A 144,179-nucleotide genomic window follows, 5' to 3' on the forward strand; every position below is an offset into this window, starting at 1 on the left:
GGCGCGTCGAGGCCTGGCAGGTGTTTGTGGCTGACCGCGCCGAGGCCTGATTTGCCGAGGCCCGGGAGGTGACCTGAGTATGATCCGAGGGCCTTGGTGGTCAGCGCCGTACCCGGTTTAGGTGGAAAAGTGCAGGGCGTGTGTCCGCATGGCATGGTAACCCCTGCACTGTCAGTAAGGGATGGTAAAAAGGAGATTTGACCATTGTCCCATCGCTCCTATTGTTGTACCCTGCCGGTCGTGGCTGACGTAGCGGGTGCAGTCAAGCGCATTAAATGGATGGGACAGCCTGCCAGAGGGACCGCCGAGGTGAGAGGGCCTCGGCGAGAGGGCCTTGGCAAGAGGGCCTCGGCGGAGCGAATCGGAGAATCGACCGATCGGGGAATCGGCCGAGGCCTCGGCGAGAGGGCCTCGGCGGGGCGAATCAGAGAATCGATCGAGGCCTTGGCAAGAGGGCCTCGGCAAGAGGGCCTCAGCGAGAGGGCCTCGGCGGGGCAAATCAGAGAATCAGCCGAGGCCTCGGCGAGAGGGCCTCGGCGGGGCGAATTGGAGAATCGGCCAAGGCCTCATGGTTGTCCTTCGGCTTTGATATTTGTAAGGTCTAAGCAATCTTTTCGGTTCTTGCTTAGGGTATCCATTTTTATGGTATCTGACAGAACTCTTCCTTGAGAGCCAGATCCATTAGTTTTAGCTTGGATGCCAAATTGTTCATCCTTAGTATGTGCTCTTTTATGCCACTAGTTTCAGAGTACCTCTCTGTCACCAACTGCTTTATCAGTTGGGTAGCATAAGTCTTTGAAGAGCCAGTGAACTGACTCTTTATTCTATCGAGGTACTCGATGATGGTGTCACACTCTAGGATTGAGTCCACAATTGTAGGCTCAATCGTGTTCTTTATCACAGCCAAATATTTCTTATTGGCAGTGACCCACTTCCTATGCTCAAGTTTATAGAACATCCTTTGGGATGCAAAATCCCTCTCTCTTGTTGCCCAAGCAGCATCAGCCTCGTTTGTCTCCCTCACCGGTGTCACAGGCTCAGTGGGACATGGTGAGGTAACTACCCAGTCCACCTCAGCCAAGATGAAAGCTAGGTCAATCTTTTTCTTCCACTCCATGTAGTTGTCACCTTTGAGAATGTGGATCTCTTTGATACAACCCATCAAGTTGTATCCACCTGAAAACACAATTTATATAGAGTGAGAACATAAACATAATAATAACAATTGCATGCCTTAGTTCTAACGTTGGTTAAAATTAAAACATGCAATTGTCCTCTACACTAATTCTACATCATCGTTAGGCAGAAATAGAATTAATGCATGACAAAACTCATCATAATATTGTCATTAATCAACGTTGGTCAGAATAACAACAATATTATAATAAGCTAAAAACATATCTATTTTTTAAAATTAAATTCTCCCGTTGGTTTGAATTTAATAATAAAAATAACAACTTTAAATACGCAGCGGAAAAAAAATAAACTCATTTTCTTGAATTTTACCCACAGGAAAATTTCATTTTTCTGATTTTTTTGAGCCATTTTCTATTTTTCAATTTTACTGAAAAAGAAAAAAAGGAAAATTGGGCTCCCTCTTTACTCCTACTAGGCCCGAAGCTAGCAATTCGGCTCAGCCCACCACCTCTGCGCGGTGCTCGGCCGCACCCAGGCCGCAACGTGGGCCTGGGGCGGCAAAGTGCCACGACTGCGCGCGCCCACCTGGGCCGCGAAACGGCCCGCTCGATCTAAGCCGTTCGCGCCGATCCGACGGCCGAGCGGCGTTTTCGTAGGATAAAACCCCCCTGGCCGCGGTCGCCCCTGAAAACCCTAGCCCATTCTTTTCTTTGCCCTCTCTCTCTCTCTCTCTTCGCCGCTCTCCTCTCTCCTTCCCGCAACGTAGCCGCAGCGAAGCGAGTCCGAGCGAGCAGACGACGGAGGGCGAGCAGAGCCTCGGCGCCGTCGCCAGCCCTCTCACCGGCATGCGCGCTCCCCTGGGGGTGAGCGCGCCGTCGTCGAGAGGCGTGGCCGCGGCGCCCCTTTGGCCAGAGCCCGGCGAGCAGCGCCCCCGGCTCAGCCTTCTTCTGCTTGCGCGCCAGCGAGGCAGCAGCGCTGCGCAGCGGCGAGGTAGGCCTCCCCTTCCTCTTTTTCCCCTTCTGATTTGAGTTCTTTCTTTTGTTCTTCTCGGATTCAACCGATTGGGGATCTAGGGTTAGGGTTTCTTTTCCCGATTCGATTCGTTCGATTTGGTTCATCTCTTTGATTTGATTTCTTTTCTTTTCTATTTGTACCCATACTGAGATCTACTCGATAGAATCTGGCTAGTTGTTCCCCTTTCCCGTCGTGAGTTAGGGTTAGGGTTTGACTCATTGGAGTCACTATTTATCTTTCCCGACGGGTTAGGGTATTATTCTTGTTCCCCGAGGGGTTAGGGTTCGGATGAACCTATGTTCTTTTCTCATATCCGAACGGATCTAAACTGATAAGCTAGATCTATACCTAAACGAGGCTCTGATACTAGTGTTAGACCTATAGGATCACTAGGAGCATAGATCTAGCCGGGTACTTCCTGTTGAATAGTATCATGAATTCTAGAAAGTCTACTAGTGCAGTAACAGTAGGTAGAACGAAAGAAAGTGAGAGGTAGAAGATGGACGTGTCAAACCTGACACCGCACTGGAGGAGGATCCGCTCGTGTCCGCCATGGAGTCGATGTCTGCGCTAGGGCAGCGATGGTCGGGGAAGACGGGTGGCGGCACAGTGCAGTGTCGCGGTGACGCAGTCTGGTGGCGGCGCGGCTGGTGGCTTCCCGTCACTGGTTGCGCGCCCTCTCAATCGGGTTTAGAGTTTGTCGGTGGGGAGCTCGGCTCAGACGAACCTCGTGACTCGAGCCACCGGCCCCACCTCTATTTATTGCGTAGTGTGACAGGGGTCCTCCAACCATAGTGGGCTGGACGCTCCCGATCAGAGCGTGAATCAAAGGCCCAACTAGATCATTGGGTCCAGTTTAGAATTAGAGATCAATCTAACAGGATCGTCTCCGGATAGGAATGTTGGGTACGGCGTGAAAACACACCTGTGTTACCAGCTCGCCAGTAGCCGCCGCCGATCGAGGTCGCCATGGCGGACGCCCAGAGCACGAGACGTTTTTGGATGTATACACTCTCCATTGGTGCCGTTCGAGCTGGGGGGCTGAGGCAGTATATAATATGGCGTGTGGCCGAGTGGACAGAGAGTGGAGGACTAGATCGACTCGACTCCGTCTCAGTACCACCGTGGTAGGCGCGGAGCGGAACGGCGAGAGTGACGGTGGGCAGGAGGAGGAGATCGTGCGCGCCCTTCCGGCTAATTCTGTTTTGACTAACGCCTTTGCGAGGACTCGTCTCGTCTGCAAGGCGTTCCTGGGCCTTTTGGACCAAATGGGGTCACGGCAGGAAATCACCCTAAAAAAAACTTTTCATGCTTTTTTAAGCAAACTTTTTTTTCATGCTTTCCTTTTAAATTTTGGCTAAAAAAACCAAATTTTTCATCACCGGTTGACAATAACCGCAGTAACATATGTTGTCCAAAGACGGTAAACTCTGCAGAACCACGCATAGTACGTTACACGCTCGCATCGTCCTAAGCTCGTGCCGCGACACTTCTGGGGCACAGTTCATGGTTCCACACGTGATGACATGAATATATGATAATCCGGGACTACAAGAGGCTGAGGAAGACTTTGCCTACATAATATTCAGGTTCAGTAACAGCATATATGGATATACATTTCTACAGAGCATCCATCGATGTCCATTGAGACCGGGAGCAACAACTAAGATACTGGTACAGGCAGAACACACCACAGCTGAACGCCCTGCACTCTAGGGATCAGGCGACAGTAAACTGGTAAGGTCCCGCGGTTCTCCGGGAGTGTGGATTCTCAACTCGAGGTTCAGGCCTGGAAGGAGAAGAACACATATCGTCAGATTTATTAGCACCGAGGTAAAACTTACTCGTGAAGTAACTACGGTAAATAATCACGCGGAGACAAAATGTTGTAGTATCCAACTTGACTTTCGTGCTGACGCCAACTTGATTGACGCAAGCATGTTCAGTGGCAGAGAGGAGACAATAGTGCAACAAGTATATGGCACAGGGCGAAATGGCCAAATATGAAACAGACGGCCAAACATATCCCTTTCCAAACAGTTATGATCACAAAGTAACTTCATTTCATCACTCGTCATCCTAACATATTCTCCCAAACAGTTCATCCAAAGCATCAGAATATTCAAAGGCCATACAAAGAAACAAAGATGGGAAAATTATCCTCAAGACAAATTAACAAAACACAACACTGCAAGATTAGCATATTAACAGACATTTTGGTGAGATGCAACAGAATTCGCAACACGGCAGACAATAATAGGGCTAAACCCCATCCCCAGTCCTCAAAGAGCAACTCACAAGACTACGCCGAATATCTGTTGTTCCAAGATCCCACGAAAGGGAAATGGGACCAGATATGTGTGCCAAATTGCCAATACTACTCAGCCGGCATTTTTTATGAATGCAACAACAGTGATCTGGACTCTGGAGCAGGATGCATAGTGGGCTAGGAAATTCAAGGAGCGTGTTTAGTGGGATGAATTTGGGAATTTGGGCTACTGTAGCACTTTCGTTTTTATTTGGCAATTAGTGTTCAATCATGGACTAATTAGGCTCAAAACGTTCGTCTCGTAATTTCCAACCAAACTGTGCAATTAGTTTTTTTTTTCGTCTACATTTAATGCTCCATGCACGAATCACAAGATTCGATGTGATGGGTATTGTAGCACTTTTTGGGATTTTGGGGTAGCAACTGAACACGTGCTTAGACCAAGTCTGTTTGAATTTGCTATTCGCGTCAAGGTAGGACTCTGTACTTCAATATACACATGCCCTAGGATCTGATGCTTTGTGCAAGGGTATCACCTAAGTGGCTAAGGTTATTAGCCTAAACCAATTACTAACCTAAGGAGTCAAACTAGGAGAACAAAACAATTCCTAGATCCATCGAGCATTAGATCCATCGAGGATATACATACGCCACCAAAATAAAGAACCTTGAGTACTAGAAGAAGAAAAGCATCTAGACCTAACAAAATTAAGCTAATACCCAAAATTGTAGTCATTCTACTTCTATCTTTCCATACATAGCCAAAGAATGGAAAATATTTTTCAAGAGTCCCACCTCCTAGAACTCTAGAAGTTAGTGAGTTATGTATGGAAGATAGAAACAAAATTACTAATGTTTTTGGGTATCCACTTAATTTTGTTAGGTCTAGGTGCTTTTCATCTAGTATTCAGCTCAAGGATTTCCTATTTTTGGCAGATCAATAGCTCAAGGAATACTAAAGTGCACTAAATAGTAGTCAGTGCCTTTATTGCTGCAAATAAAAATCCAAATAGAACAAGGAATTACTCTAGATCACAGTTCGTAATAAGAAAAATTAAAATTAAAATTAAAATGTGATGAATTCTGTTGTCTTATGGTTTGATTACTTGGATATTCGGATATTCCAAAATAAATATTACCCATATACAAGGAAAAAAAGTTATCCTCCTAAGGCATCATGTGGCATATTAAATTTTTGTTATGTAACAATAAAACATACAACCTGAGAAGCAAACCAACTGTTTCCACGAGTATGAAACATCAAGTATTAAACAAAATCTTTAAAATGCTATGTGCTACTGACTGTCAGCTTCACTAAAGCACAAGATACAAAAGGTGTTCCTTTTCTCTCAGAATCGCTTTCAGCCCAAATGAATTGGATTTCCAAACTAAAAGCCAGGTACCCATGTTTGCAGACAAGAAATGAAGGAAATTTTTACAACACATAACACATTCCTACCGTCAATGAAAGATACAATAATGGGCACAAAAAACCCAACAGTGAAAATGGCAAAAGAAACCTATCAAGGTCACACATTTGCAAAGCCGGACATTTTCAACACTTTGCAACTCAAAGGATTTAGGAGTGTCTTCTTCATCTAGTACTATAGAACAATGCATGAGTGAGATCATTCAAAGCTATGTTGTCTCGTCTCAATGTAAAATGAACAGATTGGGACAGACCTAGTCACTGAGATATAATATTCTTTCCACTGAAAAATAAGAAAATATCTAAAATTATATAATTGAAACAGACACCAAAATCATCCAATATTGTTACGTTAGATGCCAAAGCCCAAGTGAAACTACATATTTTCAGTACCTAATGCCCTCCAAGAGCCAAGCCAGCCACTACAGCCTATAGGTCCCTCCCCCTCCTCTGGTTTCAGCCCCAACAGATGGTATCCACTCTTTCTCCGCTACTATCTAACGGTTACTTTGATGCCAAAAGCCCAAGTGAAACTACATATTTTCGGTACCTAATGTCCTGCAAGAGCCAAGCCAACCACTACAGCCTATAGGTCCCTCCCCCTCCTCTAGTTTCAGCCCCAAGTCCCCAACAGATGGTATCCACTCTTTCTCCGCTACTATCTAACGGTTACTTTAGATGCCAAAAGCCCAAGTGAAACTACATATTTTCGGTACCTAATGTCCTGCAAGAGCCAAGCCAACCACTACAGCCTATAGGTCCCTCCCTCTCTTTTGGTTTCAGCACCAACAGAAGGTATCCACTCTTTATCCGCTACTATCTAACTTGGAACATGATCAGAGAAGTTCAACGAATGGAACCTACTAGTGGATGTTAAGCCTATGGCCCATAGCTTACCTTATCTCCAAAATATAGCCACTGCCAAGTAGCTCTAGGTGAGAAGATCGCAATTTAAAGTAAAATTTGAAATTCCTATATGGGAGGTCACGCCATGAATTCATGACACGTGCCATTTGGCAGTACAGTTAATAAGGACAACTGGTGGCTGGCTCCTGTTGGCTCAATTGTGCAGCGCCCATGAAAATACTGATGCATCCACCATATCTGCGCCAAATTAAGTTGCATTGTTTCCAATGTCTGAACTTAACAGTTGAGTTGCAAACAATGGAAAAGAATGTCAACACTTATTATATACCCAAATATATCTATAATCTATTTTCAACTCCCCCCCTGAATAGTCAGGAGAGATCTTCACAACATTCCATAAATAGCAAATGATAAGTTCTGTCCCATTTAAACTCTCAGGCAGGCCCTCTGGAACCACATAACCAAGCCAAAAAAAAAACGCCACATAAAAAAAAAGTATGCATCATTGGACTCGTGAGCATGGCGTACACTAAGATCCATCTATCACAGCAAGTCAACAACTGTAGGTAAAGCTAAAAGAGTACTCAAGCTAAAACTAGACCTCCAATTTCAAGTGCTCAGGATGTGAAGGGCAAATTGGATCTGCAAGTCTCAGTGTGAAATCCAAGCACCAAGAACTTACAGATCAAACTCCTAAGTGCAAATATCTATGTATCAGAGCCGCAGAACAACTAAACATGAAAGAACCTGACTGGCAGAGATCAAAATTCAGCCAGCTAATAGTTCTATCTTACGATGTCACATCAATCAAGCAAACAAAAGTGGGACTAATTTCAGTCCATCGCCCAACTGATTCGATACTAAGCAACTTATACATAATAAGAGACGTAAAAATACCTGCGCAACGGGGAGCAGCCCAAGCTCTCCGATCACCCCAGCCACGCCGCGCAGCTGCGCGCCAACGCTGGAACCGCAGGTGGGCACCTCGTCGAACATCGAGGCCGACAGCGACTCCGAGATGAAGCCGGCCTGGAACTCGATGGTGCCCTTGTCGGGGTGCGCGACCATCCCCGTGACGTAGACCCAGAGGAAGAGCTTCTTGGCCTGGACGCCGGAGAGGTCCGAGATGGCGCCCCTGGAGAGCTTGCCCGTTATGGTCCTCTCGTAGTAGACGAGGTGGGAGCCGAAGTGGACGTAGCAGGTGCTGGCGAGGTGGATGTCGAAGGCGCCCGTGGCCTCGTCGAAGCTGTAGGAGGCCACGGAGCCCGGGATGAGCCACTTCGGCAGGCCGTACTTGGGGAGCAGGTCGTTCGCCGCGCCGTTGGGCGATGCGACGGACGCCGTGACAGCCGCCGTGGCGGCGGCGGCGAAGCAGAGGAGGATGAGGCGGGGCAGCGGAGACATGGCCGTTGCGGGTTTGGGAATTTTTTGTGTTTTCCTTGTTCTCGCTTGTGTCTTGCGTTTTGGGATGTGGAAGGACTGACTGTGGCTTTAAAGTGCTTCTTGACTTGTGGATTTTAGGGGATTTTTTTTATCTTTAGAGACAAGCTATTTGGATTTTGGGCCAGTACAGTTTGTTTATATTAAAGGAAGTAGCTAGGATTAGATACGACGACGATCTCTCAAAATATGTTCACACACCACATCATGATTATATCAAGCAAAATCATAAGGTCGTTGTACACTTGTACTGCCATGTTTTCATTATTTTCCCTCTTGTACTTCTAGATTTGTAGGAGTTGTATATAACAGATAATCAAAAAATGTGGAGACATGTTCAAAATGTGGAGACATGTTACGATTTTCCATGGGACGTTAAAACTCTGTTGATCTGGCTGACCAAGATTTAGCGACATTCCTTGTTCGCCCCCAAAAGAAATTCATGTCTTGTTCGCAGTTGCATTAACACTGGTTTGAGGTTCCCTGTGAATGAAAGAAAAAACGAGTCTATGGATGGGAACTGATCGACGTCGACCAGCTTACAATGTTCGGCACGAGGTCTCCTAATCTGTTCTTCACCGGCCGATTCAATTGATTTCAGCCGTCAATCAGCTCAAGATATATTATTGACGAATAAATCCAAGATAGAAGTATTGAAGGTGACAGCGATCAGTTAGCAGGAGTAGTTGTTGGTCTTGATCGCTAATCCTGTCCTCTGGTACATTGTTTGGAACGCGCATAAATTTTATAAGATTATTAGTTTATTATCCGTATGAACTGGTAATAACTCTAAGTTTAAGAGAGTAAGAATTCTAAATTCAGTTGAAACAAAAATACTTTAATGTATTCTAGCAAAAAAAAATACTTAAATGTAATATGCATGACGTATTCCCTTTGTTACGAAATATGGCAAAACCCCTCCTTGCATCTAAATAAATTTATGACGGTACGATTGGAACATTTATATTGCAACATTAATAAGTTTTCATATTCTCCCTAGCAAAGTTGTCCACACGATATTTTTCATGATTTGCTTTCGCAAGTTCCCCCTTATTCTTTTTTTAGGCATTATACGAATTCCACACTTAAAAACTTCCACGCATCAAATAGGAGATATAAATTCTCTCTTCAACTCTCCTTCTTATTTTCCTCTACAAACCGAACAAAGGAGATTGGGACTAGAAGTCAAATTACCACCTTAATTCCATCCGTCAACTCACGTCACTAATTCACATGCCCCTTTCTATGCAATTGCCGAACACATCGCCAATGTACACGACGTTAGTGTTTCAACACTTCGATAGGAGGCATCCGTGACTATGCAAGCTACCCTAACACCATCCGGGGATACCAATCTTTGACGATTTGGATACTCGGTGTCGGTGCAGAAAGTAACCAACTAGTAAATATTTATAGTTTTGTTGTACGTTGTGGTCGGAGGTGGCCTAGCACACAATGACACATGATTTATACTGGTTCAGGCAACGTGCCCTACGTCCAGTCGGGGTCGGTCGGCGACTTTATTCCTGACTCCAGGTGCTCAAAGTCTGTAGTGGGGGTACAAACAAGAAGGAGGAAGAAGGTGGGATACAAGAGGTTCGGTTGGCTCCGACCAGAAGGGTCGCGGTCGGAACTAGGTGGTCCTATGGTTGGGAGTGTTGATGTCGATCTAGTGAGTCTGGGCTTGAAGAAATCGACCCCCCTGGTTGGAGGGAGCGCATCCCCTTTTATAGATGAAGGGGGTGGCTTTACATGTGAGAGGGGGAGAGTACAGATATTTCTAAGTCTTGCTGCCTACAGTGATGAAAACTAGATAATGGTTGAAGCCCCCCAATACTGTCGATGTCGCTGTAGGATGTCAGATGTGTACAGAAGGTCGAGCTATCTTCTTCAGGAAGGATGACACCGGTACCTGCAAATACTTCTAGATGCCTGGTGGCATGTGAGGAGACATGCTATGTTCACTCGGTATGGTAAATCCTGGAGCCCATACCGCAATCGATGTCTAGAGACACGCGGGGGGCTTACCATATGGGAGTTTCTAGTGGCCCCTACAATACTTTGTGTCAGGGTGGCTGCAGAGCACTACTTCGTGCAGGGTATGGTCCCTGGTACAGTGGTGTTGACTTGTGAACCATGCCTTGCCTTTCTCCACACGCCTTCTGGTTCTTTCCGAGCGGACGTCCCCAGTCGGATGGTCCCCAGTTGGTTCTAGCGCGCCAGTCGGAGAAGAGCGGTGAGCAGGCTTCCCGCGAGCCCCGGTCACAGGGTCGGAGTCGAAGGCGGTCCTCGGGTCAGGCTTTCCGAGTTGAGGTCGTGCGGAGGCAGCCGGGGCCTGACGCTAACGCTCCGATCGGAGAGGCCATTCGAAGCTGGCCTGGGCCTGAGCTAGTGCTCCGGTCGAAGAGATGGGCCGAAGGTGGCCTGGGCCTGAAGCGAGTGCTCCGGTCTGTTGGTTTTAGACTTTTGGGACTTTCCAGAAGAAAGAAAGGCCGTTTTCCTAGGCCGAGCCTTGGTGTGGAAGTCGGTCCTCGAGGGACCCCGGGTTTATGAACCCGATAGGAGCCCCCGAGCCCTCGGGCGATTCGGGCAGAATCGTCCGGGAGATTTTTGGCTTATCGGCGGGTGCGCGCGAGCGCACCTGCGGGTGTAGCCCTCGAGCCCCAAGCGGTTCAGGCCAAACCAGTTGGGGGCATCGGTGCTCGCCGGGGATCAGACGAGAAAGTTTTTAGTTTTTGAAACAAGCCCTGGCGTCGGTGCACGCCGTGAACAAAAATAACTTAGTTTCGGATGCAACAAAGTTTGATCTTTGGCGCCGGTGCGCGCTGTGGGATCGGGTAAGGTGGAGTCACGAGTAGACCCAGGCGTCGGTGCTCGTCGTGGATCGAAAGAGTTAGTTTTAGTTAGTGAAGCCGTCTGAAGCTGTTACGCGAGTTAAGGAGTCGCGGTCCCAAGCCGTAGCCGGATGTCGCCTATCCCGTCGACGCGAATTAAGGAGTCGCGGACCCAAGCCATAGCCAGATGTCGCCTATCCCATCGACACGAGTTAAGGAGTCACGGTCCCAAGCCGTAGCCGGATGTCGCCATCCCATCGACGCGAAATTCGGAGTCGCGGTCCCATGGCATTTAAACCCCCAAGCCCTGTCGGGCCTTCATGGGGGCTGTGAGTCATTTTTGCGCTACCCCATCCGGTTCCTCACAACTGGAGGGGCTGAGTTTCATCGCCTATCCTGATCGCTCAGGCTCGAAGACTAGCTCGGTGAGCTCGCTAACGGGTGTGATCGAGTGGAATCCGGGTCCGTCGTTCGTGACAGGGTCGACATAGCCTTTTTGTGGCATTCCACTACTCCTTTACCTTTAGCCCAGCAGATGCCTAGGTCATTCCATAGACCGACCCGGGTGGCCTGATGGCCTCCCCTTCGATGGAGATTCTGTGGGCCTGAGTGGTTCAAGATCGAACGAGAAGGTTGAGATGACCTGGTTTGCCAGACTGGGCGAAGCCCGCACGGTGCTCATCTACGGTTTTCCCCCTAGCTCTGTTTGGTTGCTCATGTCGAATGAGGTAAGCCACCGCTTCATGGCGCAACACGGAGCATTTTGGTGCATTTCGCTGCACGTGCAATGCTTAGTTCCCAAGCCCCCGAGCGGTTCATGCCCTAACCGTCCGGGGGGTTCAGACGTATGAGATGAATGCGCGTATGGATGTATGAATGATTTGTAATGAAATAGAGGGGCTTTGATGGTGTTTTACCTTGAAGACTAGAGCGACGGGGTTCGTTGGGCTCCAGTCAGAAACATCCGTCCGGGACCTACGCTTGTCAATCGTGGGTTAGTCCTCGCGTGAACAGTTTTGTGTTTAATGAACACATGCTTACCTTGATGACCTGAGAGATGAGGTTCGGAGAGCTTCAGTCAAAAATGTCCGACCGGGACCCGAGCTCGCCATTCGAGACGGAGTCGGCATGGCCCGCATGGGGCGTCCCTTCGCTTCCTTCCTGTATCTCAGGTGCTTGTCCTGAGTGAATCGATCGACTCAGGAGGCCGGTTGATCTATCCTGGGTGACTCGATCGACTCAGGGAGGTCTGGTTGTCTCTTGGCGGAGATTTCATGTGGTGGCGCCTGCACGACTGGAGTGACGGAGTTGAGAGAGCTCTAGTCGGAGACGTCCGGCCGGTACCTATGCTCTTCAATCGTGGGTTAGCCCTTGTGTGAACTGTATGTATTAATGAACACATGCTCACCTTGGTGACCTGAGAGATGGGGTTTGGAGAGCTCCAGTCGGAGCCGTCCGACCAGGACCTGTATCTCAGGTGTTTATCCTGAGTGAATCGATCGACTCAGGAGACGGGTTGGTCTCTCCCGGTGGAGACTTCGCTATTGGATCTCTCTAGGTCACGCCTAGGGAGATGAAGAGCCATCCGCGTGTGGTGACGCTTCGGTTTTTATGCCTGACGTGCGGTAGTGGCTGGTCATGCGGTAGTGGTGGGCCATGTCCTGGTTGTGTCCCATCTGATTAGGAGCCGTTTCATCACGCTGGACATGTCTCATCGATCAGGGGGTGTCCCATCTGCATTAAATGGAAAGAGAGAGAGAGAGAGAGTTTCTCACCCCGCCGCTTTGCCTTCCTGATCGGTACGTCCTTTCCTAACTGTTGCTCCCTTTCCTTTAAGTAGGAGAAGAGAGAGGGTGTTCGCCTCGTTCTTTTGCCTGTTCGTCGTCTGCCACCGCCGCCTTTCCTTTTTCTCCTCGTCGAGAGTGTTCCTGAGAGCTGCAGAGGTTTCTAGGAAAGGAAGGGGGGAGCGAGGGAGAAGAGGAGAACTCACTGGAATGTCGGACTGGAGGTCGTCCACCGTGAGGGCGTCGGTGCTGGAGGTGTTCGTCGGGAAGGGGTTCCTACCACCGCTGGGTTCCTGCCACCGCCGGAATGTCGAACTAGAGGTCATCCACCATGGAAGCTCGTAAGGTATGGCCTCAATGGGGTGCAGGTGTTCCACACCCTTTACCGCTACTGGGTCACGCCGTTGGCGGAGAGGACGCACCCGATGTGGAAGTATGATGGTCGGTCGGATCCTGACCGCACGTCGGCGGAGAAGCTGCCAGACGATGAGATCTGGGGTCACGTCGGCCGAGTGCTGTAGCTGAGGCCTAACGAGACGGTGGTGGGAAAACCCATACCGTTTAATGCCTCGATCATGCCCTCGCTGGTATGCTCCCTCGCTTTGCTCGTGCTTTTTCCTCTTCCCCTCTTCTTTTTTGATTTTGGTTTGTTCGTTCCATAGGGGCTTGGGAGGTACAAGTCTCAGCCACACCTTCCCAAGGGGGCGACAGGCCAGGCCCAACACATCGCCCAGAAGGAGGCGGCAGATGCCCAGAAGAAGAAGAAAACCAAAGAGGTTCAGTGGAAGGAAGGGAAGAAGAAGGAGGTCGCCTGGCGCGTGAGGGCCGGGGAACATGCGAGCGACGTCGAGTCAAAACTCGCGTCGGATGATCCTATGGATCTAGACGACATGGCCTTCTCCGACAAGGAGGAGAGTCGGGAGGTCATTGCGACCTCGGCAGTGCGTCGTGACCCTGTGGCGACGTCTGCTGGCGAGGAGTAGGAGGCCACATGGTGCGCGGAGGTTCCTGCGTCGAGGAAGCGTGCAGCCAGCGCGGACGCCGTTGGCGAGCGAGCGGTGAAGCGGACGCGGTCACCGCTCCCCTCAGTGGTGTTGACAGCTCCGCCATTGCCTGTGGCGGACGCGGCTGGTCGAGCCGAGCGGTCCGAGGAGCGGCCCGGCAAATGTGCGGCGGCGGGACCGATGCCAATGCCGAACTTGCCGAACTTGCGGTCGGAGGAGGCCCCGCCTGCCATGAATGTGGCCGAATAGTCCGAGCGGTCTAAGGGGCAGACTAGCGCCCGGTCGACGCGCAACTCACAGTCGGGGGACGCCTCGGCCACTGCTCCGGTCAAGGAGCCCCAAATTGGAGGTCGTGGCGATCTGCAGGCCGAGCAGGAGCAAGTTGGGTCGGCCCCGACCCCGTCCGAAGTGAGGGGCGCGGGTCGCAGTCCGGGAGCGGTCCTCGTCCTGTGGGCGCATCAAGGTCGGGGTTGGCCTTCAGAGTTGTGTCGCTCGCCACCCGGTATGTCTATCTCTGTTTTCTTTTGGTTTTTTGCTGGCTGAGCTTTTTGTTGGAGTGTGACTGACCCATACCTTCTGTCAGTGGCTTGGGGATGCCAGGGATGAGTATTGCCCCGACTGCCGTGCAGGAGACCTAGAAGCCCATCCTGTAGCGTGTCGCGGCAGCAAGACCTTTCGTTTCGGGGATGGTGCCCTCCGGCTCGGCTATGGCATCGGTGTTAGCGGCGATCCCGGTGCCGATGGTGGCGGTGGCGTCGAAGGTGACTTTCGTGGTGGAGGCAAGGGAAACCGAGCTTCCTGCCTTGCCGGGTAAAGGGTCTAGCAGCTCACCCCTGCCGTCAGAGCCGAAGGCGCCGAGGGAAGACGTGGCTGGGCCAGGGTCAGGACACCTGGCGGTGGCCTAGGTTGACGAGGTGGTGGACATCCCATCTGATGACAAGGTGGATGTCCCGGCGGTGCCATCGGTGCCGTTGTAGGAGCCCGTCGGCGATGTCATAGCGGGGCCATTGGTGCCGTCGCGGAGCCTGGCGGTGGTCCAGTCAGTGGCTGGGACCTCTGGCAGGCCGATGGTGTCACCGTGGGACTCAGCGGTGGCTCGGTTGGAGGCTGGGCCCTTCGGCGAGGTGCCGAAGGGTGACCTGGAGTGGCCCTGCCCCGAGCATCCAGTGAGCGTGCGGTTCGTTCTTCGGGACTCCTGGGAGCATCAGCTCTAGGATATCTTCAGAGGGCAAGGGCATGTCGCGGTATCAAAACTCACCAAGCTAACCGCGTAGCTTGAAAGCGCCCGAAAGCGGGCTTTGTTTGTCCTGCAGTTGGTTGAGGGTGACATGCAGCTCGCGACGGAGGTGAGTTTCTAGTACTTGTCCTTTTCCCCCTGAATCCCCTTGTCGGTTGTTTTTAGCGTGCTTACCTCTCATAGGAGATAGGACGTCATCCCGCAAGTCCCACTTCCTCCGGTTGGAGTACGACCGGATGGCCGAGCTTGAGCGTCGATCGGAGTCCACTTGCCGCGAGTCCTGGGACCGGGCAGCCGAGGCGGCCGCGGTGCGGGCGGAGGGGCAGCGTGCGGAGGAGCGGGCGACTACGGCTGAGCAAGGGCTTGAGGCGACAAGGGCCTGCCAGACGGAGACTGAGGCGGAGTTGTGGGCGTCCCTGGCGAACACCAAGGTGGCGCTTTAGGAGGCCTTGGTGGCCCTTGATCTGGAGCACGCCGCCCTAGAGTCAGCGGAGAAGGCCCTAGAGGTGGAGCGGAGGGCCTGGTCGGAGGCGGATCGAGAGGTGGTCGCGCTCCGGGACCAGGTGATGGATACGGAGGACGCGAGTGCCCGGCTGCGTGAGCAGGTGGCCCAGCTATGCGAGCAGGTGGCTCGGCAAGCGGAGGATCTCTCCACCCTCAAGGCTTCTCATGTCGGTATGTACCCTTTTTGTTTTTTGTTGTGTTGGCTTTTCCCTCAGCCTATTTCTGAGCTCGTTGCTCTTCTCGTAGAGCTGGGCAGAAAAGTGGAAGTGCTGGAGCAGGACCTGGAGACAACCAAGGCGACGCTTGGTCGGCGTATGGAGGAGCTGGCCAAGTCCCATGAGGAGCATCGTGCTCTTGAGGGGGATCTCGACTAGATCCACAACATTGCCCAGCACGTCGTCTCGGAGATCTTTGGGTTGGCACCGAGCACCAGCACTCCCGCTGTCTAGCTGGCGGAGGTCCCAGGGGAGGTCTGGGATCTCATCAGATCTGGGCTGTTCTACGGAGCGTCGGGGGTGCTGACCGCGGTGGGGACGCACCATCCGCACCTAGACTTTGCCACCATATGTAGCGGATACGCTGAAGGTATGAGTATGGCGGACATCCAGTCGGTCGGGGAGCGCTTGCTGCCATATGCGTGGTCGGTGGTAGATCAAGTCTCCATCGAGTGGGTGATGGACGCCCGCCGTGAAGACCTGGCCAAAAGCACGCGTGGAGAGGATGCTGCAGAGCTCTCGGATGGCGAGGAGCCTGGGTTGGAGGTGGATGTTGCCTCGGTTTTGGTCGAGCCGGATGCCATGCCATCGGGAAGTGAGCAGCCTACGCCTTCGTCGGTTGCACCATCGTCGGATGTCGCCGAGTCGGCCTAGTAGCATATAAAAATATAATAGTAGTTAGTAAATGTAGAAAGTTTTAAGTTCATGGGGAAGCCCCTGTGTAAGACATTTCGTGGTGTGTTTTAATGACTGCAATTGGTTTTTGTTCTTGTGATGGAGTAGCTTCGTTCGGGGAATCTTGTTCCCTTTCGTTTTTTAGTTTTCCCTTAGCATAACTTTGTTTTAAATTTCTTTCTATCTCGTACCTGCCCATTTGTTTCGTAGGTCACAACTTTGCAAGCCCGGGGCATGGCCCGCGAGGCTCAGCCGGTCATAGCCATAGGAAAAGGCGGGGTGCGATCAGTCAGAATGTTCTAAAGCAAAGTTACATAAGGTAAAACAAAGGAACGAACTACCCCCTCATTAGGGTAGGAAGGAATTTCTCCATACAAAAGCAAAAGAGTACTTAAGGTAAAAACAACAACAAAGGGGTAGTACAGCCCCCTAGTGGAGCCCCCGAGCACCCCGAGCCAAAAAGTGTTCGGGTCCAGGTGCTCTTATAGGAGCGTTCGCTAAGGTAAGACTAAAACTTAGGAAAAGAAGAAAAGACATAGCTGTTCCAAGGTCCTTGGAGAGAGCGTCGTCATCGCCCTTCAGTCGGTAGGCTTCCAATCGGATCACCTCGGTCGTCTGGATCCTTGTCCATTGTGCCCCCTTCTTTCCTTGGCCCGTCAGCCTACCTCAGTAGGCTCCTAAGGAGCTAGCAGTCTTTGTAGAGATGGTTGATGGGATAGTTGTGGTTGGTGCACGGGCTCTCCATGAGCTCATGAAAGTGGCCCAGAGGGTCTTGCTAGGGCTGAGTGCCCGCGTAATCTGCCGTGGCGGCCAACGCGGAGTTGGCCGGTCGGCGGCGATCCTTTCTGTTCTTCTTTCCCCTCTGTGTGGAGGGGCCCTCGTCTTGATCCTGGCGCTTGGCCTTACCTTTGTCGCGGCCCTCGTTGAAGCACGGCAGAAAAGGCGCTTGCTGGGGGTGTTGGACAAAGGTCCGTGGTTCCAGGCTGTCAGGGCTGGAACTCCCATCGATGCTGCGCGCGTCTAGGTTTGGCCCGAGCCACGCGTAGATGGGCGGTCGTCAAGTCAAGACGAGGAGCGGTTGCAGCTTCTTGTGCCACAATCGGTGGTTGTGGTGATCACAGGGTGTAGTGCCCCATCTGCTGCGTCCCTGTTCCCCGGATAGGGAGCAAGGTCATGGGTCGGCGTCGCGATACGGAGCACTCCGCTTGCTGAACGGTGGCGGTCTCTAATAGTGCTCGAAGGTTCTAGTGGATTGCCCGTCCGCGAGGGTCGTTTGGCTCGGGCAGGTCACGCAGGAGCATTGCCACGGCGGCAACGTTCTGACTAGCCCGAGCGAACTGCTGGAGATTGGTCCCCCAAACCAGGGCGTTGCGCTGGGGCTGATGGGCACGACCCCGAGCGCCGCTCGCCGGTCTATGCGCACGGGGCGCAGCGTGGTGCGCTGAGCGTGTTGGTGCAGTTGGTGGCTGATGCGGCCACTATCGTCGTAGATCCTCCATGTGCTCATGTGTGAGCTTGGGGGTCCCCACGTGGGGGCTCGGTGGGGCGTGGGTCCGGAAGGACTCCGTTACCCCCAGCGGCTGTTCCGGGGCGTCCGCCATAGCGTACTCCCGGGATCGACGGTGGTTAGGCGCCATGTCGCCGATGCTGGAGCCGTAACTTCCGACGCCGTCATCCATGATGTCAAGGAAGCAGGTGGGAGAATAGCTCGCCATCCCCACGAACTCAAACATGAGGGGGTGCGGCGCCAGCACCTTTTGGAGTCCTCGGGCGTATGCGTCCGCGGAAGATGCAAGGCCATAGGGGAACCGGCCGTAAGGCGGAGCGGGGTTTGAGCAGAGAGTTTGCTCGGAATGAAGCGCAAATGCCGCGCCGTTGAAGTCGCGTGTCCCGGAGTCAATGGAGGACGTTCCTCCGACGGGTGCCGGGTCACGAGCCTCCTCGTGGAGGTGGAGTACGCCGAGCCGATCGGCGACGAAGTCCAGGCTCCCAAAGCGGAAGGTCTGGAATGGCTCGAAGACGGGTGAAACCCGCATCCCGGCGGGCGAGACTACAGGGAACTCCAGCGAGCCAAAACGAATCGTATCGTTGGAGCCCGCCATGGCGGGAGTGGCGGAAAATGGGTCATCCGATGACCAAAAGGTGTTGAACGTACAACATCTTCCCCACAGACGGCGCCAACTGTCGGTGCAGAAAGTGACCAACTAGTAAATATTTGTAGTTTTGCTGTACGTTGTGATCGGAGGTGGCCTAGCACACAATGACACAGGATTTATACTGGTTCAGGCAACGTGCCCTACGTCCATTCAGGGTCAGTCGGCAATTTTATTCCTGAGCCCAGGTGCTCAAAGTCTGTAGTGGGGGTACAAACGAGAAGGAGGAAGAAGGTGGGATACAAGAGGTTCGGTTGGCTCCGACCGGAAGGGTCGCGGTCGGAACTGGGTGGTCCTGCGGTTGGGAGTGTTGATGTCGATCTAGTGAGTCTGGGCTTGAAGAAATCGATCCCCCTGGTTGAAGGGAGTGCATCCTCTTTTATAGATGAAGGGGATGGCTTTACATGTGAGACTGCCTACGGTGATGAAAACTGGATAATGGTTGAAGCCCTCCAATACTGTCGATGTCGCTGTAGGATGTCAGATGTGTACGGAAGGTCGAGCTATCTTCTTCAGGAAGGATGACGCCGGTACCTGCAAATACTTCTGGATGCATGGTGGTATGTGAGAAGCCGCGCTATGTTCACCCGGTATGACAAATCCTGGAGCCCATACCGCAATCGATGTCCAGAGACACGCGGGGGGCTTACCATATGGGAGTTTCTAGCGGCCCCTACAATACTTTGTGTCAGGGTGGCTGTAGAGCACTGCTTCGTGCAGGGTATGGTCCCTGGTACAGTGGTGTTGACTTGTGAGCCATGCCTTGCCTTTCTCCGCATGCCTTCTGGTTCTTTCCGAGCGGGCGTCCCTGGTCGGATGGTCCCCAGTCGGTTCTGGCGCGCCAGTCGGAGAAGAGCGGTGAGCAGGCTTCCCGCGAGCCCCGGTCGCGGGGTCGGAGGCGGAGGCGGTCCTCGGGTCAGGCTTTCCGAGTGGAGGCCATGTGGAGGTAGCCGGGACCTGACGCTAACGCTCCAATCGGAGAGGCCGTTCGAAGCTGGCCTGAGCCTGAGCTAGTGCTCTAGTCGGAGAGATGGGCCGAAGGCGGCCTGGGCCTGAAGCGAGTACTCCGGTCTATTGGTTTTAGACTTTCGGGCCGGTCCAGAAGAAAGAAAGGCCGTTTTTCTGGGCCGAGCCCTAGCGTGGAAGCCGGTCCCCGAGGGACCCCGGGTTTATGAACCCGACACTCGGCCTGTTCGCTGGTAGGTTTCTGGGCTGATAAGCCCGGCTGGTGCTGGTTTGTTATGAGAGAAAAACACTGTTGACTGACTGATAAGCCCTGACTGAAACCAACAAGCGAATAGGCTGACTAAGGCTAGTGCGACTTATACACATGTGGTCATGCGAGCCTCTCAGTCAATATGCTGACCCACCCACCACACATTTTCCCTTTTTCAGTGCACGGTTTGGTCCCTTGCTTCCTTCCAAAGCATCGTTATGCTGACCATGAATTATTATAGTCCTGATCATGCTTCCAAAATGTAACAATTATTAAACAGGTGGAAGAGGCAATCGATAAAACTTCTCCAGGGTTTTAACTGTTATTGAGGCTCGCATATTAGCAGACACGTCGAAAAAGTATTCAAAAGATGATAATACTGGGCCTGTTCGGCATGCTGAAACTTGACTGAAATTGGTTGAAAAACGTTGTTCTGGCTGAAATTTTGAGAGAAAAATATTGTTCTGGCTGGAAAAAAAGAAGCCGAACAAACCAAATTTAAGATAAGCCGAACGGGCCATTACAATAATTTCTTAGCATGCGATCAACAATACGATTTCACTCAGTCTGCGAATGCTAATCTTATCGCCGACAGTTAACAACCGACGCTATAGAGTAAGCAGCAAGAAAACATGCTCCCAATCAACGTGTAAACAAAAACTAATACTTTGACGTTAACGCACGATCAGACTGCCACAACCACCATTTTCCGTTTGACTAGGGCCCTGTTTGGGAATGCTTATCTGAGAATCGATTTTAATCTGATCAGAATTTTTTGATAAGCTGCGACGAAAAGAATCTGCTGTCTAAACAATCGAGGGTGTTTGGCAATCCTGATTATTGCCCTTAGATTGTCTGTCCTGAGTGCAAAATGACCTGTATGCCCCTGAGGCTGATGACACCTCATTTGTTCACTGAATACGAGCTGAAAACAGTTATGGTACTAATTTTTTGTGTTTCCATAATATAGTTTGTGACAATAACTAATGTGTAGGCAACATGAAATTAACAAAAGTCTGGACAAATTGAGATCGATACAACAGTTAATCAACCAACCATAGCCGTGGCTATAGCATCACGCAAAGCACTCATATCCATATCATCTCCAGAAGCACTTCCTTCACCCGAGCTGGATTCGGGTCCATCTGTACCTTCTTCTTGGATATTTAATTGAAAGTGAGCATCATTTATGGAATTGTCTCTAATGAAATTGTGAAGGGCCATACAAGCAACTATAATTTTTGATTGCTTGTTCACTGAATATTTGGGCATCTTCAAGAGAATGCGCCATTTCATCTTTAGGACTCCAAATGACCTCTCAATCACGTTTCTCAAACTTGAATGCGCATTATTGAACACCTCCTTGAATCCCACTGGAGTATGATCGTGTTGCCATTCAGAAACATGGTACCTTTGTCCCTTGTATGGTGCAAGATATCCTTTTTTATTAGGATATCCTGAATCGACGAGATAATACTTCCCTACATTTTGTAATTGTAGGTTACTTAACACTTCATATCCTTGTCAATTGCAAAAAAAAATGACTTGAGTCCAAAAGATACATACCTTCGGGAGGGTGTGGGAATTGTTGCTTGTATGTGACTAGAGTATCCAATAAGACACGACTGTCATGCACAGATCCGGGCCAACCAGTGACAACAAATATGAACCGCATATCAAAGTCACAGACCGCCATTACATTTTGCGAAGCATAACCATGACGACCAATGTATTTAGGTTGCTCATGCAATGGAACAGTTACTGGTATATGTGTGCCATCGATTGCACCAATGCAATCTTTGAAATGAGGCCAAAACCTAGCTTCTTGTAGCTTAGGATGTATAGAACTAAAATGTGGATATGTAGGCCTCACAATGTAAAAAGCCAACTGCATGACACACTTAAGTACCTCTGTAAATTTCCTGCTAATAGTTTCTAATGAGTGGGTGAACTTGTTCTTCACTTGCCTAAATGATTGAGGTGCACCACATGCCCACAAAAACATTGCTAAGGCTTCCTTCGTACACATTCCTCTACTTGCTTTGAAGCCATAATTTTCTACCAAGGTGTCATGAAGGTATAGGAAAACTGACCTTCTCATTCTGAACATGTTATAGCATTCAGTTGGATTTTGGAGTGTGATCTCAACCCACTGGATTCCAGTCATAGTTGGAATTGTCATAGGAATTTCAGCTTTCTTTCTACCTGTACTACCCATGCACTCCAAAGCAATGTATGCCACCATAAAGTCATCATCTTCTGAGTCAATTTCACTAGAAGCACTAGATGTACTCATAATTATCTGTAACACAAAAAGATCCACCAATTAGATATTTTCTCACATCCAACGCTTTGTAGATTACAAATTGATTATGGTACAGTTGACATAAAGCATACTCCCACCTATCGTCTAATATGCTTCTAAGAACTTGAACATTAATTAAACAGGGAATATGTCTTACCTCTGCAAGAATAGGCCTTGGAACCTTCTGGCATGTCAAGGAAAGTACATGAATCGCATAGGATTGTATTGCCTGTTTAAAACCTGCACATGTAGAGTCACGACAGTAAAGACATAGGTTAAAATGCATATCACCTGGCCCAAAATAACATAAGAAAACTTAATGATTAGGAGAATAGAAGATATCAAACACTAGGTGACAGAACAAGGGAGGTACACAAAATAGTTAACTTGGGCACAAATGCGCAATGTAACACTTCAGTCAACCCCAATGACAAAAAGCACTTGCACCCAAGTCTGAAGACTGGAACAGACTGGGCATAGTCTCACATTACAATATGTAACAGACTGGGCATAGTCTCACACAACGAATTGGAAAAATAGCAATAGTCTCACACAAGGAATTGGAAAAAATAGCAATAGTCTCACACAAGGAATTGGAAAATAAAACATAAATGTGACTGCCTCAATCTAACACTAATTCTTGTTCTTGTCTTCCCATGCCCTTCGCAGCCATCCTAACCTCCCACTAGGTGTCTTCAAAGTACTAAACATGTCACGATACTCCTTCTTCATAAGTAGTTGTGTGGCATAGTAGTGCTCATCACTCCCTTCCTCAGCACCATCCTCAATGACTTGATCAATCATTTTAGTAACCTCATCTCTAACATGATCAATGACATGTGAAGTGGCTGACTGTTTACTACTTTGTGCCTTCTTCTCATATGCATCCACTAAACGCTTCATGCATTGATCTCTAAAAGTCTTCTTCTTCTTTTCCGAAGGTGAAATTGGGGCTGGTCTTTTTTGACCCCGTTTGTCTGAAGTGGGTGTGACCTTTGGTGTCACACCATCCTCACTGATAGCATCAGCAGCATCCTCACTTTGACATGTTTGGAGAGCATCACTACCACCAACAGGAACATATGAAGTCTCATTAGTAACACTAATTGCATCAAACATGATCCGCTGCTGGTCCTCATGCTCAAGTGGGTTATCTCTGAATGTTATACAACCTGACATAGCCTGAAAAGTAAATGAAAAAAAATAGCTGTTTTTCAGAGAAAACATAACAACTTGCATATGAGAAAAAATACTTGTGGATTGTATGCTCACCGCATTTTGCTCCGCCCACCATTCATCAGAAGCTACAATACAACCAGTGTTAGGATTCCTCCCTAATCCAGTAGCTCTCGTGTTCAAAGTTTTCCATTGGTTATATTTCTTCTTCATTGTATCCCATCTATTCTTCATTTGTGACTCATTATAAGGCCTCTTGGTACGTTCGAAGAACTTTCGGACTAGATTTGCATAGCCCAGACTATTCAAACAATGTCCAGGCCTATTGTGGGCAAGAACTTCTTCCACACAAATGTCATTGAAGGCCTTAGCAGAAAAAGCATCCCATTTTGCCTGAACTTTTGATGACTTGTCCATTTCAAATCTCCACAGACTAATAAATATATAAAACACAAGCATTCAGCATTATATTTGAAGAAAAATTCCTAACTAAAGCAATGCAGCTCCAATTCCTAAAACAAAAAGCATTCAACATCTGCACAGACATATCCCTAGCCATGGTACTCATCTAGTAACATACTAGTATATAGTAGTATACTACAGCGAAACGGGACCAATTGGCAAAATATTGCTCGATCTAGAGAGCCATATTAACAGCATAAAATAGAACAAAACTAGCATCGGATCGGAGAAGCCTGCTTGCATGCATGGTTCTTGCTGCAAGATCCTATTATTATATATATTCCTGCTTATTAATATAAGTCTTAAGGAGCCAATAAACAAGTCAGTGAGTGCGTACATGCATGAGGCTGGCAGGTGTACTAGCTAGTGCCTCAGATTCTGGAACTGCTGCTTGGCAGATTCATCCAGCCAGCCAGCGCTATGCAGGCCAAAAGCCAAAAAGTGACAACAAAAATGGCCGGACATCTCTAAAGTCTCTGATTTAATTTCTGAACCCCGATCGACTGAACTGAATCCAGATATGTAGCTTCCTTCTCCATGTCCCCTAGCGGCCGGTGGTGATATGATCCCACAGCTAGCCGCCGTTTGGACGCAACGCAATGCAATCACTCTCTTTGTGACTATAATTCGTCCTTTTGCAATACAAATCAAAGAAATCCATAGATCGGGTATGAAGAAAAATACCTCCACAAATCAAGGGAACGCAATAAAAATCAAAGCAATCCATAGATCGGGTATGAAGAAAAGTACCTCAACAAATCAAGGGAACCAGGACGGGGGATCGTAGATGAAGCGGAACACCTTCAGTCGGAGCAGAGGAAAGGGCGACGGGGGAGCCAGCCTCCACCGACCGAACAGCTGCGGGTGCCTCCGGGGAAGATGACGGGGACAGGGAGCGGGAGGGGCGGCGCGAGTGGAGGGGAGGAGAGGCGCGAGTGGAGGGCACGGAGCGGGAGGGGCGGCGCGAGTGGAGGGGAGGGGCGGCGCGAGTGGAAGCGGCGGCGTGAACCCTAGTGACCGAGAGTCGCTAGTGGAGGGGAACGGACGTGAGATGGACGGGTGAGCGGAGGGGCAGAGGGTGGAAAAAGAGTTGCGGTGTGGGAAACGCAGTCGCTCGCTCGCGGTCCTCAAAACGCCGGTACAAGTTCATTTAGGATTGTTTCCACCTCCCCGATGGTTACATAATCTAAAATAAGCGAGGGTGTTTGGGTGGGATTCTCGCTTCTTTTCACCTCGATTCCGATTATAAGCGGAAACAAACACGCCCCTGCCTAGATTGATATGATATAGGACTGGAGAAACACCGTACAAACCCGTATCATTTTTAGGACTTCTTTGGCATGGCTTATGCTGGCTTCGGCTTCATTTATTTTGCGTAAATCGAGGCACTGTAGCGTAAAGCCGTTTTGTAAGCCGAGTTACCGGGAAAAGCCAGTTTTTCTGGCTTCACCGACTTTGGCTTCACCGGTGAAGCCGTTTTGAATGAGCTATGACAAAGAGGGCTTTAATCAGGTTTGGCATAACTAATCAAACCTCAAATTCTTAGCTTTTTTTATGATGAAGTGCTACTATCATCGCTGACGCACCCAAAACGTGTTCCATTTCACATTGCCAACACAAATGACAAATAGACTATGAGGTTAAGGTAAGATGAGCAGGCTGGCTCTACCACTTCCCATACGATTTTGTGGAAGCTGGATAGATTCAGAGCTACACGCTGAAATGATGTTTTTGTTTTCGCAACCACTCATCAGACTATTTGTTCGGTCCTTTGCTATAATGTTTAGCTTAAAAAGGCTCGAAAGGGACAGAGCTTAGGATAATTCTTTGGTTTAGAAGGGCGGGCCTGGTACAAACAGTAGAGTCTTACCGCCTGTGACCGGAAGGTCCCGGGTTCGAGTCGCGGTCTCCTCGCATTACACAGACGAGGGTAAGGCTTACCACTGACACCCTTCCTCAGACCCCGCATAGAGCGGAAGCTCTCTGCACTGGGTACGCCCTTTTAGAGGTACCAGCTGAACTCACAGCATTTCATCCAAACTTGTCCAATACAGAAATCAAAACATTACCAAGAAAACACCAAAATCATAAGAGCCAATTCTAGGTGTCTCTCGAAGCAAACAAGGCCTACTACTGCCTGATCTCAGCCTTCCTCTTCTGCCACAGCCTGTCCAATGAGCTGTCAGCATCACCCTGTCAAAACAAAATGTGAAATCAGAACCCAGAATATATAGACTACTCATGTATGTAGTCCAGTTTTTCGCTTTGTCCTGACTTCTCTAACATTGACTAAGTAGAAAAATATTGTAACATCTAAAATACCAAAGGACCGGGCAAACAAGGCATATTTCATGGTGAATTTAATAAAACTAATTTGATGTTGTACATGTGCATGTTTCCATAAACTTGGTCAGGGAAAAGAAATTTGTCATAGGACAAAGTTAAAAAGGCCTAGATTCTGCAACAAAGGGAGTAGGAACTGAAATAGAATGCTTCCACATCACACCAACAGGACAGAAGAAATCAGCAAAACCAAAATGCTTGGTACATTATAGCATTCAGTTTAAACTTTAATTATCTAGGATGATATCCAGCAGCTGCTGTGCTAGAATTGGCAGATAAAGCAACAAAGGCAAGGCCAAATGGCCTCATCAGGATTCATGGATAGAATCTTGACTGATAAAGCATCATATGACTTCATTGCATATTCCAGAGCTTAGTATTTCCTACCATGGCAGCCCGTCACTTGATTTATGGGCACAGTAAAATCAAACAGGTAACTCATGAATCATGATGTAACTAAAGAGGTGAAATTGATGTTGATCGTTTCCTATATTGATGTATGGTATATTGGCATGCAAGTCCACTGTACCAACAATACACATGCAATTGAAAGCTGCATATGGATAGCCAGACTGCAACATGGTTAATTACCTGAGCACGGACAAACCCAGAGAGAGCAAACGTGGTGAAATTGCCAACATACACACCATTCTCATCCAAGTGTCCAATGTTGATCTGCACAGAGGCATGGTCCTTGGCAGTGATGATCCTGTTCGTGGCAGAACTGTAGGAACAAAAAGAAAAACACAGGTCAGCACGACCAATAGTGCGATAACAACGATGCAGTCAAACAAGAGAACTGAAGCAAAACTTACCACTTCCTGGGGACGTAGAGGTCCACCATCTTACCCTCCTCGTTCTGCATGGTGACAACTGGGAGGAACTACCATAACAGCAAACAATCAGGCATTGCACCTTCCATATGTAAGGATAGAAGTAATTCAGGACAAAAAGAGAAGAGTGATTAAGAAGGCTAAACTACTGCCAAATGGCTCCCTTCATCAATGTATCACAAGGCATTACGATCTACTGCCTCTGGTGACAAGATACAAGTAAGGCTGCTCACTTAGCAATTCAGAATCGCTGTAGTTTCACAAGGTAGTGCTCCGTAGTTACCACTTACAGACTTACCACTTGACTTGAGGAGGATTGAGATGAAGCACAGAGAATTCTTTCCCCCTCTTTTTGCAAATGACGATTATTTTCTCCTCTTATATTTGATGACGGGTAATAACAACTCGTATGTTTGTGGCCCACATGATATGCTCTTTGTTTTATATTCTAAGAAGTTTGCTAGTTTGACGACGACTTGATAACATAGTCACAGTAAGACATCCACTAGCCAGTGCTATGATAAGTTGATCAATACGCAATGCCGACAGCAAAATTTATAAAAGAAACAAATGTGCGCGTAGCATTGATATATAATACGTTACGATCTAATGCCTTACTACGTGCGTGGCTAATTGGCTTCACCAAAAACATGCTTCATCCTACCGATTTGGTTCACAAAAGTTCAGAGTTCAAAGCGACTACTCGGAAACTACCAAGTGGAGATCCTAGAGCGAACCATCGCATAGCGATTAGCCGTGCGGGCGCATGCGAACTGGATCAAAAGAGAACGTGAGTACGAAAATCTTTGGTGATACTACTCACCTTCAAGATCTCTTCGTCGACCAGCGGCGGCGGAGGGCGACGCAGGAGAACGAAGACAGCTGCGGCGGCGCCGTGACGGTTCACGAGAGGTGGATAAGGAGAGGGCGAGGCCGACCAGGCTCGTATAAACCCTAGCGTTCGGTTCTGGGGCCACCCACAGCCCAGCACTCGGGCCCCTTTCGATGGGATGGGATCATGGGAGCCCAAAGCCCATTTGGATGCTACAGGTCACAGGGCTCTCTCAGTCTCTCTCTCTATATATCATCGCACAGGGCTCTCTTAGCAAACTCACTCCAATAAATTTTTGAGCCAGTCATCATTAGCTCTTGAAATTCACGCATTGAGGCTACCTGGTTGAGTCCTAATTTTATTATTTTACTGTTTTATTATTGATTTCTATACTTTCTCCATCCTAAATTAAATTAACTTTTAAATTTAGTCCTACGTCAAGCTATTTTAAATTGAACTAATTTTATAGAAAAGAACAGCTATATCTATAATACCAAATTAGTATTACGAATACATCATTAAATATATTTTCGTAATATACAAATATTTGGTGTCATGAGTGTTATTTTTGTTTATCAGGTACAACTTGGACGCACAAACTCACACACTCCACACTCACACCACAACGCACACACACTCAAAGAAGAGATTGGGAGGCTCTCTGACCTCCGGTGGTGCGGGAGACGCACAGTACCACCGAACACGCACGCGTGCGTGTACCCTAATTTTTTCTGAAAAAAATCAGAAAAAGGTGCGACGCTAGGATTTGAACATGGTGGGCAGTGTCTCACTGGATAGCCTTACCACTAGGCCATAGATAAAGTTTGTTAATTTAATTTAGAATAATTCTAGAAATTGATTTATTTCGAGACAAACCTAGTATTAGGACAAACACGACATACAGTTCTTTGTGGTATGTTACTATGTCAAGTTGGATTCCCAACGAACGATCCACCGAGGTCACATATTCCTACACCGGATCATACGAAACACGTTAGTAAGGGCCAGTTTGGTTGCCGAAATTTTTGGCAAACTGTAGCGTTTTCGTTGTTATTTGACAATTAGTGTCCAATCATAATTTAATTAGGCTTAAAAGATTCGTCTCGTGGATTTCGTCTAAACTGTGTAATTAGTTTTATTTTTTATTTATATTTAATGCTTCATGCATGCGTCCAAAGATTCGATGTGACGGGAAATCTCGAAACATTTGGTATTTTGGGAGGGAACTAAACAGGGCCTAAGCTGGCCAAAAAGTCACCCACCGGATAATTTTACTAGTTAAGTCCCTGAGATGCATCGCTGGACAATTCGCCAGAGATCAACCCTATCGTCCCGTACATGCTATGGTCTGAATTTTTACTTGTTTCAAGTCCGATCTCGATCAATTAACACCTTTGATAATCCATGACTTCAAACCAATTCAAAGGGGCCATTGGCACCATCAACTCGACTTATATTTAGTCACTTCATGTATCTCCATGCTTTCACCTTTGACTCTCTTAAGTTGAATGACTTTGACCCTCTCAAGAGCATCTCCAAGATCCGTTCTTAAAATGACTCTATAAGTTATTATTTCGAGAGACATTTGAATAGAAATCGTTGTCTATATCTTTTCATCCTCTAACAATTTCTCCACATCTTATACACACTTTAAAGAGCCAGTTCCGCTCATCTTTGGCTGCCGAAAAATCTAGAATAAAGATGGCTATATCTGAACATCTATTAAAGAAGCTGTTGTGGGATATTTTTTTTACCAAAATCTCTATTATCATCAATTAGTAAGGATATAAAGAGACTATAATCACTCTATTAGTACAACCAAAGAAAAACAAAGTCTTGTTACACACTAACATGGGAATGTAGCTAAAACACAACCTACCTTCGTGTCTCTCTTACGCCATACACACCGAACCTTGAGGCCAAGGTCATGTGGCCATTCTCGTTGTGGCTAGCTCATTTGCAATTAACTCCCACAGAGCACACGTTAGGTGTTCTGTTAACCACAGAACCTTAATAACTCCACAATAGGGCATGGGTTCCCTGTTAACTCCACAATGAAGGCATAAATGTGTTCAATTTGTAATGGGATAAGCCTCTGCGCATTAAAAACCTCTCTACCACCATTCCGATAAACTTCCAAATTATCATATTCAAAAACCTCTCTACCACCATTCCGAGAAACTTCCAAATTGTCATATGAAGAGCCATTTGAATTTCCAAATTATCATATGAAGAGCCATTTGAATGAAGCTGTTGACCGAGACCACATCTTGTTCCCGTGGAATCTTGTAAAATTCCTGCATTCCGAAGGGATCTTTAGTGCAAGCCGGCTGGCTATCAGGGTTCAGGCTAGAGGTGCCACAATCCTATGAAGTTGAGTTAAATGCATCATAGATCCGTTAACTTTTGTCCATGTTTCACTTAGGTCCATCAACTGTGAAAGTGGTCTTTCGGGTCTATAAACTTTTGAAGTGATATATCTCTAATCCATACCCCTTCGTTTCTTTTTTTAATCCGACGTGGCGGTCCATAGTGGCGCTGACATGGCCTTGGAGGCAGTTGTGGCTCACGTGAGCAGTAGACGAGGGCTGGTTGATGACCTCCTGGCACTGGTGGCGCTCACCTGCACCGTCCACGGCCGGCTGCCACGCCGGCGCCTGGCGGTGGCTTGCGGCAACAGCTCCGCCACCATCAGCCGCCCCACCGCCACCACCGCGTCTTTCCCGGGGCACTGCTTGTTCCCCTCCGCGGCCGCGCCGGTCTCCGGCCCATTCGACCACACCACGCCAGCATCCACCGCCGCTCGTCGTCGTCAGAACATACAGCGAACCGGTTGGGGATGAACTCGCGGCCGCGTTGGAACACGCGCTCATCGCGCTTCGCTAGCAGCTGGTACCCGAACACCATCTCGCCTTTCTTCACCTCGTACGCCGCGTCGTGGCTCTCCACCACCATGTCCCGCCACGCGCCCGTACTGGAACTCCACCAGTGGGTTCATGCGCAGCGTCTCCCACACGAACAACTTCACCAGCGGCATCTTCTCCACGTCCAACAGGGTGATCGTCGTGCCCGGCGGTGGGACGACGGCGCGGACCTCGGTGGCGAGCCTGGCGTGCAGCTCCGGCCCGCAGCGCTTGAGCGGGGCGTGGCGCGGGTCGACGCCATCGAGGAACGCGAGCGGGCGGTGGCCGCCGAAGAGCGCGAGTGAGGGCATGTAGGTGCCGTCGAGCGTGCGGTCTTGTCGACGCGGGAGTCGTCGAGGAGGACGCGGAAGCTGCGCGCGTCGAGGACGACGACGACACGGGAGTCGCCCGAGAGGAGCAGGCCCGCCGACATGTTGACGCGCAACACGGTGGCACCGCCGTGCTTGGCGATGCGAGAGCAGAAGTACTCCTCCGCGCCCAGGAAGTAGAAGTAGTCCAGGCGGTCGCGCAGCGGCGACAATGTACGTGCCCTTCTTCTCGCCGCCACGAGCTCCACCGGCCAACCAAGCCGCAGCAGCAGCAGACAAAGCCAGCAACGGCGGGCGACTAGCTGCTGCTCCTACGTCTGGCCATCCCCTACTGCCTCCACTTGCTGGTCCCTGTCCCTGCTATAAACAGCCAGCGCTGTCCTCGCGCTCCTCCCGACAATTGCCAGTGCCAGCTCTGCTCGTGCGCCGGGGGTGCTTTTGCCTCGCTGCACCGCGCATCGCCTGGCGGCCGCACTGGCAATTGTCGCGGCATCGCCATGGCGGGCACGCTGGGTAGACGAGCTCCACCACGCCACGTGAGCCACCTACGCCGCTAGTCGTAGCTGCCTAACTTGCTGCCTCGCGACGCTCACTCTGCCCTGTCCCATCGCGCGGCTGCCGCTCACGTGACTGGGACCACACACGCTGTGGCCGCCATGCCGCCAGCTGCCGCGCTCACGATGCTCGTGGCGTCGGCGTGGCCTGCCTGCATCTCACCGTCGCCGTTACGCTGAGACCCGCCGCAGCCTCGCTAGTCGCCACCGATCCGTCCCGTCCATGGCCTAGCGCTGTCGTCTCTGCCATGGCTGCTGATGCCGCGATGCTTTTGCCACTTGTCGTGCTTTTGCGGTTTTGCCTCGCTGCGCCGCCGCATCGCTTTGGCATTTGGCAGCCACCGCAGGCACGGCCTAGAGCCCGAGAGCATGTATTTGCAGCGGCGAGAAGAAGGGCACGTACATTGTCGCCGCTACGCGACTGCCTGGACTACTTCCACTTCCTGGGCACGGAGGAGTACTTCCGCTCTCGCATCGCCAAGCACGGCGGTGCCACCGTGTTGCGCGTCAACATGTCGTCGGGCCCGCTCCTCTCGGGGCGACTCCCGCGTCGTCGCCGTCCTCGACGCGCGCAGCTTCCGTGTCCTCCTCGACGACTCCCGCGTCGACAAGGACCGCACGCTCGACGGCACCTACATGCCCTCACTCGCGCTCTTCGGCGGCCACCGCCCACTCGTGTTCCTCGACGGCGCCGACCCGCGCCACGCCGTGCTCAAGCGTTGCGGGCCGGAGCTACACGCCAGGCTCGCCACCGAGGTCCGCGCCGTCGTCCCACCGCCGGGCACGACTGATCACCCTGTTGGACGTGGAGAAGATGCCGCTGGTGAAGTCGTTCGTGTGGGAGACGCTGCGCATGAACCCACCGGTGGAGTTCTAGTACGGGCGCGCGCGGCGGGACACGGTGGTGGAGAGCCATGACGTGGCGTACGAGGTGAAGAAGGGCTAGATGGTGTTCGGGTACCAGCCGCTGGCGACGCGCGACGAGCGTGTGTTCTAGCGCGGCCGCGAGTTCGTCCCTGATCGGTTCGCTATATGTTCTGACGACGACGACGAGCGGCGGATGCTAGAGCACGTGGTGTGGTCGAACAGGCCGGAGACCGGCGCGACCGCGGAGGGGAACAAGCAGTGCCCCGGGAAAGACGCGGTGGTGGCGGTGGGGCGGCTGATGGTGGCGGAGCTGTTGCCGCACGCCACCGCCGGGCGCCGGCGTGGCAGCCTGCCATGAACGGTGCAGGCGAGCGCCACCAGTGCCAGGAGGTCATCAACCAATCCCTCGTCTACTGCTCACGTGAGCCACAACTGCCTCCAAGGCCATGTCAGCGCCACTATGGACCGCCACGTCGGATTAAAAAAAGAAACGAAGGGGTATGGACTAGAGATACATCACTTCAAAAGTTTATGGACCCGAAAAACCACTTTTACAGTTGATGGACCCAAGTGAAACATAGACAAAAGTTAACGGATCAATGATGCATTTAACTCTATGAAGTTCATATCCTACAACACTGGTCTATAAGTCAAACGGCTTGTATTCACGAATTAAAATGGAACCTCTACAAGTTTCAGTGCGCCTAAACATACTCGATCATAGGCAAAATTAGTGATATTTACTAAATCTAGAATGTTGGGTAGCAGCAAGGGAGGCAACCGTAGCTATCCAGCAATGATTTACAGATTTACATGCGCCTTTTTTCCCCCCAAATTTTCAGAAAGAATCGGCTCTATTAGCACCATGGATCGAACGGGACCAACCAGTGGTCACTTAGTCACTTGCTCCTCTGTTAATGTTACTTGTACGAACTAAGCTCGGACAATGGAGTTTCAGGCTTTCGGCAGCTGTGATAATTGACAGCGGCTCTGGTCTGAAATCTCCAGGAGTCTGGTCCTGATATGGTTACCTCTCAGCATCCAAATGACGGTTAGCTGGTTCTTGTAAGCGTTGATTTCAGGCACCGTGAGTCAAAAGAGGCTGATATTTGGTGTAATCTATCCCATTCAACCTAACACAACATAAGATCTTTTCCGGCAGCTCTTCAGCTTTATTTCCCTGCAGTTAGAAGCGAGCACAGTAAGTGACCTGGCCTACTTTTTCTCGAACAATTTTCTGGGAAAGTACAATCTTGCATAGTAATGAAATTATTGTTTACAATTGGGATACCTGAATAGTCAGCCCAACATCTAGAACGCATGCTTTTAGCCTGTCCAAAAACGTTTCAAAACCTTTCCTTGATATGTAGCTAAATCTGTGCATGTCAATGTCGATCTCAAAGTAGTTATCACCCTGCACAGAAGCAAGGATGTTTCAATAATCCCTCAAGCAGTAATCAAAGTTCAAAGTATGTCTAGAACAAGATATTTCTATTATTGCATTTATTTATGAGATGGTGGGCTCAATAATGTAGATGAATACTACATAACTACAACAATTTCTAGAAATAAACACAACTAACCAGGTAAAATTCATGCTGTGGTCTAGAAAGGACAGGCTTCTCGTTATACGCATGCATTAACTTCCTCTCCGCTGCACTCAAAGGAAGATCCTCCAGATTAGCCACCCGGCCAAGTATCTTCAGCCGCTCTCGGAATGGTATAGTGGTTTCCATTGGAAATCCTTTTATCTTCTCTACATGATCATCAACCAGCCTCTGTTGGGGAGGAAAAGAAGTATTATTGACTGATAATAAATAGAACTGAAATATAACTACCTTTCTACTCCATATCTATGAGAATTGCCAAAGCTGACAATTAACGTTATCATCAATCACATAACCATATAAATTAACTTGACAATATAAAAGAACCAGTCTACATATCCTAAACCGATTTCAATAACTGAAACTGCATACATGCAAAAAATGCCTTATCTTTTCTCTTGTGAAACAGTCAATGCTACAGAAGTGCTATGCATCATTTCTTTGATCAACTATATGCCTAAGGAGTTCAACCTTAGGAGGCTAGGACTCTTTACTTCAAAGAATTGCAGGAGCCCAAAGGGGACTTCAGCTGCAGTCCACCCTAAAGTTACGACCCTGAAAATGTATGTCTCTGAACTAATAGTTCAGAGCTCAGATGCAGGGGAAAAGTTCAAGATTCTACATAACCTATAACAAATCAATCATCGAACCCTGCAATAAATATTCTCCACTATGGTTAAGCATCACCTGCATGAATTGATATAAAGTCTATATATGGACTACTATTATTTATTTCATCTAGCTAGACATTTTTTGTTCCAAGGCTTTCACTGCTTCCAAAATAAAAAGAAAAACGATTCAAATACTCATTGACTAAAAGTACATACCTGTATATATATAAAAAGTACAAAAAATAGTAACAGATATTACTGAAAAAATATATTAAAGACCAGTGAAGCTCTTACTCTAATACTATCAATGAATGAAGGTGGAAGCTCTTTCGAGTAACCATCAGAAAGCCTAAAGTACAAAACAAAGCTTATCCCTTCCCCGTCAGTTTCATTCTGAAATAATGAAGCTGGATATAATGGGACCTGAGAAAAGTATACAAAATATCAATACACTAACTGAATAATGGCAAGAGCATAAAACTCACAGAAAAATACAGAAATCCATGTTACAGTAACTATTTCTTAAAACAAACATTGCTATGGTGGCACACTGTTGAGGCTTACTTCAGGCAGGCAAACATAAATAACATGCTACACAGAGCTCACCGATTGCTTCAGTCCAGCCCTTTGTACTAGTTCACTAAGATGAACTTATTTGGTACTAAAAATAGGCATCGACTACAGCAAGTACACATCTGAATATGTTTAAAGCAAGTTGACATGTTCACTTCACCACTAAGTGACAAGTGTCTGCAAGTGTAACAATTGGACAAATTGAGCACCAATGAGAAAAAAAAGGAGTGGCATGAATAAACAGACAAATGCTCCATATCTTTGACGAGTTAGAAAGTCTATGAACAAAAGGGCTGTATACAAAACTTTCACCATGAAACAGTGCATTTATCCTTGGTGTACTTATGACTTACCTGTACATTGACCACCAAAAGAGGTGGGAGCTTGCTGGAGAGTTGAATATCAGGAAGTTGGACAAATCGAGATATATGATTGAGTTTTTGTGGTGATAAGTACACATCAACTCCAAATGGATAATATGCAGCATAATTTAGAGCAAGCTCTTTCTTCTTATCCCTGGAGAAGTGCATTAGAAACTTAGATCACTCCCATAAAAGCATCCACGAGTTTCAAATAAATTGGTGATGGATATGAACTGATACTGCAAGAACGATATTTACCTAAAATAGTTTGCTCCACGGACTCGGAATGTACCGGGATCAATATGAGACCAACTGTTGAGCATATTTGTTTCCAGCAAGCACAACTGTACTTGAGAACCTGCTAGAGGCCTTTCCAGGAAATCCTTCGCAGATACTGAAACAAAATAAAGTATATACTGATAAAGGAAAAATGAAAAAAAAATGAATACTGATAATATTTTTGGAGCTAAAAAACTTAACATGTTAACCTTGACAGATGGTATAAAATTTAATGCAGCTAAAAAACTTACAGCAAATCAAGTTACTAGTGCATTACGGTAAATCTTGTAACAGAGATGAGCTAGAACTATTTTGTTATATATTTTGGAAATTAGTTCACAGACAAAAGCGGTACTCAGGTAGTGACAGAAAATAAAAAGTATATCTAAGTGTCATAAAAGGCATCTGCACTGTGAGTAGTACCACCAGCAAAATCAAGTGCTATTCTCACAAAGCTGTAAAGACCTCATCTTATTCAGATAGAGTGTACAGCTTAGTTTTAGTAACTTTTAAGACATCTCCCTCTCCCATACGTTCGTGTCATGTTTCTCCAGACCTCTGCAGACGGCCAATGAGTACAGCTATGGAATCTTAACTTTCCAGAGTGTACCAATGCAACAGTTTTATCAATACAATGCTACTTCGTACCATTAAATGAAAGATTATTGACATGACTGTGAACCATGCAAGCAATGAAGATAGGAGTATTGTCACTACTCGAAAGCATCAGTTCTCTGCGCCACCTTTTGCCTTTTTCTTTGTTGCTTAATGAACTACCATATGGACACCAATAGTCCTATTGTCATAAAAGAGAGCAAGCAAGTTGCTGGCAAGGTTTCAACTCATCAAACAGAGAATTATGGAAAGTATAAATGTTTGGGAAAATCGGTACAAACTGCAGTTCAGCTTTTGAGAAGGGCCGTCTTAACTCTTATTAACTCTTAACCAAATGACTTAAGAAGAAATGCTTACGTAGTGTGGAAGATGGATGAGCTTCCCCTGACTTCTTCTTGAAGGAAAGCTTCAAAGAAGGCATCTTCATTGAATGTGTAGGACTCGAGGAAAGAGTTCTCTTCTTCTCGTTTACCCCAACAGCAGAGGCAATGCATGGGAGACAATTATTTGGCAGAAGCCCGCAATCGTCCAGTATCCTACCTCCACCGTGCGTGCTATCAGCACCAGAAACACCCACCGCATCATCATGGCTCATGGACGTCCTCACACCATTCTCCGAGCTTCCCTTTGACAGTTCGCTGGACTTTGGCTTCTTATGGTGCTGCTCGCCTGATTGCGCAGCTCCATTGAAGCTCCAACCGTTGCCGTCTCTCATGCTCAATGCAGCTTCGTTCTCGAAGCCATTCAATGAGAAAGCATCTGCACGACAACAAAGAAGCTCAATCAGTCAAACGGAAAGGCATGTTAAAATGGGGGCGAAAATTCAGCAGGTTCAACTAATCATTGAAAATTATGGTGTGCGGGGGACCTAGCTACAAGGCTACTACGACAGCACTCTTACCATCTTGCACGCTGTGGAAATCGTCTTCGGCATCCGACTCGCTCATCGCCAAGGAATCGTACCAGGCCTCCTCAATGCTCCCGGGCACTGCAGCACGAGATGCCCCCGAAATCACGTCAGGTCATATTGGAGTATCGAGTACGAATTGACGCAACGAACTGCGATGCGTACTGCCCCAGATACTAGCTGCAACCCCACTCTACAGAACAGGGTCGCAAAGCCTCCGGAGCTACGAATTAAAAAAGTGAGTAGCTATTGCTGGACGCACACGATCCCCAGATGCAGTAATTTATTTAACCCCGAACCGAAGAGCGCGCAATCTCGCGCCCATGGTCCCCCGGAGATCAGAATCCAGACCCCGAAACAGGCAGCGGGCGGAAGGCACAGGGGGGGGGGGGGGGGGGGGGAGGAGAAAGCAGCCCGTCGGTTCACCCACCGACCCACCTTGGAACGCGGGGTTGCTGTACGTCCGGTGATCGGCGGCGGCGGACGGCGAGCCGGGAACGTCGGCCTCCTGGATAGGTCTCCATGGACGCGGCGCGCGACGGCGCCGTCCTCCGCCCCTTCCCTACGCGGCGGCTGCGCCTCCGCCGCGCCCCGCCCCCGCCGCCTGAGCGGCCGCTGGCGTCGCCGGACCGCGGCGTGTGGGGCTTGCCCACGCACGCGCTGGGCCGCGACACGCACGCCCCCATCCCTCCCACCCACCCTCCTCCTCGCCCGGGCGACGCGACGCGAGATCGGCGCCCCGGGAGACCGGGGTGGTGGGGAGAGCGGGCGGTGGCAGTGCGAGGCGGCGTCACGCACGCACGCACGCGGGTGCGGGGCGGGGCGGGGAGGCGATTGGTTGCGTGGGAGGATTTCCAAGAGGGACGGGACGGGACGAGCCGCGCGGCGCAACGCGAACTTTGTGGTGGAGGTGGGTGGTGGTGGGAGAGAATGAGGTGGTGGCGTGGGCTGTGGCTGCGGTGCGGCGCGCCTCCGTTTCGTTTCGTTTCCCCACACCACACGAGTGGGGAGGAGGAGGGAGGCAGCGCGGGCGCGGCGGTGGGGCTGCGGCTGCGGGGGGTAGGCGTCGTCGCGATCGCGACGTGCATGGACGCGGTCCTTGGTAGGCGGCTGGTCGTTTCGGTCGTGGTGGCTTTCTGGTTGGGGTTGGCACGGGCTGGGGAAACCTGTGACGTGATGCCGTCCGTCGTAGTCACTGTTGACCGGTACAGGTGAGGTTACATTTGAGTTGGCAATAATGGCAGGGGCAGCCGGCTCAAGTGAATGCGTGTTGTCAGTTGTCACGCTGCCAGGGAACTTACGAGCTTGTTTGGTTTAATCGGTTTAGTTTTGTCTACTCAATGGAACAAGCATATCTTCATCTCGTAGAGAATTTTTTATGAAAAAATATCTTATTGATACGTATGCACGTCCTAATTAATTCTAATATTTTTCTGAGATAAAAATGTTACTAAATAATATATGTATTATCTTCACCCATCAATTAGAAATTTAAAAATAGAAGAAAATATGAAAGGTGGTCCTAAAACTTGCTGGCTAAGTCCATGATTTTGAGACTATATATTAGAATCCATAAACTTATTAAATTGTTTTAGTTAGCTATAGACGGTGCATGGTTGACCCTCAACTGATTGATATATATACCCTACGTTCCGAATTATGAATCATTTTAATTTTTTCTATCTAGATGCATAGTTTCTTTTACACACCTAGATATTGCTACATCTAGATATGTAGTTTTCCCTCCTAGCTCTTGCTCGGAACCGGAGAAGGCGGCAGGTGGATTCTTAGGTATTCTTTGGAATATCCATGTTTTGGTCACTGAATTGTTATGTGTTGTGTAGACTAAAATATCTAGTTCTATTAGTATTCATAGCTTCTTACTGTTATAGAGAAAATTGTTCGAATACCCTTGTATAGAATTTTGGCTCCGCCTCTGCTTGGAATGGGAGAAGTACATTCTTCGTAATAAACTATTAGCTTTTGTTCCGGGTAATAATATAGTAACAACGAGTCAGAGGAGTGACTAACTTTAAGCCCACATGTCAAATTTAACTAATTCTATTTTTTTAGCATTATTAGCCTTCAGTATCAAACAAGTCATAAGAAATGCAAATACATTTCTTATGACTTATTTGGTACTGAAGGCTAATAATTGATCGAGTATAAAAAATGCAACATCACCTTCCGCCTTTGTCTACACTGCCACCAGATGCGTAGTATGTTTATCCAAAAGACGGTCATGCCAAAAGATGATACTGAATCTTACAATTGACAGAAGATTGGTAAATTTTGTTGCTGGACCTGACAGAAAGTCCGGTATTCACGTGCAACCTCATGCACGGATCATCCGAGTGCACGTGCACCTCGGGGCACATGGTCCCACTCCCACCGTCCCATCATGCTTGTAGGAGCGAAAAATGTTTGATGGGTACTCCTTCCTACGTCCCACAGAGCATACGGTGGATTAATAAGGAGTACAGATAAAAAAATATGGTGCATAGGAAATGGGATAGAGATTGAGATTATTGAAAAAGAGAAAGATGCATTAAAAATGAGAATAATAAATATTTTATGTCAACTCTATAAGGTTAGAATGACTTTTGTTATAAGACGATTGGAGTATGCGAGTATCCAATTCTAATATAGATATATTTTATTAAATATGAAAATATCAAAAAATATAAATATAATATCGAAATATGGGTGAAGAATTAAGCACTCGATGAAATTATTGAATAATATATCTATAACTAATAATAGCATCTCCAAAAGACTCTCCATATTCTTTCTAAATGCCAGGAATAGAGATTTAGGTAAAAAAAAAACTATCCTCCAATAGCTTTTCTAAATGGTCATCTAAATATAGTCATCTTCTATTCCGGAATTTTCGCTAGCCAAATATAGAAGACGAGAATGGCTCTCTAAAACTTTTGGAGGCTGAAAAGATATAGAAAACGATTTTTATGCAAATGTTTATCCAAATGATAATTTAGCGGGTGAAATTGAGAAAGGCTCTTGGAGATGCTTTTATTGGGGCCAACTTAAATACAATTAATGTTTTTCATCTAAACTATTTAAAAGTTGTCTCTATCACTAATTATATTGAATTACATATTACTAATTTAGGGCCGGTTTGGCAGGGCTCTGGCTCCTCTGAAAATGGCTCCGGCTCTGGCTCCTCTGGAAGAGCTGAAGCCGTTCTGGAAAACGTTTGGCAAAACGGCTCCTTCGCACTAGACGATGTGAATCCACAGCAAGGAGCCGCGTGAAGCTCGTTTTTTAGGCTTCTCCTGCGTAGGCAAAAAATGGCTTCGGCTCTTGACCGACTCCCAATGCGGAGCCCTTTCCAAAACAGGTGTTTGGCACAGCTCCTACAGGAGCCGGAACTGAAGCCCCTGCAGGAGCCCTGCCAAAGAGGCTCTTAGTACAATGATTAAATTTAGTTAATTTTAATTATAACTAGATAACAATAATACTTTTAATTCTACTTAAATTATTAGTAGTATTTGATAAGTAGCTATCATTCAACTTTCTATAGCTTGCTCGCAAAGAAAAAACTTCTATAACTGTGTCTATGATTAATAGTTCATAATCATTTTGAAACTCTATCAATTACCATTCTAGAAGTATTTTAAAAGTTTAACCCTGTTCACTGATGCTGAAATTTAGCTTATGCTGATGCTTATGCTGAAATATTGTGAGAGAAAAACATTATTCTATAGCTGAAAAATAGTTCTGAATAAGCTCAAGCGAACAGGGCGATTAACTCCACGGGCCACGGCGATTAAAGTTCCCTTGTTCTGATGGCTTCCCCACATACCACGTCTATTTTTTTTCTACTCCATCTGTCCTTAAAAAAAGAGTCATTCTCGCTTCCAAAAAGTTAGTGATTTCTAACTTTGACCAAATATATTTAACAAAATATTAAGGTAGAATAGTTATTTTGGTCCCTCAACTATTACTCGACGCTCCATTTCGTCCCTGAACTTTCAAAACGGCCGTTTTAGTTCTCAAACTCTATTTTTAGACTTAATTTCATCCTATAGCTATAAAGATGATCGTTTTAGTCCTCAAACTTTGCATTTTTGGCTCAATTTCATTTATAAACTATTAAAGTGTATTTTGTTCTTTAAACTTTTATTTTTAACTCAACTTTGTCTATGTTCTAAGTGGAACGCTACAATGTTGCACCTAGTTAGCTCCAACACCACTAGGATTGGAGATAGAAAAACAATATTCATCCAAAAACTCTTTCGTGACCATTAATAATTCGAAGCTGTTATTTTTAGTGTTACCTTATAATGGTACCATTTATATATATCTGACTAAATGATATTTGTAGGAGCAATTATAGTTGCATCGAACACTATTTATTTTTTAAAAATACATGGATATATTGAAACAATAGCAGATCTATAATTTTGATAATTTATGGATGAAATTGTGCCTAAAATATAAAGTTTTCTTTTTTAATAGATAAAATTGAGTTGAAAATAAAAGTTAAATGCACTTTGATAGTTTATGGATGAAATTGAACTTAAAATGCAAAGTTTGAGGATTGAAGCGATCATCTTCGTAGTTGTAGGATGAAATTGAGACTGAAACTAAAGTTTAAGGACCTAAACAGACGTTTTGAAAGTTTAGGGATGAAATTGAGCCTCGAGTAATAGTTGAGGGACCAAAATAGCTATTGTGCCAAATATTAATATTTATGGTACATAAATACTATCATTAGGTAGATCGTTGGATATACTATCATAATAAACTTATTTGGATATATAAATATTACACGTATTTCCTACCAACCTAATCAAAGTTGAAAAAATTTGATCAGCACGATTTCCATAGCGACTCTATTTTTGATAGGGAGGCACTAGAAAAAGGATGCTGTTATTAACTACAAGCCCTTTGTTCAAGGGAAAAATCAATTCTGAAGAAATTTCTTCGTCTCAACTGGTGCCTATGGTCTTTGCATCACTTCACCTGATCGAACCCATGATTTTCCGATGCGCAGGTGGCGTCACCAAACACTGCAGCAGCAGCCTATCTTGATTCTTGAACCCGCATCTTCTGTGTTGTTGGAATGGGTACGAATAACCAGACGATGGCTCTGTTCACGTGGCTCATAAGTCATAAGCCAGGTTGAAAAGCATTTTTTTGTTAATTTATTATGAAAAAAATATTATTTGTTTGTTGAAAAAGTACTGCCCATAAGATAAGTGAACAGAGCCGATATAGTAGGCCTATAGTGATATTTGGAAATCTGTTGTGTTCTGATCTCTAAATAAACATAAGGCCATATACTGCATGTTACGTGTTGTACACCCCATATGGCTCAGTTTTGGAAGAAAGATGCTGAAATTGGACGTGCTAACACGAGAGAAATTGTAATGTAGCTTTCGATCGGGACATCACAACTTGACTCCGATACGATCCTGCTTTGTTTGACCCTAACCCGTATTCATTCCACAGAAAATGAACTCGATTCCGACGCTACGTAGCTCTAAATCGCTGGACCAAAAGAACACATCAGTGCCGCGAAATCAAAAGAGGTCATGTTCGCTTCTCTTATGTGCCGTACCGTTTCAACGAAGGAACATTGTTTTTCTTTTACAACGAATCAGCGAATAGTACTTTCAGCCCAAGCTTTTCAGCGAAGCTAACGGGGCCAGAATCAGATTTTATACTGATACAGCTATAGCTTTTTCCCCTCTCTTAAATCCCTGTAGTGGCAGCAGCAGCGACTTTTCCTGCAGGCGAACAAGCTGGAAGAAGTGTATACGGAATACTCTGCAAGGAACACAAAAAGGAAAAGTTGATTGGACCGATGCATACTTGATGTTGAGGGTATAGTAGTTGCATGTGTCAAAGCTCAAAACGTCGATTGTACCTTAGAAAACTGGTGAGTAAGACGTGAAAATCTCTGATTCAATCCAGTTAACCTGTCTACTGATTTTTATGACAAACCTGTCCGAGAGGTTGCAACCAAAAGCATCACGAGAGGGAGCTATAATAGATCCCGCGTCGTAGCGCGTACGTACGCGCGCGTTGCATGGCGGAGCCGCAGACGAGTAGTGCTGGGTAGTTTGGGTGGAGCGTGGCATACTGGGACGTGTACACGTGTCCACGTCGACCGGAGAACTGTTAAAAAAATAAACTCTTGCTTTTACTGTAGATCAGAGAGAAGAGAACGAGCTTGTTTGTTGGTAGATTTCTGAGATGATAATTTTGGCTGGTGCTGATTTGTTGCGAGAAAAAAATACTATTGACTGATAAGCATGCACCAACAGCCGTCGGCGGATTGCTCGAGCTCGATCGGGTCATCTTTTGAGGCTTGGACTATTGACTTCTATCGCCAAGTGGGATCGTACTTCCTGTGACTATTCCAGGTTACTAGCATGTGGTTGTGGTTCAATGAGGAAAAAAACAAACTAGTGTACTTATTCGTACTTATAAATTTCCACTAATAATAGAGCACATGTAATAAGGTCGCCCTCAACAGTAATCAACTGCAAACTCTCTTCCATGCGGTGCAGCCGCGCAGGGCTGCAGTCCCGCGGAAGTAGCCAACCAAACATGCCCTGTCAGATAAGCAGCGCGACGGAAAAGGTCGCGGCTACCGGCTAGGAGTACGTAGATCGAGTAACGGTCCGTGGCCGAAATTTGAGACGCTGTTTCTTCAAGACGAAGCAACGAGTGGTGCGTGCTGGAATTTTCAGAGCGTTGACTGTGACGGGCTTCTAGCCAGTTTTAGCGATTTTTCAAGCTCCAAAACTGAACCACAAATTTCAGAGCAGGGCCTTGTTTAGATACCACCAAAATTCCAAGTTTTTTCACTCTCTCTTCATCACATCAATTTTTAGCCGCTTGCATGGAGTATTAAATGTAGGTAAAAAAAATAACTAATTACACAGTTTAGTTGGAAATCACGAGATGAATCTTTTGAGCCTAGTTGGTCCACGATTGGACAATATTTGTCAAATAAGATGAAAATGATACTATTCATCGAATTAAAATTTTTTCAGCATCTAAACGAGACCCAGTTCTTCATCAAGCAAGTAGTAGTACTCCGTACTCCCTAGCTGACTTTAGGAACGCCGCCGAACGCCGAGTGAGGCCTTGTTTAGATACTTTTCTGAAACTTCACGTCATATCCAATCGAATATTTGGACATGTATAAAGTATTAAATATAGACTAAAAAATAACTAATTGTATAGATTACGACTAGTTTGTGAGACGAATTCTTTAAGCCTAATTAGTCCATGATTTGACAATAAAACACTACAGTAACACATGTGCTAATGATAGATTAATTAGGCTTAATAAATTCATCTCACGGTTTACTAGCGGATTCTATAATTTATTTTTTTATTAGTATCCGAACATTCCATACAACACTCTATGTAACATCTGATGTGATACCTCAAAACCTTACACGCAGGATGTCAAGAAGGTCTGAGTAATAAAAACGAGGCTTGAAGAATGAAAGCGTCATGGCAACCATGCAAATTGATCCCAGCACGTCACACTCACACCAATTCATTGTTCCCTCAACTCGACGGTTGTTTCCACATCGGTGCCTTTTCATCGGTGCCTTTTCGGCGTACGTGAACGCGGGTCTACTGTCTACGGCGCCGCCACCGTTGGCCACCGGTCATTTTTTAACGATCATACTGTACCACATACTTACTCCTTTTCAGAGTACATCACATCGAATGCAAGTATATTGTACGTACACGTACGTGTATGTATAAAATTGCGTGCTACACAAATACTACTACTTTGTGTGTGGATAAGGCTGTGTTTAGTTGGGTGAAATTTGAGAATTTGACTACTGGAGTACTTTCGTTTTTATTTGGCAATTAATGTTCAATCATGGACTAATTAAGCTCAAAACGTTTGTCTCGCGATTTCTAACCAAACTGTGCAATCATTAGGACACGTCAGCTAATAATTGTACAATTTTAATTTAAAGTGCAGTTAGCATTGTCGAAGCTGATCCGTGTAGCTCCAGATTATTCTAAGAGAGAGAGAGAGAAAAAAAAGGGGAAACCTAGATGCCGAGAAAAGAATCACGGCATACTGAAAGGAAACAGAACACCATTCGCAAAGAAACAAGAGAATGAAACACAACACATAGCAATAATGAAACAGAAGATGCATATATGCTAAGCTAAACAGGCTCCGTTCGCTTCGCTGAAAAAATAAGCCGAAACATTATTCCGGCTAAAAAAAAAGCTGAAAAAGACGGATTATAAGAGAAGCGAACAGGACCAGAGCGGGCCAGGGGGGTGTTTTAGAACCGGTGTCATGGACCTGAGCAGTTTTTAAGTACTCCAAGACTGGAACTAATTGGAAGGGCAGGCGAAGATATTCACGCACTGCACAGAATAGACTGAACTCTGAAACAGGAGAGTGATACAATCCTGATAAGAACGGAGGCATCTTGCAGCCTGTTCGTTGGTTGGTTTCTGGGTTGATAAACCCGGCTGGTGCTGATTTGTTGTGAGAAAAAAACATTGTTGGCTGACTAATAAGCCCTGACTGAAACCAATAAGCGAACAACCTGTTGATATACATATTATAGGCCGCAGGATGAACTAGGAAAATCACTTTGCTGGCTGCATGAAGAAACGGGTCACGAAACACGGGACAACGCGGCCATGTTCGCAAGTGTTTTCTTCTCGCAACAAATCAGTATAATCATAAGTGAACATGGTGATCATCAGTGCATGGGAATATGGGATCCAGAATGCCATCCTTTGACTTTTGACGTCGTCAACCGACGAGAGCTTATGATTATTGATCATCATCACTCGTGATACGTACAGTACTTACTACGTATAATTTGAGTGTTCACGTGGCTCACCGACAAGATGTACTCCTAGTACTTGCTAGCTCAAAGTCGTCCACTCCTGCCGCCCTTGGGTTGCAATTTGCAAGGGGGGTCGTCCTCGATGGATCGGCACCGCACCGAATTGCGCTGCGCGGTCGCCAACGACGGCAACCTCATGTGACGCGAATCACGCGATCGATCCAGGCTGCTCCAGAAATCAGAACCGACGCCGCACCGGATCGAGTCACACTTTTCAACCAGATCAGAAAGAAGAAGCCACGCGGCAGCAAAAGGTAAATACTGTTGTACTAGCAGCAGTAAAGAGTTGAGCCTTTTTTTCGCTGGCGTGTCGTCCTTGTCTGAACTGAACAAAGCCAAGCCACCAAAAGCTGCTGCACTCGCATGCATGCTCCCGTGCGGAACAGTTGTGCTCGGACGTCGGACCCGCCCCCGCCCGCGAGATGTCATCATTTTCTTCGCTTTGGCCACTGTTTCGTCGTAGCCGCATGCACCTTCGCTCTTGGCCCGGCTGCCAACGTTGCCGTGCGGCTGCGGGGATCCTCGTGTCCAGCATCCGCTCGCTGCCAGTCACCCTGTCAGACCAGAATTTCTGACATGGACCGATCGAGTCAGCTGTCGGTATCCCGGGTCGAAAATCCGCTCAGGATTTGTCTTTCCTCGCGTTGGGCTTGCTTTGCTTTTGGTTGGCAGCAGGCAGTTGGTTGGACACTCCTGCGTGGAAAGCGCTCGTTCCGGTATCACGTAATTCGATGAGAGTGGGAGATTATCAAATGTCTAGGAATGACAAAATAAATAAACCAGTTTTGGTAAGGCGTATGCTTGCACTAAATTTGATTTTTGTCTGTTGCATAATAATTCACTAAACTTCTGGAGACGGGCATAGGCCTCTTCTCCACCGTGCCACCGTGGGTTGTAGTCCCAACCTCCACCTCTGCACCGATCATCCATGCCATCTCAAATATATACGGCTTCACAGCATGACAGAGTGTCCTACAGATGGTACGAATGCTTCAACTGACAAAAGGTGCAAGCCACTGCTTTTTGGAAGAAAAGCTGGAACAGACTAGGAGAGAGCAAAGGCTAACGAGCCAGTAGCTGTCTGCATAGAGAGAGAAATAATGAGACAGCAACAAAAAAGTGATTAGCCTGCGATGCAGAGAAGACGACATCAACCATTTTTTTATCTACATGGCAGCTAACTTTTGATTAAGGCCAGTGGCACTACTGCGTGCGTAGGCTCTGCCCTTGCGAGCGATATTTTGCGTGTCAGGAAGGGCGCCGGAATAACACGATCCCATGGAATGTTTAATATATGCATAGAGTATTAAATATAGACTATTTACGAAACTAAATATATAGATTGAGACTATTTTACGAGATAATTTTTTTAAGCCTAATTAGTTCATGATTTGATAATGTGGCGCTACAGTAACATGTGCTAATGACGGATTAATTAGGCTTAATAAATTCGTCTCGCGGATTACTGACGGATTCTGTAAATTATTTATTTTATTAGTATCTAAACAACCCATACAACATCTTATATGACACCTCATAAACTTTAGTCACCGGATCAAACACCCCTAAAGCTTTATATAAAGCACTTTTTTAAGAAGAGATGAAGGCAAATAAAGTAAATTTTTATTGGAGCATGAAAAGCCTTTTCTTCTGATTTAGGCCCATGGGTTATTTAGTGGTACATACCAGCCCATGGGCTCCCACGCCTCCTAGACCTTGTAGGCCCAACAGTCCGCCCCAGCGCAACGTGAACACAATGCTCAGCGACAGTGAAACGCCGGCCCGAATGGCCGACACCCGCAGACAAACGCGAACAGTCCACCATACCCAAACGGTCCAGCCGTGTCCGCAAGCCCGCAACCAACCCAACCCACGGCCGCCGCACCGGAGCAGCAGAACCCACCAAACCCTACGTCGCCGCGGCGGTCGGCGAGGGGAGGGATCCTGGAGGATGGTGGCGATCTCGATGTACTGCGGCAACCTCCACATTGGTGGTCACGACAGCGGCGCCCCTGCCCCGCGCCGGTGGGAGGCGCCCCGGCCGGCGCTCGACGCGAAGCGGTTCCGCCGCCTCGTGCGCAACCGCTCCCGCGCCGTCGCGCGCCTCGCCGGGACGCCGCCGCGGCAGGTCTCCCAGTCATCCTCGGACTTGAATGGCGGCCGTGGCGCTGCCGATCCCGAGCGAGAGGCACCGGATGAGGAGGAAGGGGACGAGGGGGGAGAAGAGGAGCAGGGACAGCTGCAGCAGGACCAGGAACGTGAACATCAGCAGCATCAGGAGGAACAGGGGAATGGGGAGGCGGAGCAACAGCAACAGGAGCAGCAGCAGGAGGAAGAGGAGGAGCAGGAGGAGGGGGCGGTGGAGGACGCGGACATGGAAGATGCGGGGGAGGTAGTTGTTGAAGGGGATGGTAATGGCGATGCTGAAGAAGGTCAGGGTGAAAGTGAAGGTGTTGACCCAAACCAGGAGGAGGTGAGGCCGTCCGAATTATTCATTGCCACTTCACTATCAGTTCGTTGTTTGATGATCTGTATCCGTGTGCAATTGCTATGGGACTGTGCCACTGCTAACTGCTAATAGCGATCGGAAATTTAGGGAACTGTGTAGATAGTGAGATTGTATGTTGAAAGTTAAGCTGGAAAGAGATTAAGTGTTGCAGTTCCTAGGACTGTAGGAGGATATCGATGGATGTGAAGAAGAGTTAGGTTCTACGATTTGGCATCTGCGTACATGTTCAATCTGGCAAAAAATGGCAGCTATTTCCATCTTGCAGTGAAAAATGAAGCTTCTAAGATAGATTAATCAGCACTAAACATTGTAGTTGCCCAAAAGAGGATTATGTTCTTCTGTTAGGAACTTGGGATACTTGATTGCCACTGAACACAAATTTAGCTAAGGCTGTTGTATTATTTGGAGACTTTCTCTCATGCTTTTTTAAGGCGCAAGTACTTGAGTAGAACCAAGTAAGGTTGCATATTGCTTGCATCTGAATAGGTGTCTAAGCATTTGACCTTTGTGCTTTGTTTTTGTTATGTTGCAAGCACTATCTATCTACGTGGCTTTATTGAAACTACCATAGTTTTACATTTATTCCAGGTGAGTTATCCTGATGGAATTGATGAGAAGAAGAGAAAGCTTAACGAAAAGCTGGACGTCCTAAATAAAAAGAAGCATGGCCTTGTGCAGATGCTGAAGCAGGTATCTATTTGTGCCATTATTTATATTTCTGGTTGATTTGTGTGTGGTTATAGTTTAAAACAAATGGAAATTTGCTGCATATTCATCAGCTGAATAAGTATTGAGATATGTCACATGGTACCCAATCTTATACTTTGCGTGATGACCAATTTGGTAACATATTGGTCTGAATGGAATTAATGAAACAATAATAACCTTCAACATTTGAACCTGGTCATTGTTGCGCCCTCACTTACGGCCTCGAATTTCTCCGGCTGGTCGAAGTCGGCCATCAGAAGGGTGCCTTTGGAGATGAGGAAGGGGCTGAATTTCCCTCATCATCCTAGTTTCTTGGGAAATCTGGAAACATTGGAACTCCTGTGTGTTTGATGGAGCCTCACCAAACATTCAAGTGCTGTTCCAGTCTGTAGGGGACGAGTGTAGTGTTTGGTGCATGGCAGGAGCCTCATGGCTTAGCGCTCTCTTAGCAAGGTCGCTGACCCCGGGTAGTTAGTCTCCGATGTGGTCAGGTGGTCGGGTTCTTCCTAAACTCGGCTCGTTGTATCTTTTTTTTCTATCTTAATGAAATGATACGCACCTCTCCTGCGTAGTTCGAGAAAAATAACCTTTCAGTTCCAAATATCAGTTGACCCCAAATGAAGCATAGCTCAACCTGTGTTGTTCTGCAACTTCACTATCAGTGGTAGGAAAAAATCGCTGCAAACTAGGATGAGTTGCATATATACCCATTGTAAATGTGTAACTTGCAAATGTAAGTTGCTCATTATTCTTTGTTGGATAGGATATAATAGTCTGGCCAATTTTTAATCATTATGTTGCAGTGTTAAAAAATACGTGGTTAAACGCACGCTTAGGCGCGCTTAAATGCTAGGCGGAGACCCAACTTCTCGCCTAGGCCATAGGCGTCCAATTAAACGCACCATGAACTACCAGAACCCATGGATGACAAAGAAAGGAAGAGAAGAGACGAGATTAGGATGGCAAAATGGTTTGTTGGGTTATGACTCCATCTATGCCTACCTCGTGGTGTCCACGTCGCCCGATTTCGCTCACCCCCTGCTAGATTTAGCCCCTTCTGCTCAATTTCTCCATGTGCGCAGCCAAAGCAGGGTTGCCATGGAGAGGGAGAGGATAGGGTGCGTGTGGGCGGAGTAGAGGTGGGCGCATGGAAGAGCGGATGGGGTGAGCGCAGGAGGAGCAGAGGGGGAACACCATCGAGAGGGGGAGCGACGGACAGGAACGTGTGGGCGGGCGGCAGAGTGGTGGCGGCACGGCTGCATGAGAGAGGATTGGACGATTGGCTGCTGGAATTGGTGGCTGCGTGAGAGAGGATTGGACGATTGGCTTCCTGCCTTAGTGGCAAGTGGTCCAAGTGGGCTGTTATGACATTGCTCTTCCTTTTCTGTTTATTATTTCACATTTATACAACTAAATCTCCTAATACGTAGCAGACGTGTAAACGTTTAATCACGTTTAGTCTATGTTTACACATCCTAGGCGCTAATCAGTGTCTTAGCGCCTGCCTAGCGCCTAGCGTTTTCTTGAACCTTGATGTTGCATATGCCATTGCATGCAGATGCTTCACATTATGATTGGACATTTCAAGTAACCCTCTTATGGGCATGGGGCCTTGAATTGCTTTAGCATAATGTCACTACCAAAGTTTTGGTATCTACTTCCTCTAAACCTAAATATAAGTCTATCTAGGTTTGTTCTAAGGCAAACCTTTTCACCTTTGGCTACCAATATCCGAAAAGTATGTAGTTGATGACACAAGACATTGCTAGTGTTAGAGTACGTCAGGGGCCTATTGGGCCTGGGTTGGCTGTATAGCCCATTAGTATTAGGGTTAATTAGAGATAAGGGTCGCTTACTTAAGGGTCAAGTAAGCCTTGCTTGGGAGTCAAGTAAACCTCTTTATATAAGGAGAGGAGATGTATCGATCTAATCAAGCAAGAATTAAGAAGGAAATCCCTTCCCTCTTGCTCGGCCGTGGGCAAAGGCCCCGCGGCCGGCCTCTCGTCTTCGCAGCCCTAGACGTGAACAGTACTGGTACTGTAGCGAGCTGGTACTGTAGCCCCGCCGCCGCCTCTCCCGCCTCTCCCTCAGCTCTCCCCCTCTCAAATCCTAGCAGCCACATAACAATCTGGTATCTGGTATCAGAACATAACAGCTAGATTCATTTTGGAAATATACTTTTACAATATATAAAGAATTTCATTTTAAATAATACATTGTTATAGATAACTAGTCTAACTGTCTTAGGGAAGACCTAGATGGACTTATATTTGTGATCCGAGGAAGTATTTTCTTTTCAAATAAATATTATACGTGTTGTTTTGTTCCTCAGTCCATTTTAGAAGGAATAAGTAGCAGCAAATGCATGCACAGTTAGGCCGCATTTAGTTCCGAAAATTTTTGGCTTTTGGCTACTGTAGCACTTTCGTTTGTATTTAGTAAAAATTGTCCAATTATGGACTATTTAGGCTTAAAAGATTCGTCTCGCCAATTACAGGCAAACTGTGCAATTAGTTATTCTTTTTACCTACATTTAATGCTCCATGCATGTGCCGCAAGATTTGATGTGACGGGAAATCTTGAAAATTTTTGGTTTTTGGGTGGGATCTAAACAGGGCCTTATTTGGTTGGTTTGCTGCTCTCTTTTATTCTGATTGAGAACTTCATCGTCAGGGTACTAAATGCCATTGTTTTGGCTGTTTGAATGACTAGGTCTTAAAAGCAGAAGAAGAAATCCAAAGGCGCAGCATGCAGGCTTCATTGCGTGCTGCCATGCCTCAGCCGTCAGAAAATGCAACAGATGGAAGTTCTGTTTCTAGGTTGGCCCCTAGAATGACTGTTGATGTCAATTTTGGTGATGTTGCTGGCGATTCAGATGCTGGTTCTAACCAGGGCACTCCTGGACGCCCCTTGCATCACTTCCACAGTATCTCTCCTTCAACAGCCTCTTTTGCGAGGTCACCGTTTGGTTCTCTACAGGTAAGCTGCTCGAATGCTCATTCAATAGTCTTGTTGTAAGTCCATTTCTACTTTTGTCTGTGTTACATGTTTTGGCAAGTGTTTAAATGGTAGCAAATTGCAAGAGTTAGACTTCAAAATCAGCTGATAACTTAAGTAGTAAATAAAGATGATTCTTTCAATGCTGCCCAGTTTGCTTATATACCATTTCTGACTCTCTTTGTTGGGTTGGTCCCCAAATCAGCTGATAACTTAAGTAGTAAATAAAGACGATTCTTTAAATGCTGCCCAGCTTGTTTATGGCCCTGTTTGGATCCATGGGTTAGAGCTAGTTTGGGCTAGTTAGAGCTCAACTAGCCCTAAAGTAGCCAAACAGGAGGGCTAGAGTGGGTTATTTGCAACTAGCCCACCCTAAAAAACTATCCCCCCAAAGAGGTGATTATTTAGGCTAGTTGGGGCTATTTGAGGTGGGGTCCACTGTTTTCTCTCTACTTTCACCCGCACCAATGATTTGGAAAGCACATTTATTATCATTTTAACTCCTGTATCCAAACATCTCTTAGGCTAGAGTTAGTTCAGGGCTAGTCCTGAGGTAGAAACTAACTCTAACCTCTAGCTGTGCTAGAGTATCCAAACAGGGCCTATATACCATTTCTGACTTTCTTTGTTGGGTTGGTTTTAGTATTTTCACATTGCTAAAGAACCACATCTAATGTTACAGGGCTACACTCCAAGGAGTCCGGCAACATTCTCTACGGCAAGTCCATCACGCTTCGCCACAAATATACACCAAGGACAACCTCCTGCTCTTTATTCAGTATCATTGCCAGGAAGTAACTATGTAGCCTCATCACCTTCCCCGGCCGCATCTGGTGGTTCTTCCTCGGTGTTCAGGGACCCTCGCCCACCTAACTCTACATAGGTTCTTACTTTGTTTGTAGTTGTACCCCCATATGGGTGTTATTTATTGACAATGTTGCGCTTCGGGCAACACTAGTGGAAAAACAAAACTCGTCTCTTATGTGTGTACTGTAATTAGCATGCAACATCACTGAAATTATGTAAAAAATAGGATATTCGTTTTCCTGCTAGGTGCTAGGGCGCCAGATCTTCTGGACAATGTGCTAGGTAAATGTATTATTACTAGATTCGAAGTGTCAATGCACTGTGCAGTTACTCAAGTATTCGTATCATTAATTGAGTTGCGTTGCAGTAACCAAGGCTTGTGCTGAAATTGCAATTGCAAACTTCTTTTTCCCATCTTTATTTACTGCTGAGCGATCGTTTCATTGTTTGGGCGGTACTGCTTTAAGCTTCCGACGAAACAAGCAACTTCATATTTGCTACCTGTTCTCAACATGTTTATAGAAGTAACCGATGCACAACCCACAAGATCATGTGGCAATCAATCGTCGACAAATGTACGAATGAGACAACAGCTTGATTAGCTGCATTGCGTGTAGAGAGGGTAACAAATGGCAGTGTTCCAGCTCGTTCAAGGTTCATACAATCCTTTTAGGGCGTCGAAGGCAGGGAACTACAGGAAGTTGTAAGAAAAAAATTAGTAGAGTAACTGGAGACCAAGTTTAGAGGCATATAAATAGAAAACGCATGACATTAGTTGATAAGATAACGAGTTATCATGAAATGGGCACGAAGAGGGCAATCAATGGAACATCTGAGTATCTGACCGCAACTCTATTTGTATTTTGAAGGCTCAAATTTTGTTTGAAGGCCGCATGCCAGACACATCACTACTCTGTGCGTTAGCTGGTCTTGACACCAGCAACAAGACTTAACATGTGTAAAATATGACCAACCTGAACCAAACTTTGGATAAATAAATCAGGTCGTAAGTTCTGTCATTCTAACACCACCCCAACGAAACCTCATACTGATAGAGGTGGCATTATCAGAGCACTAGGAGTCTAGGACTATACACATAAATTGCTGTGGGCCCAAAAAATGAATTAGAGCTTGTAGGGGAACCAACTGATAAATGTATACTGCTGAGAGCTAGCATAATGAGATGTGCAACCACCCACACACACAGAGAAGGAAATAAGTGAAACAAACTCTAGAAAGTGATCAGGCAGCTTGTTTCATTTGGAAATAAGAAAACAAACATATGCCCCACTAAATAAGTTTCCACTCAACTAAAACTGTTCTCTGAGCAAAATATACCTTATCAACTAAAACTGCCATAGATTATTTGTAAACTGTAGATGACGGTTTATTAGCAATATAAAAATGAAAGATAACAGGTGATGCAAATCTTCATAATCAAAATGCTATATTACCTCATCCAATGCTGTTGTCAAATCGTAGGCCTTCCCCATCCCCTAAAATTGGGCAAAGAAGTCCTGCAAGGTCCAACACAGTATTTAGATCAAGCAAACTAACATAGGGGCCAAATACCATATCGAACTCGGTGCTGGAGAAAGGTCATCTTCCCAGTTGGAAGGTGACATACATCCAAGGACATCAATTGCATACATACTGAAAATCATGTCATAATATCATGTCTGCAGGTCACATGCATCATTTCAAAAGGAATTTAATGTCGATGGTGAATGGTGACATGTCAGATTCTCAAAATCTGTTTAACCTGTAGCAATTTCCCCATAGATGGGATCATTTATCCTGATAGTAAATGAACTAAGAGAATCTAAAAAAAAAAACTCAATCAGATTGATCACTCTAAGCAATAATAATTCCTATTACCTTCAGTCAGTGACTCTATTGAGCCATTAAGTGCATAGTATTACAGAATACCACAAATCAATAAATCAAGTTCAATTTGATTGACCCCTTGCTGTGCCCCCTTCATGTCTAATTCTCGAATATTATGCATTTCTAGTTTACCACTGGAGAGATTTAAAAACCAAATTCATTTGTATAATTTGGCAATTGTCGAGCAAGCAAGTGCACATCAAAGTCCAGTGGTGCATATGAACTGTCACTAAAAACTAAACAATAGGGCTGGACTACAGTTCAAAAAGATAACTCATACCAAAGTAAATTCCAGGAACCATAAGCATAGAAATCCATAAGTACTACCAATAAAGAAATCACTTGAGTATACGTAAAGTGTCTTCTTCTTTCAGTAATAGTTTGATACTACCAGCACAACCTCTCGTTCAGTAATAGGGCAATACCGCAAACAATGATCTCAAATCAAGTTATACACCAATCCTCTGACCTCTTTCACCAGCACCGTAAACAGTAACCACACTGATCCTCAATACCAAAGTCCTAAAAAGTAACATGTATTACTCTCCCAACTCAAAGTCAACATGCAATAAAATTGAAAGATAAACTATATTTAGGACCCTCTCAAGAACCTCCACGCCCTGAAGTCATGCATATTATTTTACAGTCACGTGCCGTCCCTTTAATTGCCATGTCAACTTTATTTACACACAATAGTAATTCTCAGCTTGTTTTCCCTTCACAACCACGCTACATCCAGTCTACAGAAATGTCAAAACCAACCACCATCAACATCAAACAACGAGCAAGCCTCTAGAAAGAACACAAGCCCCGTACGAAACTACCACATTAGACCACATCCTCCTAGGATAACTTCACTCGAATCCACGGGTTTGACAAACAAAACGCAGACAAGGAATCAAACTCACTGGGTACTTGTCGTCGACTCAATTTCCCATCCTGGACTAGATTTACCAACATACTAATAATATCCGATAAGCACAGACAACGAACTGCTTCAACGCAGTCAGGTTGCTGAAGAAGAACTCGGGTAGGTTAGGTACCTGGAACCATTTGGCGGCGACGGCGAGCGCGGAGGAGAGGCGGCACCTCCTGGAGTCCTCGCAGGCGTGGAGCGACTGGAAGTCGTCGGCGGGGAGCTTGCGCGTGATCCACCCGATGTCGATGTAGACGTAGCGCGGCGGCGGGGGCAGGTCGACCTTGATGCGGACGACGTTGTACCAGATGAGGAAGTGGCGGACCTGGACGCCCTGGAGGTCGGAGAGGGAGCCGTAGCGGAGCACCCCCGTGATGTGGGCCTCGAAGTAGGTGAGGTACTCGAAGTGGACGTAGCAGGGGCCCGCGAGGTCGACGGTGAGGCTGCCGTTGCTGGCGAGCGAGAAGGCGGTGACGGTCGAGGGGAAGATGCCCGGGGGCAGGCCGTACTTCGGGAGGAGCTCGGCGAGGGTCAGCGAAGGCGAAGGGGGAGAGGGAGAGGGAGAGGGAGTAAGAGAGGAGGCGGGAGGGGTCGCGGGCTCCGCCGACGCCATGGTGGCGCCGGCGGCGAGGAGGAGTGGCAGGAGGAGGAGAGCGAGACGCCGCATTGGGAGGAGACGGAAAGAGAGCACGTTTTTTTTTTCTCCGCCTCGGTGGAGCGTCGTAACGGGTAGTACTAGACTACTAGTAAAGCAGGAGTCGCCGGCGGGTAGGTGCCACGATGGGCTGGCTGCGCGCCTGCGCGGGCCTGGGTCCACTTCCTCCTCACGAGATTTCAGAGGCCGTTTTGGCTGCTAGCTTATAAAACCATGGCCGAAAGTATGGATGGTTGGTTTAGTACGAGAAAAAAAATATCGTTCGTTGACTGATAAATTATGATTTATAAATTAAATACGATCAAACGAACATGCTCAAGATTAATAGGATTTGAGAAATTGCTCAAGTAAACAAGATTACATGAGGTTCGATTTGGATGGAATCCAGGGACGGATGTGTCTGCCTTTGAGGGACGACGAATAGTGTTCATGCTTACGAGGCTAAGATCATCTTTAGATTCTAGAGGTCCTTTGGCTGGCAGAATTTTGACTGAAATTAGCTGAAAAATACTGTTCTGGCTGAATTGTTGTAAGGGAAAAATACTGTTTCGATTAAAAAAAGAAGCCGAACAAATCAAATATAAGGTAAGCCGAACGAGGCCTCTATGTTCTAAAGTTTAGCCATTAAACTTTAGATTATTTTATCTCTTGAAGCTCTAAATAGGTAGTCACATGTTATTGTTGTCTAAGTTTAGCTAAACTCATAAAAAAATAATTAATTTATCATACCACACAACTGAGTTAAAGTAGCTTAAAGTTTAGTCTTTAATTTTAGCCAACTAAATAAACTTTAGACTATGACATATTAATCATGTGGCTACATATATTTAGGCCTTGTTCAGTTGGTTGAGAACAATTTCTGGTCGGAGGCTTCCTTCGATAAATTATATACTGTTGGAACTGTTCCCCACCAGAAATGACCCGGAAATGGGTCAACCAAACGGGGCTTTATTGTGAATGTAGAGGCCCTGTTCGCTTGTCTTATAAGTCGTACTTTTCAACGAATGAATAATATTTTTTTCTCACAATGGCCCTGTTCGTTTCTCTTATAATCCGTCTTTTTCAGTTTGTTTTTTCAGCTAGAACAGTATTTTTCTCTCACAACAAATCAGCCGGAACAATATTTCGGCTCGTTTTTTCAGCAAAGCGAACGGGACTAATAAATCAGCCAACAGTACTTTCAGCTATGGCTTATCAGCCAAACGTATAGGGCGACCGGATCATTTATTATTTTATCTAAAGAAATGAAAAAAAAAACATCCACGTCGTCGTTCAAGTAGACGAGCTAGGCGTGCTGGACTTATATAACTTGCGGTAAGAAAACTCATGTCACCTTCAACAAAAAAATGTGGCCTTACTACTAGAAATGCATCTTCACTTGGGCTTCTTCTGTTATTAAGCGAGAAATGCATCCGCACTTGGGAAATTTCTGTAGGCTTTGTTTGGTTCCCTATAAAGAATACTTATCTGCTCATAGTTATTTCTTTTGGATCTAAACAAGTACGGTTAATAAAATAGATAATTGTTAGCTGGACCTATAGATAATAATTATCTACTAATTAAACCAAATCAGACAATAGCAACTATTACTATCTTTGTAGCATTTTTTATTATTAGCTGTGCATCCAAACACCCTTCAGCTAATAGATGACTAATAGTTAGCTAGCTAATATTAAATATGAGTTATTAGCCAGCTAATTATTAGCAAATAATGAATCTAAACAACGTCTAAGCATACCCTGAAGCCCAACTGAGAGGAAAAAACAGAAGAAACGACAGAGGTACCGGGAGTGATGATTTGACTCAAGGGTAAAAGCATTGTTATTACGGTCAGTGAAGTCCAACCTCATAAAACTGTTCCATGAAACAATGTCATTAATCTGAAATTTACCTTTGTCTCTTTTGTGAAATTTACCTAGACCTAAATCTTTTGTCTCTTTTGTGAACAATGTCGTGTCAATACTTCGTCACCGTGTCACAATGCATTGTCGCCTCTTAAACCTACCCATTTGTTGCCTTCCTCCCCAACCTTTATCTCCCGCTCATCCACATCTAATTGACAACATTTGCCGTGTAACATTACTATCACATTGCTAACAGTGCTTGTCTTGCTCGTTTCTTGGGTATTGATGATCAGAATGCACCGTCGCTTCTAGAACCTAATTTATCATTTATATCGTTTTGAACTTTTGATTGAAAGCCATCGCCCTTTTAATAGTTTAAATTTAAATCTATCAGCAAGAATGCCCATGTATATATAGCCGTATAGGGAACCTTCCTTCATGTATGATGTGCTTGTCACGATATATTTTTTTCTTTTATTGCTCTATCCATTCTAAATTGTAAGTCATTCTTTATTGTATGTTTAGACATAGCATGTATCTAGATAGTAGCAAAAACTATCTATCTTGAAAAGCCAAAATAACTTATAATTTAAAACGGAAGAAGTATTTTAGACAGCCAGAGAGTAAAGTGGTGTGGCCCGTGGGGACCTGTGGGATTTTTTTGGCCACCAGCACATGATAAAGGCATAGGCGTGACATATGCACTAGAGTTACAACATAGTAGAGGAAGCGAGAGAGGATGACACTAGCATCATGGCACCCAAATCAAGGGGAGAGAGTGACCTCAAAAGATTGTAAGGATGGAGTACGTGATAGCTTCCAGAGACTATAAGACTAATAATTGGTGGCCTCTCGGTTCTTGTACTCATGGTACACTGTGGCAGAACCGCCCAAAATAGCATGTTTTCGAATGCGCTCGTCTTCCACCAGACACTAAGCACCCCCGAAAGCTGGCTACATCGGACGGTTTCGTCGAGCACACCCCAAGGGAGAACTTGAACCATCCATGTTTTTCCTCCCGGATCCAATAATGAGAACGAATTTACAATACTTAGTCCATTTCATACAACAAGAGTTCTTAGAAATACATTATTATAATACCAAGTTCAGAGTGCGAAATTTAAACAGCAGAATTACAATAAACATCTAACGGTAAGATACAAGGATCCGTCTGTACCCACCAGAAGAATCCTCCACACAACAGCCATTCCTCAAGCTGCACCTACAACAGGGGTAAATAAACCCTGAGTACATAATGTATTCGCAAGACTTACCCGACTAGTGAGAATAATTTCCCGACTCTAAAGGATATGATAAGCTTTATGGTTTGTTGTGTTTTCTTTTTGCGAAAAGCAATACTAGTAGTGAATCCTTATGTATGTTCCTTATTAGCAGTCATGATCAGTTCATTATCTAACCATTCTATGTAAGCACCTGTTCTACTTTCAAGCAAGAGTTGAGCAATCAGATCTATTTCATCATCTTTCGTCTTCCAGTTCTTACTACGGCGCTAGATCATAGACAAGTCATACTGTATTACACGGTGATTCGCGTATCAATGTAGCCCAGCTGGGTACCCCGAAACACACGCCTCGCTTGTACCCCAGGCACAAGCAGGACCAACCCACCACTCTCCTGCTATGGGGTCCAGGTCCTCGTCCAAACTTAGACTCTAAGCCCCCACATCTAAGTCCTGAGCTCAGTGTGGTGCTTAGACCTCCACCATCTCCGCCTTCAATCAGTCGGCCCGAAAAGAGCCAAAACCCACAATAAGAGAGCAATGAGCCTTCCCTGCTCCCATAAATAAGTATGTGCTCAGGATAATAAGTATGTGACCTGACTAGAATACAATGCAACGGCCGGTCCTTAACCGACATGGACAGGAAAAACAATGTAACCAAGCTATGCCCCATTGGCCACGGGACACAACCTATTACACCCACCAATACCCATACCATATCCCTACCCGATCTCCATTTCTTTTCACCATTTTATCATGAGAGTGATAATAATAATCACCTATTGTGAGTAACGGCAAGTTACTCACGCTACCGAAAAACCTAAGCATAGCAGCTACTCGACCTAAACTAGTAGGACTCATAGGTAGGTATATCTATGCATGTAGTTTCAACAATAAGCCTGTAATGTAAATGCACATCACACATATATATATATATCCAGTGATTATTCAAAATAAGGGTTATGCATCGGGGCTTGCCTTGGGCAGGTGCGGTGTTAGCTCAGTCAGTCAGTGGTGGCTCTAGACCTCCTCCTGCATGAGGACCTCCTCCTTGTACTCCTCGATCTCCTCCTCAAACTCGTGATCTCCGATGGTCACAATCTCCATCAACTCGTTCTCTACATGCATACGATGATGATGCAACATTTAGCATTTTGACAACAATAACTCTTAAAATAAGAATACACATGGTAAATGTGGGGATACGGCTCCCGGTATCCACAAGACAACACATGGGCCGCACCATCAGAGGTGACCCAGCCCATAAGATCAAGGCATGCACGATGCTACTCGGTGTGCACCACAAGCTATTGTATAGTACCAAATAGGCTACTTTCCTTGTAACCCTACCCCTCCAGAGTATATAAGGAGAGGCAGGGGTCCCCTAGTGGACACGATCCATACATCTCAATACAATACACTAAAGATACAGGACGTAGGGTATTACATCAATCAGATGGCCCGAACCTGTCTAAATCGCTGTCCTCTACGCATTGTGTCACCATCTGGTTCCTGATCACATGCACCTCCACCGATCAATCTACCATCGCGGGATACCCCTCGATGGACTGCTGAGCATCTTTTGTCGACAGTAAACTACTAAGCTAGCTCTAATAACTAAGATACTAAGCTAACTATCATCTTCATCAAGTAAAGTGTTAGGTTCAACTAACAAACACCTAGCTTTACAAATGAAGGATATATCTTTATTTCTACTAATGATTTAATGTATATTTAAAACAAAGAGCATTTAACTATCCTTATGTTAAGTCTATTCTAAAGCTACAAAAATTACAGTAAACACATAATAATACCATGAAGTTATTGTAAAATTTTCAAAGCTACAGCTATCACCATTTTGCCACAAAATTTTCTACAATATTTAACCTAATAATATTAAGCACTCCCAAATGATTTAATAGCTCCTGGTATCAACATGTATATATATGAACTAAATACACTAACAGATAGAGCATAATTTTAGAAACTTAACAAAATTAGTTTCATAATTTTTAGATACCTATATGATTTTATATGATTTACCAAAGATCAGTTCCGAAATACAAAAGAAAAGCTATTTCTATTGTCCACGAAAAAAGCTAAACTGATTTTGGCCCAACGCGGCCCACGCGACGCAACGCGCGTGTGTGAGCGCGCGCGTGGCCCATAAGCCCGGCCCACGCAAGGCCTGCCTACAGCGCAAGGTGGCCCGCGACGGGGGAATCCTGCGCGCGCTGGCACATTAGGAAAAACGCCCCTGGACTATGAGAAAAACAACCCACAGTCCACGTTACTATTTCTATAGACAGTGACTTTGCAATGAAACCCTAAGAACATTCTCCTCTTTACAACGCCAAGGCCCTCGGCCCTCCCCGCATGCTTCGGTACGACGAGCGGTGGCACTAGCGCTTGCGTTGGACATACGGGACCCACGTTGACCTATCTACGAGGCCGATGCTCACCTAGGGTTCGACGCTAGATGATGTGCGGTGGTTGCATGAGCCGAGATGCCATAGAAGGACCTCTCCACGACGGCAGGCACCCTACATCAATGGTGACGGTGTTCTGGTGAGCCGCCACAACAACAAGGCGGTAGGGTAGCGGGTGAGCAACGACAACTAACTAGTGACCTTACCGAGAAGCCGACTTGGCCGGAGATGACCCGAGTGAGGCTGGCCACGTGCGCATTGCGAGGCGAACGACAGACCGCAAAGGCACGACCGTGTCAGCGGCGAGAAGGCATCCCTAGAGCTGCGACTAGCGTGCACACAATGAAGAGGGAGCCAAGGTGAGCTTGTGGTGCAGAGGCATTGCGCACGAGGTGAAGTGGTGGAGGCTGGCCCCGACGTAGGCGGGGACAGGCCTTAACGACACGGCGATGGGCAAAGCTCCAAAATTGGAGCTCGGCGTGACACGAGTCAAGGCGGGGTGGGGTCGGCTAGAGAGGGGACGTGAAGGCAGAGACACAAGCATGAGCAATTGATGAGAGGTGCTCATTCTCTGGCTTCACTGTGATGCGACTAAGGCTAGACGAAAAACTCGAAGCTCGTTAGCTCGCTCGGCTCGTGGCTGGCTCGACTCGGCTTGGCTCGGCTCGTTATAATAACGAGCCGAGCCGAGCCAAGATTTTAGCTCGTTAGCTATAACGAGCCAAATCGAGCCAGCTCGCGAGCTAAACGAGCCAAGCTTCTAGGAAAAAAAGTATCAAAACTTATATTAGTTTTTGTATTACTTCATATCTTGCACTTTACAATTGACTGGTAACTGGTCTAGACCCTATAAATTGATTGGTAACTGGTCTAGATGCATTTCTTTTATATTATTATTATTTTCAAACTTTAGATAAATGCAAATATTATATTTTGTGTATTTTTTATACCTAGCTTGTGAGCTTAATGTGCCAGCTCGAGCTTTTAACGAGACGAGCCGAGCTGGCTTTCTGGCTCATTAGGATAATGAGCTGAGTCAAGCTAGCTCGTTATCTTAATGAGCCAAAACAAGCCGAGCCGAGCCGAGCCAGCTCGTTATCCAGCCTTAGATGCGACACAACGGCGGCGGAAAGTAGAAAGAGAAGAGAGAAAAAAGAGAGAGACGGCGAGGTAGGTGGGCTCGGCTTTTCCATGCCTTGGTGGGACGCGAGCGATGAGAACAGGAGACCCACACACCAGCGCTACTGACAATGCGCGCACACATCCAACCGACGTGGCCCGCGCACCGCAGTGCCATAAATGGCATGACGACGGCGGCTCGCCCACGTGCGCGCGGCAGAGGCGACACGCACAGGGCCGGCAACAGTGCAAAGGTGTAGCGGATCAGCACGGACACGATGACAATGCGACGGTAGTGTCGCGACACGAGTAGTGTCGATAGTGCGGACGCGACGGCAGCGCAGTGCGGCCACGACGGCACCCAAGATGGCAGCGTGAGGCAGAGCAGCAGGGCATGGGGCTAGCGGCTCGCTGCGGCTGGCCTCGGCCAAGTCTAGGCGGCTCAACCGGCCAAGCGCGGCGGCACGGTTGACCGCACGGGACGCGACCATGTGCATGGCGTGATAAGGCAGCGTGGTGACCGCGCACCCGACGCCAACCAACCCGAGACAGTGACATGTACGAATTTTAAAGCGTTCAACACGACTAAATTTTTGCTTTAGGACCTAAACCATCTTCACCATGCTCAAGATGGCACATGAGACTACCAAATCGAGCTATAACACTACCCCACTCCTTAACCCAATCTCTCACAATAAATTGCTAAACATAGCAATGTCTAATTGTTGGTACACTTGAAAATTCCTAAGTTTTTGAGCTGAATTAGATTTCCATTTGCGATTTCTAATCTAGTGAAAATATTAGCTAGCAATAGCATTTTTTGACCGCAAGTATTTCATTGTCATCTATAAAGTTTGTACTTCAAACTTTATTTAAGTACCACATACATGTTCTATAGCATTTTTGCTTAATAAAAATTAGTTTTAAACCCTAAGTGATATGACATGTCTATCGAATCAACTTTCGTTTCACATTCTAGTTGATCGTTTTGAGTTATAGAAATTGATCTACACACTTTATCACATGCATTAACACATAAACATGATGCTCATGACATATTTTCGTAAATGATTTACGGTGTAACACCGAGGGTGTTACATATACCTCTCGCTCTGGGAAGCTCTAGGAAAGACTCAGTTGCAAGAGGGAATTGAGGACTGCATGGTTCGACATTGGATGTCGAACGATGACACTTATTCAGCGAGTTCCGCTTATAGGTGATTGGTCCTTATTTGTTTTTGATAATTGAGTGACAACCTCGATGGACTAATATGTGTTTGAGTGAGATACCTATGTGGTACATCATGTGTGAGCAACCTTTGCCATGGAGGTGAAATGGCTTGGATATGTTGCAAAGCTCACACATGTAATGAAGGAGCTCATTGCATATGTGACATGACATGGAGTCATGTGATCAAGGTGGAGAAGATTAATACAAGACTTGGCTCGACGGGCCGGTTGCAAGTGTGAAGGGCAAGTTGAGTGATGACTTGGCGTCGATGGACCAAGGCAATGGTGAAGAGCGAGTGAAGTCAAGATCGATGAACCAACAAGGTCACGTGATGATATGAAGTGGATCATATCATTTGTGATATGGTTAGTGCATATGTTGCATCGATATCGGAGGAGATGGAATGGAATGTGTAAGGCAAAGGTTAACCTATAGGACATTTCATTTTACCGGTCATAGGTGTGTAGAGAAGTTCATGGCCGGGTTTAGGATAGATGGTCATACTATCAAGAGGGGCAAACTTCTTTATATATCGGTCATTTAGTGACACTCGAGTGATCTATCTTTGCATCATTGCTAGGATCGAGTGGTGTGGCAAGTTGAGTGGCTAACTCCTTTGGTAAAAATGTTTGTGAAAAGCTAAAACACTTGCACAAGTTGTTGTACACTTGGTGGTGTTGGTACTTTTATAAAGGAGAAGAAGTTGGTGAAGAAAAGGAGGCGAAAAGAGGTCATTGGAGGTGACCGGACGCTGGCCTCAGCAGGACCGGACTCTATCGGGCGTGTCCGGTCAGTTTGCGCTTGGTGGCATTGCCTCGATCGAGTGACCGGACGCTGAAAAAGAAAGTGACCGAACGCGCAGGGGGTGTGTCCGGTGAAGGTTGATGTACGCTGACATTATGGCGCGAGGAGTGGTAGTGACGTGTAACAAGCAGCGAAGGACCGGACTCAGATGCTGTGTCCGGTCGTGTTGGATCTGACGTGTCCGGTCGTGTTTTGCTAGCTCTGGACCCTCTCTGGAGTCAACCTAACTCGGTGGTGGCATAGCGTCAGGTGTCGGAGTAGCGCGTTCGGTCAGTGTCTCAGCAGCGCGGGCGAACGTGTGATCGGACGCGGCTTGGAGCGTTAGGTCGGGCCAACAGTGTGTCCGGTCGTTCTTTTGACCGTTGGCACGCATTGCCGGTCGTTGGGATCGGGCGGCTACGGTCAAACGCGGGCGCCACGTGGACGGCGATCTACGATCGGGCGCTGGGGTGGTGCGTCCGGTCTCCTCGAGTTTCGCCCAGTGAAGGGGGCAACGACGCTTTTGAGCTATGTTGTTATAAATAGAGGAGTGTCTCGGCCATGGCTGAGGTTGAACATCTAGGGTGACTTTGTGTCCATGCTTGAGAGTGCATGGGAGCCCTCCAACTCACTTGTGCTTGCTAGATTGCGAATCAAGAGCTAGTGAGTGATTTTAGTGCGATTGCATCGTGAGGTTGCATTGAGTGGCACTAGGTGATCGAGTTGCAAGTCAGTGGTGCTTATTACTCTGGGAGGTTGCCACCTCCTAGATGGATTGGTGGCTTGTGACTCCGTTGAAGCACGAGAGAAGATTGTGCGATGCTCCGGAGGAGAATTTATGAGGGGCATTGTGCTCACACTGCGGGGATCGCGATGAGCAACTCTAGTTGGGCGTGTTATTGAGCTACCCTCACTTTTGGAGTAGGTTCTTGCGGTGCCCGACGTGCGGGCATGGCGGGTTATGCTAATTAGCCGTCGAACCACCAAGTGAGCGGTCGATACAACGGGGACTAGCGTGTTGACAAGCACGTGTACCTTGGGATAAAATCATCGTGTCATCCTTGTCTTACCTTTGGTTTGCATCCTCGTTACACAAGCTTATATTTACTTTCATATACTTGTGCTTGTGTAGTTGCTTTTGCAATTAGTTTGCTTGTGTAGCTAGCTAGTTACCTTCTAGCTTGTGTAGCATAGAAGTACCTCCCTTGCGTGGCTAATTTGGTTTGAGTAACCTTGTTAGTCACATTGCTTAGTTTGTGTAGCTAAGTTTTTGCGCTCTCTAATTTGGCTTGTGTAGCTTTGTTACCGAGCATTGCTAGTGAGCTTAGAAGCTTTGTGCTTTTTGCTTACTAGTTGTGTAGGAGCTTTCCGGTTGTTTGAAGTACCAGTGCATAGGTTTATATGATCTTGCTCTAGAATTGATTAGGTAAGCTCTAGCTAACCCAGCACCTTTGTTGACTTATTAGGATCCTTTTAATATGCTTGTGAACTTAGACAGATGGGTGTAGTCTCGGCTAGACCGATAGTTTTAATTCCGCATTTATTTCGGTTAGCTGGCGCAATAAGATTTTAGAAAGGACTATTCACCCCTCTTTAGTCCGCCGTCTCGACCCTATAACGGGCCCGCATTTGGGTGCAACTTGATCCAATGACCTTAAACTGATCTAGAACTCATGGAGTCCATTGCGAATGAAGTTGTTCCTATGCCTTGCATTCAAACGCGTGGCATTCAAACGCCGTAATTGGGCAGCTGATAGGAAACACATTAGAATTGCCTTCTATGCGACCAATAATTGGAAACTAGTGAGCACATGTTCAATTTTTCCATTGTCTGCTTCTTCTTAGCCTAAGTTTGGTTCTGGTGTTGTGTGCTCTTAGCAAACTAACCGATGGCAAACATGAACCAAGGTTACTCCCTCTAGCATTGGTGGCGAACTCTAGGGAGCAACTGGATGGGGCCTCTCAGGAAGGATTTGACTCACTGTTTGCCTTGATCACTTGGTGCATCTGGAAAGAACGGAACACGAGATTGTTTAATCTTGAGGTCACCTCCGTCACAGATCTGATGGCTAGAATCAACTCCGTGGTTCAGCTTTGGATCCAAGCGAGAGAGATGAAGCTAGAGTCCGTGGTCCATACAGCTAGATGGAGTTAGGTTGTGTAGTGTTGGCCTTTTTTTTAAAAAAACAAAAAAAACGAATAGGAACTCTGTCTTCCAATTAAGAGAGAAAAGAGAGTTCAAAACACAGTACATGCTAATTTCAAAGCCCAAAGGGATCCAGCAACACATCCAAAACCCAAAGGGAAATGATCCGAGGGTAGAAAAAAATGAGCCTAAAGAACTTAGAGAAGAAGAACGGGAGCCACGACATAAAAAATCTAATGCTCGAATATAATGAAACACACTCTTTGATTGGTTGATGTCATCTTTGGCTGTCCGGGTCACCCGTAGAGCTGATTGGAAACTATATTTAAAAAAAATCCTTTAGCTTTGTTCCTTCCATATATCTAGATTGCCATGCCAATATGCTACTTCCTCTTTCTTAATATAAACTATATAGTTTTTAGCACCAATATTAACGTACGGCTTGGGGAAGAATGTGAGACCGAGGAAAAAAAAAGGAAAATCATGCCATCTTTTCTCTCCCAATCAGATTGCTTCCTAAATCTAAGGGATTGGTTGGGGCATGTGCTATGTACGGTGGAAAGGTTTCCAAGGCGTGGGTGCTGATACGTACCTATATTTTAGAATTTTCTTTAGAAATCTATATGGCTTATATTAAGGAACGGAGGGAGTATTGAATTGTTGGTGGTGCTTTTTGGGGAGTTAAATCCTAAACTTGTTGCGCCATGTGGGGTCTCGTTCTTTTTGTGGTCCTCAAACTTTCAAACTGCCTACGAAAGGTCCCTAAACTTGCTAATCAATTCATGTGAGGTCCCAATCATCATGTGTTAGCGTTAAGCTGTCTGCATGGCTGCTGACTGTGCACCTGACAAGTAGGGCCCACATACCAGTCCTTCCCCTCTCTCCCTCACCTTCCCCTGCACATGGCCTTGAAGAAGCGGGAGTAGGGCGTGGGCGCGCACGTTGCCGGGGACACATACACGCCACGATAGTAGTAGCCGCCGTGGAAGGCTCACTCATGCTCTTGCACGCCAGCGTGGGCGGCGGTGCAGCGCCGCGGCCGGAGCACTCAGTGCCCGAGCCATAGTCGGCGATGGCGCACGCGAAGGATCCCGAGTTGGTCGTGGTGGCGCAGGGCCTACGCGCCCAGATGCGGCCCGACCACGGCAGAAAACCAGATGTTGGAAGGAAGATACAGGCCTTGTTTAGTTCCTCTCTCTAAAGTTTATTCCCTATCCTATTAAATGTTTGGACACATGCGTGAAATATTAAATAGATTAAAAAATAACTAATTACACAATTTACGATTAATTTGTGAGACCAATCTTTTAAGTCTAATTAGTCCATGATTTGACAATGTGGCTTAATAAATTCATCTCACGGACTGACGGATTCTGTAATTTGTTTTTTTATTAGTCCGAACACTCCATGCAACACCCCCATATGACATCCGATGTGACACCTCAAAACTTTACGCCCTGAATTTAAACAAGCCATAGATGATATACTCATTACTAACTGAATAGTGAGACAGGCAGTTGATCTGCTGATGGCCATGCTGGCCCAGTCTCCCAAACAGATTGGCAGTTCCATGGTGACCGGTGATTAAGTGAACTCGGCTAATCAGGGCCGTTCGTGTGATCCGAGCTGTTGATATCCGACCCTGCAATCCTCGAAACATATATTCATTCAGATAGCAGCTGCTGTCTGCATAAGCACATGTATTTCAGCATAAGCATGACATGCTCTGTTCACGCATCATCTTTCCTGCAATAAGCAGTTTGCCCTCCCCGTCTTGTTGCAGATCGCGATATATATCAAAATGACAAATGGTGCCCCAGATGGGATCGTCATCGATAATTACCTAGGCAGGCAAGGCGCAGGCACAGTCACAGAGACAGTGCGTGCCCAGTTTCAGCTCGATGGCAGTCAGTTCGTGCTTATCTCCTGCAACTGCAACCCGGCGTCTTCGAGCGCTGGCTCCACCCAGCGCAGTACCGGACGCGCCTCTGCAAGGACGAGGTCGGCTGCACGAGACGCATCTGCTTTTTCGCGCACAAGCCCGAGGAGCTCCGCGCCGTCAACCCCTCCGCAGTCTCCGTTGGGATGCAGCCCACCGTGTCGTCGCCGCACTCCTCGCCGCCCAACGGCCTCCACATGGGGGGCGGCATGCTCAACCCGGCCTGGCCCTCCTCCCCGGCCAGCAGGCTCAAGAACGCGTTCGCCGGCCGGGAGCTGGACTTCGACCTCGAGCTGCTCGCGCTCGACCAGTACCAGCAGAAGCTCTTCGACCAGGACCGTGCCGGACTACACGGACCTGCTCGGCTCCGTCGACCGGCGATGCTGTCCTAGCTGCACGGGCTGTCGCTCAAGCAGGCCGGCGACATGCCGGCGTACAGCTCCATGGCGGACACGCATCTGCACATGCCGACGTCGCCCATGGTCGGCCCCAACACCGTGTTCGGGCTCGACCACTCCATGGCCAAAGCCATCATGAGCTCCCGCGCCTCGGCGTTCCCCAAGCGCAGCCAGAGCTTCATCCACCGCGCCGGCCACGCGCTCGCTCATGTCGCAGCAGGCCACCACGCGTCCGGCACCGACGCCATGGCCATAGCTCGCTACCCCGTGCCCTCAATGTACTGCGCCAGTGGGCCCCACCCGTCGGGTGCACAGTCAGCATCCGCAGTTTAACGCTAACAGACGGTGATTGGAACCTCACATAAACTGATTAGCAAGTTTAGGGACGACCTTTAACAGGGGAAAGTAAAATTTGCTCTTATGTGCATGAATCTCAGAGCGAATCTAACGGTGCACAGCAGCAGAGCACATGCCCTTGAGGGAAAAAAAAAACTGTCTTCCCTTTAATAGGCACTTTCAAAAGTTTGAGGACCCAGTTGACACATCGCAACAAGTTTAGGGGCCTGAATGTATTTGACTCTCTTAAGACAAACTAGGTGCTTGTTTCAAAATAAAAAAAAAGTATTCTTTGTGTTCTAAACAAACGGGCAAATGTGTAATTCATCTACTGGTACAGCACATATGAATCCAGATCAGTTACAAATGGGACCCACCTCATGCGCATTTCCCGTAGTCGAAGGGGAGCTTTGGCCATGCACATAGCGTGGCTAAGATGGACAAGACTTCCATGCTGTATACCACCACTGATGAAAAGGGTGTCGCTAGAGCAAGCTTGTACGTATAACTGGGAAACGCATCCAGCGAGTTTGCCGGACGTCACATGTTCTGCAAAGTGATCTTTGATCTGACATATATCCCCAGGTAACATTGCAACCTGCAACATTGCTCTTAGAACTCCACCTCTCCATTGTTGCAAGAAAGCAAGAAGAAACAACCATGGCGGCGCATGTCCTCGTCGTGCCCTGCCCCACCCAGGGACACATGAACCCCATGGTACAGTTCGCCAAGAGGCTAGCGTCCAAGGGCGTGGCCACCACGCTCGTCACCACCCGCTTCATCCAGAGGACTTCCGGCGTGGACGCGCACCCGGCGATGGTCGAGGCCATCTCCGACGGCCACGACGAGGGAGGGTTCGCGTCAGCCGCGGGCGTCGGCGAGTACCTGGAGAAGCAGGCGGTCACCGCGTCGGCGTCGCTGGCGTCGCTCATCGAGGCGCGCGCGTCGTCGACGGACGCCTTCACGTGCGTCGTGTACGACTCGTACGAGGACTGGGTGCCGCCCGTGGTGCGGCGGATGGGCCTGCCCGCCGTGCCTTTCTCCACGCAGTCGTGCGCGGTCAGCGCCGTGTACTACCACTTCAGCCAGGGGAGACTTGCCGTGCCGCCGCCGCCGCCGCCGCCACCGGCTGCGGACGGCGGCGACGGTGGTGCCGCTGCTGCCCAGAGCGAGGCGTTCCTGGGGCTGCCGGAGATGGAGAGGTCGGAGTTCCCGTCGTTCGTGTTCGACCATGGGCCGTATCCGATGATTGCCAAGCAAGCGCTGAAACAGTTCGCTCATGAGGGAAAGGATGATTGGGTGCTGTACAACTCGTTTGAAGATCTGGAAAGCGAGGTTAGTGTTAATCACGAATTGGAAGATTTTGTTTAATTAGTTCAATTCTTTGAAATGGACTAAGGATCTTGAATTCTTGACCACTCGTTCATGTGCCAAGGTTTTGGCTGGACTGACAAACTACATGAAGGCCCGAGCCATCGGTCCGTGCGTGCCGCTGTCCGCCGCTGAAACGGCCGGCGCCACTGGCCGCCGGATCACCTACGGCGCCAACCTGGTGAACCCGGAGGACGCTTGCATCAAGTGGCTAGACACCAAGCCTCACCGCTCCGTGGCCTACGTCTCCTTCGGCAGCTTCGCGTCCCTCGACGCCGCCCAGACGGAGGAGCTCGCCCGCGGCCTCCTCGCCGCCGGCAAGCCTTTCCTGTGGGTGGTGAGGGCCACCGACGAGCACCAGGTCCCACGCCACCTCCTGGACGAGGCGACGGCGTCGGGCGCCGCGATGGTCGTGCCCTGGTGCCCGCAGCTGGACGTGCTGGCTCACCCGGCCGTGGCCTGCTTCGTGACCCACTGTGGCTGGAACTCCACGCTGGAGGCGCTCAGCTTTGGCGTGCCCATGGTGGCGATGGCGCTGTGGACGGACCAGCCGACGAACGCTCGGAACGTCGAGCTCGCCTGGCGCGCCGGTGTGCGCGCGCGCCGCGACGCTGGCGCGGGAATGTTCCTGCGCAGGGAAGTCGAGCGGTGCGTCCGCGCCGTTATGGACGAGGGCGAGGAGGCGTCTGCCATGCGCAACGCGGCGGGGAAATGGAGGGACAAGGCTCGCGCGGTGGTGGCAGCCGGCGGCAGCTCTGACCGGAACCTGGACGAGTTCGTGCACTTTGTGCGCGCCGGCGCCATGGAGAAGTGCAAGGCGCTGGTTTGAAGGGAGGTGAGATTGCAGGGTCCGAGATGTGAGTCATGTGACGAGGCGATGCAAGGGATTGCATAATAATAATACAATTTATATACTTGGGTTGGTTTGGTTTATACGCTTCTTTTGCTTGAAGCTTCTACCATAATAATAATACAGTTTTTATTTTATTTAAAAAAGATACATTTTTTTTTATAGTTTTCCTACATCGTGCCTACGTGAAAATACAGTTTTTATGTGTACGTGGAGAGCTTGCAGAAAAGTATGGATTTATTGCTAGTTAAAGATGAAGAGCGAGATCTCTAAAGTACACATAATAAATAGAGAAACTATCAAAGAGTGAAATATATAGAGATCGATTAATTTTATTCAAAAACTCTCTATATGATGATTTAGAGAACGAGTTGAGGAAGGACTCTTAGAAATACTCTTAGACTTAATTTCATAGACAATACCTTGGCGACATTTATAGACGTGGATGCCCATCTCTGAAAATAAATATGGGTGCCTAGTGCCTTTAAAATTCAATTTTGTAGTAGCACGTATACCCCTCTCTATACCATTGGGTTGAGGTAGCTGACTTGTAGTATACCCCTTGTCCATACCATTGACAGTACCCTACTATTTTTTTATGAAGCAAACGTGCAAATGTTTTTAACATCCAATTTTATACTGTATAGCTAAATTCAAAATTTTCATAGTGTATATACATTTGAATACAGACCAGCTACATTGTCACTTTCACCTGAAAAGGTTCACACGTTTTCCAATCCCTTCCAAATCAAGCACGTGCTTTATAAAAAATCAAGCACATACCACTCTTGAATCACCAGAGTGACCATCGATATTCATATATACAAATTTATAATAACTAGATGAGTGCCCGTGCGTTGCAACGGGTGCAACATAAATTGAATGAGATGTTTGTTAGTTAGGTCAAAATCAAGAATATATCAATTCAATTTTTCACGGGTATTATACCATGATAATATCTAGAAACACATTCCTTATCGTAATGAATCTGAAATAAAAGCTAGGCTTGATGCTCTGTCTTGCTAAAACATGTATACTCGGACTTACAATATCCTAGCCTGCATGAGGCATGGCAATAATTTATTTTTGGGGAAAAAAGTATTTGTTGTCAACACGCAACGCGAAGGACGACGAACGAGATTTGGATCACGATCATGATCATTGCGTGGTGATATTCCAATAAATTCTTTTCTCTTCCCATAATTCTCTTTCCGTTTTATTCCATTTTATTTACTTGCCTTCTAGTGTCTCCATGCGGTGATTATTTGTCTGCCGGTGATTCCGTGAGTTTTATTCCATTTTATTTACTTGCCTTCCACCATGCGGTGATTATTTACCTGCCGGATATGGATCGCATGAGTATTTTGATCCTGCTAGGTAGATGTTGACAATACGTATATTTTAGTTATATATAGATATAGAGATATAGAGATACGCAAACCAGTAAGTTATCAGCACTCGTTAGGAGTGACTATACAACCCACGATGGATGGTGTTTGTAGCTGTTATTTGTGTTACTAGAGCCGTCCAAGGTCTCCTCTCTTTTCTATTTGTTTTTCTTGTGGCGATCGGCAGGTCCTTTTATTTTCTTTTCTCCTAGTTGTTTTTTTTTTCTAGTTTGTTTTCTTAAGATGAGTTTGAAAAAGTGGCCAGGCTTGTCTGGGGCTGCAGGATGCAAAGCTAAGTCGATTGTCGTTTTTTTTCTACCTTCTAATATATAGGTAGCGTGCCCGTGCATTTCTACGGGACAACTAAACTTTTGTAATAAAAACATATAGGATCGTACGATAAAATAATAATGCTGTAAAATTAAATACCGACATTAAAATGACATTTAATCCAAAAAAGCGAAGTTCATGAAATGCCCGTACGCTGCAACGGAAACAAAATAATGGCACGGCAATTTTAATTTGGACACGTGTTGTATTGTTACCAAAGAAAAAAAACTTGCTGCCTGGCTATCTTCCATAAAGGAGTCGGTCTAACAACCATGCCACACAGGAAACTACGCGGTGCAGAGACTGATGACCTAAACGCGGACCGAGCGGCGGTCAGTTGAGGTCGTCGGGCGCACAGGCCGACACTCTATCCACGACGACAAACTGGGCACGCACAGTGTACGCTCGATTGCCCTTGAGCGTTTGATCTCAAGGCCAGGTTCATCCAGCATCGAATTCGCCATGTGGACAAGCGCCTCCATTGACTTTCTTTTCTTCCATCCTTTTAGCTCTTTCTTGCTTTTTGCATCAACTCAGGCTATCAAACAGAGGTTTCGAAGTTCAAACCACTACAAGCAGTGGAACTAAAGAAAAAAGTGTTAAATTATTTCTGTGTTGTATGAAAGTTCGAACACCGAGACCACGTATGCACAGTTATTGCAAATTAGTAGATACAAAGCAATACCACATCAAAGATTGACCCGTCTCATTACTTTCCATCCATCTCTTAGAGAGGTGCTCTTGAAATCTTCAATGCTCATCCGGGTTACAATTGAGCGAGAGCCAGGATGCATCACACATTCTGGCAAAAGGTGCTCTTGAAATCTCCAATGATCATCCCGGTACAGACGAGTGAGAGCCAGGACAGGCTGCAAATGGCGATGGGCCTTTTCAGAGCATGGACAACTATGTGTGAGTTCAGCACAAACTTAATGATAGGCTTGCCAGAGTCAATATCGCCTAGTTTTTTTTTATCACATGCATGTACAGAGTACGGTTGATATTAACAAGGCTAACCATACTCTCAGGTTTCACCTGGATTGTATCACAACCAATAATTGAAGATAAGCTTCAGCATACCATTTGGCAGAAACAAAATTGACGTCATCATTGAAATAAGTAAATTATCATATCATTCTCACAGCAATGTCTAAATATCTATATTAATTTGAAGAAATATAAAAATATATGTCTACATCAGTTAATCGTTTACTCTTGAATTCAAACTATTCATTATGTAAAGAACCTATGTCAAACCTTGCGCAAATAACTAACAGGGAAAATAACAGAGTCACCACATTTACTAATGGTCAGCATAGTCTGACAATTTTGCAATGGCACTCGGCAGTTGAATACCATATTTTTCAAGAATTTAGCAAGCAGAATGGCATAATGTTCCAAATTATATGTGGTAGAGTGAGATTATACACCTGAATCATAGCAATGGTAAGCGGATCTGTTAAACAGAAAATTTAGAGGGCTATATACAGTCGACATTGACATCCAATTGCACATACAGTGACCTGTATATTATCATTTGAGGAAAGAAGAAGAAGAAAAAGGCATAGCATACTTGAGGTGGAGGGGACGTTGGTGCAGGGGCCATGCAAAGGAGATGGCCGGACGCTAGGTCGATGCTCGGCGGCAGGTATGTGAGGGCGAGGTGACCTGGAGGAGGCAGGGCGGTTGTGTCGCACTGCCGCTGCTCCAGGGGCGGCGCGAGGGAGATGGTGGAACGCTGGTTCGGTGCTCCGCGGCGGCCGCGTGAGGGCGAGGTGATCTGGAGGAGGCAAGCCGACGGCGGGGTCGCACCGCCGCTGGTGCAGGGGCGCGCAAGGGAGATGGCCTTACACTGGGTGGGTGATCTACGGTGGCGGCGTGAGGGCGAGGCGAGTTGGAGGAGGGGTCGACGTCGCAGGCCCAGGCGGCGATGGCGAGGAGGCTGGGGATTTGAGGGAGAGAGCCGGTCACGCCAGGCCGGATCAAGCACGGTATCGATGGGTCCTTGCTGCCGTTGGGCCAATGAATCGCGAGGAGGAGGAGATCGCGAGGAGGTGGAGGCGGCGGTGTCGCACGAGGCGGAGGAGGCTGAGGAGGAGGAGACCGTGAGAGGGATTGTTGTTTCCTTTTTCATGTGCTGGCGAATCGCGGTGGAAGCGGGCGGGATGGCGATTTCCTTTATTACCGTGCGGGTCGTAGGTGGAGTTCGACGAGGTGAGGCGAAATTTTATCACATCAAAATAGTGTTTTATCTTTAGTCTTTTTAGTTGTGAAGTTGTGAGAGATTGTAGGAGATTTGTAGCAATTTCTTGCCGTCCTTTAGAACGGAAAAAACACACACAAGTCTGTTTCAAATGGGACCCAGCTCATGCTTTCCAAAAAAAAAACATATGCATTTCTCGAGTAGTGACGTGCATGGCTAATGTGGACAAGAGTTACTAAACTTTGTTAGCTTAGAACTTTGGTCATACACGTAGTGACGTAGCATGGCTAATATCGACAAGAGTTACTAAACTTTGTGGTGTATAAATGCCAAGTCTGAGAAAGGTTTTGCCAGCTTGTATAACTGGGAAAACGCATCTGGCAAGCTTTCCATCACAGGTTATACGAGGTGGTTTGAACTCTAGCCCCGGATAACATTGCAACCAGCTGAAACTTTGCCCTAGGAACTACTCCGTATATCTCCATTGTTGCAAGAAAGAAGAACAACCCGATCAAAAAGAAAAAAAAGAAAGAAAGAAGAGCCATGGGGCATGTCCTCGTTGTTCCCTTCCCTGGAGAAATTTGGCTATTTGCCATTGCAAACAATAGGCTTCGCAAAATTGCCATTCAAAAAATTAACTTCGCAAAATTGCCAATCTAAACATGTACATTTTGTTTTTGTTGCCATAATCCCTATTTAGCTCCTTTGTTTCTGTTTTTTGGATTGTCCTCCACGCGAAAAGACATTGCTGTCCTTGGCTGCTGGGAGACGTCCGTTTGCACCTTGGCTTAATCAGACGTCAGAAAGATAGTTCAAATCCATATCCACTCGCAAACTGCATCGGATGTCAGAAAGATAGCTCAAATCTATCCACTTGCAATGGCAAATAGCCAATTTTTTCCTGCATCGGATGTCAAAAAGATAGCTCAAATCTATCCACTCGCAAACGAAGAATGCTCGCGTGCCCTAGACGTCCACGATGCAGGGCGGCCGTGACGCGGCACCACCGGCGGACGCGCTCACCGCCGCCACACAACCACCCGTGCTCAGCGCCGCCACGTCATCACCCGCGCTTGCAGCGACCACGATGACCATCGGCACGACCATGGAGGAACTCGCAGCGACCTCGGCAGCCGTCGGCACGACCACGGTGGAACTCGGAGTGACCTCGCCGCCCCTCGTCGTGGCCCCTCGTCTCATTTCACATCATGGTGGATACATGTGACGCTGGCAGAGATAAGCTAGAATAGTTTCAGGAATGTACATGTGACGCTGGCAGAGATAAGCTAGAACAGTTTTGAGAAAATTTTGCGTTCCTGTAGTACAATTACATTATAAAATATATTGCTCCGTATTCTCGTTCCCTTCGAAAAACGTGACGCTGATCTTTCTGACGTCTGACGAGGTGCGAACGGTGATCCACCCGACGTCTCCCAGCACTAAGGGCAGAAATGTCTTTTCACGTGGAGGACAATCCCAAAAACAGAAACAAAGGAGCTAAATAGGGATTATGGCAACAAAAACAAACTGTACATGTTTAGACTGGCAATTTTGCGAAGTTAATTTTTTGAATGGCAATTTTACGAAGCCCATTATTTGCAATGGCAAATAGCCAATTTTCTCCCTTCCCTGCCCAGGGCCACATAAACCCTATGGCACAGTTTGCAAAGAGGCTGGCGTCCAAGGGCGTGGCCACCACGCTCGTCCTCACCCATTTCATCGCGAGGACGTCCGTCGTGGACGCGCACCCGGCGGTGACCGAGGCCATCTCCGACGGCCACGTCGAGGGAGGGTTCGCGTCGGCCGCGAGGGTCGGCAAGTACCTGGAGAAGCAGGCGGCCGCCGCGTCGGCGTCGCTGGCGTCGCTCATACGAGGACCCCTTCATGTGCGTCGTGTACGACTCGTACGAGGACTGGGTGCCGCCCGTGGCGCGGCGGATGGGCCTGCCCGCCGTCCCTTTCTCCACGCAGTCGTGCGCGGTCAGCGTCATGTACTACCACTTCAGCCAGGGGAGACTTGCCGTGCCGCCGCCGCCACCCGCTGCATCACCTCGGCGGGCACGGGGACGAGATCGGACCAGCGCGAGATGGGCTCGTAGCAGAGGAACGGGCCCATGGTGGCGCGGCGGAATGCGCAGCCCCATGGTGGGCGCCATAACGCGCAGTCGAGGGCGCCGACCCGGGAGCCAGACACGACAGTCTCGGCGTCAGCGACAACGGTGCCCATGGTCCACGCCCACGCCCTGGACGAGAAGGACTCGAAGATGTAGATGGCGTCGGCGTCGCGTGGGTCGGGGTTGAAGGCGATGACGACTGCGGGGTCGCCGTGCGCGCTGAAGTCGCGGGTGAAGGCGACCGGGTTGGGGACGTAGTAGGCGGCGGAGCAGGCGCCGCGGAGGCGGACGATGCCCCATGTGGAGGTGAGGGCGGCGACGGGCTTGTGGAAGAAGGCGGCGAAGGCAGGTTCCGTGACCAGCTGCTCGGTGGCGTGGTGGCCAACGCCGAGGAACCTGGTGGCACCCGGCGTCACGACGCCGTAGTCCTCCCAGCCGGAGATGCCCCAGACGAGGTCCCCAGGCGTGAGGCGCGGGTCGGAGTAGTCGAGCTTGCGCACGACGTCGTAGCCCGTGATGGCGTCGCCCGGGACGAAGGCGAAGGTGATGACGGTGAGGCCCGAGATGATGCTGACCACGCGGAGGCGCTCGGGGCGGAGGACGTTGCCGGCTTCACGGTCCGGCTGGAGCGGCGACAAGCAGGAGCCCGTCGTCAAGCTGACGTCTGAAGGCACTCCAAGGCGCAAGGGGCGTTGCAGGAACTGTGGCATCTATGGCCATTGGAAGGAGGACTGCAAGAGGCCCAAGAAGGAGCGCAAGGAGGAAGCACATCATGTGTAGGCGGAGGGTGAGCAGCCAGCGCTCCTGCTGGCCACGGTGAACGCCATGCACGTTTAGCCGTGCGACGTCGAGCCATCGGTGGCGTGCACGACACGTCAGGTCGTGCACCTCAACGAAAAGAAGGTATACCCCACCGATCGCGATGAAGACGAGAATGTCTGGGTCCTCGACACGGGGGCTAGCAACCATATGATAGGGTGCCACGAGGCACTCGCGTCACTGGACACGTCCGTGCGCGGCACGGTGCGTTTCGGTGATGGTTCACTCGTCGAGATCGAGGGCATCGGATCGGTGATGCTACAGACTAAGAAGGATGGGCACTAGGTACTCACAGTAAGTCTATTTCATTCCCAAGCTGAAAAGCAATATCGTGAGCTTAGGCCAATTGGAGGAGGGCGGCTGCAAGATTGTGATTGAGGAGGGGTTCTGTAATGTGTTCGACGTCGAGCGTTCTCTGCTGGCGCGAGCACCCCGTGTCAAGAACCATTTGTATTTGCTGAAGATGCAGTTAGCTGCTCCTGTCTGTCTGGTGGCGAAGGCAGATGATGTGGCCTGGCTGTGGCATGGCCGATACAACCATCTCAATTTCTGGGCGCTCCGAGAGCTCGGTATGAAGGGAATGGTGGAAGGCATGCCGCTGCTGGATCGGGTGGAAGAATTTTGTGATGGCTGTGCTCTGGGCAAGCAGCAATGACAGCCGTTCCCACAAGTGGCAAACTACCGTGCGAGCAAGCCTCTGGATTTGGTACACGCAGACCTCTATGGACAGATCCGACCAAAAACCCCAGGTGGTAAGAATTACTTCCTGCTCATTGTTGATGATTACAGTCGTTATATGTGGGTGGAGCTTCTGACAACGAAGGATGAGGCGTTCAAATGCTTCAAGCGCGTCAAGGCATTGGAGGAGACCAAGCATGGTGGCAAGCTCCGTGCGTTTCGCAGTGATCGCGGTGGCGAGTTCAACTCCATCGAGTTCAAGGAGTACTACGATGAGTATGGTGTCAAGCACTTAACCACCACGCCGTACACACCACAACAAAATGGCGTGGTTGAGCGCCGCAACCATACTGTGGTGGAGATGGCGAGATGTTTGCTGAAAAGCAAGAACCTGCCAGGCGAGTTCTGGGGAGAAGCAGTGTCGACAGCTGTCTATCTGCTGAACTATGCCTCGACAAAGAGCCTACAGGGGAGAACTCCCTATGAAGCATGGCACAATAGGAAGCCCAAGGTACACCATCTACGTACATTCGGTTGCGTTGTTCATGTCAAGAAGATAGGGCCTGGCATCTCAAAACTGTCAGACAGATCCACACCAATGGTGTTCATCGGCTATGAGGCTAGGACAAAGGGCTATCGGGTCATGATCCTGTAGCCAAGAACTCCACATATCTCATGATGTCATCTTTGAAGAAAGCCAGGCTTAGGATTGGAAGCAAGAGGCCCGGGCTGATCCAGCGACAACGATGTTTGAGGTGGAGCAGTATATTGTTGCCGTACAAGGAACAATAACTGAAGGTGCATCAGAAACTAAACAAACAGTAGTACCTATGTTTCCAGATCAAGGATCACCTTCCCAAGTTCAGTGGTCAATCAACACTGACTCAAGTGCTGCATCAAACCAAGCAACACCTCCAGGGAGCCCTGCTGCACAAGAGGTTGAGTTTGCAACACCACCAACTGGAGAATCAATGAATTCAGAGGGAGTGCAAATGAGATTCAGAACACTAGACAACATCAATGACACTACTGATGAAGTCAATGATTTTGAGTATAGTGGTTTATGCTATCTTGCAGTAGAAGAACCAAGGAGTGTGGAGGGAGCATTGAGTGAGCAATGTTGGAGAGAAGCTATGGTAGCAGAAATGGATTCAATCCAGGCCAACAAAACTTGGGAGCTATCTCCTGGATTGCATTGGCTGCACAAAGGGTTGGCAGGTGAATCACATGGATGTTAAGTCGGCATTTCTAAATGGTGATCTGAGGGAGGAGGTGTATGTTCAGCTGCCTCCTGGATTTGTTGTCAAGGGTGGCAGTGGAAACATACTCAAATTGAAGAAGGCCTTATATGGGCTGCGTTAGGCTCCAAGGGCATGGAATGCAAGGCTAGACAGTGAGTTGCTGAAACTTGGGTTTGTGAGAAATCCCCTAAAACATGCTGTTTATAGAAGATCAGATAATGATGGCTTCCTTCTGGTGGGAGTATTTGTGGTTGATTTAATAATCACAGGTTCTAGCAAAACAAACATTGAAGTTTTCAAGAAGGAGATGATGAGAAGCTTTAGTATGAGTGACTTGGGACTGCTCAGCTATTATTTGGGTGTTCAAGTTGATCAAAAGGTGGGAGTGACCACATTGTGTCAGAGCTCATACACTCTAAAAATTCTAGATTAGGCAGGCATGAAGGGATGCAACTCTTGTCATGTGCCAATGGAGAATAGACTGAAATTGAGCAGGAATGACAAGTCACCACCTGTTGACAAAACCAAATATAGGAGTATCATTGGGAGCTTGAGATACCTAGTTAATACGAGGCCAGACATTGCATATGCCGTGGGTATTGTCAGCAGATACATGGAAGAACCTAGAGCAAGCCATTGGGCAGCAGTTAAACATATACTAAGATATCTAGCTGGTACAGTGTACTATGGCTACATTTAAAGGAAGCTAGGCACATCTGAATCAGAACTTGTTGGTTTCAGTGATAGTGACTTGGCTGGTGATGTTGATGACAGAAAGAGTACCAGTGGATTAGTGTTCTTGCTAGGTACAAGCCTGGTAACTTGGGTGTCTCAGAAACAAAGGGTAGTAGCATTATCATCTTGTGAGGCTGAGTACATTGCTAGTGCTAATGCAGCTTGTCAGGGCATCTGGCTTAGCCGGCTTCTAGGTGAACTGCTTGGTATTCAGGTACCAAAAGTGAGGCTCCTAGTTGACAACAAATCGACCATTGCTCTAAGCAAGAATCTAGTACACCATGATAGAAGCAAGCATATTGACACACGGTATCATTTCATTCGAGACTGTGTTGATAGAAGTGAAGTCGACATTGATCATGTAAGCACAACTGAACAACTTGTAGACATTCTGACAAAGGCTCTTGGGCGTGTCAGGTTTGTGGAACTTCGTTAGCAGGTAGGAGTAGTTGAGGTGCTACGGGATTAGGGGGTGAAATGCGGAACTCAATCCCATGCACACTTGGATCATGATGTAAATAGTTAGTTGCATGTTCATGTTTACATTCTAAACTTAGCTAGTTGTTGCATGTACTGAAATGGTGTAAAAGGCCAGAATCGTGTTGCGTTTACGATGCGGCCCAGCGGCTCCTTCGCCATGCCACGCATGAAACGTTCCTGCGCTTTAGGTAGGCATGACGTAGCGTGGGTGGGCATGGCAGGGATCTCAGATCTTAGATCATAAGCACCGTGGAATAAAGGAAAGAAAGAACCATCGAAAAGGTCGCAACATTAGGTGACGAAAGCCTGTGTGTCCTCGTGTTCGCGTGTGTGTCCATGAGCGATGTCATGAGCGTGAGAGTTGCCGATCGCCGTTGAGCTGCTGTTTACACCAAAATTTGGAAGAAGAGTCGCAGGGACTTGAAAGCTCCCAAAATCATGTCATCAAGGGATCAATTGCGTGCAGATCAAAACCAGCTGATTTGGGTGCAAAAACTGGAATCAGCTTTCTTCAGATAGCGCCAGCAGATAACGACAAAGGCTATGTTCAGCGCCAGAATGAAACATGTTGGACTCTACAAAAAGAGAAACATTAGAGTCCAAGTTATCTTAAATTAGAAATGTTTTCTCTAGGGTAAAAAATTATAATAAGTCATGCTTAGACAAGAGTCATGCATAGGGCCCGGGTATAAATACCAAACCCCGGCTATTGTAAAGAACAACAATCAATCCAATATATAAGTTATTTACTTTTTTCGGCTCCGGCCACCCCTTAGGAGTAGGAGTAGAGTAGATCTCGGTGAGTTCTTCAGCAAGTACGGCTGCATCGATCCGATTGACCTCCACTGCTTGTTGTAAGTACCGTCATGGCTTATACCTCTGTTCGTACGGCTGCATCGATCCGGTCGACCTCCACTACGGCTCTAGTATAAGTTAGTTATCGACTCTTGCCTAGTTCAAGTATGGCTGTATCGATCCGGTCGACCCCCCCCCCCACTACATGAACTAGATCAAGGTCAAATTATCAGCTCTACCTTAGAGTGACAGTCTTTGGTAGATTCATTAAGTTACCGATATTGCTTATTGCTTTCATTATTTATCTAATTACAGCAATATCACTCTGCCCAATTGAGATTGATCTAGATCGGCCTTATATCTTGTTTAACCCATCGTTTGTTAATCTAAAACTGATCTAATCTATACCTTAAATAATGAGTTATGTTTTATCGACTGTTTTACTTCAATCTTGATCGTGCATAGCATGCGGTTAAAGCATGTTGCGTCTTGAGTAGATTTATTGGCTAGCGAGAATCGTTCCATGGTCCGTTATCATGGCATGTGTGATTCTGCCTCACACCCCACTATTAGCACCATAGAGTGGGGATCGTTATTTGATAGATCTATTCCTGATAAGACATGACTTTAACTATGTGCTATACCTGAATTGGCTGTTTTAGATGATATCGAGTGCTTTCACGAATAGTTCGTATCATGAGACCGTTGAAGTAAAAATAGGTTGAAAGATATGTTAGCCCCATGATCTTATTATTGTATTACGGCCTACATGATTCTATCTCATGCCCCACTGATATTAGTAATGAGTTAAGGTCGTCGAGTCTATTGTTATTTCTATGGCCTGCATGATTCTGTCTCATGTCCCACTGGTCATAGGGATAAATGAGATCTAACATGTTTATTAGATTTATCTTTATTAAATAGTTAAATGATGTTGAATTGTTTCTTTACATAAAAGGAGTTCAGTTGCTTGTAATCATTGGCTCAGCATAACCTAATCATTGTTGACATCTTATTGCCATTGATTAATATCTGCTCAAATAACGACATTTATCTTGAATGATAATCGATTCTTCTTATACAATCCAATGAGCTTTAACCAATTTATTCTCATGAATATGCTGGAATCGGCTGTTTAGTCGATCTCCTCTCATATCGGCTCTCAGAGCCGCACATTTGGGACTGTCTGGCAACACCGGCAAGTTCTGCCCTTAATTACTGATGAACTTTCTCTCCTTGACAATTATGGGGTCAAATTGACTGGCACGTCTCGGGAGGAGTACGTAAGATTGACTATCCCTACGCTGAAGCTAGGCGGATCTACAGCTCCATCGAGCAGACCCTTCCGGCTTGCTGCGTGTGTCCTCGGCACGGAACAAAAATTCTATGTCGACACATGTTTCTGGCATGCCCAGTGGGACCCCACAATCATCATGGTGGTTCACAACAACGACGACATCCTTATGCTGCATTATGAAGATCTACCTCATGGGGATAAGGGTATCATCAGCAAAGCTATAGAAGAGTTTTAGAACAAGTTTTTGTTGTCCTATACAAAAACACATGACAACACATTTGTTCAGAAATTTCCACTACCAAGAGTTCTGTTACACGGGCAGACAGACACAACTAAAGCTGAAGAGAGACGTTTCTTTAAGGAAGTTGTAAACAAATCTGTTCGTGATGCCATATCAAGCCATAACAAAGCTTTCATGGACATATTCCACAACGCCATGAGAGAAGCGATTCATGGATTTCTAGTTGGTCAAGGCGGACCGGCTTATTACAACATTCTAGATCCATCGACCCAAAGGACTAATCAAGTCGATAACAGCCTTCAAGAAGTAGCACCAACTGGTAGTGGTGATGTCCAGACAGTTTAGGGTTCATCTGAACAAACTCAAGGAACTACTACAAATCAGACACAGTACAATCCTAGACTGTCAGTACAGCATGTGCAACAGGCGGCGGGGCAAAGTTAGAACCAAGTGATGAATTTTGGCACATCAGGTCACATACCATCGTTGGCTCAAAAAATAGCACCATCAATCCAAAGAATCCATAGAGATATAGATCCTTATATCTACAATCAGAGACTTTAAGCAGTAAGCCAGCAAAGGACCCAACAGATTGAGATTCCACTAAGGGTATCACTATGTCATGGATTATAACACCCTCCACATGATGCCAAATCCAAGATATCAAGGCACGTGGGATTTCAATCCATAGATAAGTCAGCAGGTGTAGAGGAATCCAAATCCGTAGGCTGATGAATTATTGCTGAGGGTGACCGAGATGATGAAAAATCAGTTCGGTCTAATGCCAAAAGGGCTAACCTTTTCGTACAAACGTCCATATCCAAAATGATATGATTTGGTCGCTCTTCCCACAAATTATAGGCTCCCAGAATTTGCTAAGTTCACTGGCTAAGATAGTACAAGCACAATAGAACATATCAGTTGGTATCTTACACAATTGGGCGAAGCGTCAGTTGAGGATGCCCATCGAGTTCGTTTCTTCTCTCTGTCCTTATCAGGGCCAGCCTTCACTTAGTTTTCATCATTGCCAGTCAATTCTATTGCTAATTGGGCTGACCTAGAGAAGAAGTTTCATACATATTTTTACACTAGGACTAGAGAAAAGAAGATTACCGATCTAACAACTATAAGACATAAGACTAATGAATCGGACACTGAATTTCTTCAGAGGTTCCGAGAAACCAGGAACTTGTGCTTCTCCTTAAACTTGGCCAATGATCAATTAGCTGCTTTAGCTATTCAAGGAATGCTGCCAATGTAGAAAGAAAAGCTGCTTGGATAAGAATTTGACAACTTGGGTCAATTGGCTCAACGAGTAGCAGCGCTCAATAGCCAATTTGACAACTTGATGACACCAAATTAGACAAGCTCTTCAATTTCTTGCTTAAGAGAGGGCAGATCATGTTGCCCGATGGTCATGTCATGTTGCCCCCTGATCAGTTGAAGAAAAAGAAGTTCTACAATTTTCATAATACTACTTCTCATTCCACTAAAGAATGCAGAATCTTTAGGCAACATATACATAGAGCTATTCAGCAGGGGAGGCTCAAATTTGATACGCCTCGAAAAATAAAAGTTGATGATAATCCTTTCCTAGGAGATCAAAACATGGTTGATGCTGGGCTATTCAAAGGAAAAACTAAGGTCCTAACATCAACCAAATCAAAAGAAGCTGGAACAGTCGATCCCAAGATGCAAATATCGTCTGACGAGTATAGAGAGATTAGAAGATGTCCTGCCAAGCAAAAGAGCTGATACGAGCAGGGGAAGACGTCAAAAGCAGAGACGACAAAGCCATGGGTCACATCTCAGATTCTGTTGAATAAATAGCAGCGATAGAAGGAAAAGAATTATCAGTGTTGGTTGAAAGATCAAGCATATCAGCATCAACTAAAAGAAGGGAGGTATGAAAGGGAACAAGTCGAATTACATTGGAATTATTCTTTCTTCAGACATTGTTGGAATGAAGGTTTGAAGTTGCCTACCAGACATGATTGTCCAGAATGCACCAATCAATAATGGGAGTATAGACAATCTCAAACCAACCGCTGGTCTATCCATGCTCAAGATGTATATCATCATAATAACATAGATCGGTGCTTAAAAAATAAAAGTGTTCATGATCGGCTTAGAAAAAGAGTCGTTAATCAGAACTAGGCTGATCATGAAGAGGAAGGCAATGAAAGAAAATATGTGTGGCGTACCAAGTAAATAGCCGATAGAAAGCAATCATCGGCTAATATCCAAATGACTTTTCTGTTGCCATCAGAATTCAAAGTCAATGGTAAAAGCCAACAGTCGATCCAAGCAGTCGGCTTTGAAAATTTGCATTAATGAATAATCCAATAGATGGCACAGATGACAAACTAGGATATGGCTCCACATCGGCCGATGAATTAGAAGAAGTAGATATTAGTCCTGAAGATAGACCTAGGCTGACGTACGTAAGTGCTAAGTTGGATCCAGAGTATAAGCAGGAATTAATTGATTTATTAAAGGAATTTTAAGACTGATTTGCTTGGGAATACTATGAGATGCATGGTTTAGACTGGTCAATTACTGAACATCGGTTGCCAATCAAACCTGGATATTGGCTGTTTAAACAACCTCTGAGGAGATTCAACCCGAACGTGCTTGATGATATAAAAAGGAGACTGAAAGGTTACTGGAAGCAAAATTTATCCGACCGTGCTGATATACAGAGTGGATATCAAATGTTGTCCCTGTATATAAGAAGAATGAAAAATTGAGAGTTTGCATTGATTTTAGGGATCTGAACAAAGCCACAACTATGGATGATTATCCGATGCCGATAGCTGATATGTTAGTAGATGCAGCAGCCGAGCACAAGGTTATTAGCTTCATGGACTGGTAATGCAGGATACAACCAAATTTTCATGGCTAAAGAAGACATAGCAAATACCACTTTTAGGTGCCCCAGCACAATCGGACTATTCGAGTGGGTTGTGATGATCTTTGGTCTAAAGAATGCCGGTGCAACTTATCAAAGGGCGATGAATTACATTTTCCATAAGTTGATCGGCAGGATCGTTGAGATCTACATCGATGATGTGATGATAAAATCCAAAGGGTACAAAGAACACCTGCCTGACTTGCGTGAGACTCTGGAATGCATGAGGAAGCATGGTTTGAAGATGAATCCTAACAAGTGTGCTTTTGGAGTATCAACCGGACAATTTTTAGGATTCATGGTCCACGAGAGAGGAATCAAAATTGATCTAAAAGCATGAAGACAATGGATGAAGTAGTTCCCCCGACTACCAAAATAGAGTTGCAATCTCTGCTTGGTAAGATTAATTTCATCAGAAGATTCATTTCAAATTTGTTGGAAAGGATCCTGCCGTTTTCTCCCTTGTTGAAGTTGAAAAATGATCAAGAATTCAAGTGTGGTGACATACAACAAAGGGCATTTGAGGAAATAAAGGAATATATGAAGCGTCCACCTGTGTTGGTACCTCCTCAACAAGGTAAGCGATTTAAGTTGTACATATCGGCTGATGACAAAGACAATTGGATCAGCCCTAATGCAAGAATTTGAGGGAAAAGAGAGAGTTGTTTTCTATCTGAGTAGAAGACTACTGGATCCACAGACGAAATATTCTCCTACCAAAAAATTATGCTTGTGCTTATATTTCTCTTGCACTAAATTGCAACACTACTTATTATCGACCAAGTGTACAGTTGTCTCCAAGGCTGATGTGGTTAAGGACATGTTGTCAATGCCAATACTAAATGGAAGAGTGGAAAAGTGGATTCTTGCATTATTAGAATTTGACTTGAAGTGTGAATTGGCTAAAGCAGTCAAAGGATAAGTAATGGCCGATTTTATCACCCAGCATCACAGGCCAAGCATTAGTTATGTAGAGCCAATGCCTTGGACGTTGTTCTTTGATGGGTCATCATGCAAGTAGGGTGGTGGGATTGGTATTGTTATTATTTCGCCTCAGGGGGCAAGTTTTGAGTTTGCTCTTCCAACTGAGCCAATGGTTACTAACAATCAAGCAAAGTACGAAGCTATTCTCAAGGGACTTTCAACTTCTTCATGAAGTAAAGACTAAAGCAATTGAAGTATTTGGAGATTAATAGTTAATTATTAATCAATTGATCGGCCTATATGAGTGCAAAGAAGAAACTTTGAAAGGATACTATGATGAGTGCCAAAAGTTACTCAAGGAATTTCTTCATATCTCTTTCCAACATATTCCGAGAGCACAAAACCAAGAAGCTAAATGTTTAGCTCAAAGTGTATCAGGATATCGAGTGTTTCAAGAAGTCTTGAGTAGTGAAACCTCAAGTGATGATTGGAGAGTCGAAATAGCCGACTACCTTAGAGATCTGTCTCAGAAAGTTACTAGAAAGTTAAGGTATAAATTGACTAAATATGTTTTGTTAAATGACCAGTTATATTGTAAAACAGTCGATGGGGTATTGCTCAAATGCTTAAACCAAGAAGAAGCTAAGGTGTTGATGGGTGAGGTGCATGAAGGGATATGTGGAGCTCATCAATCGGCTTATAAGATGAAATGGATTATCCGATGAGCTAGATATTTTTGGCCAACGATATTGGAAGACTGTTTTGAATATTACAAGGAGTGCTAGGACTATCAATGTTTTGGTAATGTCTAGAGATCACCTACATCGGCCATGAATCCAATAATCAAACCATGGCCATTTCGGGGTTAGGGAATTGATTTAATTGGCCAGATTTTTCCACCTTCAAGCAAAGGATATAAATTCATATTGGTGGCAATAGATTACTTCACTAAATGGGTTGAGGCAATTCCTTTGAAGATGGTAACCTCAAAGAACATAATTGATTTTGTCAGGGAACACATTGTGTATCATTTTGGGATTCCTCAAACTATAACTACCGATTAAGGGATAATGTTCACATCAGAAGAGTTCAGGGATTTTGCTACCAGTATGGGAATCAAGCTATTGAATTCCTCCCCTTACTATGCCTAGGCTAATGGCTAGGCAGAGGCGTCCAAACAGATTATGATTAAGCTGATCAAGAAAAAGATCGAGGAACATCCAAGGAAGGGGCATTCGACGCTAAATGAGGCGCTATGGGCATATAGGATGGCCTACCATGGATCAATTAAAACATCACCCTACGAACTTGTGTATGACCATAATGCAGTTTTTTCTTGAGAAATTATGACTGGATCGAGGCGTGTTACGCTACAGAATGATTTGTCAGCTAAGGTCTACAAGAATCTTATGATAGACAATTTGGAAGGCTTGAGTTGCCTTCGTCTGCGTGCTCTTGAAAATATCAAAGCCAATAAACTAAGGGTTGCGAAATATTAAAATAAAAAGGTCAAGATTAAGCAATTCTCTGAAGGAGACTTGGTCTAAAAAGTGAAATTGCTGATCGGATCAAAGGACAGTAAATTCGGCAAATGTTCACCTAACTGGGAAGGTCCCTATCGGGTCAAACGTTGCGCACCTGGTTATGCTTATATTTTGGAAACATTAAAAGGAGAGGAAGAATTTGGCCAAGCAATAAATGGAAATATTTAAAGAAATATTATCCTAACGTTTGGATCAATACTTAATAAACGATCTGTTCGGTCGATAGCTTTAATAGCCAATATTGGAAATATATCGTCTTTAGTGCAAAAAATGAAACCAAAGGAGTAAAAGCCGATACAACATGTATCACCTATAGAAGCAAAGCAAACACGAACGAAGTGATGGGTATGAAGCATGAAACAAAGGGAAATCACTCAAGGCAAGGAAGTTGTTTGCTAAATGTCACCTATTACAAGCTACGGGCTGGAAAACACTTTGCCTACTATATCATCGGACAGGGTATTAAAAGCTATAGAGTCAGCGGCGCTCATGAAATCCTCAACCAAGCGCTCATGCTCCCTAGGGTACATTGCATTTGGAAAACCATGGGGAAGAAGCCAAAGATTATGGCCCTGAACGGGCTTGTGTAGTAGCCAACGCCATGGCAGGGCGATGATGAACACCATGAAGGGCGACCTCCCTGACAAGATTCGGGATGTTATGCAAACAAACTACCGGAACGGTGCCCCTGGCATTGACAAATCACGCCACATGATCCGCGGCTGATCGAAGACTCTCTAATTGAGCAGTTAGATCTAAAATATTCAAGGAAAGAGTGATCATAAATCTTGAGGGTAAAATCAAGGAAAACAGAGAAATAATGGCAGACATCTTACCCATGATTCTAGCTTTAGCCCTGGCCAACCTTTCCCTCACCAGGCCAACCTTAGGGGTGATCGGTTTTCAATCATGGCCAGAGCTGATTCCACTAGGGAGAGGCAGTTGGCTAGATGCTGGTCGGTTTGATCGATGGAGGCCAGTAGATCGTCACTACTGATCTATTGCCTCGAGTGACGAGGAAGCTGGCGGTGAATTGGTACCAAAGATGACCCCGAGGGCAAGGCAGAGTCAGCCCTTTGATCTGAAGCGATGGGAGCACCCCAAGATGCGTCCTCTTGACAACGAATGCATTGGCATGATGATGTAGATCTATCGAGGGCTTCTTCAGCAGACCTCTTGTTGTTCTCCATGACCTCAAACCTACAAAAAGGCAGGAAATATACTGAAGACGAAGAAGGATTGAGACGAAGAGGGTTATTTTTTGATCGATAGACGTATCCCGTATATATAGCCCGGGAAAGCGAGAAGATAGATTTCAATGGAGGTGTGAAATTGAAATTAGAAATGGAAACAGATCAACACTCTAGAAAATCAGGGGATGGATAGCGAAGAGATAACAGACTCAAATTTATTGCTTCCCTATATTACAAAATATTGTGGGATGGATACATTGACCAGAGATTAACCCACTAAAACTTCTTTGGATTGAAGGGAGTCCGGATCTCCACAAGGCCGATAGTCATTGTGAACCGAGTCACATCGGCCCATCGATAAAATTGTACCACATAAGAAGAAAGGTCGCCCGCCTAACATATGCTCAGCAAATTTCTCGATAAGTTAGGAACTATAGGAAAGAAGCCTGAGGCTTTCCCAGTGGGCGTTTGGAGGAGCAACAAGGGGAAGGTGTCCACACATTCTAGCCCTCATAAACACTAGAACAACTTTATGAGCATGGAGAGAAGACTCAGGTGATATCACAAGAATTTTTCTAACCGCAATGGCTGGTCTTCTTGCTCAATGAGGCGCTAGAATAAGTGACACAATCACCCTACGCACAAGAATTCTTCTAGCCGCTTAAGATCTTCATAAGATAGACCATGGAGGGTCTAGTGTAGCCGGGAGCACTCGAGGTGGTAGATCAAAGAGAAACATGGCTGAATTGTTGAGTTGCTCTCGCTAGGGTCGGATAGACATTTTGTAGCCAGCCTAGGAAGATGAATCCAAGTGCTCGTGAAGTAGTGAGACTCTCTTGTGAAAAGTTTTGAGGCATAGGCTCATGAGTGGACACAAGCGGCGACAAATAGTGGACCCCAGATCAAGGTTCTCTACCCATGACTGTGGACCAATCAGGGATACAGACATGATAATTTTGGAATAAAATTACTTTTATCCTAAAATTGGGGGGCATGTGTTTACATCAAAATTTAGAAGAAGAGTCATAGGGACTCGAAAGCTCCCAAAATCATGTCATCAAGGGATCAATTGCATGTAGATCGAAACCAGCTGATTCGGATGCAAAAACTAGAATAAACTTTCTTTAGATAGCGCCAGCGGATAACGACAAAGGCTACGTACGATGCCAGGACGAAACATGTTGGACTCTACAAAAAGAGAAAGATTAGAGTCCAAGTTATCTTAAATTAGGAATGTTTTCTCTAAGGTCAAAATTGTAATAAGTCATGCTTAGACAGGAGTCATGCATAGGGCCTGGGTATAAATACCAAACCCCAGCTATTGTAAAGAACAACAATCAATCCAATATACAAGTTATTTACTTTTTTCAGCTCTGGCCACCCCTTAGGAGTAGGAGTAGAGTAGATCTCGATGAGTTCTTCAGCAAGTACAGCTGCATCAATTTGGTTGACCTCCACTGCTTGTTGTAAGTACCATTATGGCTTATACCTCTGTTCATATGGCTGCATCAATCCGGTCGACCTCCACTGTGACTCTGGTATAAGTTAGCTATCGACTCTTGCCTAGTTCAAGTATAGCTGCATCGATCTGGTTGACCCCCCCCACTGCATGAACTAGATCAAGGTCAAGTTATCGGCTCTACCTTAGAGTGACAGTCTTTGGTAGATTCATTAAGTTATCGATATTGCTTATTGTTTTCATTACTTATCTAATTACAACAATATCACTCTGCCCGATTGAGATTGATCTAGATCGGCCTTATATCTTGTTTAGCCCATCGTTTGCTAATCTAAAACTGATCTAATCTATATCTTAAGTGACGAGTTATATTTTATCGGCTGTTTTACTTCAATCTTGATCGTGCATAGCGTGCGGTTAAAGCATGTTGCGTCTTGAGTAGATTTATTGGCTAGCGAGAACCGTTCCATGGCCCGTTATCACGGCATGTGTGATTCTACCTCACACCCACTGTTAGCACCGTGGAGTGGAGATTGTTATTGGATAGATCTATTCTTGATAAGGCATGACTTTAACTGTGTGCTATGCCTGAATCGGCTGTTTTAGCCGATATCGAGTGCTTTCACGAACAGCTCGCATCACAAGACCGTTGAAGTAAAGATAGGTTGAAAGATATGTTAGCCCCATGACCTAATTTGGGGATCTTGTTGAATGACGTTTGAAAGGTCCTAATGGCTAGAGGGGGGTGAATAGCCTAATAAAAATTTCTACAACAACACTTAACAAAATGGTTAGACAATTATGAGGCGAAGCAAGTGTTGCGCTAGCCTACTCAAAATGCAAGCCACCTACCACAATTCTAGTTTAGATAGTATCTATTCACTCAATAGCTATGACACTACCCTATGATAGTGTGCTCTCAAAGGCTAACTAAAGAGCCACACTAACCAAGCAAGCAAGCTCTCACAACTAGCTACACTAAAGAGCTTGTCAACTAGTTTGTGGTAAAGTAAAGAGAGTGATCAAGATAGTTATACCACCATGTAGATGAGAAAACCAATCAATCACAAGGATGAATAATAATGAAGACCAATCACCTCGGAATCAATGATGAACACAATGATTTTTTACTGAGGTTCACTTGCTTGCCGGCAAGCTAGTCCTCGTTGTGGCGATTCACTCACTTGGAGGTTCACGCACTAATTAGCTTCACACGCCAAACCCTCAATAGGGTGCCACACAATCAACACAAGATGAGGATCACACAAGCCACAAGCAATCCACTAGAGTACCTTTTAGCTCTCCACTGGGGAAAGGTCAAGAACCCCTCACAATCACCACGATTGGAGCCGGAGACAATCACCACCCTCCACTCAACAATCCTCACTGCTCCAAGCCATCTAGGTGGTGGCAACCACCAAGAGTAACAAGTGAATCTCGTAGCGAAACACGAACACCAAGTGCCTCTAGATGCAATCACTCAAGCAATGCACTTGGATTCACTCCCAATCTCACAAAGATGATGAATCAATGATAGAGATGAGTGGGAGGGCTTTAGCTAAGCTCACAAGGTTGCTATGTCAATGAAAATGGCCAAAGGTTATGAGCTATAGCCGGCCATGGGGCTTAAATAGAAGCCCCCATGAAATAGAGCCGTTATACCCCTTCACTGGGCATAACACGGGCTGACCGAACGCTCTGGTCCAACTGACCGGATGCTGCTCCTCAGCGTCCGGTCGCCCGATGGCGGCCACATGTCTCTTGCGTTCAACTGTGAACGTTTGATCTCAACGGTTGAAAGCTCTAGTTTGGTTTTGGTGAATTGATGAAACCCTAAGTGCTAACCTAGTTCATCAAGTGATCATGAGATAGGTAGCACACTTCAAGTAGAGAAGCAAATGAAGATCATAACATGACAATGGTGATAGCATGGAGATAATCAAGGGCTTAAACTTGAAGAGAAGAAAGAGAAAAACAAAAAGCTCAAGGCAAAGGTATAACTTGTAGGAGCTATTTTGTTTTGGTGATCAAGACACTTAGAGAGTGTGATCACATTTAGGTTTGATAGCCGTACTATTAAGAGGGGTGAAACTCGTATCGGAATGCGGTTATCAAAGTGCCACTAGATGCTCTAACTTATTGCATATGCATTTATGATCTAGTGGAGTGCTAACACCCTTGAAAATATTTGTGAAAATATGCTAACACATGTGCACAAGGTGTTTGCAGGGTTGAGATGGGTTTGGAAAAATGAAATGTCTATTTTCTATTGCGTCGGATGCAAAATTCTTGGTGATTGGCACATTTGAGCAAGGGTGAAGAAGTTAGAGTTGAAATGGAGTTGGTTGAAATGATGCTGGCGTCGGTCTACTGACCGGACGCTGGGTCACTCAGCGACCGAACGCTGAAAGGCTGCGTTCGGTCAAGCTGTTAGATGGCACAGTAGGCTAGGGTTGAGCACCAGACGTTGGCTGCGTCCGGTCAAGGTGGACCGAACGCGTCCGGTCGAAAAAACATGCCTCGGGGAGCTTACTGGAAACGACCGGACGCTGGGGCTTCAGCGTCCGGTCAGTTTTGATCGGAGCGTCCGGTCAGCTTCGTAGCTGTTGGAATCTAATGAATAGCATTTGAAGGCGATGACACGTGGCGTCCATCGGGTGACCGGACGCTGAGGGCCAGCGTCCGGTTAGTATGACCGGAGCGTCCGGTCAGAGCGCGTTTTGCCCAGTGAAGGGGTATAACGGCTCTATTTGATTGGGGCTCTATTTATAGCCCCATGGCCGGTTGTGGCTCACATCTTTGGCCATTTTCATTGACATAGAAACCTTGTGAGCTAAGCCAAAGCCCTCACACTCATCTACATCATTGATTCATCATCATAGTGAGATTGGGAGTGATCCAAGTGCATTGCTTGAGTGATTGCATCTAGAGGCACTTAGTGATCGTGTTTCGCTGTGGATTTCGCTTGTTACTCTTGGTGGTTGCCGCCACCTAGACGGCTTGGAGCAGCGAGGATCGTCGAGCGGAGGTGGTGATTGTCTCCGGCTCTGATCGTGGTGATTGTGAGGGGTTCTTGACATTTCCCCAGCGGAGCGCTAAAAGGTACTCTAGTGGATTGCTCGTGGCTTGTGTGATCCTCATCTTGTGTTGGTTGTGTGGCACCCTATTGAGGGTTTGGCGTGTGAAGCCAATTAGCGCGTGAACCTCCAAGTGAGTGAATCGCCACAACGAGGACTAGCTTGCCGGTAAGCAAGTGAACCTCGGTAAAAATCATTGTGTTCATCATTGATTCCGAGGTGATTGGTCATCATTGTTATTCATCTTTGTGATTGATTGGTACTTCATCTACACGGCGGTATAACTATCCTAATCACTCTCTTTACTTTATCGCAAACTAGTTGACAAGCTCTTTAGTGTAGCTAGTTGTGAGAGCTTGCTTGGTTGGTTGGTGTGGCTCTTTAGTTAGTCTTTGAGAGCACACTAACATAGAATAGTGTCTTTGCTATTGTGTGAATTGGCACTATCTAAACTAGAATTGTGGTAGGTGACTTGCATTTTAAGTAGGCTAGCGCAACACTCGCTTCGCCTCATAATTGTCGAACCACTTTGTTAAGTGTTGTTGTAGAAATTTTATTAGGCTATTCACCCCCCCTCTAGCCATTAGGACCTTTCAACGGTCAAAATGTTGACCGGACGCTCCGACAGAGCTAACCGGACACTGAACCCTTAGCGTCCGGTCGTTTACAGTAAGGGTCCAAAACAAGTTTTTGTCGACCGGACATATCCGATCATGCTTGACCGGACATAGCCTAGCGTCCGGTGCTTAACCCTAATCACTGTGCCGATCGACAACATGACCGGACATAGCCCTTCAGCATTCGGTCGTAGAGCGACCCAGTGTTCGGTTAGTTGACCGACGCCAGCATCATTGCGACCAACTCTATTTCACTTCTAACTTCTTCACCCTTGCTCAAATGTGCCAACCACCAAGTGTATCACCTTGTGCACATGTGTTAGCATATTTTCACAAACATTTTCAAGGGTGTTAGTTCTCCACTAGATCCTAAATGCATATGCAATGAGTTAGAGCATCTAGTGGCACTTTGATAACCGCATTCCGATATGAGTTTCACCCCTCTTAATAGTACGGCTATCAAACCTAAATGTGATCACACTCTCTAAGTGTCTTGATCACCAAAACAAAATAGCTACTATGGTTTATACCTTTGCCTTGAGCTTTTTATTTTTCTCTTTCTTCTTTCTAAGTCCAAGCACTTGATCATCATCATGGTATCATCATCATTATGCTATGGTCTTCATTTGCTTCATCACTTGGAATGTGCTACCTATCTCATGATCACTTGATAAACTAGGTTAGCACTTAGGGTTTCATCAATTCACCAAAACCAAACTAGAGTTTTCAATCTCCCCCTTTTTGGTAATTGATGATAACCCTTACACAAAGATATGAATTAAAATTTAGTTGAATCCATGTTGCTTGCCCAAGCATATTTACCATGTGTAAAAGGATATGGACAAGTTTCATGAACCCCAAATGGTAGCAATTGCTCCCCCTACATATGTGCTAAGAGTTTGGATTGTAGCTTGCACATATGATTAGTTAGGAAATATAGGAGTCAATGTCTACCAAATGATGCTAAGGTATAAAAGATGGACCTTTGAAGCGTGATACCAATCGGAGTACTCCAATATACCATCCTTAGCACCATGGTTAGCTAAATACCACTTGGAAACAATACTTGGAAATGAAAGTTATCTAGCGATTTCATTTCATCATTCAATCTTACAACTAACATTCATTACACAAGCATGGATGTTTAAATTTAATACTTGTGCCATGCAAGCAAACATATGAAATGCGCATTCAAATGCATCATCCAAGTTCATGAGCTTGCTCCCCCTACTTGTGTGCTCAAAATTTTAATTGATCTCTTTCCTTTGTCATATCTCTCCCCCTATGTCATATATCAAGATATCTTTATGTTTCTCTCCCCCTTTGTCATCAATGACCATAAAGGTTCCAAATATAGATAGTATTACTTGTAGGGTCGAGATTATCAATGTCAATCAATGGGGTGAGGATAATTTTCCCAAATTTAGTCCAATCTAGATCATTTGCCAAAGATATTTAACTCGGTTTGATCCAAGGACAAGCTTCTTCACACCTTAAAATAAGGGTTATCTTGTACCATGTTGAGTTAAACACTTATAATTCATTTTCTAGATCAAACACTAGGTTTACAAGCCCATAAACATGTCATATGCTATCACTAGATCAAATCAAGCATAGAAGTAATAGTGATATCATATAAACATCAAAATCATTTGATTTTCATGAATGAGCCTAATAAAATAGAACCACTTGAAAGGTCCTAATAAAATTGAAAATGTGACTAGATGCACTAATCATGTCCTTAGAAAATATGTATGTCATGCCAATCAATTTTTACCTTGGATTGCTCGAAGGAGAGGCATGTCATATGAGTGGGGAGTGCATCAACACATATTTGAGAAATCCAATATGTTCAACTCATTCCTTAGCTTGCAAAACCTTTTCTCATCCAATGGCTTGGTGAATATATCAGCAAGTTGATCTTCGGTGCCTACACTCTCAATGCAAATGTTCCCTTTTTGTTGGTGATCTCTTATGAAATGGTGGCGGACATCAATGTGCTTTGTTCTTGCATGTTGAACTAGATTGTTGGTCAACTTGATTGCACTCTCATTGTCACATAGCAATGGCACTTTCTTGAACTTGATTCTAAAGTCACTCAAAGTGGCCTTCATCCAAAGTACTTGTGCACAACAACTACCGGCGGATATGTATTCGGCTTCGGCGGTTGATAATGCAACACTATTTTGCTTCTTTGATGACTATGAAACAAGTGATCTTCCCAACAATTGACATGTGCCCGAGGTGCTCTTCCTTTCAACCTTGCATCCCGCATAATCCAAGTCGGAGTAACCAACTAGCTCAAACTTTGCTCCTTTGGGATACCATAAACCAACATTTGGTGTATGCTTCAAGTACCTCAATATCCTCTTTGTAGCCTTCAAATGACTTTCTCTTGGTGAGGCTTGAAATCTTGCACACATGCATACACTAAACATGACATCCGGTCTTGATGCGGTCACATAGAGTAGACTTCCAATCATAGACCGATACAACTTTTGATCCATCATATTGCCACTTGCATCACTATCCAAGTTGCCATTTGTTCCCATTGGTGTGCTAATGACTTTGCTATCAATCATGCCAAACTTCTTGATCATATCCTTGATGTACTTGCCTTGACTCATAAATGTACCATTCTTTAATTGCTTGATTTGAAGACCAAGGAAGTAACTCAATTCTCCAATCATGGACATCTCAAACTCATTAGCCATCATCTTTCCAAACTCATCACAAAATTCTTGATTTGTTGATCCAAATATGATATCATCAACATAGATTTGCAATACAAATAGATTTTTTCCAATCTTCTTGATGAAAAAAGTGGTGTCAACCTTGCCTATTGTGAACCCTTTAGAGAGTAGGAAACCCCTCAATCTCTCATACCATGCTTTAGGTGCTTGCTTCAAGCCATACAATGCTTTCTTCAACTTGTACACATGGTTGGGCTTCTTGTTAACTTCAAAACTGGGAGGTTGCTCAACATATACTTCTTCATTGATGTAGCCATTGAGAAATGCACTCTTAACATCCATTTGATAGAGCTTGATGTTGTGAGCACAAGCATAGGCTAGCAAGATTCTTATTGCTTCCAATCTAGCAACCGAGGCATATGTTTCTCTAAAGTCAAGACCTTCAACTTGTGTATAGCCTTGTGCTACCAATCTTGCTTTGTTCCTTACTACTATCCCATCTTGATCTTACTTGTTTCTAAAGATCCATTTGGTTCCAATCACATTGTGTCCCTTTGGTCTTTCTACCAACTCCCATACTTGATTTCTTGTGAAGTTATTCAATTCTTCATGCATAGCATTCACCCAATCAACATCCTTCAATGCTTCATCTATCTTCTTTGGTTCAATGGATGACACAAATGAGAAATGCTCACAAAATGAAGTCAATCTTGATCTTGTTTGTACACCTCTTGAAATATCACCAATGATAGTGTCCAAATTATGATCTCTTGCAATATTTGTTGGTTGAAGCAATGGAACTTGATTGCTTGCACTTGCTTGATCATTGGGTTGAGATGATGTACTAGCCACTTGATCTTGTTCATTATCATGAGAGCCACTTGCACTAGCTTGATTTGTATCATCTTGCACATTTGAGTTAGAGAGCACTTGCACTTGATCATCTTTATCATCATTCACTTGCCTAGGCCTCAATTCACTAATATCCATGTTCTTCATGGCATTTAAAAGTTGAATGCCTCTAACATCTTCTAAGTTCTCATTCTCTACTTATGAGCCCTTGGTTTCATCAAATTCAACATCATGAACTTCCTCAAGAGTACCACTATCCAAATTCCAAATTCTATATGCTTTGCTTGTAGTGGAATAACCAAGTAGGAATCCTTCATCACATTTCTTGTCAAACTTGCCCAAACTAGTACCTTTCTTCAAGATATAGCATTTGCAATAAAAGACTTGAAAATATGCAATGTTGGGCTTTCTACCATTCAAGAGCTCATATGGTGTCTTCTCTTTCAATCGGTGACAATAGAGCGGTTGCTACAATAGCAAGCCGTGTTGATAGCTTCGGCCCAAAAAGATTGACTCACATTGTACTTACTAAGCATAGACTTTGCCATATCAATGAGTGTTCTATTCTTTCTCTCAACAAGGCCATTTGATTGGGGTGTGTACTTGGCCAAAAATTGATGTCTGATTCCAAATTCATCACACAACTCATCAATTCTAGTATTCTTGAACTCACTACCATTGTCACTTCTAACTCTCTTGATGGTTGTTTCAAACTCATTGTGAATGCCCTTGACAAATGATTTGAATGTTGCAAACACATTACATTTGTCCACTAGAAAGAATACCCATGTGTATCTAGTGTAGTCATCTACTATCACAAAGCCATATTTGTTTCCACCGATACTAGTGTATTGTGTTGGCCCAAACAAATCCATGTGCAATAACTCAAATGCTTTACTAGTGCTCATTATGCTTTTCTTAGAATGGGTGTTTTCAACTTGTTTGCTGGCTTGACAAGAACTACAAAGCTTATCCTTTTCAAACACAACATCTTTCAAGCCTTTAACTAAGTCATGCTTAACCAATCTATTCAATTGTTTCATTCCAACATGACCAAGCCTTCTATGCCATAACCAACCCATGCTAGACTTAGTGAACAAGCATGTAGATAATTTAACTTCACTAGCATTGAAATCAACCAAGTATAGATTCTCATATCTAAAACCTTTGAAGATCACATTAGAGCCATCTACACTTATGATCTCTATATCATCTACCCCAAATATGCATTTGAATCCAAGATCACACAATTGAGCCATGGATAGCAAGTTGAAATTCAAGCTCTCTACTAGCAACACATTGGATATGCTCATGTCATTGGATATTGCAATCTTACCAAGCCCTTTGACCTTGCCTTTGCCATTGTCACCAAATGTGATACTATCATAACCATCATTGCCATTGGTGTTGATTGAGTTGAACATTCTTGCATCACCAGTCATGTGTTGAGTACACCCACTATCAAGAACCTAATGCCTTTCTCCGGCTTTGTAATTGACCTACAAAAGAAGATCAATTCTTTTTAGGTACCCAAACTTACTTGGGTCCTTGAAGGTTAGTCACTAAGCTCTTTGGTACCCAAATGGCTTTCTTCTTTGAGCCCATCCATGGTTTACCAATGAACTTAGCCTTCACACCATTTGTGGCCTTAGTAAGCATATAGCATGAATCAAGCTTAAGGAAGGATACATTAGCATTTTTGCTCTTGTTTTTGCACTCTTGCTCTTTATGACTAACTTGCTTGCAACTAGTGCAAAACTAACCATTGTTCTTCACAAAACTAGTCTTGTGAGGAGCAAAGGCCACCTTGCCTTTCTTGGGGGGTATAGCCCAATCCCTCTTTGTAGAGAGAAGTTCTTTGGCTACCCAAGCACATAAGCAAGCGGTCCTCACCACCATAGGCCTTAGCTAAGGTGTGAGTGAGCTTAGTGACCTCCTTCTTAAGGTTCTCATTCTCAACCACTAGTGAGACCATCACTACTAGATGAAGTAGAAGTGGAAGTGCTACAAGAAGGGTTAGTAGGAGCAACAATGATAGGCATAGATAGTGATTCATCAATTATATCATAAGTTAAACCTACATTGCAAGTTTCAACATGCTTCTTTTTATCTTGTTCATTAAGCAAAGTGGAATGAGCCTTTTCAAGCTTTTTGTGAGCCTTGCCAAGCTTCTCATGGGCTTCCTCTAGCTTCTCATGAGTTGCTTTGAGCTCATTAAGGGCTTGCTTAAGGGCTTTTACCTCCTTATTCAAGCTCTTGCATTCCCTTCTCTTAATGTCAAAGTGTTCTTTAACATCTTCTAGCATATCAAATAATTCATCCTTAGTAGGTTCATCATTATCACTATCACTATCATTTTCATTTTCATGTTCATTATCATCATCATATTCTTCATCACTTTCATCATCACAAGATTGTACCTTAGTGGCCTTAGCCATGAAGCATGATGAAGATTCAAAGAGAGAAGGCTTCTCATTGATAGCAATGCTTGCAAGAACCTTCTTCTTGGTGGTCTTGTTATCATCACTATCATCATCATCATCACTTGAGGAAGCATCACTATCCCAAGTGACTACATATGAACCACCCTTCTTCTTCTTGAATGCCATCTTGTCCTTCTTCTCTTTCTTTTCCATCTTGTCCTTCTTCTTGTTCTTCTTGTTGTCATCATCATTGTCACTATTGTATGGGCATTGAGCGACAAGATGATCTTTGCTTCCACACTTGAAGCACCTTCTTGACTCTTCTTTGTTCTTAGATGAAGATTTCTTTCTTCTTGCATGGTAGCCCTTCTTCACCATAAACTTGCCAAATCTTTTGACAAATAGAGCCATCTTCTCATCGTCATCATCATCCCAAGATTCATCTTCTTCACTTGATGTCTCTTGCTTAGCTTTGCTCTTTGATGATGTGGCTTTGAATGCCACGCTCTTCTTTTTGTCATCCTTCTTCTCATCTTTCTTCTCCCTCTTTTCTTCCTTATCATCATCATCTCTATAAGCATCATCGGTCATGATATCTCCCAAGATTTGGTTTGGTGTCATTGTGTTCAAACCGGTCCTCACTAGTAAGGTGACTAACATGCCAAATCTTGCGGGCAAACATCTCAAGAACTTATTAGAGAAGTCCTTGTCCTCTATCTTCTCACCAAGTGCTTTGAGACCATTGACAATCACTTTCATCCGATGGAACATGTCTGGCACACTCTCATCTTCCTTCATCTTGAAGCTTGCAAATTTCTCTTTGAGAATATATGCCTTTGCACCCTTCATGGCTTGAGTGCCCTCAAATGATTCTTCCAATTTCTTCCAAGCTTGATGAGCCATCTCAATATTCTTTATTTGCTCAAATGTTCTCACATCAATTGCATCATGAATGGCACTTAGAGCAATGTCATTGTTTTAAAGAAGTACTTCTTCAGCCGCGGTGGGATTCTACGGATCACCAATCTCAATTTTGGTTTCTACCACCTTCCACACCTTTCTATAGATTGACTTGATGTGTGTGGTCATCTTTGACTTCCAATAAGGATAATTTGTGCCATCAAATTGGGGTGATTTCTTGGTGTTGTTGATTTGAGCCATTTTTACACCGAAGGTTGTTAAGCCTCAAATCACGGTGACCTCAGCTCTGATACCACTTGAAAGGTTCTAATGGCTAGAGGGGGGGGTGAATAGCCTAATAAAAATTTCTACAACAACACTTAACAAAATGGTTAGACAATTATGAGGCGAAGCAAGTGTTGCGCTAGCCTACTCAAAATGCAAGCCACCTACCATAATTCTAGTTTAGATAGTATCTATTCACTCAATAGCTATGACACTACCTTATGATAGTGTGCTCTCAAAGGCTAACTAAAGAGCCACACTAACCAAGCAAGCAAGCTCTCACAACTAGCTACACTAAAGAGCTTGTCAACTAGTTTGCGGGAAAGTAAAGAGAGTGATCAAGATAGTTATACCACCATGTAGATGAGGAAACCAATCAATCACAAGGATGAATAACAATGAAGACCAATCACCTCAGAATCAATGATGAACACAATGATTTTTTACCGAGGTTCACTTGCTTGCCGGCAAGCTAGTCCTCGTTGTGGCGATTCACTCACTTGGTGGTTCACGCACTAATTGGCTTCACACGCCAAACCCTCAATAGGGTGCCACATAATCAACACAAGATGAGGATCACACAAGCCACAAGCAATCCACTAGAGTATCTTTTGGCTCTCCGCCGGGGAAAGGTCAAGAACCCCTCACAATCACCACGATCGGAGCCGGAGACAATCACCACCCTCCGCTCAATGATCCTCGCTGCTCCAAGCCATCTAGGTGGTGGCAACCACCAAGAGTAACAAGTGAATCTCGCAGTGAAACACAAACACCAAGTGCCTCTAGATGCAATCACTCAATTCATGTGGCCGGGCATGGCATCCAACGTGACCATCAGCGGGGGTTCGTGCCACCTGCAAGGCGGATGTTTTTGACATTTCCTGAAGCCAACACATCTGACTTAAAACTGCTATTTGATGCTATTGGGCCTGTACATGTAAGTTACTTTATCTTTCTTTTTTCCAATTGATTTCAATTCAAAGTTTGTCTTGTTCAATTCTATAAATCGAAATTTCTAATAGTCTTTCCTTAATTTTATTTGTGCAGAATATTATGCGCTGGCCATTAAATGGGCCACTATCAGCTATTTAGGTAGGATATGATAAGTGAATTAGACATATCAGACTTTACAACTATGCACATAGCAAAGCTCTTGACGTCAGCAGCCCGTTGGGGCTGTAGAAGACGATCTTCACAATAGCCATAAGTGGCACTATCTACATCAAAGAAACTTACAAAGAAGGTGATTACCAATACTACTTCAAACTAATAAGTGACGGAAGGGAAGGATGGAACTACGCTTGGGAGAATAAGAATGGGGTGTTCAAGTACAAGGATTCAGCTTCAAGTCCATATATGATAGATGGGCGAACCATATGTTTAGACTTTGAGTCAGACCATAGTGATAAGAGACTCTGCCTTGGCCGTGATCATGGAATCATTCTGATGGGCCTGAAAGCTATCAAGCTTGCTTGCAAGCTACTCTCTAAATATGATGGCACAAAATCTGCACCACTACAGCTAAAGATGGTGTGTGCCATATTCTTTAACTATTTGCTAGAGTCTATAAAACTTCACGATGTGCATTACTTCTATAGTCTCTCACTGCTACATGGTTCTCTATGCACAGTCGATGAGTGTAAGCCTGCCCTTTCCTTACTGATGAAGAGGTGGACTAGAATGAGTGAGCCACAGATCATTTTTCTTATCCGACAGCTTTACTACCCATCAGAAGCAATGTCTGAGGTGAAAGGGATAGAGAATCTAGAATCGGTGATACATGTTGTGGCTATAACGCCATTCAACAGGATCACCAAATTAGGTGGTAATGCAAGGACCTAGAGTTGTTTCGTACAAGACCAGAATACTAACCAGCACCCACATGCGCTGAACCTTACTTCTTGAAGAGCTAGCCATTTCACAAGGCACTGGCTTAGAAGCGTCCGCCAAAGAGAACTGTTGACATGGCTGTTGTAGGCCCTTTAGCTCGTAGGGTGGACTATATGAAGGTAAGCGCATGCGTGCAGCAACACTATCTACTAGAAAAATTGTGAGAGTCAGTTTTAAACAAAATGAGAACCGAGAAACCATGCCTGTTACTAACTTTTCTTCAGTAATTTCAAACAAAATGGGAAGTGAGAAACCATGCTTGTTATTGATTTGTCTTCAGTTATTCAATTTATAGGGAAGCTTTGACATTGATATCCCCGCAAAAGAAATAGCTATGTCTTTGCTAAGTTTGCTTGCTGCATTTATAGAAACGACCTTGCCTTTTATTTTTAGGACGACCAAGACAGGTCGGTAAGGAAGAGAAGCTTCCGCGTCTGCAAACCATAGGGCACGTTCCTATGGCCGAGCATGGCATCCGACATGACCATTAGTGGGGGTTCATGCCACCTGCAAGGTGGATGTTTTCAACATTTCCTAAAGCCGACACATCTGACTTAAAACCACTATTTGATGCTATTGGGCCCGTACACGTAAGTTACTTTATCTTTCTTTTTCCCAATTGATTTCAATTCAAAGTTTGTCTTGTTCAATTCGATAAATCGAAATTTCTAATAGTCTTTCCTTAATTTTATTTGTGTAGAATATTATGCGCTGGCCATTAAATGAGCCACTGTCAGCTCTTCAGGTAGGATATGATAAGTGTATTGGACATATCAGACTTTACAACTATGTGCATGGTAAAGCTCTTGATGTCAGCAGCCTATTGGGGCTGCAGAAGGTGATCCTCACAACAGCCATAAGTGGCACTATTTACATCAAAGTAACCTACGAAGAAGGTGATAAACAATACTACTTCAAATTGATAAGTGATAGAAGGGAAGGATGGAACTACGCTTGGGAGAATAAGAATGGGGTGTTCGAGTACAAGGATTTAGCTTCAAATCCATATATGATTGATGGGTAGACCATACATTTAGACTTTGAGTCAGACTACAGTGATAAGGGACTCTGCGCTGACCATGATCATGGAATCATTTTGATGGGCCCGGAAGCTGTCAAGCTTGCTTGCAAGCTACTCTCTGAATATGATGGCACAAAACCTGCGCCACTACAGCTAATGATGGTGTGTGCCATATTCTTGAACTATTTGCTGGAGTCTGTAAAACTTCACAATGTGCATTACTTCAATAGTCTCTCACTGCTACATGGTTCTTTATGCACACTCGATGAGTGCGAGCCTACCCTTTCCTTACTGATGAAGAGGTGGTCTAGACTAAGTGAGCCATAGATCATTTTTCTTATCCGACAGCTTTACTCCCCATCAGAAGCAATGTCCGAGGTGAAAGGGATAGAGAATCTGAAACCAGTGATACATGTTGTGGCTATAACGCCATTCAACAGGATCCCCAAATTAGATGGTAATGCAAGGACCTGGAGTTGTTTTGCCCAAGACCAGAATACTGACCAACACTCACATGCGTTGAGCCTTACTTCTTGAAGAGCAAGCCATTTCATGAGGCACTGGCTCAGAAGCGCCCGCCAAAGAGAATTGTTGACATGGCTGCTGTAGGCCCTTTAGCTCATAGGGTGGACTATATGAAGGTAAGTGCATACGTGCAGCAACACTATCTACTAGAAAAAATGTGGGAGTTAGTTTCAAACAAAATGAGAACCAAGAAACCATGCCTGTTACTAATTTGTCTTCAGTAATTTCAAACAAAATGGGAACTAAGAAACCATGCCTCTTATTGATTTGTCTTCAGCTATTCAATTTACAGAGAAGCTTTGACATTGATATCCTCGCAAAAGAAAAAAGCTATGTCTTTGCTAAGTTTGCTTGCTGCATTTATAGAAACGACCTTGCCTTTTATTTTCAAGACGGCCAAGACAGGCCGGTAAGGAAGAGAAGCTTCTACGTCTGCAAACCACAGGGCATGTTCCTATGGCCGAGCATGGCATCTGACATGACCATCAGCGGCGGTTCATGCCACCTGCAAGGCGGATGTTTTTGACATTTCCTGAAGCCGACACATCTGACTTAAAACCGCTATTTGATGCTATTGGGTCCGTACACGTAAGTTACTTTATCTTTCTTTTTCCCAATTGATTTCAATTCAAAGTTTGTCTTGTTCAATTCTATAAATTGAAATTTCTAATAGTCTTTCCTTAATTTATTTGTGCAGAATATTATGCGCTGGCCATTAAATGGGCCACTGTCAGCTATTTAGGCAGGATATGATAAGTGTATTGGACATATCAGACTTTACAACTATGTGCACGGTAAAGCTCTTGATGTTAGCAACCTGTTGGGGCTGTAGAAGACGATCTTCACAACAACCATAAGTGGCACTATCTACATCAAAGTAACTTACGAAGAAGGTGATAACCAATACTACTTCAAACTGATAAGTGACGGAAGGGAAGGATGGAACTACGCTTGGAAGAATAAGAACGGGGTGTTCAAGTACAATGATTCAGCTTCAAGTCCATATATGATTGATGGGAGAACCATACATTTAGACTTTGAGTCAGACTACAGTGATAAGGGACTCTGCCCCGGTCGTGATCATAGAATCATTCTGATGGACCCAGAAGCTGCCAAGCTTGCTTGCAAGCCACTCTATAAATATGATGGCACAAAATCTACACCACTACAGCTAAAGATGGCATGTGCCATATTCTTGAACTATTTGCTGGAGTCTATAAAACTTCATGATGTGCATTACTTCAATAGTTTCTCACTGCTACATTGTTCTCTATGCACACTCGATGAGTGTGAGCCTACCGTTTCCTTACTAATGAAGAGGTGGTCTAGACTAAGTGAGCCATAGATCATTTTTCTTATCCGGCAGCTTTAGTCCCCATCAGAAGCAATGTCCGAGGTGAAAGGGATAGAGAATCTAGAACCGGTGATACATGTTGTGGCTATAACGCCATTCAATAGGATCAACAAATTAGGTGGTAATGCAAGGACCTAGAGTTGTTTCGTCCAAGACCAGAATACTGACCAGCACCCACATGCGTTGAACCTTACTTCTTGAAGAGCTAGCCATTTCATGAGGCACTGGTTCAGAAGCGTCTACCAAAGAGAACTATTGACATGGCTGTTGCGGGCCCTTTAGCTCGTAGGGTGGACTGTATGAAGGTAAGCGCATGCATGTAGCAACACTATCTACTAGAAAAATTATGAGAGTCAGTTTCAAACAAAATGAGAACTAAGAAACCATGCCTGTTACTAACTTGTCTTCAGTAATTTCAAACAAAATGGGAAGTGAGAATCCATGCCTATTATTGATTTGTCTTCAGTTGTTCAATTTATAGAGAAGCTTTGACATTGATATCCTCGCAAAAGAAAAAAAGCTCTGTCTTTGCTAAGTTTGCTTGCTGCATTTACAGAAATGACCTTGCCTTTTATTTTTAGGACGGCCAAGAAATGCCGGTAAGGAAGAGAAGCTTCCATGTCTGCAAACCACAGGGCACGTTCCTATGGCCAAGCATGGAATCCGACATGACCATCAGCGGGGGTTCATTCCACCGGCAAGGTGGATGTTCTCGACATTTCCTGAAGCCGACACATCTGACTCAAAACCGCTATTGCATGTTGTTGGGCCCGTACACGTAAGTTACTTTATCTTTCTTTTTCCCAATTGATTTCAATTCAAAGTTTGTCTTATTCAATTCTATAAATTGAAATTTCTAATAGTCTTTCCTTAATTTTATTTGTGCAGAATATTATGCGTTGGCTATTAAATGGGCCACTATCAGCTATTTAGGCTGGATATGATAAGTGTATTGGACATATCAGAATTTACAACTACGTGCACGGTAAAGCTCTTGATGTTAGTAGCCTGTTGGGGCTGTAGAAGACAATCTTCACAATAGCCATAAGTGGCACTATCTACATCAAAGTAACTTACGAAGAAGGTGATTACCAATACTACTTCAAACTGATAAGTGACAGAAGGGAAGGATGGAACTATGCTTGGGAGAATAAGAACTAGGTGTTCAAGTAGAAGGATTCAGCTTCAAGTCCATATATGTTTGATGGGCGAACCATACATTTAGACTTTGAGTCAGACTACACTGATAAGGGACTCTGCCCCGGCCATGATCATGAAATCATTCTGATGGGCCCGGAAGCTATCAAGCTTGCTTGCAAGCCACTCTTTGAATATGATGGCACAAAAGTTGCACCACTACAGCTAAAGATGGCGTGTGCCATATTCTTGAACTATTTGCTGGAGTCTGTAAAACTTCACGATGTGCATTACTTCAGCAGTCTCTCACTGCTACATGGTTCTCTGTGCACACTCGATGAGTGTGATCCTGCCCTTTCCTTACTGATGAAGAGGTGGTCTAGACTAAGTGAGCCACAGATCATTTTTGTTATCCAGATGCTTTACTCCCAATCAGAAGCATTATCCAAGGTGAAAGGGATAGAGAATCTGAAACCGGTGATACATGTTGTGGCTATAACGCCATTCAATAGGATCCCCAAATTAGATGGTAATGCAAGGACCTGGAGTTGTTTCACCCAAGACCAGAATACTGACCAGCACTGACATGCGCTGAGCCTTACTTCTTGAAGATCTAGCCATTTCACGAGGCACTGGCTCAGAAGCGCCCGCCAAAGACAACTGTTGACATGGTTGCTATAGGCCCTTTAGCTCATAGGGTGGACTGTATGAAGGTAAGCACATGCGTGCAGCAACACTATCTACTAGAAAAAAAATGTTTGAGTTAGTTTCAAACAAAATGAGAACCAAGAAATCATGCCTGTTACTAATTTGTCTTCAGTAATTTCAAACAAAATGGGAACTAAGAAACCATGCCTCTTATTGATTTGTCTTTAGTTATTCAATTTACAGAGAAGCTTTGACATTGATATCCTCGCAAAAGAAAAAAGCTATGTCTTTGCTAAGTTTGCTTGCTGCATTTATAGAAACGACCTTGCCTTTTATTTTTAGGATGGCCAAGATAGGCCGGTAAGGAAGAGAAGCTTCCATGTCTGCAAACCATAGGGCATGTTCCTGTGGCCAAGCATGGCATCTGACATGACCATTAGCGGGGGTTCATGCCACCTGCAAGGCGGATGTTTTTGACATTTCCTGAAGCCGACACATCTGACTTAAAACCGCTCTTTGATGCTATTGGGTCCATACACGTAAGTTACTTGATCTTTCTTTTTCCCAATTGATTTCAATTCAAAGTTTGTCTTGTTCAATTCTATAAATCAAAATTTCTAATAGTCTTTCCTTAATTTTATTTGTGTAGAATATTATGCGCTGGCCATTAAATGGGCCACTATCAGCTATTTAGGCAGGATATGATAAGTATATTGGACATATCAGACTTTACAACTATGCGCATAGCAAAGCTCTTGACGTTAGCAGCCTGTTGGGGCTGCAGAAGACGATCTTCACAACAACCATAAGTGGCACTATCTACATCAAAGTAACTTACGAAGAAGGTGATAACCAATACTACTTCAAACTGATAAGTGATAGAAGGGAAGGATGGAACTACGCTTGGGAGAATAAGAATGGGGTGTTCAAGTACAAGGATTCAGCTTCAAGTCCATATATGATTGATGGGCGAACCATGCATTTAGACTTTGAGTCAGACTACAGTGATAAGGGACTTTGCCCCAGCCGTGATCATGGAATCATTTTGATGGACCTAGAAGCTATCAAGCTTGCTTGCAAGCCACTCTCTAAATATGATGGCACAAAATCTACACCACTACAGCTAAAGATGGCATGTGCCATATTTTTGAACTATATGCTGGAGTCTATAAAACTTCACGATGTGCATTACTTCAACAGTCTCTCACTGCTACATTATTCTCTGTGCACACTCGATGAGTGTGAGCCTGCCCTTTCCTTACTAATGAAGAGGTGGTCTAGACTAAGTGAGCCACAGATCATTTTTCTTATTCGGCAGCTTTAGTCCCCATCAGAAGCAATGTCTGAGGTGGAAGGGATAGAGAATCTAGAACCAGTGATACATGTTGTGGATATAATGCTATTCAACAGGATCAACAAATTAGGTGGTAATGCAAGGACCTAGAGTTGTTTTGTCCAAGACCAGAATACTGACCAGCACCCACATGCACTGAACCTTACTTCTTGAAGAGCTAGCCATTTCACGAGGCACTAGCTCAGAAGCGTCCGCCAAAGAGAACTATTGACATGGCTGTTGTAGGCCCTTTAGCTCGTAGGGTGGAATGTATGAAGGTAAGCGCATGCGTGCAGCAACACTATCTACTAGAAAAATTGTGAGAGTCAGTTTCAAACAAAATGAGAACCGAGAAACCATGCCTGTTACTAACTTATCTTCAGTAATTTCAAACAAAATGGGAAGTGAGAAACCATGCTTGTTATTGATTTGTCTTGAGTTATTCAATTTATAGAGAAGCTTTGACATTGTTATCCTCGAAAAAGAAAAAAGCTATGTCTTTGCTAAGTTTGCTTGCTGCATTTACAGAAATGACCTTGCCTTTTATTTTTAGGACGGCCAAGACAGGCCGGTAAGGAAGAGAAGCTTCCACATTTGCAAACCACAGGGCACATTCCTATGGCCGAGCATGGCATCCGACATGACCATCAGCAGGGGTTCATGCCACCTGCAAGGCGGATGTTTTCGACATTTCCTAAAGCTGACACATCTGACTTAAAACTGCTATTTGATGCTATTGGGCCCACACACGTAAGTTACTTTATCTTTCTTTTTCCCAATTGATTTCAATTCAAAGTTTGTCTTGTTCAATTCTATAAATCGAAATTTCTAATAGTCTTTCCTTAATTTTATTTGTGTACAATATTATGCGCTGGCCATTAAATGAGCCACTGTTAGCTCTTCAGGCAGGATATGATAAGTGTATTGGACATATTAGACTTTACAACTATGTGCACGGTAAAGCTCTTGACGTCAGCAGCCTGTTGGGCTACAGAAGATGATCTTCACAATAGCCATAAGTGGCACTATCTACATCAAAGTAACCTACGAAGGTGATAAACAATACTACTTCAAACTGATAAGTGATAGAAGGGAAGGATGGAACTATGCTTGGGAGAATAAGAATGGGGTGTTCGAGTACAAGGATTCAGCTTTAAATCCATATATGATTGATGGGCGAACCATACATTTAGACTTTGAGGTAGACTATAGTGATAAGGGACTCTGCCCCGGTCATGATCATGGAATCATTCTGATGGGCCCGGAAGCTATCATGGTTGCTTGCAAGCTACTCTCTAAATATGATGGCACAAAACCTATGCCACTGCAGCTAAAGATGGCGTGTCATATTCTTGAACTATTTGTTGAAGTCTTTAAAACTTCACGATGTGCATTACTTCAACAGTCTCTCACTGCTACATGGTTCTCTGTGCACACTCAATGAGTGTGAGCCTACCCTTTCCTTACTGATGAAGAGGTGGTCTAGACTGAGTGAGCCACAGATCATTTTTCTTATCCGGTAGCTTTACTCCCCATCATAAGCAATGTCCGAGGTGAAAGGGATAGAGAATCTAGAACCAATGATACATGATGTGGCTATATCGCCATTCAACAAGATCCCCAAATTAGATGGTAATGCAAGGACCTGGAGTTGTTTCATCCAAAATCAGAATACTAACGAGCACCCACATCCATTGAGCCTTGACTTCTTAAAGAGGTGGTCATTTCACGAGGCACTGGCTCAGAAGCATCCGCTAAAGAGAATTGGTGACATGGTGAAAGTACATCTTGCCCTTTAGTGGGTTTTGGATGGTTGAATGACAATGTGATTAAAGTACTAACTCATTTGCTAAGTATGGATAGGTAATAGGTTATCTCACAGGTACTTAATAAAAGCCAAAATGTTGCGTTGTTGTATAAAACAATCTAGTTCAAGCACAAGATAACAATACAAATGGAATTCATGCAAAGGCTTATTTGTTGTGGGATTTTCATGTTCTATGTGAAAACAAGCTCGTAAGAATTAATTAATAAGACAAGGGATTACATATGGAATGGTCTCATATTTGAAGCTTGCTAAATTGAGATGAAAAAGATAACAATACAAATGAATGGTTGATTCAACACAAGATGTGACTTGATGGCTTGAGATGGTGAAGATAGCAAAAAAAGGCTTCGAGGTACTAAGCAAGGGTGAAGGGCAAGCGATGGCTTGGTGGTCGAAGAACCTAGCTAGGGTGAAGAAGGAAGTACTTCCATTTAGTTGAGGTACTAATCAAGCTACGATGGTCATATTGATGTGGAGGATCAAATCTATATTGGACAAAGTGTTTAAAGTGACTTGATGCATTTGGAGTTATTCATATTTGATGAATGGAATCAAGTCATGTACTCAAGATGGCTATGCTCAAGTGATAAGATCAATATCAACATGTTGGCACCCTTACTTGATGAAGATTGAAAGAGACAACATTAATTCAAAAGAGATCAACTCAAGCGGTATAAATTCGTTTTTCCATTAATCTTGAGTTTAATAGGTATATCATACTATTAAGAGGGATGCATCATATTGATAGATAATGTTTCATAAGTGCTCAAGCCAACCCATATGAGTTTTGAGTATTTAAGAGACAAAAGAGCTAACTGATTTCTTGCTGATCTGGCAATACCGGACATACCGAACGTGTCCAGTATTTGCCCAGTAACGGTAAAATTGTTGTTCTTAGGTTGGTTCGTTGGGAGTTCCGACATAAGTTGGGAGTTCCAATGGTCGGGAGTTCCGATAATGGTCGAGAGTTTCAACGTCTCGCGCTATAACTGACTTGAAGAGTTCACTGTGGTATTCATACCGGACGTGTCCGGTATGGATGACCAGAGACCAACGGCTAGCAAATGCCATTGAGAGTTGGGAGTTTCGGCATTCATCGAGAGTTCTGACACCTCATATTGTCACTATAACTTAGTTACCATTGACGCAGTGTAAGTCATACCAGACGTGCTCGGTATGCGGTATGGCAACGGCTAGTTTTTCCAAGGGGGTTATAAATACCCCCAAGCCTCCACATTTGGAGGCTGCTTATTCTGCTGATACACATACACATTTTGAGCCTTGCCAACTCTCCCAAACCCTCTTTTAGTGAGTGTGATCCAAATAGCAAAATCCATTTGTGGGTTAAGAGAGAATTTGAAAAAGAGAGCAAGCCACCACTTGAGCACTTGTGCATATTGTCTATTTCATGATTTGCATTTGTTACTCTTGGACTCTTTGGTCCTAGGCGGTTAGACATCGCTTGAGAGCACCCGAGAAATTGTGGTGTGTCTCAAAAAGTTTGTAATGGTCGATTCCGCTGCCTCGAAATCAACTAGTGGAAGGAGGAGGAGTTAGAAAAGACTCTGGCTAGAGTGACCTTCGTGGTATCCTTTAGGGCTGACCTTCGCTGGGTCGCCCATAGCTCCCTCAACGGAGAGTAGGACTCGAATGAGTCTGAACTTCGGTAAAACAAATATCGTGTCTCAATTCGCATTTCATTCAATATTTGTGTTGCTCTTGCTCTTGTGCATGTTATCTGTATATATTGTCATATCTAATAGGTACATGTAATTTGATTTGAAGTTAGAAATCGAAAGAAGCAAGTTTAGGGTTGTTCCACTGAAACCGTGTATACCAGACACGTCCGGTATAGCTACCGGACATGTCCGGTATTGATCACTATGCCAGGTTGTTCTATAGAATACGTCCATACCGAACATGTCCAGTATACCAACCAGACAAATCCGGTATTTCTTGCCTGTGCTGAATATATTCATTCTCTGTTCTAACTTTGTATTATAGGGTCGTAACTTCTATTTATATTCTTTATACCTTGTTTACTCTGTGGCTAACTTGTGAGGGGTGGTACTACACTTAATTTGGAGTTTCCATTTTGGAAACTCTCTTTACAAATCGTTTCCGCATTTAAAGGTGTTAATTTTCAGAAATGCCTATTCACCCCCCTCTAGACGGCATCCTAGGTCCTTTCACATGGCTGTTATAGGCCCTTTAGCTCATAGGGTGGACTGTATGAAGGTACATGCATGCGTGCAGCAACACTATCTACTAGAAAAAATCTAGAAGTTAGTTTCAAACAAAATGAGAACCGAGAAACCATGCCTGTTACTAATTTGTCTTCAGTAATTTCAAACAAAATGAGAACTGAGAAACCATGTCTATTATTGATTTGTCTTCAGTTATTCAATTTACAGGGAAGCTTTGACATTGATATCCTCACAAAAGAAAAAAAGCTATGTCTTTGCTAAGTTTGCTTGCTGCATTTATAGAAACAACCTTGCCTTTTATTTTCAGGACAGCTAAGACGGGCCGGTAAGGAAGAGCAGCTTCCGTGTCTACAAACCACATGGCACGTTCCTCTGCAAACCACAGGGCATGTTCCTATGGCCAAGCATGGCATCCGGCATGACCATCAGCAGGGGCTTCATGCCACCTACAAGGCGGATGTTTTCGACAATTCCTGAAGCCGACACATCTGACTTAAAACCGCTATTTGATGCTATTGGGCCCGTACATGTAAGTTACTTTATCTTTCTTTTTCCCAATTGATTTTAATTCAAAGTTTGTCTTGTTCAATTCTATAAATCGAAGTTTCTAATAGTCTTTCCTTAATTTCATTTGTGCAGAATATTGTGCACTGGCCATTAAATGGACCACTGTTAGCTCTTTAGGCAGGATATGATAAGTGTATTGGACATATCAGACTTTACATCGATGTGCACGGTAAAGCTCTTAATGTCAGCAGTCAGTTGGAGCTACAAAAGACAATCTTCACAACAGCCATAAGTGGCACTATCTACATCAAAGTAACCTATAAAGAAGGTGATAAACAATACTACTTCAAACTGATAAGTGACGGAAGGAAAGGATGGAACTACGCTTGGGAGAATAAGAACGGGGTGTTCGAGTACAAGGATTCAGCTTCAAATCCATATATGATTGATGGACGGACCATACATTTAGACTTTGAGTCAGACTACAGTGATAAGGGACTCTGCTCCGGTCGTGATCATGGAATCATTCTGATGGGCCTGGAAGCTGTCAAGCTTGCTTGCAAGATACTCTTTGAATATGATAGCACAAACCCGCGCCACTGCAGCTAAGGATGGTGTGTGCCATATTCTTGAACTATTTGTTGGAGTCTATAAAACTTCACGATGTGCATTACTTCAACAGTCTCTCACTGCTACATGGTTCCTTGTGCACACTCAATGAGTGTGAGCCTACCCTTTCCTTACAGGTGAAGAGGTGGTCTAGACTAAGTGAGCCACCAATCAATTTTCTTATCCGGTAGCTTTACTCCCCATCAGAAGCAATGTCCGAGGTGAAAGGGATAGAGAATGTAGAACCAATGATACATGTTGTGGCTATAACACCATTCAACAGGATCCCCAAATTAGGTGGTAATGCAAGGACCTAAAGTTGTTTCGCCCAAGATCAGAATACTAATGAGCACCTACATCTGTTGAGCCTTGACTTCTTGAAGAGGTGGCCATTTCACGAAGCACTGGCTCAGAAGCGTCCGCCAAAGAGAATTGTTAACATGGCTGCTGTAGGCCCCTTAGCTCGCACGATGGATTTAACCAGACCAAGGATTGCTAACTACTTAAACATCCTTAATTGTGCTACAAGTCGACAACAAAGATTGAGCTTGTTCAAACCATCGGCCCACGCCGTGACGGTCCTTAATTGGTTAAAAGCAGGTGTTTATGTAAAAATTTACTGCTGGTCTTATTTAAGTCTTATCAAACCGATTTGAGTGTTGGCGTCAGCTGTCGGAATTTGCAGCTCGACAGCGATCGGCAACTCTCGCGCTCACGACATTGCTCACGGACACACACGTGAACACGAGTACACACAGACTTTCATCGCCCAATGTTGTGACCTTTTCGGTGGTTCTTTCTTTCCTTTATTCCATGGTGCTTAGATCTGAGATCAGAGATCCTCGCCACGCCCGCTCATGCTATGTCGTGCCCGCCTAAAGCGCAGGAACGTTTCATGCATGGTGTGGCGAAGGAGCCGCTGGGCCGCATCGTGAACGCAGCACGATTCTGGCCTTTACACCATTTCAGTACATGCAATAGCTAGCTAAGTTTAGAATGTAAACATGAACATGCAACTAACTATTTACATCACTTTTGGCACCTGAATACCAAGCAGTTCACCTAGAAGCCAGTTGAGCTAGATGCCTTGACAAGCTGCATTAGCACTAGCAATGTACTCATCCTCACAAGATGATAATGCTACCACCCTTTGTTTCTGAGACACCAAGTTACCAGGCTTGTCCCCAGCAAGAACACTAATCCACTGGTACTCTTTCTGTCATCAACATCACCAGCCAAGTCACTATCACTGAAATAAACAAGTTCTGATTCAGATGTGCCTAGCTTCCTTTAAATGCAGCCATAGTACACTGTACCAGCTAGATATCTTAGTATCTGTTTAACTGCTGCCCAATGGCTTGCTCTAGGTTCTTCCATGTATCTGCTGATAATACCCATGGCATATGCAATGTCTGGCCTCGTATTGACTAGGTATCTCAAGCTCCCAATGATACTCCTATATTTGGTTTTGTCAATAGGTGGTGACTTATCATTCCTGCTCAATTTCAGTCTATTCTCCAATGGCACATGACAAGAGTTGCATCCCTTCATGCATGCCTGATCCAGAATTTTTAGAGTGTATGAGCTCTGACACAATGTGGTCACTCCCACCTTTTGATCAACTTGAATACCCAAATAATAGTTGAGTAGTCCCAAGTCATTCATACTGAAGCTTTCTCATCATCTCCTTCTTGAAAACTTCAATGTTTGCTTTGCTTGAACCTATGATTATTAAATCATCCACATATACTCCCACCAGAAGGAAGCCATCATTATCTAATCTTCTATAAACAACATGTTCTAGGGGATTTCTCACAAACCCAAGTTTCAGCAACTCACTGTCTAGCCTTGCATTCCATGCCCTTGGAGCCTAATGCAGCCCATATAAGGCCTTCTTCAGTTTGAGTACGTATCCACTACCACCCTTGAAAACAAATCCAGGAGGCTGCTGAACATACACCTCCTCCCTTAGATCACCTTTTAGAAATGCCGACTTAACATCCATGTGATTCACCTGCCAACCCTTCTGTGCAGTCAATGCAATTAACAGCCTCGCTGTTTCTATTCTTGCCACTGGGGCAAAAACTTCATCAAAGTCCACCCCTCACATTGTGCATACCCCTCTGCCACCAACCAAGCCTTATGCTTGACTATATTACTAGCTAGATCTTTCTTAACTTTGAAAACCCATTTGAGCCCAATTGCCCGATGGCCTATAGCCAATGCTGACAGCTCCCAAGTTTTGTTGGTCTAGATTGAATCCATTTCTGCTACCATAGCTTCTCTCCAACACTGCTCACTCAATGCTCCCTCCACACTCCTTGGTTCCTCTACTGCAAGATAGCATAAACCACTATACTCAAAATCAATGACTTCATTAGTAGTGTCATTGATGTTGTCTAGTGTTCTGAATCTCATTTGCACTCCCTCTGAATTCACTGATTCTCCAATTTGTGGTGTTGCAAACTCAACCTCTTATGCATAGCAGGGCTCCCTAGAGGTGTTGCTTGGTTTGATGCAGCACTTGAGTCAGTGTTGATTGACCACTGAACTTGGGAAAGAGATCATTGATCTAGAAACACAAGTTCTGTTGTTTGTTTAGTTTCTGCTGCACTTTCAGTTACTGGTCCTTGTACGGCAATAGTATACTACTCCACCTCAAACACCGTTGTCGTTGGATTAGCCCGGGCCTCTTGCTTCCAATCCCAAGCCCGAATTTCTTTAAAGATGACATCACGAGATATGTGGAGTTTCATGGCTATAGGATCATAGACCCAATAGCCCTTTGTCCCTGCCTCATAGTCGATGAACACCATTGGTGAGGATCTATCTAAAAGTTTTGAGATGCCAGGCCCTATCTTCTTGACATGAACAACGTAGCCAAATGTACGTAGATGGTGTACCTTGGGCTTCCTGTTGTGCCATGCTTCATAGGGAGTTCTCCCCTATTGGCTCTTTGTTAGGGAATGGTTCAGCAGATAGACGGCTACCGACACTGCTTCTCCCTAGAACTCACTCGGTAGGTTCTTGCTTTTTAGCAAACATCTTGCCATCTCCACCATAGTAAGGTTGCGACGCTCAACCATGCCATTTTGTTGCGGTGTGTATGGTGTGGTGGTGAAGTGCTTGACACCATGCTCATCGCAGTACTCCTTGAACTTGATGGAGTTGAACTCGCCACCGTGATCACTGCGAAATGCATGGAGCTTGCCACCATGCTCGATCTTCGCCAATGCCTTGACGCGCTTGAAGCAATTGAACGCCCCATCCTTCATTGTCAGAAGCTCCATCCACATATAACGACTGTAATCATCATCAATGAGCAGGAAGTAATTCTTACCACCTAGGGTTTTTGGTTGAATCTGTCCATAGAGGTCTGAGTGTACCAAATCTAGAGGCCTGCTCACATAGTAGTTTGCCACTTGTGGGAATGGGTGTCATTGCTGCTTGCCTAGAGCACAGCCATCACAAAATTCTTCCACCCGATCCAGCAACGACATGCCTTCCACCATTCCCTTCATACCGAGCTCTTGGAGCGCCTAGATAGACAGGAGCAGCTAGCTACATCTTCAGCAAATACAAGAGGTTCTTGACACAGGGTGCTCACGCCAGTAGAGAACGCTCGACGTCGAACACATTACAGAACCCCTCCTCAATCACAATCTTGCAGCCACCCTCCTCCAATTGGCCTAAGCTCACGATATTGCTTTTTAGCTAGGAATGAAATAGACTTCTGTGAGTACCTTGTGCCCATCCTTCTTAGTCCGTAGCATCACCGATCTGATGCCCTCGATCTTGATGAGTGAACCATCACCGAAACGCACCGTGCCGCGCATGAACGTGTCTAGTGATGTGAGTGCCTCACGATGCCCTGTCATATGGTTGCTAGCCCCCACGTTGAGGACCCAGACATTCTCGTCTTCATCACAATCGGTGGAGTATACCTTCTTTTCGTTGAGGTGCACGACCTAACGCATCGCTCACGCCACCAATGGCTCAACATCGCATGGCTGAATGTGCACGGCGTTCACTGTGGCCAGCAGGAGTGCTGGCTACTCACCCTCCACATACACATGATGTGCTTCCTCCTTGCGCTCCTTCTTGGGCCTCTTGCAGTCCTCCTTCCAGTGGCCATAGATGCCATAGTTCCTACAACTCCCCTTACGCCTTGGAGTGCCTTTAGATGTCAGCTTGACGACAGGCTCCTGCTTGTCGCTGCTCCAGCTGGACCACGAAGCCGGCAACGTCCTTCACCCTGAGCGCCTCCACGAGGTCAGCATCATCTCAGGCCTCACCATCATCACCTTCTCCTTCGTCCCGGATGACACCATCATGGGCTACGACGTCACACGCAAGCTCGACTACTCTGACCCACGCCTCATGCCTAGGGACCTCGTCTGGGGCATCTCCGGTTGGGAGGACTACGGCGTCGTGACGCCGGGCGCCACCAGGCTCCTCGACGTTGGCCACCTCACCACCGAGCAGCTGGTCTCGGAACCCTCCTTCGCCGCCTTCTTCCACAAGCCCATCGCCACGCTCACCTCTGCACAGGGCATCGTCCACCTCCGCGGTGACTGCTCCGCCACCTACTACGTCACCAACCCAACCGCCTTCACCCTCGACTTCAGCGTGCACGGGGACCCCGCCGTCGTCATCGCCTTCAACTCGGACCCACATGACGCTGACCCCGAGCACGTCGATGCCATCTACATCTTCGAGTCCTTCTCATCCAGGGCGTGGGCGTAGACCATGGGCACCATTGTCACTGACATCGAGACTATCGTGTCTGGCTCTGGGGTCAGCGCTACATGCATAATGTCTTACAACACTCACAGCAATACACAATTTTTTTTATTCAAAACATAAGACAACGACATGCACTCAACAAATTGGTGATACATGCATAATGTCTTTGGTAATACAAAAAAAATGAACATAACAAAACAACAAACAGAATGAACTCAACATGCACATGGCGGATATCCGCAAATAGTAGAAAAACAAGAAATGTGCTGATCACTAGGACTTGTTGGAGCACACAAAGACCCACATCACATTGATCCAGTTGAGCCGGCTCTCTTTAGATTTCATTTTAAGAAAACCCTGACGACGTAGCCTGTCTCTACAAAGGTTTAGGGCTTGCACGAATACTACATCAGCCTCACTGATACCATCTTGAATCAGAATGTCCTAACTTGGGCCAACTCCTGAGCATCGGCGTTACGACATGCCTTCTAGGACCTAGCCTCTCTAAGAAATTGGCCTAGGTCTTCAAGGCACTCTTCTACGGATAGAGTTTGGCTACTCTTCTTGCTACGAGGACTGTTAACTAAATATTCTCTATGGACTCGCTTCGAGGACTGATGACTACTAGGTAGAATGACCGGCTCATCCGACAAGGATGGAGGAGTGCGAGGGCTTCCATTACTAGGTGACTTGTCAGGTCGATGCCCCCCGCCGATACCAACTGGCCCCTGTCACGTGGGGTGCATCCCAAAATCATGATCAGTTGCTCACAACATTGGGGCTGTTTGAACTTGTTTCTAGCGGGTTGGCTACTTTCCTGCACGTGTTCCAGTGATGATGAAGTTAGTACTGAGTTAGTAGGAACCTAATTGCTACAAAAAATTTAAAGAAATGTGTGTAGTTAGTACCCTAGGGCTAGCGCTGTACCACTTGGGGTCAGTTGTAACCTCTCTAGTCAGTGGGTCACGGCCTAGCCTAGTATGGGTCTGTCCGTCGCGCCAATTGAAGTAACAATGTTTTAGCTCGTTGTACTTGTTCTGGCACACTTTCTTGTTGTACCTGAGGTTCATGACTTCATTGAAGTCATGAACGATATTGCTCCACCCTAGTGAGGTTGGACCGTGGGCACCGGTCCTATGATAGAGGTCTTTTTGCTTGATGATTAGGTCAAGAAGCAGAGAGGTTGTTCTGTCATCCCAGCAAGCACGGTCATCGACAAAGCTATTAGTAATGCACCAGTAGCAAAATGTAATCACCAGTTAGGACACTGTATTAGAATCTACTGGAAACTGAAAACTGAGCCAACACACACAAAAAGAGAGAGAAATCACAACCATGTGGCTTATGTCAACATAATGGAGGATGGAACCCCTGCATATCAAGTTGGCAACTCAGACAATAAGTGGTGGACACCAAAAGGCGAACTGCCAAAAGGGGGAGACCGCGGGTCTATTGTGAACACATTAAGAAAACAAACTAGATGGTTGACTGTCGTACAGAAGACACACCATACTTGTCAATGGAATGGAAGACATGTCAACCATAATATAGTTTGTCTTGTCTTTTCAATGCTGTAAAGTCCAACCAAGTAACAACCTTCCAAAACCAAATGCCTAAGCCAAGATTGTCCATCAGGGAAAACCAAGGCATCATAGAAGCACAAAGTCCAATTTTTTAATTAAAATCACAAAGGTTTGATGTCTTAAGGACTGCCCCACAAGCAAGAATCTGTTGTATGTTGGAAACTAAAAATTGAGCACTGTATTAGAATCTGATAGAAGCAAGCAAGAATATGTTGGAAACTAAAAACTGAGCATACATACAAAATTTCATAGTGAAAAGCAAGAGATGAAGCAAGCAAATTAACCACAAGAATGACCATGGTGCGTAAGGACCACCATTCACTGTCACTGTAACATGACCAAAAGAGAACTAAACCCCAAATCCAAACAGCAAATTGACAAATCATATCCCTAACTTGCCTTTTGTGGCCGTTTGCGGCGTTTTGAGCGGAGGTTGTAGTGACTGCAGTTGGAGAGCAAGACGAAGCCGACGACGCTGCCAGTTTGGGCAGCATTGATCACAACCAGACGAAATGTCCCTTCTATGTCTGCAGTGCAATCATAGAGCACACTTGTAAGATGAAAAACATAATCTGAAAAAATTGAACATTTAAAGGGGTGAAGAACATTACATGTGTACTGTCTAACATAATCTGAACTAGAGTATCAATAGAGAATTCATTGTGTACGAAGTTAACACTAATGAAGCCTTAAGCTATACTTTTCACCACTTAGGCAAGAATGAGCTTAAATAGATGGATTAACAGGAGTAATTAAAGAGCATTTATGTTATCAGGGGGATCAACCTAACTAAGTAGCTCATGGCCAACCAGTTGCCAAACAAAATTATAGAACATGTGTACCAAACAAATGACATGGCATCTTGCAGCTCCACCTCAACACTATACCAAGCCCAACCTTACAAACCGACCAAACAAGATGAGAACATTAATAACCATAAATGGTTCGGGAACTATGTTACTAGTAGCAAAAATTGACTGCAAACCCAAACAACGGTTAGCAAAAGGTGATTCGAAGGTTAACTAAGCCATTAAGCATCATCTACCAGATCTGTTCGGAAAGTATTCTGAAACATAGTCCTAAAATATGTACGTAGAGCACTTCTGTAATATAGAAATAAGATGTGGGGATTTCTATCGGACACATAGAGGAGCAGACATGAGTACATGTTAGATCTCAGATCTGGCGGGGTCAAACTACGGCGGCGTCGGGTTCCGGGGGGCTTACCGTTCTGGAAGGAGTCGCCGTTGATGGAGGCGGGGTCCGGGGAGGGAGGCCGAGACCACTGTCACCAAGGCCGGCGAGAGTGAGGGAAACCCTAGCCGCGCGGAGGTCAAACTACAAGATGACCAGCTGTGGCTCAGAGGCGGCCAGGTGAGAGGACAGAGGCGTGGGATTCGGGTTACCTGGCTAGCCGTAGGCACCGTCGATGGAGGCGGGGTGGGAGAAGAGGACGACGACACTGTCACCGTAGCCTCGACGAGGAGGACGACGTACAGAGGCGGCCGCGCCCGGATCCGGTGGCCGCCGACGCCACCCGTTGACGCGACGCAGACTACCGACGGTAAATGCGCGGAGCGATGGCGAGGAGCGGAGCGTGTGCGTGGAACCCTAGCTACCGACGAGAGAAAGGGGAGAAAGTGAGAGACGCGACCGAGCAACGGGTATAAGACCAGCCGTTCGGCTGGTGCGGCTGGTCAGTCCAGCACCAGCCAACCCAGCCAGCCTACTGAACAGGCTGTATGCAAATAAAAGCCCCAATCTAATTTGATAATGAACTGTGATTTCTTGGTTATATAAGCATCGTCATCTTATCTTGTTTGCTCGTCCTTCCCGTGTAGAATAGAGTAGAGTATTCAATTTGGACCAGCCTTCTCGGTTGGGCCGTTGGGCTGCAAGGCACCAAGCCGCATGGCCGGCCGGCCGGCCGGGGCGAGCAGCTGGCGCTGCAGCCTGCAGGCGCGCGTCTTGTGCCAGAGAGCAGCTGGCCGGGGGCTGCAGGCGCGCGTCCTGCCAAGGGCCAGCGCGGCCATGAAGCCTCCTTTTGCCGGGCGCCCGGCGTGGCGCGCGGGCCAGGGCCGCCGTACCGTGCGCGCTAGTGCCGTCTCGGTGAAAGCGCCGCGCGAGTTTGGCGCTGCAGCATCGGAGCCTGCTGCTGCTGCTGCCGTGCGCAGGCGTTTTAGCCAGCCTAAATCAGTTAGCCAACAGTATTTTCTTCTCACAACAAACCAGCATCAGCCAACCTAAATCAGTCCAGAAACCAACCAGCGAACAGGCCCAGTACATGAATACGGCTGTTCAGCGGGCCCATATCGTTCTAAAAAAATTTGGATTCTAGACTACTCTTTTTGTTCCTTTTAAATGTCTTTATTGTATTGTGATGATTAAATTTTTCTAAAATTTGATTTGATTGGTAGAAAATATTAATAATTAATATTTGTATCTATAAATAAGTTTATTATAAAAAATAAATTTAACGATCTATCTAATGATATTAATTATATATCATAAATATTAATATTTTCTTATATATATCCGGTCAAAGTTGAGTACATTTGGCTTTTCGCAAGTGAGCACGACAGTCAAAGGAACCAAGAAAGTATATACTTCTTTCATTTCAAATTATAAGTCATTTAAACTTTCTTGAGAGTTAAAGCATTTCAAGTTTGATTAAAATTATAGAGAGGATCATAAAGAATTATGACATCAAGTAGGTATAGTATGAAAATATAATTAATGAAGAATATAAGAACACTTATTTGGTATCATAAATGTTATTATTTTATTACATAACTTTTGTCAAACTTAAGATACTTTGACTCTCCAAAAAAGTTGAAATATAATTTGAGACGGGGGAGTAGTAATATAAAATATATATTTTAGATTAGAAATGAACGATCTTTAGATCTTGTTTGCATTATTGTCTTTGCATAACAAAAATCCAAGTTTATGATTTTTCTATATTAGTTTTAGTTTTTTTAGAGATCAAATAGGCCCTTAGAGATGGGCAGATGGCAATGAACTCGATCCTCAATTTTTGGAATTCCCCTATGAGGCCTCGTTTGGCAGTCATGAATAGGAATTAGCCAACCTAGTCCTGTGCTCTAGAGGCCAAATTTAGAGGTCACACGTTTTATCAATGCTATGGTCTCATTGGCCCATGGATGGTATGGGTCGACTCAAAATATTTTTCTACTATTATGGGCTATTAATACTGTCAAACACTTCAAAAAACATGACATACAAGATTGAAAACTGTAATGATAGCATATTGTGGTTATTAACAATACATCAAATTAAGTATGTTTGCAAGTGAACCATGATTTTAGTATATCTTTTTTTTTCATTTTCAAAATGATATTCCTTGATGTTTTATAAGTTATGACCAATCGTGCTTATTCGAAAAATAAAGAAGACCAACAAATTAAACAAAAATATTATTATGCAACAAGTGGGTCAACTCATCTTACCCATTAGATTAATGGGTTCCAACTCTATAGACTTGTTGCCCTTACTTTTGTGAGTCGAGACAACTACACAACCCATTCCCAACCCTATTGTTCACATCCACCTCGATCCATATGTATTGGAGTGGAAACTAATTGGTTTTCACTCCAAGTCAATCCAGTACACATGGATTGAGGTGAATACGAGTGCAGCGAAACAATCACTAATGGCATGTTTGGTTCTGAGGACATCTTGAGATCGCCCCCAAAGCGATTCGTGTCGAATTTGGGGCAAGCATGCCATCCAAAAGCTAGGGGGCGGGCGAGCTCATGGAGAGGATGTTTAGATGGCTATAGGGGAGGATGAATAGCCTAAATTTAAAATCTATAAACTCGTAAACACTAGACAAAGTGTTAGACTCAAAGGAGATCCTAATAATTCTACGCCTAGCTATGTTTTGCAAGACTAAGGTGAGAGTAACCTATACAATTCTAGCGCCCAAGGCATAAACTAACCTATGCCCCCTAGAATTGAATAGTTCTGGCTGGATTTGCTTTCTAGGATGACAAGTCCTAATATCTTTACTCTAGAAATTGCAAGAACACAAAGTAAAGTGCAATAGTAGAGTGATGAAGTAAGATACCACACAAGGGATGGCACCAAAATATATCACATGGTCCAGTGACTTGCCACTCACCTACATCCACGTTGAGGCAAGCCCGAGAATCACGCTCCTTTATCAAGTCAATAACCCTGCAAGGTTGGCTCCGATGTGAGCACTTGATCTTGAGCCGGCTTGAACACACGACGCTCTAGTCTCCAAGCGTCTTTTCCACTAGAGTGGTTCTTCACCTCCTTCGACGGGGATGAATCCAATAGCCCCTCACAATTCATCGCAAGAGTACCCCACAATATTCAATCGAGTGCTTCGACGGAGTTGGTGGCAACCACCAAGGGTAACAAAGCAAACCACGCAACAACCATGATCTCTAGTGCAAATCAATGTAATCTCTCAAACACTAGGATACTCCACTCTCACGAAGAATGGAAACACTAGCAAACAAATACGAGTGGAGGGCTAACTTGAGCTCTAATATGAGTGGATATCAACTAGGGGTCCAAGAGAGATGCATACCATGCCTGCGCTGAGCTTACCCATGAACATAGGCGGAGCTACGTGGGGGCCATTGTGGGTCATGGCCCCCCTCTTGCCTCCGTAATTTTTAAGTCCATGTGCTATTACTACATCCTAATAGCCATCAGGATCCAGGAGATGGTAAATTCATTGTGTCGAACTTGAGCTGTTCCATGTTTTCTCTAACGTATAAAGTCTCATGGGTCAGAGAATAGGGCCCGCGTCATCATTGATTAAAAAGGGTAAAAGCTGCCGACACGTTGCAGAAGCTTTTAGACGGCTGATGAATGGATTTTTTATTCGTTACAGCCCGGTCTTATGAGTTTTTTTTTTTGCTTCCTTCTTTAATCTCTAAAATCTACAGGCTATACGTACTAGAAGTTACTAATTGAGTAACAATTTGTTGTCTATTGATATCTTTGCTATTTAATTTGTTCTAAGCCCCAAATTGCATAGTAGTACTAAAACTAATTTCTCCATGACCTGTGTACATATAGTTTTCATTGGCAAATTGCCCCCCCCTGCATATTGGTTCTGGCTCCGCCAGTGCCCATGAATAACCGTAGAATTTAGTTGGTAGGTCAAGGGTAGTCCATAATACCCAGTTTGCATGCATTGTACGTTATAATAATACCTCGTCATGTACCGGTAGAGAGGGATTCTAAGCCCATACAACACTGTTTATTAGGGCCTTGTTTAGTTGGCGAAATTTTCTAGGAATGGTACTGTAGTACTTTCGTTGTTATTGTAATTAGTGTCCAATCATAGTCTAATTAGGCTTAAAAGATTCGTCTCGTGAATTTCGTCTAAACTGTATAATTAGTTTTATTTTTTATTTATATTTAATGATTCATGCATGCGTTAAAGATTCGATGTGACAGGAAATCTTGAAAAATTTTGTAAAATTTTGGGAACTAAACATGCACTAACTCTCAAAGTATCTTGTACCATGTGTTCCTCCCTTTAACCGTGATCTTCAAAACTCTCAAAGTATCTCGTATCATGTGTTCCTTCCTTTACTTGTGAACTTCGAAGCTCGCACCGTTGCACCTTCGGTTCGATCTTGGAACCACAATGCACCTTCATTCAGCCCTCCTACTATCCTTGTGGATTATAGTACCGATTCATCCCCTTCAACCCTGAAAGTGTAGGCAGCCTATAACTCAACAATTGGCATCGTCCATGAGGGTCGAACCCAAGAAGCATGCTAGAATGCAAGATAATTATCATTCAAGATAAACCAAAGGTAGGTAGAGTATCTAAACATATTGAATAACGGACTTATGAACACCCAAAATAGTAAGATGTGCAACTTGCATCAGGTAATTACATTCGTTAACATAACTAGCATAAGTGACGGTGTCGTTTGCCGTTGGAAATGGCTTACACTCCCGGTGTGGGGTCACGTGGCTTTTGGCAAGTGAGCGCTGGTGCCCGTAGCAGTCTTTCGCTCATGCGTGTGTGATGTGTGCCACTGGCACTTGGTGTGGGCCAAGTCGAAGGTGATTGAGAACGTATATGAGCACAGATCGAGCACGTCGAACCGATTTGCTGCGAAATGCGAATCCTTTTGCAGTAGCACACCTCTTCAGGCAGGAGTATTGGCAGTAGCACCACAACAGGTCACATTCGTTTGCGGTCAAAGGAAGACGTTCCACTTCCACACGTCTGAAGCAAGACACGGAGTGCGTACTGTACCAGTTTTTGCAGTGCGATCATTCCGTTGCCGTGCCGCAAGTCTGGTACAGTTTTGCAGTGCCATCATTCCGTTGCCCTGCTGCTAGTGTGCTGTACAAATGCAATAGAACATACCAGACCCCAAACGGCCAAAATGCAACCCCCCCCCCCCCCCCCCCCCCCCCCTAATGAGACATTTGAATGAAAAAGAAAAAAAAAACAAAGTGGTAATGCTAGGTAAACTTTGAATCTTGCTCACAAAGACAAAAGGAACATGCATATGCAAAACCACATTGTCGAAGAGAATATTGGACTAAAGCAGTTGTCATTGCCACGACTCACTAATTCCTCTATATACAACATGTATTATACGATTACAGGATGTTTGGTTCAAGAAATAAGATGATCCATCGTTTTCTTATTTTTATTCTTTTGTCTAGTTTATGAAATGAAATGGATTGGTCTATTACTGTCTTATTTCTCACAAGCTAATGATTACTTATCATTTGTAAAAACACGATAAATAGAGTCATCCACTAAAATTCATAGAATAAACTCGCAATACATCACCTCACATTTAGGAGAATGATTGGAAAAAGTCTACATAGCCCTCCCAACTATTCAGGGTGGACTACTTCACCCCCCAAACTATAAAACTGGATTTTCTCTCCCTTAAACTTTTTAAAACCGGTCAAATAACCCCAAAGCGGTTTTAGACGTTGGTTTTGCTACAGTGACGCTGATTTTGTCCTTTTCTTTTTATTTATTTCCGCTGAATCTTTGAAAAATCATAGTAAATCACAAAAAAAATTATAAAATGAAAAATCTAATTTTGTTGGACTCCACATGAGTAGAGCTATATAGTGAACATATAATATGGTATGCTTTAGTACAAAGTTTTTTTTTGTAGCTTTAGATCTATGCTTTTCTGTAATTAATTAGAATAATTCATAGATGCAGCTTCTATGGTCCAATTGTGGTGAAACTTTTATGATGGACTAATTATTGTATGCTTGAACTGTAATAAAAATTTCATACTCATTGAATCATGTATAACTTAGTTATAGATAAAGCATAGATTTAACAAGCATAAACCTAAATAAATCTATAAGGGAAAATGGTGTTCTTGCCCCTTACATAGATGTGCAATTGTGATTTTGCCCTCGTTTTTCTAACTTTGTGATTTTGCCCTTAACTGTTCACAAGTCAACGCGATTTTGCCCCTGGTCAACGCGAATTTGCCCCTATTTTTATCGTTGACCAGGGGCAAAATCGCGTTGACTTGTGAACAGTTAAGGGCAAAATCACAAAGTTAGAAAAACGAGGGCAAAATCACAATTTCACAACAAAGTAGGGGCAAAAACACAAGAGCCCCAATCTATAATTAAGTTATACATGATCCAATGAGTATGCAATTTTTAATACCGTTTCAGCATATAATAATTAGCCCACCATAAAAAATTCACCATAATTGGACCATAGAAGCTGCAGCTATGAATTATTCCAATTAATTACAGAGAAGCATAGATCCAAAGCTATAGAAAAAACTTTGTACTAAAGCATACCGTATTATATGTTCACTGTGTAGCTCTACTCATGTGGAGTCCAACAAAATTAAATTTTTCATTTTATGATTTTTCTATGATTTACTATGATTTTTCAAAGATTCAGTGAAAATAAATAAAAAAGAAAAAGACAAAACCACAGTCACTATAGCAAAACTACCATCCAAAACCGCTTGAGGGGGTTATTTGACCGGTTTGGAAAAATTCAAGGGGTAGAAAATCCGGTTTTATAGTTTGGGGGGGTGAAAGGTCTAGTTTGGTTTTGATGAATTGATGAAACCCTAAGTGCTAACCTAGTTTATCAAGTGATCATGAGATAGGTAGCACATTCCAAGTGGTGAAGCAAATGAAGATCATAACATGATGATGGTGATGCGATGGTGATGATCAAGTGCTCGAACTTGAAAAGAAGAAAGAGAAAAACAAAAGGCTCAAGGTAAAGGTATAAATGGTAGGAGTTATTTTATTTTGGTGATCAAGACACTTAGAGTGTGATCACATTTAGGTTTGATAGCCGTGCTATTAAGAGAGGTGAAACTCATATCGAAATGCGGTTATCAAAGTACCACTAGATGCTCTACTCATTGCATATGCATTTAGGATCTAGTGGGGTGCTAACACCCTTGAAAATGTTTATGAAAATATGCTAACACATGTGCAAAAGGTGATACACTTGGTGGTTGACATATTTGAGCAAGGGTTAGGAACTTCACCGGCACCCTAGACAGAAAAGACGGAGGTCACTGTAAGTGACCGGACGCTGGTCTCAGTTGGACCGGTGCGTCCGGTCAGTGGCAGCAGAGGGCGCGCAGTGTTGGTCTTTAACCGGACACTGGGTCACTCAGTGACTGGACGCTGACAGGATGCGTCCGGTCCTGCTGACGTGGCAGTGGACAGAGGAGTCGCCGAGTGACCGAACACTGGGTGTGTCCGGTCGAGCATGACCGGACGAGTCCGATCGTAAAAAGTCGTCTCTGGATGTTTACTGAAAACGACCGAACGCTGGGGTTCAGCGTCCGGTCACTTTGAGCTGCTTTGTCCGATCGTCACTTGACCGTTGAGATCGAGCGATCAACATTTGAAGAGAGGGGACACGTGGCACGTATCGCATGACCGGACGCTAAGGTCCAGCGTTCGGTCGATATGACTGGAGCGTCCGGTCAGCTCGTGTTGTGTTCAGTGAAGGGGTATAACGGCTCTATTTCGTGGAGGCTTTTATTTAAGCCCCATGGGCGGCTCAAGCTTACTCTCTTGGCCATTTACATTGACATAGCAACCTTGTGAGCTTAGCCAAAGCCCTCCCACTCATCTCCATCATAGATTCAATATTTTTGTGAGATTGGAAAAGAATCCAAGTGCATTGCTTGAGTGTTTGTATCTAGAGGCACTTGGTGTTCGTGTTTCACTACGTGATTCGCTTGTTACTCTTGATGGTTGCCGCCACCTAGATGGCTTGGAGCAGTGAGGATCGTTGAGCGGAGGGTGGTGATTGTCTACAGCTCCGATCGTGGTGATTGTGAGAGGTTCTTGACCTTTCCCCGGCAGAAAGCCAAAAGGTACTCTAGTGGATTGCTCGTGGCTTGTGTGGTCCTCATCTTGTGTTGGTTGTGCAGCACCTTATTGAGGGTTTGGCGTGTGAAGCCAATTAGCGCGTGAACCTCAAAGTGAGTGAATCGCCACAACGAGGAGTAGCTTGCCGGCTAACAAGTGAACCTTGGTAAAAAAATCATTGTGTTCATCATTTGATTGCAAGGTGATTGGTCTTCATTGGAATTCATTCTTGTGATTGATTGGCTTCTTTCTCGACACGGCGGTATAAACAAATTGATCACTCTCTTTACTTTACCGTAAACTAGTTGTCAAGCTCTTTAGTGTAGCTAGTTATGAGAGCTTGTTAGTTTGGTTAGTGTGGCTCTTTAGTTAGCCTTTGAGAGCACATTAACTTAGTGTAGTGTCATAGCTTTTGTGTGGATAGAAACTATATAAACTAGAATTGTGATAGGTAGCTTGCTATTTTAGTAGGCTAGCACAACACTTGCTTCGCCTCATAATTATCTAACCGATTTGTTAAGTGTTGTTGTAGAAATTTTTAATAGGCTATTCACCCCCCTCTAGTCATTAGGGCCTTTCAGGGAGTGAAGCAGTCCACCCTGAATAGTTGACGGGTTATATAGACTTTTTTGGAGAATGATTTCTTGAACTGCTAACCATACTTGGTGCAGCCAAGGAAGCCCTAGATCCCAGATGGCCAGACGGGTCGGAGGTTGTGGGACAGAGCCAGAAAATATTTGTGAGGCAACTATACTAATTGATGCATAATAGGTGTGTGAAATCAAAATTTCATAGCAAATTACAATGTATATTAAAGAGACGTACACCTAGCTTGACTTGTGTGATGGAGAGTTGGGGCGGTTGCCTCAACGAGCTGTCATGGCCGCAGAGGCTAGCTATTGCGAGCGCTTTGTCTAATCAACTACACCATGGTGGCTAATTCAACCTAGCTCGGTTGGTTAGGTTTTTTACGGTAGAATCTGTCTATCTGTGTTTAAGTTTTTGACTAGACACGGATGCTCGTATTATTCTAGATTTATTTTATGATTTATCGGCTTTGTGCTTTCAGTGGTAGACGATGCTCTCGTCGACAGCAAGGCACCTATGGTGACTTCGTCAATCTCGATATGTGCCACCACAGTCTTTTGGAGATGCTCATAAGGGTAACGTCTGCGTCTGTACTTGTGTAAATAGCCAAAAAAAACTACGCTATGGTGGAAATGTTCCATTATTCCATTTTATCGTCATGGGGAAGAATAGGGTATACTATCTCCATCCCTAAAAAAATATCGCTATGAGATACGTGCTGGTCAAACTTTCTTAAGTTTCATTAGGTTTATAAAAGTATTAGCAACATTTGTAAAAAGTATTAGCAACATTTATATCTTTAAATAATTTTATTATAAAAATATATTCAACCATTAATATAATTATGCACTATAAATATTAATATTTTTTATATATTTAATCAAAGTTAAAAATGATTGACTTCTTAAAAACAAAGAATGATATTTTTTTGTGGAACAGAGGGAGTATGTCCAATACGGATTTGGGATTATACTCTTTTTCTTCTAAAAAATAAATTATGACTCTCATCATTTTGGTTATTGGAAGTTTTAGGAGAGGCAACGTCTGCACTAGAGGTACCACAAACTATCTACATTTTTCTTCTTAGACTGCCTCCAATAACGCGATCCATCTCCAAAAATGTGTCGTGCACAGTGGATAAGCGGAAAAAAAAAACAGCTTCCAACCGAGTACGCAAACACAGCAACCATTTTGGGTCGGAGGCGGCGCGGAAGGCAAATAAGCGTTGTCGAGGAGAGACGACGCAAAAATCTTGCGCCCTGGGCCCGCGGACGAGATGATGGTGAGGACCGCTGCGGGGCGCTCGCCCAGGGCCGCCGCCAGGGGGCGCGCTCGCCCTAGCGCCGTGGCCGAGGAAGGGCTCCCGTGCTGTGCCGGGGGGCGGGGATGCTGCACGCGATCCCGTGCGGTTGCGGACAGCGCCGGGCCTGGCCGAACCGGAGACACGCGGGGGCGGTGGATGAGGGGGGGGGGGATAGAGAGAGAGGAGAGAGAGAGAGAGAGAGAGGAGAGACTGAGAGAAGAGAAGAGAGAGAGAGAGATAGAGGCGCACTACCGGGGAGGAGAGGGGCGTGGCCGGCTCGGCGAGGCAAGCTCGCCGTGGGAGCACCTCCGGAGCCGCCGGCCTTGGTTGCCTCAGCCGGATCCTGGACCGCTCCCTGCGCCGGTGATGAGCAGCGCCGTGTGGGGACGGAGGTGAGCAGCGTGAGGAGCAGCGGCGCTCCAGCCCACCCGCCGTGCTGCCACGCCGAGGAGAGGGAGAGAGAGAAATGGGAGGGCGGGAGGGAGGGGGCACGGACAGGAGCCACGGCACAGGCGGTGCGGGCGAGGCGCAGGGGTTGGGACGAGGAGTGAGGGAGAGAGAGACGATGAGAGATGGAGGAGACGATGAGATATTTTGGACGGACGCGGTGGGCTGTTGGAGAGGCAAGGTTTTGGATCTGTGACCTATTTACTGCGTAGAACCCAATTTCTAGAATTGGTCGTTGATTTATGTACGGACTGTTGGAGATAGTCTTACCTTTCTTTAAATAGGGTACTAGCACGGTAGGCGCGCTTACGCTGCGCCCACGTTGCTCTTGCGCGCATGCCCGGTAACAACGAGCAGCTGCCAGTAACTATTAGGCAGTGGTTATTTGCAACATGCCTAGGGCTTAGCAGGGTTCAACAAAGAATGATAGATCGATCGCAGGTAACTAATAATAAAGATGCATTCATAGTTTGAATATATTTAGCAACCAAAATATGTACACGGTATGTACGCAATTGATGTGCTTGGATGTATGTCACCTTCCGACTTTTTTTTTGTGTGTGACTATATGTCACCTTCCGACTGGGAAGATGACCTTTCTCCAGCACTGAGTTCGATATATGGTATTTGGCCCCTATGTTAGTTTGCTTGATCTAAATACTGTTTTGGACCTTGCAGGACTTCTTTGCCTAATTTTAGGGGATGGGGAAGGCCTACGATTTGACAACAGCATTGGATGAGGTAATATAGCATTTTGATTATGAAGATTTGCATCACCTGTTATCTTTCATTTTTATATTGCTAATAAATTGTCAGCTACGGTTTACAAATAATATATGGCAGTTTTAGTTGATAAGTATATTTTGCTTAAAGAACAGTTTCAGTTGGGTGGAAACTTATCTACTGGGGCATATGTATGTTTCCTTATTTTCAAATGCAACAGGCTGCCTGATCACTTTCTAGATTTGTTTCACTTATTTCCTCCTCTCCGTTTGTGGGTGGGTGCACATCTCATCATGCAAGCTCTCAGCAGTATACATTTATCGGTTGGTTCCCAGACAAGCTCGAATTCATTTTTTTTGGGGCCCACAGCAATTTATGTGTATTATTAGTGTATAGTTCTAGTGTTCACCTTCGTGTTCTGATAATGCCACCTCTAGCTGTGTTAGGTTTTGTTGGGGTGGTGTTGCAATAACAGAACTTACTACCTAGTAATTTATTTATCCAAAGTTTGGTTCAGATTGGTCATATTTTACACATCTTTGCCTTGTTGCTGGTGTCAAGAGCAGTTAACGCACAGAGCAGTGAGACGTGTCTTGCAAACAAACAGCGTGATCGGCTGGGGCTGGCTGGTCAGCCCCTTCACATAGACACTATTCATATGAACCAGCCAGCAGTACTTCTCTCTCACATAAATGAACCAGCAACGATACGAACCAGCCAACCGAACAGGCTGAAAACTTGAGCATTTAAAATACAAGAGAGTTGTGGTCAGATATTCCATTGATTGCCTCTTAATGCCCATTTCTTGATGCAGACATGCATCGACAACTCTCTTGTCTAAAGCGTCAGATAACTCGTTATCTTAACTAAGGCCATGCGTTTTCTATTTATTTATGTGCTTCTAAACTTGGTCTCCAATTACTCTGCTAATCCTTTTTGTTGCAATTTCCTGTAGTTCCCTGCCTTCGACGTCTTAAATGGATTGTATGAACCTTGAACGAGCTGGAACACTGCCATTTGTTACTCTCTCTACACGCAATGATGTTGAGAACAGGTAGCAAATATGAAGCTGCTTGTTTCATCACAGTGAAACGATCGTTCAGCAGTAAATAAAGATGGAGAAAAGAAGTTTGCAATTGCAATTTCAGCACAAACCTTGGTTACTGCAACGGAACTCAATTTGACAACCATGATAATACATTTACCTTGGTTACTGCAACGTAACTCAATTTGACAAGCCTTGATTTCAGCGCAAGCCATGATACAAATACTTGAGGAACTGCGCAGTGAATTGACACTTCGAACCTAGTAATAATACATTTACCTATAACATTGTCCAGAAGATCTGGCGCCCTAGCACCTAGCAGGAAAACGAATATCCTAATTTTTACATAATTTCAGTGATGTTACATGCTAATTACAGTCCACACATACAGACACGAGTTTTGTTTTTCCACTAGTGTTGCCCGAAGCACAACATTACCTAAATCCCTGGGTAGCTAAGAGATTTTAGCAACATTGCCAATAAATAACACCCACACGGCGGTAGAACTACGAACAATGCATAGAACCTATGTAGAGTTAGGTGGGCGAGGGTCCCTGAACACCGAGGAAGAACCACCAGATGCAGCCGGGGAAGGTGATGAGGCTACATAGTTACTTCCTGGCAATGATGCTGAATAAAGAGCAGGAGGTTGTCCTTGGTGTATATTTGTGGCGAAGCGTGATGGACTTGCCGTAGAGAATGTTGCCGGACTCCTTGGAGTGTGGCCCTGTAACATTAGATGTGGTGCTTTAGCAATGTGAGAATACTAAAACCAACCCAACAAAGAAAGTCAGAAATGGTATATAAGCAAGCTGGGCAGCATTTAAAGAATCGTCTTTATTTACTACTTAAGTTACCAGCTGATTTGGGAACCAACCCAACAAAGAAAGTCAGAAATGGTATATAAGCAAACTGGGCAGCATTGAAAGAATCATCTTTATTTACTACTTAAGTTATCAGCTGATTTTGAAGTCTAACTCTTGCAATTTGCTACTCCCTCCGTTCCAAATTATAAGTCGCTTTGACTTTTTTGTTACAACCATTTTGCAATGCATTTAGATATAATAATATGTCTAGATACATAGCAAAATGGATGAACCAAAAAAGTCCAAGCGACTTATAATTTGGAACGACGGGAGTACCATTTAAACACTTGCCAAAACATGTAACACAGACAAAAGTAGATATGGACTTGCAACAAGACTATTGAATGAGCATTCGAGCAGCTTACCTGTAGAGAACCAAACGGTGACCTCACAAAAGAGGCTGTTGAAGGAGAGATACTGTGGAAGTGATGCAAGGGGCGTCCAGGAGTGCCCTGGTTGGAACCAGCATCTGAATCGCCAGCAACATCACCAAAATTGACATCAACAGTCATTCTAGGGGCCAACCTAGAAACAGAACTTCCATCTGTTGCATTTTCTGATGGCTGAGGCATCGCAGCACGCAATGAAGCCTGCATGCTACGCCTTTGGATTTCTTCTTCAGCATTTAAGACCTATTCAAACAGCCAAAACAATGGTGTTTAGTACCCTGACAATGAAGTTCTCAATCAGAATAAAAGAAAGCAGCAAACCAACCAAATAACAGTGCATACATATGCTGCTATTTATTCCTTCTAAATAATGGGATGAGGGACAAAACGACAAGTATAATATTTATTTGAATATAGGAGATACTTCCTGAGATCACAAATATAAGTCCATCTAGGTCTTCCCTAAGTCAGTTTTGTGCTATCTTTTTTTTTTTTTTGCGAGCAGTTTTGTGCTATCTATAACAATAATATTTAAAATTAAAATGAAATTAGTTATATATTGTGAAAGTATTTTTTCCACAATGAATCTATCAATGTCACTTTTGTGTCCTCGAAAGGTGAAAAGGTTTGACTTAGAACAAACATAGATAGACCTATATTTAGGTTTAGAGGAAGTAGATACCAAAACTTTAGTAGTGACATTATGCTAAAGCAATTCAAGGCCCCATGCACATTGGAAGTTACTTGAAATGTCCAATCATGCTGTGAAGCACCTGGATGCAATGGCATATGCGACACAATGATTAAAAACTGGCCAGACTATTATAACCTATACTCATACATCATACAGACTAACTTACCTTTGCACATTTCATTTCCAATGGGTATATATGCAACTCGTCCTAGTTTGCAGCAAATTTTTCCTACAACTAATCGCGAAGTTCCAGAACAACACAGGTTGAGCTATGCTTCATTTGGGGTCAACTGATATTTGGAACTGAAAGGTTATTATTGTTTAATTAAATCCATTCAGACCAATATGTTACCAAATTGATCATCACTCAAAGATTGGGTGCCATCTGACATAGCCCAGTACTTATTCAGCAGATGAATATGCAGCAAATACTCATTTGTTATAAACTATAACCACACACAAATCAACCAGAAATATAAATAATGGCACAATTAGATACCTGCTTCAGCATCTGCACAAGACCATGCTTCTTTTTATTTAGGATATCCAGCTTTTCATTAAGCTTTCTCTTCTTCTCGTCAATTCCATCAGGATAACTCACCTGGAACAAATGTAAAACAGTGGTTGTTTCAATAAAGCCACATAGATAAATAGAACATGCAACATAACAAAAACAAAGCACAAAGGTCAAATGTTTAGACACCTATTCAGATGCAAGCAATATGCAACCTTACTTGGTTCTACTCAAGTACTTGTGCCTTCGAAAAGCACGAGAGAAAGTCTCCAAGTAATACAACAGCCTTGGCTAAATTTGTGTTCAGTAGCAATCAAGTATTCCAAGTTCCTAACAGAAGAACATAATCCTCTTTTGGGCAACTACAATGTTTAGTGCTGATTAATCTATCTCAGAAGCTTCATTTTTCACTGCAAGATGGAAATAGCTGCCATTTTTATTTTTTTGCCAGATTGAACATGTATGCAGATGCCAAATTATAGAATCTATTTTCAGAACACATTATTGTCATCAATTCCTTCGAGGAACCTAACTCTTCTTCACATCCATCAATATCCTCCTACAGTCCTAGGAACTGCAACACTTAATTTCTTTCCGGCTTAACTTGCAATATACAATCTCACTATCTACACAGTTCCCCAAATTTCCGATCGCTATTAGCAGTGGCACGGTCCCAAAGCAATTGCACGCAGATACCAATCATCAAACAACGAACTGATAGCGAAGTGGTAATGAAGAATTCGGATGGCCCTCACCTCCTCCTGGTTTGGGTCAACACCTTCACTTTCACCCTGACCTTCTTCCGCATCGCCATTACCATCCCCTTCAACAACTACCTCCCCCGCATCTTCCATCACCGCGTCCTCCACCGCCCCCTCCTCCTGCTCCTCCTCTTCCTCCTGCTGCTGCTCCTGTTGCTGTTGCTCCGCCTCCCCATTTCCCTGTTCCTCCTGATGTTCCTGGTCCTGGTCCTGCTGCAGCTGTCCCTGCTCCTCTTCTCCCCCGTCGTCCGCTTCCTCCTCATCCGGTGCCTCCCGCTCGGGGTCCGCGGCGCGCCGACCGCCATTCATATCCGAGGAGGTCGTGGAGACCTGCCGCGGTGGCGTCCCAGCGAGGCGCGCGACGGCGCGGGAGCGGTTGCGCACGAGGCGGCGGAACCGCTTCGCGCCGAGCGACCGCCGGGGCGCCTCCCACCGGCGCGGGGCAGGGGCGCCGCTGTCGTGACCGCCAATGTGGAGGTTGCCGCGGTACATCAAGATCGCCACCATTATCCCTGCCCGCGCCGACTGCCGCGGCGACGTAGGGTGGTGGGTTCTTCCGCTCCGGTGCGGCGGCCGTGGGTTGGGTTGGTTGCGGCCACGGCTGGACCGTCTGGGTGCGGTCGACTTTTCGGGTTTTCTGCGGGTGTCGGTCATTCGGGCCGGTGTTTGACTGTCGCTGACCATTGTGTTCACGTTGCGCTGGGGCGGATTGTTGGGCCTTATAGGTCTGGGAGGCCTGGGAGCCCATGGGTTGGTGTGTACCACTAGATAGCCCATGGGCCTAAATCAGATAAAAGGCTTTTCATGCTCCAATAAAAATTTACTTTATTTGCCTTCATCTCTTCTTAAATAATAGTGCTTTATTTCGTATCGCTTTATTTCGCCGTCCTTCCTGTTCCTGACACGCAAAATATCGCTCGCAAGGGCAGCCCCTATGCAGGCAGCAGTGCTAGTGGCCTCGATCAAAAGTTAGCCGCCATGTAGATAAAAAATGGTTGAAGTTCTCTTCTCAACGTTGTAGGCTAATCACTTTATTTGTTGCTATTGCTATTTCATTATTTGTCTCTCTCTCTACACGGACACCTGCTAGCTCGTCAGCCTTTGCTCTCTCCCAGTCTGTCTTAGCTTTTCTTTCAAAAGCAGTGGCTTGCACCATTTGTCAGTCGAAGCATCCACACCTTCTACAAGACGCTCTGTGATGCTGTGGAGCCGCTATTCGAGATGACATGGATGATCAGTGCAGAGGTGGAGGTTGGGACTGCAAGCCATGGTGGCACGTTGGAGAAGAGGCCTATACCCATCTCCAGGAGTTGACAAAATTCAAATTGACTGCAAGCATACGCATTACCAAAAATTGGCTTATGTATTTTGTCATTCCTTGACATTTGATAATCTCTCCCACTCTCATCGAATTACGCGATCCCGGAACGAGCGCTTTCCACGCAGGAGTGTCCAACCACCAAAATCATCGCTCCTGCCTGCTGCGTGCTGCCAACCAAAAGCAATTAAGCAAGTGCAACGCGAGGAAAGACAAATCCTGAGCGGATTTTCGAGCCAGGTAACCGACAGTTGGCTCGATCGGTCCTTGTCAGAAATTCAGGTGAGTGGCGTCGAGCGGAGGCTCCTCACGAGGATGAGGATCGGCCCGGCCTCGTCGTCTTCCTCCGAGCAGAGCCGAGACGAACCGTCCATGTCCAACCACACTCCAGTGGCGAATCTAGGATAAATTACCGCCGGAGTCGGCAAAGACTCATGACCTAAACTTATAGTAGTAATGTAACACACCATGCATAACATAAATATTAATAACGGTGACACACCGCAAAATTAAGCATTTGTGTAGTAATCTAACACCATACATAACATACATAAATATTAATAACGACGATAAATTGCAAAATTAAGCATTCGTAAAGGAATAAAATTAGTAATACCATAAATTGGAGACAATAATTTTTTTACGATGGTGGTTACCTCTTACTGTAACTAGAAGCGTTCTAGTGTGCTTTGACCTTTGATTGCCTATAAAATTAGTTAACACAATTAAAAACTAAAGCACATAATGAATAATGTGCAAGCCGCGACACCTATATGACTAGAAATCACTAACTTTCTTACCTGAAATTACAGCGAATGAAGAGAAGAAAGCTCTTTCTATGGACGGAACTACTATGACATGTTTGCTTCTGAATTCCGATTATCTCAATTCTCAAACAACTGAGATAAAACAAAAACAAATCTAAGACATTAGACATCAATACCTCGTAGGAGTCGCAAGCCAATAGGGCACGCGGCTAGGTTTTTAAAGGGAATTGCAGAAGAACGGATAGATTAATCCAACAATTACAAGTTTGCGGATTAATTTGGTGTACCTTCACTACAAGCTTGTAGGCTCGAACAGATGCCCCACAGTGCCAGCCGTCAGTTCGTGGCCATGAGGCGCGGCCGCCTTCTTGCCGTAGGCAGAGATTGATGAACGAACTAGTAAGCTGAAAGGGCGTCGTAGGCGATGAGTCTGTAGCGTAGATCAATCTACAAGGATGCAAGCAGTTGTTCACGCTAGAATTTTGGGCTTCTAGCCTGTTGGTGACTTTTGGTGGGCTTTTCTTTTGTGAGTTGTGAACTGGCCTGCCAGGTTCGCCGACCCCGTTCGGTTTACTTAGAAACCTGCTTGTTTGGTTTGTTTTTCAATTAAAACAGTATTTTTCTCTTACAATAATTTAGCCAGAATAGCGTTTTTCAGCCAGTTTCAAGTTTCAGTGAAACGAAGGGGCCTATAGATTCGCCCCTGCCACACTCCCGCGGTCGCACCGGCGTCCAGACGTTCTGGTCGCGGGCCAAACAAACGCACAAACGCCGAGGCCAGAGCGGCCAAGCTGAGGGAGAGAGGGACGGCATCCGTTCCAACCTCGAAGCTATTCCCTGGGCTTTCACGTCCTGGTCTGGAGGGAGCCTGGAACTTGCCTGTTCAGCGTTTGGTTGGAGCCCTGGTCTTCAGCATGGACCAGGCAACCAGCACGCTTGCCTGGCTTCGGAGAGACCTTGCCTGGTATCAAGTTGACGTTAATCATCACGCTTTCCATTATAACAATTTGTTTTGATATTCTTGTCTAATCATTTCCATTATTTTAGGTCAGCTCTATTAAGTTTTAGCTTATCTTTTTTTTCTTCATTTGAATATTGCCCAACATATTGTCTATCAGATTAAATCTAACAGAGATACCTATATAGTATATATTTATATCATTAACCTAATATTAATTTAAACAAGATAGAAGTGCTTTTCTCTTTAACGAATCAAGTGGACATCTTTAAATTCTTCCATGTGAAATTTGTTACAAGAACAGCTAGAAGTATACTTGTCTCTTTCTCCTCTCTAATAAAATAATACAGAGATCTGTCCCAGTGGTATACTAATCCTATGTATTAAAAATCTAAAATGTTGTGTCGACAGTGTGAATATTTTGTCATACATGATTAGTATGCAAAAAATAATTATTTAATGTAATATAAATAACTAATTATTTCTACTTTTATTTAACTCACTAATATAGTCATTTAGTTTTTTTTAAGTTCAAATAGTCATTTAGTTCTATTGTTCATCGGTGATAAGTGTAACCAAGATACATTTAGCATATTTTATTCTATTTATTCCTTAATTATATGTATGAATTATTAGAAAAAATATTAAATTTTATATTATTACTTTGGGTGAATTTTCTCTGCTCCCGGGAGTATCTACTCCCTTCCTGTTTTGTACTGTCAACGTCCCTAGCGGGCTTGGGGAAACATACTGAGGATCCGTTTCTTTGAAAGATGCGGACTATCCACTTAACCACACGTAAGTAACCAATTAAATTTTTTTTGAAGCCTAAGTAACCAATTAATTAGTAACGAATTGAACCAATAAAATAGCATATCCGTGCACTGATGGCGTGATTCTCGCCTTGCATACGTACGTAGTACATATTTGTAATTAATTGAACCAATAAAATAGCATATCTGGTTTGTTGCGGATTTACATGTGTAGAAGACTATATACACATACTTTTTTAATATAAGGAGTACATATTCATACTTTTTGAAGAGGAGTATATATTCATAATACTTTTCAAAGAGGAGTGAAAGCATCTAGGCCCCTAGTTGAGTTTCGGTGATTAATGACAATACAAGATTACTATGACTAACGTGTGTTTTGCAGATGCAATGAAATTAGGTCATGGTAATGGAGATTAATTGGGCAATCAAAGTTGTCATGCCCCTACGATGAAAATCGTTTCGGTTTTCAAAGGATGGATGACTAGTTCTAAGTGTCGATTGGAGTTGGAGAGACACTTAGAGTAGTTTAGGACTTTGTTTTTCCTTTGGCCGTACTATTAAGCGGGGTATGGACGGATAGTTTGACCTAGTTGAGTCTAGTGAGTTAGGTGTGGTGCACACTTGTTAAAACTAGCTCTAGGTAGCTTCTATGAATGCCTGAGATCCTTTGGAGCAAACTTCATTCACA

General features: G+C 45.2%; 7 protein-coding genes and 4 pseudogenes across 8 annotated transcripts; 4 read left to right on the plus strand and 7 right to left on the minus strand.

Annotated features, from left to right (window-relative positions):
• Positions 1–3,627: 3,627 nt before the first annotated feature.
• Positions 3,628–8,177, minus strand: LOC136474004 (uncharacterized protein At5g01610-like). The gene is made up of 2 exons (XM_066471624.1): positions 7,614–8,177; positions 3,628–3,940 (listed from the first exon to the last, which is right to left on the minus strand). Exons 1-2 carry the CDS (start codon positions 8,118–8,120, stop codon positions 3,935–3,937), a joined length of 513 nt encoding a protein of 170 aa, XP_066327721.1. The 5' UTR covers positions 8,121–8,177; the 3' UTR covers positions 3,628–3,934.
• A 12,576-nt stretch (positions 8,178–20,753) lies between these two features.
• On the minus strand, positions 20,754–24,964 carry LOC136474013 (L10-interacting MYB domain-containing protein-like). 2 transcript variants are annotated; one of them, XM_066471634.1, is made up of 4 exons: positions 24,472–24,964; positions 22,241–22,323; positions 21,345–22,080; positions 20,754–21,259 (listed from the first exon to the last, which is right to left on the minus strand). In XM_066471634.1, the coding sequence occupies exons 3-4, from the start codon at positions 22,072–22,074 to the stop codon at positions 20,826–20,828; spliced, it is 1,164 nt and encodes a 387-aa protein (XP_066327731.1). In that variant the 5' UTR covers positions 22,075–22,080; positions 22,241–22,323; positions 24,472–24,964; the 3' UTR covers positions 20,754–20,825. The 2 variants fall into 2 exon arrangements, with proteins under 2 accessions (XP_066327731.1, XP_066327737.1); XM_066471640.1 differs by lacking the exons at positions 20,754–21,259; positions 21,345–22,080; positions 22,241–22,323 and adding exons at positions 22,400–23,265; positions 23,356–23,692.
• Positions 24,965–25,535: 571 nt separating this feature from the next.
• LOC136474029 (small ribosomal subunit protein eS21-like) lies at positions 25,536–27,849 on the minus strand. Its single transcript, XM_066471649.1, has 4 exons — positions 27,721–27,849; positions 26,880–26,947; positions 26,656–26,788; positions 25,536–25,914 (listed from the first exon to the last, which is right to left on the minus strand). The coding sequence occupies exons 2-4, from the start codon at positions 26,927–26,929 to the stop codon at positions 25,852–25,854; spliced, it is 246 nt and encodes an 81-aa protein (XP_066327746.1). The 5' UTR covers positions 26,930–26,947; positions 27,721–27,849; the 3' UTR covers positions 25,536–25,851.
• A 2,340-nt stretch (positions 27,850–30,189) lies between these two features.
• On the minus strand, positions 30,190–31,460 carry LOC136452448 (allene oxide synthase 3-like; annotated as a pseudogene).
• A 303-nt stretch (positions 31,461–31,763) lies between these two features.
• Positions 31,764–32,740, plus strand: LOC136452458 (allene oxide synthase 3-like; annotated as a pseudogene).
• A 286-nt stretch (positions 32,741–33,026) lies between these two features.
• On the minus strand, positions 33,027–38,287 carry LOC136474038 (uncharacterized; annotated as a pseudogene).
• A 9,776-nt stretch (positions 38,288–48,063) lies between these two features.
• Positions 48,064–53,606, plus strand: LOC136474048 (uncharacterized). Its single transcript, XM_066471667.1, has 4 exons — positions 48,064–48,688; positions 49,313–49,414; positions 52,145–52,411; positions 53,112–53,606. The coding sequence occupies exons 1-4, from the start codon at positions 48,167–48,169 to the stop codon at positions 53,310–53,312; spliced, it is 1,092 nt and encodes a 363-aa protein (XP_066327764.1). The 5' UTR covers positions 48,064–48,166; the 3' UTR covers positions 53,313–53,606.
• Positions 53,607–53,704: 98 nt separating this feature from the next.
• Positions 53,705–56,745, minus strand: LOC136474058 (uncharacterized). Its single transcript, XM_066471678.1, has 3 exons — positions 56,167–56,745; positions 54,691–54,753; positions 53,705–53,927 (listed from the first exon to the last, which is right to left on the minus strand). The coding sequence occupies exons 1-2, from the start codon at positions 56,704–56,706 to the stop codon at positions 54,733–54,735; spliced, it is 561 nt and encodes a 186-aa protein (XP_066327775.1). The 5' UTR covers positions 56,707–56,745; the 3' UTR covers positions 53,705–53,927; positions 54,691–54,732.
• An 11,813-nt stretch (positions 56,746–68,558) lies between these two features.
• LOC136452468 (zinc finger CCCH domain-containing protein 33-like) lies at positions 68,559–70,079 on the plus strand (annotated as a pseudogene).
• Positions 70,080–70,819: 740 nt separating this feature from the next.
• LOC136474068 (indole-3-acetate beta-glucosyltransferase-like) lies at positions 70,820–72,379 on the plus strand. The gene is made up of 2 exons (XM_066471686.1): positions 70,820–71,494; positions 71,595–72,379. The coding sequence occupies exons 1-2, from the start codon at positions 70,820–70,822 to the stop codon at positions 72,357–72,359; spliced, it is 1,440 nt and encodes a 479-aa protein (XP_066327783.1). The 3' UTR covers positions 72,360–72,379.
• A 64,199-nt stretch (positions 72,380–136,578) lies between these two features.
• Positions 136,579–140,291, minus strand: LOC136474079 (uncharacterized). The gene is made up of 4 exons (XM_066471694.1): positions 139,667–140,291; positions 138,897–138,998; positions 137,680–137,946; positions 136,579–137,175 (listed from the first exon to the last, which is right to left on the minus strand). The coding sequence occupies exons 1-4, from the start codon at positions 140,177–140,179 to the stop codon at positions 136,975–136,977; spliced, it is 1,083 nt and encodes a 360-aa protein (XP_066327791.1). The 5' UTR covers positions 140,180–140,291; the 3' UTR covers positions 136,579–136,974.
• Between the last annotated feature and the right edge of the window lie 3,888 nt (positions 140,292–144,179).

This window comes from Miscanthus floridulus, chromosome 1, assembly GCF_019320115.1.
Source record: "Miscanthus floridulus cultivar M001 chromosome 1, ASM1932011v1, whole genome shotgun sequence".
Lineage (NCBI taxonomy): Eukaryota > Viridiplantae > Streptophyta > Magnoliopsida > Poales > Poaceae > Miscanthus > Miscanthus floridulus.

Coding starts and splice junctions, on each gene's coding strand:
- LOC136474058 (XM_066471678.1), bottom strand. CDS start 56,706: ATGCGGCGTCTCGCTCTCCTCCTCCTGCCACTCCTCCTCGCCGCCGGC. Junction 54,754..56,166: donor TCGCCGCCAAATGGTTCCAG/GTACCTAACCTA, acceptor TGGACCTTGCAG/GACTTCTTTGCCCAATTTTA.
- LOC136474079 (XM_066471694.1), bottom strand. CDS start 140,179: ATGGTGGCGATCTTGATGTACCGCGGCAACCTCCACATTGGCGGTCAC. Junction 137,947..138,896: donor TTGTGCAGATGCTGAAGCAG/GTATCTAATTGT, acceptor CTGTTTGAATAG/GTCTTAAATGCTGAAGAAGA. Junction 137,176..137,679: donor CACCGTTTGGTTCTCTACAG/GTAAGCTGCTCG, acceptor CTAATGTTACAG/GGCCACACTCCAAGGAGTCC.
- LOC136474029 (XM_066471649.1), bottom strand. CDS start 26,929: ATGCAGAACGAGGAGGGTAAGATGGTGGACCTCTACGTCCCCAGGAAG. Junction 26,789..26,879: donor CTCTACGTCCCCAGGAAGTG/GTAAGTTTTGCT, acceptor TTGTTCCTACAG/TTCTGCCACGAACAGGATCA. Junction 25,915..26,655: donor CTGGGTTTGTCCGTGCTCAG/GTAATTAACCAT, acceptor TTGTTTTGACAG/GGTGATGCTGACAGCTCATT.
- LOC136474068 (XM_066471686.1), top strand. CDS start 70,820: ATGGCGGCGCATGTCCTCGTCGTGCCCTGCCCCACCCAGGGACACATG. Junction 71,495..71,594: donor TTGAAGATCTGGAAAGCGAG/GTTAGTGTTAAT, acceptor TCATGTGCCAAG/GTTTTGGCTGGACTGACAAA.
- LOC136474048 (XM_066471667.1), top strand. CDS start 48,167: ATGGTGGCGATCTCGATGTACTGCGGCAACCTCCACATTGGTGGTCAC. Junction 48,689..49,312: donor TTGACCCAAACCAGGAGGAG/GTGAGGCCGTCC, acceptor CATTTATTCCAG/GTGAGTTATCCTGATGGAAT. Junction 49,415..52,144: donor TTGTGCAGATGCTGAAGCAG/GTATCTATTTGT, acceptor TTGAATGACTAG/GTCTTAAAAGCAGAAGAAGA.
- LOC136474013 (XM_066471634.1), bottom strand. CDS start 22,074: ATGAGTACATCTAGTGCTTCTAGTGAAATTGACTCAGAAGATGATGAC. Junction 21,260..21,344: donor ATTCCCACACCCTCCCGAAG/GTATGTATCTTT, acceptor TACAAAATGTAG/GGAAGTATTATCTCGTCGAT.
- LOC136474004 (XM_066471624.1), bottom strand. CDS start 8,120: ATGTCTCCGCTGCCCCGCCTCATCCTCCTCTGCTTCGCCGCCGCCGCC.